At 40.0% G+C, this 141880-nt stretch overlaps 11 protein-coding genes and 2 pseudogenes across 14 annotated transcripts; 5 read left to right on the top strand and 8 right to left on the bottom strand.

Annotated features, from left to right (window-relative positions):
- The first annotated feature begins 44778 nt into the window (after window positions 1-44778).
- LOC104447500 (NAC domain-containing protein 90) lies at window positions 44779-47360 on the top strand. Its single transcript, XM_010061231.3, has 3 exons — window positions 44779-45108; window positions 45869-46158; window positions 46634-47360. The coding sequence occupies exons 1-3, from the start codon at window positions 44943-44945 to the stop codon at window positions 46976-46978; spliced, it is 801 nt and encodes a 266-aa protein (XP_010059533.2). The 5' UTR covers window positions 44779-44942; the 3' UTR covers window positions 46979-47360.
- A 5567-nt stretch (window positions 47361-52927) lies between these two features.
- Window positions 52928-56535, bottom strand: LOC104447487 (vacuolar protein sorting-associated protein 55 homolog). 2 transcript variants are annotated; one of them, XM_010061219.3, is made up of 5 exons: window positions 56319-56535; window positions 55405-55456; window positions 54105-54144; window positions 53936-54020; window positions 52928-53362 (listed from the first exon to the last, which is right to left on the bottom strand). In XM_010061219.3, the coding sequence occupies exons 2-5, from the start codon at window positions 55435-55437 to the stop codon at window positions 53179-53181; spliced, it is 342 nt and encodes a 113-aa protein (XP_010059521.1). In that variant the 5' UTR covers window positions 55438-55456; window positions 56319-56535; the 3' UTR covers window positions 52928-53178. The 2 variants fall into 2 exon arrangements, with proteins under 2 accessions (XP_010059521.1, XP_010059524.1); XM_010061222.3 differs by lacking the exon at window positions 56319-56535 and adding an exon at window positions 55569-56287.
- Window positions 56536-58243: 1708 nt separating this feature from the next.
- LOC104447476 (WD repeat-containing protein LWD2) lies at window positions 58244-60815 on the bottom strand. The gene is made up of 3 exons (XM_039306489.1): window positions 60642-60815; window positions 58368-59483; window positions 58244-58337 (listed from the first exon to the last, which is right to left on the bottom strand). The coding sequence occupies exon 2, from the start codon at window positions 59458-59460 to the stop codon at window positions 58426-58428; it is 1035 nt and encodes a 344-aa protein (XP_039162423.1). The 5' UTR covers window positions 59461-59483; window positions 60642-60815; the 3' UTR covers window positions 58244-58337; window positions 58368-58425.
- Window positions 60816-67086: 6271 nt separating this feature from the next.
- On the bottom strand, window positions 67087-71943 carry LOC104447455. Of its 2 annotated transcripts, none has more exons than XM_010061194.3 (10): window positions 71580-71943; window positions 70706-70872; window positions 70552-70616; window positions 69927-69967; window positions 69725-69813; window positions 69536-69649; window positions 69278-69355; window positions 68768-68833; window positions 68288-68368; window positions 67087-67458 (listed from the first exon to the last, which is right to left on the bottom strand). In XM_010061194.3, exons 1-10 carry the CDS (start codon window positions 71728-71730, stop codon window positions 67351-67353), a joined length of 960 nt encoding a protein of 319 aa, XP_010059496.2. In that variant the 5' UTR covers window positions 71731-71943; the 3' UTR covers window positions 67087-67350. The 2 variants fall into 2 exon arrangements, with proteins under 2 accessions (XP_010059496.2, XP_010059490.2); XM_010061188.3 differs by having other exon boundaries at window positions 71571-71942.
- A 2203-nt stretch (window positions 71944-74146) lies between these two features.
- Window positions 74147-75542, top strand: LOC104447444 (casparian strip membrane protein 1). Its single transcript, XM_010061181.3, has 3 exons — window positions 74147-74554; window positions 74742-74865; window positions 75055-75542. The coding sequence occupies exons 1-3, from the start codon at window positions 74286-74288 to the stop codon at window positions 75268-75270; spliced, it is 609 nt and encodes a 202-aa protein (XP_010059483.1). The 5' UTR covers window positions 74147-74285; the 3' UTR covers window positions 75271-75542.
- Window positions 75543-77227: 1685 nt separating this feature from the next.
- LOC104447428 (mRNA-decapping enzyme-like protein) lies at window positions 77228-82709 on the top strand. Its single transcript, XM_010061173.3, has 8 exons — window positions 77228-77628; window positions 77927-77967; window positions 78063-78112; window positions 78357-78501; window positions 79648-79701; window positions 80136-80259; window positions 81051-81524; window positions 82174-82709. Exons 1-8 carry the CDS (start codon window positions 77467-77469, stop codon window positions 82228-82230), a joined length of 1107 nt encoding a protein of 368 aa, XP_010059475.1. The 5' UTR covers window positions 77228-77466; the 3' UTR covers window positions 82231-82709.
- Window positions 82710-82878: 169 nt separating this feature from the next.
- LOC104447417 lies at window positions 82879-84162 on the bottom strand (annotated as a pseudogene).
- Window positions 84163-90179: 6017 nt separating this feature from the next.
- LOC104447390 lies at window positions 90180-103426 on the top strand. Its single transcript, XM_010061132.3, has 18 exons — window positions 90180-90375; window positions 91033-91525; window positions 92394-92485; window positions 93610-93774; window positions 93870-94263; window positions 95145-95263; window positions 95342-95414; window positions 95497-95717; window positions 95805-95849; window positions 96785-96878; window positions 97253-97444; window positions 97716-97819; window positions 97947-98034; window positions 98855-99010; window positions 99917-100042; window positions 101489-101659; window positions 102598-102657; window positions 102756-103426. Exons 1-18 carry the CDS (start codon window positions 90332-90334, stop codon window positions 102867-102869), a joined length of 2751 nt encoding a protein of 916 aa, XP_010059434.2. The 5' UTR covers window positions 90180-90331; the 3' UTR covers window positions 102870-103426.
- Window positions 102851-105021, bottom strand: LOC104447400 (protein trichome birefringence-like 8). The gene is made up of 4 exons (XM_010061141.3): window positions 104623-105021; window positions 103931-104317; window positions 103668-103826; window positions 102851-103288 (listed from the first exon to the last, which is right to left on the bottom strand). The coding sequence occupies exons 1-4, from the start codon at window positions 104976-104978 to the stop codon at window positions 102961-102963; spliced, it is 1230 nt and encodes a 409-aa protein (XP_010059443.2). The 5' UTR covers window positions 104979-105021; the 3' UTR covers window positions 102851-102960.
- A 456-nt stretch (window positions 105022-105477) lies between these two features.
- Window positions 105478-111453, top strand: LOC104447378. Its single transcript, XM_010061125.3, has 3 exons — window positions 105478-105907; window positions 107784-107946; window positions 110942-111453. The coding sequence occupies exons 1-3, from the start codon at window positions 105770-105772 to the stop codon at window positions 111133-111135; spliced, it is 495 nt and encodes a 164-aa protein (XP_010059427.1). The 5' UTR covers window positions 105478-105769; the 3' UTR covers window positions 111136-111453.
- A 2294-nt stretch (window positions 111454-113747) lies between these two features.
- On the bottom strand, window positions 113748-117022 carry LOC104447367 (B3 domain-containing protein At2g36080). Of its 2 annotated transcripts, XR_005548676.1 has the most exons (4): window positions 116227-117022; window positions 115680-115844; window positions 114100-114680; window positions 113748-114016 (listed from the first exon to the last, which is right to left on the bottom strand). XR_005548676.1 is itself a non-coding variant. In XM_010061115.3 (3 exons), the coding sequence occupies exons 1-3, from the start codon at window positions 116879-116881 to the stop codon at window positions 114664-114666; spliced, it is 837 nt and encodes a 278-aa protein (XP_010059417.1). In that variant the 5' UTR covers window positions 116882-117022; the 3' UTR covers window positions 114041-114663. The 2 variants fall into 2 exon arrangements, 1 of the variants encoding a protein (XP_010059417.1); XM_010061115.3 differs by lacking the exon at window positions 113748-114016 and having other exon boundaries at window positions 114041-114680.
- A 4144-nt stretch (window positions 117023-121166) lies between these two features.
- Window positions 121167-133977, bottom strand: LOC104415166 (annotated as a pseudogene).
- A 1176-nt stretch (window positions 133978-135153) lies between these two features.
- LOC104447349 (lysosomal Pro-X carboxypeptidase) lies at window positions 135154-139641 on the bottom strand. Its single transcript, XM_010061100.3, has 10 exons — window positions 139107-139641; window positions 138811-139000; window positions 138487-138620; window positions 137870-137982; window positions 137654-137777; window positions 136998-137153; window positions 136077-136232; window positions 135853-135932; window positions 135712-135761; window positions 135154-135477 (listed from the first exon to the last, which is right to left on the bottom strand). Exons 1-10 carry the CDS (start codon window positions 139515-139517, stop codon window positions 135341-135343), a joined length of 1551 nt encoding a protein of 516 aa, XP_010059402.2. The 5' UTR covers window positions 139518-139641; the 3' UTR covers window positions 135154-135340.
- Window positions 139642-141880: the final 2239 nt, after the last annotated feature.

Genomic DNA, 141880 nt, shown 5'->3' with positions numbered 1-141880 from the left:
TTGTTACATTAATAACGATAAGCTCGACCTCAACTGGCTTTTGTTTCGAGTCTTTTGTTAAATCTAACGTATACGCAACCAAAAAGTATCATAATCATTCACAGGGAAAAACAAATTTCTTCTTCAAAATCGAGTTAGGGCAAATGAAAAGGTTCAGAAACTAAGACTCCCACCCCTCTTTCTAGGGAAGAGTTTTAGCTTGCGCAGCTACCCGACAGTAAAAATCACTATATCTTATATGAGTTTGCAAATTTAAGTCATGTCGCGATATAAGTATTACTCGCTTGCTGTCATCTGACTTGCATATTCATGGGCCGAGATGACAGGCCCTTCGAGTGATGAGCCAAGGAAAACATTCTATCAAACCCTTCTCGTTACAAAAACTTAAACCTGTCGAGTGATGAACCAACTATATTTATCAGATGTAGGAATGAGTATCCCCTAACACCCTCAACCTGGTTTTTCGGCCTTGACCGGAATGAGGACTCTTCCGACAAGGACCACAGTATCTCTCCATTTGTAATCTTGGGTTATGTAGCACCAACACAGACATGCAACACACGTGACATGATACTACACGATCGTCGACATATCATTTATCAAAAATAAAGAATTCACACATGTTCCGACATGTTATATGAATAAATAATAAAAAGAGTATAGAATTAATTTACACTAAAATATTAATCAAGCATTGTTAATATCGTTCATTGTTTAATTTGACAAATTCAACTACATTTCATTGCAATAATCCATAAAACTTGGAGGGGAAAAAAAAAAAGGCAATCCATAGTCCACTATTTAATTTAGGGATATATACACAACAAGTCCTAAAACTTATCGGAAAAGTATAATTGAGTTCTAAAATTTATCAAATTGATGCAATTGAGTCCTTTCATTAACACCGTCAATTTGTTTAACAGAAAATTCTAAAGTAGTATTTTAAATTAATTTATTTATCCTACGTGGCATTTTTATGACTTTTTTTCTTTAAATCTTATTTAAAGAATAGTAAAAAAAAAAATTAAAGCTAAAATAATTCTAAAAAAATTGGAAAAAAAATGGGCAAGGTCATGGTTACTTGGATGGCTATCGCTGCCATTACTACCATTGGAGGGTTGGTGAGGTCGCCAGCCTAAGCGGCCTATGACGGAGGGAGCAACCCTTGCCGGCCTGGCGAGGCTTGGGCGAGTCTCGCTAGATCCGGGTGTCGCCTCGGTTGGGCTGCAAGGCTCGCTTAGATCTAGGTGACACCAGCTCTCACCTATGGCCAATGAGTCTCCCCAGCCTTGGGTGAGGCCTTGCCAGTGTTGACACCTCAATTTTAATTAGGTTAATTTTATTTTATTAAGTTTTTATTTCGGATAAATAAGATAATTAAAAAAAACAAAAAGAAAACGAAACAAAGCGAAAACAAAAATTGGCAGCCCCCCCTCCTCTTTTTCTCCCTTTCGCCGGCCCAAGCCCAGTTTTTCTTTTTCCTCTGGCCCGGCCCCTCTCTTCCTTCTTCTTCTTCCTTGCGCCTTCCTTCTCCGCCTCTGTACTTCACGCACGCAGAAGACGACGATGCACACGAAGGATGGCCTACGGCCGAGGGGAGTAGGCCGATGTCGGTGGAGAAGATAAGATCGCGGCGCCATCAATGCCAAGCATGCTTCGCTGGATGAGCTCGGATGGGATTGCCGGTTCAGCCGAGGAGAACCACTTTTCCCGGCACGCGAGGGACCGGCGGTGAAGCTCCGTCGGCCGGTTTCGTCGCCTATAAATAGAGGAGCACCTCCGTCGACGATCGGCATTGCAAGCTTGGAGATCTTCCCACCGAGAGACTTCGGGGGAGGAATCGACGAGCGAGTGAAGAGCTCGAGTTGTGAGCTCAGCCCACCCTCCACCGAGAGACTTCGGGGAAGGCCGGCGAACAACCGAGAGGGTCGATCCGGCCGGTGGAGGCTCGGATCGGCTGAGTGAGAGAAATCAAGGCTGAACGAGGAGAGCCGGAGGAGGAATGCGGAATCTGTGAAGTCGGAGGCTCCGCGCCTCGGCCTGCACCTCGCTCTGTCCTTTGTCCCCCCACCCCGACGCCGTGCCGCGACCGACCCACCAACGCTAGACCAAATGCGAAACCGAGGGGCTGCTGTCGTTGCCTAGTCTTGCCATCACCATCGTTGTTCGCGCGACCTCCACCATCACGAACCGCCCTCCCCCGTCGTCCGTTCGAGAGAAGGTAAAAGGGCATCATTGTTCATCGTAGCCGTTTCCGTTGACCTAGCACGTCGTCATTGTCGCTGTTGTCACATCCGTCGTGGCCGCCGTAGTCGCCGCCATCGTCGCCGCCAAGCACCTCGGTTCCCCCCTTTGGCGCCGCGGATTCGCAAACCCTAGGGTTTGCGATTTTGGGACGTCGGAATCGGATCCGGGTCTCGGAACCGGAGTAGGGTTTCGCGAGACTCGGGCGGCGGGAAACCGGGTCGCGAAGTCGGGTCGGACTCGGGTAGGGTTTCGTGGGGAGCCGGGTCGCGGAGGGCGGACTATCGGGCCGGGTTGTCGGGGCGGGCGGCGTCCCCGAACGCCCGGCCACGACACCGTTTCGGTTTAATAAAATAAAAATAAAAAAGAAAAAGATGAAAAATCCCAATGGGAGCCTAATGCGCAACGCCCGTTGACGTTTGGGTCGCCGACCGGTCGGACAACCCGCAGATCCGACCCTGGTTTTTATTTTGATATTTTAATATAAAATAATTCAAATAAATATTTTATTTTCAAAAAAATCAAAAAGTGTTTTATTTTCAAAAAAATATTAAAAAAATGTTTTAATTTCCAGAAAATCGAAAATATTTAAAAATGTCGAAAAATGTTGTATTTTCTAAAAAATAGAAAAATAAAAAATAATTTATTTTCCAAAAATATTTTGAAAAATATTAAAAAATATTTTATTTTCCGAAAATAAAAAAAATCAAAAAATTCCATATTTTTCCAAAAATGCCAAAAATCAAAAAAAAAAAAAAAAAAAGCCAACAATTCATGAAAAAGCCAAAAAATTTCAGAAAAAACCAAAAAGACTTGTATTTTTCAAAATACCCAAAAAATCCCAAAAAATCCTTTTTGTGTCAAAAATTAGAAAAAGACTAAAAATGTTTTCCTCCCAAAAATGCATGGAAAATCCCTCAAAAATCCAAAAGCCTTAGGGTTTAAACAAGATTAGGTACCGAAAGGGCATTAGTGGTTAACTAGTGTAATCAAGTCCCCGATCCTAATTTCTCTAGTTGCGCGGGAGTGAGTATTTCTCCCGATACTTCACTTGGGTTTCTAATCAACCCACCCCAAATCGATTAGTGGCGACTCCATTTTTAAAATTAATTTACAAGTTAAAAACTCAGACCATTAAGTCGTGAATTGGTGGACTTGGGAGAGTTCGGGCTTAATTAATTTCAGCCGAGCCATTAGCCTCCTTAGGTGCTCGTATCCGATTGCTGGCGCCGAAAAAAGAGAGGTCGCGACAGCTTGGCGACTCCGCTGGGGACTTTAAGGACTTAGGCCATTTTATCTTTGTTTAAATGCTTTCCTGACTTGGTTTTTTTTTTCTTTGTGCGGGGTAATAGCTTAAAGCTTTTTTATTCTGTTAAAATAAATTTTTTTTGTGATTGTTGACACCTAAATTTTGATGATTTAATTTATTTATTTATTGCATAGGAAATTAGGGGTTAATTTTATAAATTGCATAGCATATAGATTTAAGTTGCATTTATTTTGTTTTTTGCATTTTTTGCATTTTATTGGACCGATGGCGGATATATTCAAATTAGATGGATCGGGCCCATGAAGCAATGGTTGGCCCAAGCCCGTGCTTTTTAATAATTAAAATTATCTTGTGGGAATATAATATTTTAAAATTTTTCCGAGATATGAATCTTTTTGGATAGGGCAGATGAGTAAAAAATATTGCGATTTGTCTTTAAAAGATTTGGATTTAGAAAAATTTCATCTTGATCTCGAATACTTATCAATATGAGATGAATTTTGTTAAAAAGATTTTGCGAAGGTTGATTCGATGAAGAATTTGAAAATCCAATTCCCTTCCCCTATAAAAGGCCGTGCGTGCGAGGGGTTTAGGGAGTTTTTTCTTCTCTCGGCTAGGTAAAATTCACCGAAAGAAAAGCTTTTCCTTGGTCTTCTTTCGTTCTTCTAAGAACCCCGCAGAAAACAAAGAGAAAAGGAAAAAGCCAAAGGCGAAAAGTGAAAAAGTGAAGCGAAGCAAAGTACAATCGGCGGGGTGAGGGGACGTTTACTGTTCACCGTCTTCCTCACCCTGCCGCCCGTCTGCAACCGGACGCTCTCCCGACGGTCGCCCGGCTCCCGTACGCTCGTCGCCCCGCATGCCACCGCCGCTCCACCAGCAAATCTTCTCCGGGGCTGCGCCTTGGCCCTCTCGTTCGACTCGGTGCCCGAGCCGCCGCTTGAAGTTGCCGTGCACCGCCGCCCTTGCGCCGCCGCGTCCGGTCGCCCGGCCACTACCGCGACGCTGTCCGCCCAGATCGACGACCACGATTTGCGCCCCGAGCGACCCACAAGAGCCGCGCTGCGGCTCGATTCCCCGCTCGCCGGACACCGCACCGTCGTTCCGTTCACGATTGCCCCGATCCTCTCGCGGACACCGCGCCAACAGCCCGAATCGGGCGGGAGCTCCTCATCGCAGCTACCCAAGGCCTCTTGCTGCCTTTTGCTAGAAGCCCCCGACGGACAGCCCTGCCGCCGACGCCCAGCGGCAGCACCGCACCACCACAGCCCGCGAAGCCACCGCCGACTCACCTCCGTGCGCTCCCCACCGCCGATTCACCTCTTCACCACTTGCCGCCGCCGGTTCACCCTTGCCGGAGTTCCTCTTGCCGGACCGACAACCTCTCCCTTGGAAATCCACGAGCGGTGTACGGAAAAGAAGAAAAACAGAAAAAGAAAAGAAAATCTGATTAGGTGGTTTTTCGTTTCTTTTATTTTACTTTATTTTTAATATTATGTGTTAGTGGAATTGTTCATTGATATCCCAATATGAAATAGTCCCTCAAGCTAGGTTGACGGTCTGATTTTCGCGCCCGAAATCCGACTCGCAATCCCTTATAAATCGACAATCTAATCTCAAGCCCAGATTCGATTTGCGATTTTAATTTAAAATTGACCAATCCGATCTCATGCGCGAGATATGGTTCGTCAATTTTTGGCTATCAATCTTATCTTTTGTTTGATTTGCTATCGTCGAGTTGGTTGAGTCAAATCTTATTTTTGTAAAATAAAAAATCAAAAAAATCAAAAAAATCTTAATTAGGATTAGGTTTGTTGTCATCCTGCATATTTAGGATTGCAATCTTATTATAAATTTTTAAATAAAAAATCCAAAAAAAAGTGCATTCATTTAGGTTGTTAGTTTTTTATTTGAATTGCATGTTAATTATGTGAAAACTTTAATAAAACAAAAACACAAAAAAGGTCATCACGCATATGTCATGTAGAATTAGGACATTCTTTATACGTCATTGCATATTAGAATAAATTGCATGCTTATTTAGAATAAAAACCAGTGCACGTCATATAGAATTAGATTCATACAATGCACGTCATTTAGTGATTTTTGTTAGATGCATTTAATTAGAAATTGCCCGTCGTTAGAATTAGGTCATTAGATTAATTTAGATTGCATATTTAAGTGTTGCATTTCTTTAATTTCGAATCTCATGGAAAATAAAAAAATTATTTAGAATAAATCATCTCATGCTTAGGATAGACTACATGCTTAGTTATGTCATATTGCTTAGGTCATATAGCTAAGTCATGTTGACATGTCATATCATTTATGTTAAATTAGTGGCATGCATTTGCATATTGCATAATTTTCATTAAATAAGTGAAAATAAAGAAAAAAAAGAAATTGCATGTTAATTAGAAATCATATCTAGGATTGTTGATGTGAATTCTGATCAAATAACGCATATGCTTTCGTTGCTATAAGGTAAGTCCTGTAATTTATTCATTGCTTTCTTGGATGTTAAATTGGTGGTTTGCACACCCGTTAGGATAACCTTACATGTTAGGAAAATAGATTTAAAATCAATTCAAGTTGCCTGCAAAAACATTTTTGAAATTAAAAGAATGGTACCGAAAGGGCATTAGAGAAATCTAATGTAATCAAGTCCCCGTATCCTTAGTCTACGGTTCGTAGGAGTAAAGTAATTCTCCCATTATTTTACTTAGGTGTCTAATCGACCTACCATAAACTGATTAGTGGCGACTCCTAAATAAAAATCAATTTGCATGTTAAGAATTCGAACCTAAGTCGCGAATTGGTATGGGTTTGGGAGAGCCGAGTTAAGTCTAGGCTTAACAATCCATTAGCCAAACAATAGGTGGTTCACCCCTCGAAAAAAAAAATTGGTCGCGACTTGACTTGGCGACTCACATTTGGACTTGAGTTGAAATTCTTAGTGGACTTAGGCCAATTTTCTTTTTTGAAAAATGCTTTTGTTTGCAGCGAGGATTCCAGTACGTCACTAACATTTAGGTGTTAAATGTTCTTGCGAGATTGTGAGGTATAGGGAAGTGTTTGCTAACCTTTGTTATGCGAGGGAGGTGTAGGAATGTATGGTTTACTTTCATATATGAAGTGCTGCTTGATATAAATTGTCATGCATGCCTTGCATTTATCACTACACTTTGCACACACACCTGCCGCCGGACTCCGCCGCATAGGATCATTTTAAGATGGTATTGAGATGGATACCACTTCGGCCGCATGCTCGCGCACGAGTTGCCCATCTCAATCCGAAATTTCTTTCATGGTGTCAAGAGTACCCACCTCGGTCTGCATGCTCGCGACTGGTCGGCTCTTTGACCAAGCCGGAGTCATGAGGACTCGACATAGTCCACAAGCCCGTGGCTTGTCTGATCATCCTTGTGGCTTCACTTTGATAAGCCTTATAGATTAGAAATCGAACCACTTATCATACGCATGTCTATGTGATTGCCATTGATTTTCCTTGGTGAAGTAAGTCTTCTATCCCTATACCATGCAATTTATTTTGTCATGCTTTTGGTCCGTCCATGACAATCTAGGTCAATCATTGATTTGATTCATTTGTCAATTGGAAATGAAATGAGAAATTGCTAGGGAATGATGCATTTTAAAAAAAAAACTTTGGAGAATTTGTTTTCAATTCATGTTTAGGAAATTTGGTCTTGTTAGAGTGTCTATCTTTATTTTCCTAGTCCATTTTTAGGAAATGCCCTTCTTGGAAGAACTTTTCATGAATAAATGAAAAAAATGGAAAAAATCGATTAGATCATTGTCATGGATCGACTTTCTATTTATCCTCATGCTTACATGTTCCCGTTTATTTGAATTAGGTGAATATGGAACGATCCGCTCACCCATCTGTTCATGATTGAGAGCTAAAATGACAAATAAAAGAAGAGCTTATCTCGTCAAGCAAAAGTGCTGCGATTTATCTTTAGTGAGAAATTGCAACTCCAAAAAGAGAGCCAAGAAGACCTTTTGAATTGTCTCATTTTCTAGAGGTAGTCGAATTTGATGCCATCATGAAGAGGGTAGCAACATATCTATGGAAGAATATCAAACCTGAAGGGCTTGCATGTAAGATCAAGAAGGTGAAGAATTCAAGTACACATGATTCATGGTCTTAAGTAGTTCAATTTCCTTATTTAATTAGGGGCATGCACCTTCCCCTGCATGGGAATTCTTATTGCTTTTTAGGGATTGATTTCAATTTCTTATGTGCTTGAGCATTACATTCCAATAAATGTAATTTGATTGATGAATATCAATAGAATTACAAGTTTTGTTTTGAGGACATGATGAGGTACACCAAACTAGCCCAGTGACGATATCCAACAATGAAAAGAAAATATCGTCCAAGGAGAATTCTGAGGACTGGGCTTCTTCATGCTTCCTCATCCAAAAAAAAATCCAAAAGAACAAAAAAAAGATCATTTTTCAAGCCGTTTCCAAAAAGCATGCATTAGATTAGCCTTGTTTAATTTTCTGACTCATTTACTTTATGTTTCAGAGCATTACTTTCTTGACCCGATAAGAAAGCATTTGAAAAAGGCACATCAGGTTGCAATTGGTTCAATTGTTACTCAACAAGTTTCTAAAGAGTTAATGTCGGTCACATCTCGATACTACTTGAAATATCCATCTTGAAGAGCCAAACAAAGTGTGTTCCATTTCCATGCTTGACGGAATTTTCATTCTTGCCCATTAAATGAGGGGCAAGTTAAGAGAGGATCATCCATCTTTGGTGAAAGAGGTACATCTCGTCTTTGAACATAAATAATTTTGGGAGATGACGCTTTCATTCTTTTCCTTTACGGATGACGAATTGGGGGCACTACAAATTCTATAGTGACATGACTGAGACAAAATCTCGATCCAAGCCAAAATGGTTGTGCAATTTGAATTTACTTTGAGTTGCATAGTATCCTATTCATGCACGTTCTCTTGTGCAAGGGCAAAAGCAAGAATGGAGCATTCATCAAATTAAAAGCGGATTTTCAATCTCGGGACATCCATTCTTGACAACAATCCCTCCATGGGACAACTCCTTGAATGAATGCTGAAAACCATGTTTTGAGTGCAATAAATTGTTTGTGTTGAAGTCACAAACACTTTTCATCTTAAAGTTGCTGGACTCTTTTGAAAAGAGAATTTTCATATTGATTTAGCTCACCAATTTCATGTGGAGATTTGTCAAGATAGACAATTTAATGGAGTGACTTCAATGCTTAAGAATGCTGAATGAGACGTATCGGGATGATGAAAGGCAAGCCTTATCCTATACACAATCCCATACTTATACACTTGATACACTTGTGAGATGAGTGTAGGAAGTTCCATATCCGCAAGGTAAAGTTCTCTCGCAAAGGTACGATAACCGAAATGATGAGGCAATTCATTTCTCTATCCTAAAAACACAACGGGTGATCCATTGCTTAACCACTTTGAGCCTTATACACTTGTGAAGATTTTCTTTCAAATTACCCCTATCAAGAACCACCCCACATCGGGGCAAATTGGAGGGTAAGACGATACCATAAGGTGGAGAAAATGGATTGAAATTTTCTTGCTCTCACTTGCATCAATCTTCTTGTCATGCTATTACATTGAATCCATGTGGTAATTTAAGTGCCTTAGGATGACGAAGAGCATTTCTTTCTCTATCCTTCATACTTATATCCTTTGCATAGCCCACTTGAGCCTGCAATTTCATTTCTTTTAAACCCAGTTGGTGATCATCCCCCACACTGGGGCAAGGCAAGAGACAGATGAAGACCTTTGAAAGTTTGAATGTCATTCAAAGTGTAATTGCTTGATGCATGCATTGTGCGTAAGAATTGAATCCAAAAATAGAAGTAAGGGGCATGAAAAAAAGCAATGTGCCTAGTAAAAGCAAGGCCAATGCCCATGAAAAAAAAAAGAAAAAAAAAAATGAATAAGAGCTAGGGGCATGAAAAGCGGTGTGCTTGGTAAAAGCAAGGCCAATGCCCATAGATGAAAAAAGAGAGTCAAGATAAGGTGACTCTCAATTGCAAGAATTGTATCTCCAATGGAGCAATACTCAAAGAACTCAAAAGTTGAGTTTTACAATCAATGGGGCATTTCATGAAGACAATCCCCAGATGATAAAAAAAAGGTGGCAATGCCAAGATGATCACCAACTTTCACCCCTTTACACACATTTTGAGCACGATGATCCTTTCATTTCTCAACCCATGAACCTAACCTATGTTACGTCCCTTACAAAGTCTCTTCAGATTAGGGCACTTGAGTTAACATAGAGGTTCACATGTTTTAAACATCGCTTGAAGGAGTGCGAGCAAGATCATTTCTTTCTCATTTTGCGGGGTTCTTGACTTGTAAACCGGAGATGATTGCGGCTTCTTTCAATAGCCTTGACTCAAAGAGTCCCTTTGTTAAGCCATTGACCAAACCTACATTACGGTCCTTATTAAAGACCTCTCGGATTGGTAGGTCGTACCGCTTGCGAGAATACTTGGACCCTTGTTGGTATGATGATAGTAAGATTGAGTAATTCTCATAAAATAGACATTCTGAATGAGAGGAGTGAAAGTCCTTTCTAACCGAAAGTCTCTCATTTAGCATTTTTAAGAAATCTATGTCATTATCTTGAACGACAATTATCTCATGTTGAAATTTTGGTGATGCAAATATGGTAAAGTCATTATGCATGAACCCTTGAATTTTGAAATGTGCATTCTAGAGTAGCTCAGATTGTCTATCTCTTTGATGAATGCATATCGCTTTTGCTTTAAATCATGTCGACGGGTAATTCAAGTTCCTTTCAAGAATGTTTCATGATATTAGGAGATGAGAAATCTCCACCAAGAGTGAAAGACCTTCACGGGATATCTAAATTCCAAAAGACGTTTTTCTCCAAGAAACGAAGATATCACCGTAAGTATATCTCTACCATACTCTAAAATACTTGTCATTGTGCATGTATTCTCTCTCAAGTGCATCGACACTTGACTTGGTCAAGCTGTCCAATTATATCAACTTTGGCGTGCTTTCGTAGCCCGAGTCCTTTATCGACACTCAATGGAGTTGTCCCCCAAAGATTTTTCCTCCGATTCAATCGATTAAGGCGACCGAAGAATGGTTCGGGTCCTGGTCGGATGATTTCTGCCGCAAGGTTGGGCGACCGAAGAATGGTTCGGGTCCTAGCCAAGCAAAACCTTAGTCTAGGTGACCGTAGAATGGTACGAATCCTTGACAACACCTATTCCTTATTCGGGCAGAGTAGAATGGTACGGGTCTGGAAAGTAAACCCCTGTTTAGGTGACCGTAGAATAGAACGGGTCCTAAACAACATCTATTTCCTATTCGGGCGGCCAGTAGAATGGTACGGGTCTGGAAGGTAAACCCCGTTTAGGTGACCGTAGAATAGAACGGGTCCTAGACAAAACCTATTTCCCTATTCGGGCGTAGTAGAATGGTACGGGTCTTGAAAGGTAAATCCCGTTTAGGCAACCGTAGAATGGTACGGGTCCTAGACACAATCAAACAACTTGTCATCTTTGGGCGTAGTAGAATGGTACGGGTCCTAGGAAGCAGTGTCTTTGCAAAGTCATGTTACTATTCGGGCGACCGTAGAAGGTACGAGTCTGGACATGTAACACCAACTATCTTGAATTACTCTACCCTCCTTGAAGGTAAGATATTCCCAGGTAAGTTTCTTTATCATTTTCCAAAAAATTAGACATCTCGGTTTGGATCGGATGTCTCCATTCTTTTCATTGAACATTTCACTGGATGTGAATGTTCTTCTATCTTTCTCGTTATATCTTAGTTTGGATCTAGGTATTTCGAGTTTTAAAAAATCATGACATCTGCATGCGGACCGGATGTCTTGATTCTTTTCATTGAACATTTCACTCTGGATGTGAATGTTCTTCGATCTTTCTCGTTACACCTTAGTGGGATCTAGGTATTTCGAGCTTCAAAATCATGACATCTCTGTCGGACCGGATGTCTTGATTATTTTCGTTAGAGCATTTCACTCGGATGTGAATGTTCTTCGATCTTCCTTGTTATACCTTAGTCCGGATCTAGGTATTTCAAGTCCCAAACTCTTGACATCTCGGTCGCTCGGATGTCTTGATTATTTCATTCAAACATTTCACTCTGGATGTGAATGTTTTCAATTATTCTTGTATACCTGTCTGGATCTAGGCATTTCGATTTCCAAAATTTCGACATCTCAGTCTTGGATCTGGATGTCCTAATTATTTTTGTCCAAACATTTCACTTTGGATGTGAATGTTTTTTTTCAACATTTCTCGTTATACCTTAGTCTCGGATCTAGGTGTTTCGAATTGAGAACTCTTGACATCTCGGTCACGGATCTGGATGTCTTAATTCTTTTCGTTGAACATTTCACTCACGGATGTGAATGTTTTTCGATCCTTCTTGTTATACCTTAGTTTGGATCTAGGTATTTCGAGTTCAAAATTTTTGACATCTTAGTCGGATGCGGATGTCTCAACTCAATTCTTTGAACATTTCACTTTGGATGTGAATGTTCTTCTCAATCTCAATGTCTCAATCTATTACCTGTTACGCTTTTCAAGGGACCTGAGTGAGAGTTAGGTACTTGTAGAGTAAACAGGGACTTATCATGTACCTCAAGATGCTCTACCGCACGATTGGTAAGTAATTGTAGGTACGCTCTTTCCTTTCACATCATGCATTTGCATTAGCATTTTCATGCATCATGTTAATTGCATTTTTAAAATGGAATTCATTTTCCGGAAAAAAAAAATAAAAAATAAAAAATCAAGTCATTCAATGCATGTGCATGGTCAAAATTTAGGTTTCAATTTATCTTTGAATGCAACCTCTGAACTCACCTTCAAAGAGGGGGCTTGTTGACACCTAAATTTTGATGATTTAATTTATTTATTTATTGCATAGGAAATTAGGGGTTAATTTTATTAATTGCATAGCATATAGATTTAAGTTGCATTTATTTTGTTTTTTGCATTTTTGCATTTTATTGGACCGGTGGCGAATATATTCAAATTAGATGGATCGGGCCCATGAAGCGAACGAGTTGGCCCAAGCCCGTGCTTTTTAATAATTAAAAATTATCTTGTGGGAATATAATATTTTAAAATTTTTCCGAGATATGAATCTTTTTGGATAGGGCAGATGAGTAAAAAAAATTGCGATTTGTCTTTAAAAGATTTGGATTTAGAAAAATTTCATCTTGATCTCGAATACTTATCAATATGAGATGAATTTTGTTAAAAAGATTTGCGAAGGTTGATTCGATGAAGAATTTGAAAATCCAATTCCCTTCCCTATAAAAGGCCGTGCTTGCGAGGGGTTTAGGGAGTTTTTTTTCTTCTTCTCGACGGCTAGGTAAAAATTCCACCGAAAGAAAAGCTTTTCCTTGGTCTTCTCTTCGTTCTTCTAAGAACCCCGCACGAAAACAAAAGAGAAAAGGAAAAAGCCAAAATTGAAAAGTGAAAAAGTGAAGCGAAGCAAAGTACAACCGGCGGGGTGAGGGGCGTTTTGTTCATCGTCTTCCTCACCCTTGCCGCCCGCGTCCGCAACCGGACGCTCTCCCAGGTCGCCATGCTCCTCTCGCTCATCGCCCTCGCACAGCCCCACCGCCGCTCCACCAGCAAATCTTCTCCGGGTTGCGCCTTCGGCCTCTGTTCGACTCGGTGCCCGACGCTGCCTGCTGAGTTGCCGTGCACCGCCGCCCTTGCGCCGCCCGCGTCCAGTCGCCAGCCACTACCGCGACGCTGTTGCCGCCCCTGATCTGACCACGATTTGCGCCGCCCGAGCGACCCACAGGAGCCCGCGCTGCGACTCGATTCCCCTGCTCGCCGGACACCGCACCGTCGTTTCGTTCACGATTGCCCCGATTCGATCCTCTCGCCGGACACCGCGCCCAACAGCCCGAATCAGACGCCGGAGCTCCTCATCGTAGCTACCCAAGGCCTCTTGCTGCCTTTTGCTAGAAGCCCGACGGACAGCCCTGCGCCGACGCCCGGCGAGCACCGCACCACCACGCCGCGAAGCCACCGCCGACTCACCTCCGTGCGCTCCCCCACCGCCGATTCACCTCTTCACCACTTGCCGCCGCCGGTTCACCCTTGCCGGAGTTCCTCTTGCCGGACCGACAACCTCTCCCCTTGGAAATCCACGAGCGGTGTCTGGAAAAGAAGAAAAACAGAAAAAGAAAAAGAAAATCTGATTAGGTGGTTTTTCTTTTCTTTTATTTTACTTTATTTTTAATATTCTGTGTTAGTGGAATTGTTCATTGATATCCCAATATGAAATAGTCCCTCAAGCTAGGGATTGACGGTCGATTTTCGCGCCCGAAATCCGACTCGCAATCCCTTATAAAAATCGACAATCTAATCTCAAGCCCGAGATTCGATTTGCGATTTTAATTTAAAATTGACCAATCCGATCTCATGCGCGAGATATGGTTCGTCAATTTTTGGCTATCAATCTTATCTTTTGTTTGATTTGCTATCGTCGAGTTGGTTGAGTCAAATCTTATTTTTGTAAAATAAAAAATCAAAAAAAATCAAAAAATCTTAATTAGGATTAGGTTTGTTGTCATCCTGCATATTTAGGATTGCAATCTTATTATAAATTTTTAAATAAAAAATCCAAAAAAGAAAGTGCATTCATTTAGGTTGTTAGTTTTTTATTTGAATTGCATGTTAATTATGTGAAAACTTTAATAAAACAAAAACACAAAAAAGGTCATCACGCATATGTCATGTAGAATTAGGACATTCTTTATACGTCATTGCATATTAGAATAAATTGCATGCTTATTTAGAATAAAAACCAGGTGCACGTCATATAGAATTAGATTCATACAATGCACGTCATTTAGTGATTTTTGTTAGATGCATTTAATTAGAAATTGCCCGTCGTTAGAATTAGGTCATTAGATTAATTTAGATTGCATATTTAAGTGTTGCATTTCTTTAATTTCGAATCTCATGGAAAATAAAAAAATTATTTAGAATAAATCATCTCATGCTTAGGATAGACTACATGCTTAGTTATGTCATATTGCTTAGGTCATATAGCTAAGTCATGTTGACATGTCATATCATTTCATGTTAAATTAGTGGCATGCATTGCATATTGCATGATTTTCATTAATTAAGTGAAAACAAAACAAAAAAATTGCGTGTTAATTAGAAATCATATCTAGGATTGTTGATGTGAATTCTGATCTAACAATGCAGATACTTTCGTTGCTATGAGGTAAGTCCTGCAATTTATTCATTGCTTTCTTGGATGTTAAATTGGTGGTTTGCGCACCCGTATGATAACCTTACATGTTAGGAAAATAGATTTAAAATCAATTCAAGTTGCCTGCAAAAACATTTTTGAAATTAAAAGAATGGTACCGAAAGGGCATTAGAGAAATCTAATGTAATCAAGTCCCCGTATCCTTAGTCTCTGGTTCGTAGGAGTAAAGTAATTCTCCCATTATTTTACTTAGGTGTCTAATCGACCTACCATAAACTGATTAGTGGCGACTCCTAAATAAAAATCAATTTGCATGTTAAGAATTCGAACCTAAGTCGCGAATTGGTATGGGCTTGGGAGAGCCCGAGTTAAGTCTAGGCTTAACAATCCATTAGCCAAACCATAGGTGGTTCACCCCTCGAAAAAATTGGGTCGCGACAGTGATTATAAACTGCTGTGCATCCTTAAATGTTTTAGCATTACACATGGCACACACAACCCGGCCGCCGGACCTGGGCCGCCATAGGATTTCTAGGATGGTGTTAAGAAAGATACGACCTCGAACGCGAGACTGCGACGGGCGAATATCCTTTTAATCTCACCAATCCTTCTCAGTTAGAAATCGAGCCGTACGTCCCATGCACATGTCTTTGTGCTTGCCATTTTTCTTTAAAAGCAAAATGATTTCTTTACTGTTACTCAGTCTTTTTATTTGGCCCATGGCAATTTAGGATAAGCTTTTCAAGTCCCAGTTTATATGCGATGGGGAAAGACGATATCCAGTTCATTCCTACTCCCAAGGCAGAACTCTTCAGATGGTGGGGTCAATTAGATCAATTTGCCCAAGAGCGTGTGAAGGCCAAAGTCGGTCATCTCCTATCGTTGATCAAAATCACTGTTCGCCATGAAGTCATACAAGCCATGGCACATTTCTGGTGCCCGAAGACGATTACTTTTATATTCGGTAGGTTTGAGCTAACCCCAACCCTGGAAGAATACAGCATCATCACTGGAATGCCTCTCAAGAAAAAGCTTGTCAGGCCATCGACAGGCGCCCTCCCATGGCGTGGGTTAGCGCGACTTTTAGAAACTGAAATCCATGTCATGAGACAAATTCTTGAAAACAACCATAATATATGCCCTCTAGAATTCATGAATGCATGTTTTCAAAACCAGCCTATGACCCAAAAAGTGAGATTTTCCTCCTGGCCTTTTTTCGGGCTCATCGTTTTCCCCCATCAAAGAAATGCCATAAGTCCTAAGATGGCATGGATAGTTGATCAAATCTTGAGAGGAGGGAATTATGTCAACATGATTTTAACTGAAACATTCTTGTCTTTTAATCGTTTTAAAGAAAACTCGGAGAAAATCATGCAAGCCTCTCCTGAAATTTTACAAGTCTAGTTCTTTTCTCACCTAAGCGAATTTCGAGACCTCATGCGATCGTGCGAAACAAATGCTTTCGAAAATCCGTTACAAAAATTTATGGTTCTAGGACCATACATTCCCAATCAAAGCTGTTTAAATTAGGTAAACTTCCTAAGAGACCCAGCTCCTGAGGCATTCCAATGGTGTGCTGGTTGGTTCCATAAAAAGAGAGCTCGCTTTGGTTTCATACGCACCCGCCCAATTCCATTGCTCGGCCTCACCGGCGCCATTCCCTATTACCCGTATTGAGTAGCACGACAATATGGAGCCCTTCAAGAGATCCCACCGCCTTTCAAGAAGATGATCCCTCCAGTTCTTTTCAACACAAGCCGTGACTACGCAATCGAAATTTCTATTGCTGAGGAAACCTGGGACAAGTGCCATCGCAAAAGGATCGTGGTACTGCGGGGGCTTGAGGGAGAAGAAAAAGCCCACCACGCCTCCATGTCCTACATCCACAACCATCGCATCCCGACAAAATGGAAGCCATTAGTCCCTCACTCAGTCAGCGAGAGCAGCCAGCACGAGCAAGCAGAACTCATGGAGAGGGATTTGGGAATTGACTGGATGCACACCTCAGAGCCGGCCTAAGAAAGCAAGCATCCGCGCAAGCGCAAGACTCCCCGTCGCATATAAATTGGCAATCATGTGCCCCTTAGTGTTAATATTGTGAAAGTTTTGTCCCATTGTTTATGGACTTTTGTTTAATATCTAGTATTTCATCCCGTCATTTCAATTTCAAGTTTTAAGTGTTAGGAGCTGGCAGTCTACAAATCCTCTTTTGATAAATAAAAAAGCAGTTAGACCATTGCCATGGGTCAATCTTTGTTTACTTTCGTGCTCATTTATTGTTTTCACAACGAGCAGGTAATTATGAATCGCCGGCCACCAATCACCCGCGAATGGCCTCATGCAATAGGGTCCGATCGGAATGATGTACAAAATTGCCTTATTAACATTGAAGACGGCGTAGGACAGATGCCCATTGTCCTTCAACAACTCTCAAGACAAATGAAATCCACTCAAGCTGAGCCCAACTCTATAGTTGCCTCAAACACCGTCATGACACCTGCAAATTTGCCAGAAAATAGCCAGTACCATAGACAGTTTGAAAAGATCATGAAAATGTTAAGCCAGCTGCAGGAGCATAATCCCATGGACCTGTCCAATTACGCCGGCATTGAGATTCCTGAAGAGCTCAAAGCACCTAAATGCGAAAGGTACGCTGATACCTCCCGCCCAGAGACCTACCTGCAGGCCTACTTGGTCCGAAGGATGATTCAATCGTACCAATCGAGCTTGACTAGCCCTGCCTTGCGATGGTACATTGTTAGGAAGATTAGTCCCCTTAAAACCTGGAGGGAACTAATTCATGTTTTTTACCAAGAATATGATATTGACATCAGCCCTGACATAACCTTGCCCTACGAAGAGCTGATGATCGCGAAGCACGAGGAGCCGTTAGTCGCTGGGATAGGAGAAGAGCATGTCAATGAAGCCTTGCATGATAAATGGGCAGCTGAGCAACATCTTGTTACTAGAAAATTTCTCACTAGGAAAGGCAAGGAGCCTTTGTACGAGATCAAAGACACAGAGCCTGTTCAAGACCGGGGCACGACAGGACAACTCCCCAAGCTTACTCCAAGAGCTAGGGTCCAAAGAATACCAACCCCTATCAACTTGGGAAGTGAATCAGATAGTGAAACTCCAATGTCTCTCACTTCCTTTGACAGAATCGAGCCGGCAAAAAACGAAGGGCCTTACTCAAAAGGTCCGGACCGGAAGCCAAGAAAAGAAAGCCTAAGCAGATCAATGCAGCATCTGCCGACAAGCCACCGCACCAAAGCTTCGAACATTCCCAAGAATACAGCTTTGAAGGCTACCATCCCCTAGAGGACAACCCTGAAGACTTCCCGGCTCCATAATACAATCCTAAGGACTTCCAGCATTATTTCGACAATGAAACTGACGATTCATCGTATAACTGTTTCCTACTCTCATCCGGGGATGAAGGCCCGTCAGAAGAAGAAGCATACGTCTTTATCCGTTACGATCCTAACGAAGTACTAAGCTCGTCCTCTAACCATGAGGATAACTTCAATACTTTATCCTCGTTCGGAAATTTTGACCCAGAAGAAAGCAATGGGATAATCTCGGTAGAATCCAACTCCCCTGAAACAGAAAAATTCACCACTACAACGGATATGCAGTGGGAAAACCAATGGCCTAACCAAGATACATCAAGCCCGTCTTGCGCTCATAGGATCGTGACCCCTGGAGAGATGTGGATACCTAATCTCCGCAAGTATAATGGCACGACTTGCCCCGTGGCCCACTTGCAGTACTTCCATGCTGAAATGAGTCGGTACTATGGCCCGATGTCATTTACAACTCAGGCCTTCCAAGAGAGTCTTACGGGATCTGCATTACAATGGTTCATCACAGCAGATATATACCTCATGAGAGATTGGAATAAGCTGTCTTCGCATTCTGATTCAGTATCAAAGCCGATTGGAATTGAAGTGCCTTGTCGAACTTGGTTCACTTCGAAAGAAGACCAATGGAGGATTTCCAAGCATATGCAAGGAGGTGGGAGGCTTTTATGATGCAAACTTACCCTCGGCTGGCCGAAGAAGAGATGATAAAGCTATTCATACGGGCTTTACCTCGCAAGCATCGTTGTTGGTTGTATGGGTTGCATTTCCATAGCTTCAATGAAGTGGTCATCTCATGTGAATACTTCGAGTCTACTGGAGGCGAGGAACTCAAAGGCGCTTGATTTCAGAACCAACACTATCAAAGCACTCATTTACACAGGATTTTTCATGGGTTTTACTTGTTTTTATAATTTCATGTTTCTTATCTTATCTAGTGTGCTACGGTTGTATTTTCCATTCCAAGTACTCTATTGTACAGTTATAATATTTTGTTTTAAGAGCATGAGGCGGTACTCCAAACCAGCCCGGTGATGCTATCCAACCATGAAAAAATATATCATCCAAGGAGAATACTTGAGGGTTTGGGCTTCCTCATGCTTTTTCTCCCCCAAAGACGTATTTTGAAAATAAAAATATATATTTCATCACCAAAAAGCTTTTGTTAAAACAAGATGATAAATTTAATCATGTTTGTCTTTCGACTCACTCACTTCATGTCTCAGAAGATCATTCTCGTCCCCTTTGACTTAGTGTGACAGGGGGCATTTGAAGCAAGCGCATCAGGTGAACTCGCTAAATTCAAAAACACCATGCCAAGAAAACAGGGGCAAATAGAAAGAATCATCCTACACCAAAAGAAGAACGTAATAGGTACAGGCATACGGTTGGAATCAAGCCGTTCCCAAGAGCTCTGTACACTCCACCTTGCTCTGCTCAACTCCTTCACAAGCCAAAGCAATATCCTTTCCCCACAATGTGCCCGAGCAACCGAATCTTGGGTTTCATCAACAGGACTTCCAGCTTTGACAAGCCTAGAAGCACAAGGAGGGGATCTTTTCTCTTTCTTTGAATTGGCTCTTTGTCAATAGGGAAGAAATCCGGGCAGTTGAATCGGTCTCTAGCCCCTATTCAAAATGAAGACCTAGAAACCCGACTTCCTATTCAGACGCATGCTCTCGCAAGAAATAATTGCCATCAGAGAATTGGAGGTTTTGATTGTCCATCTCAAATTCCATAGAAGCTTGAGATACATGACTTTTGCCCAATGATGCTATAGTTAAAGACAGAAAGAGAAATTCCACAGAAGGAAGGCGTTGAAGATGAATCAACGACCAGCAATCATGCATACATGATCACAAGTGAGGAAGGCCAATCGAAAGAAATGTCAAACTATGCCAAGACGAAAAGGCTGTCATCGACATTCAAACATCATCGAGTCAACAAAAACAAACTTTGGAGAAGAATAATTTGGTATCGTTTCTAATACTCCCCCTTCTTTGAATTCACTTTTGACATATTCCCCCTATTGACAGGGAGCATCACAACTCAAGAACCAAACTCAATGGTTAGGCAAATCAATATTGGCCAAGCTAGTACATGGAAATGACCCACATCAAATTCACCTGGCTTTGTGTAAAAAGACATGTCATCCAGGAGCTAATTCAGAGAATAATTGACCTAATGAAGCAAGGGACATAGGATTTCGTGTCCCCCTCTCACTTTAGGTTCACCCAATCATCTGCAAACCAGTGAAGGGTAAAGTTGTATCGATTCCGATTATTCGACTCTTGAAAGAGTTCATGACTAACACATTCCCTCTTGTTTGTTGCGGGATCACCTAACTTGTCAAAAGCAAGGATAACGAATCAATGAGAAGCATGTCTTGTTTGTTGCGGGGATTAACCGATTGTCAAAAACAAAGATAACAAATCAATGAGAGGCATGACTCTCCCAAGCAAAATGGCGTCTCAAGTATTGCCAAAGCAAATGACAGAAAATCTTCAGGCCTCAACTCACATTTAATTTTGGCCAAACTAATTGATCTACTTGTACATCTTCTCTTCTGTAGGGGTAAAAGCAGAGATGCCCGATCAGATTCCCAACCCCGACTGATCATTCATGTGTCATATTTCTAATCAATAGGGACAACCATCGATGTCCATTTGCGAATAACCCTTTTGATGTTCAAAATCTAACATATTTGGAAACACCATTATGTTAGCCCCTAAAGTTGTCAATAGGGTCTTTTGCGAGTCAAAACCATTCACTTGTTTTGAAGAGTTCAAACTCCATCATATTCAAAATGTTGCATGTCATTTCCAGATGAATTCTGCATGATGATTTCGTCTGTCTAAGTCACTGATTCCACTGAGGATTATCATAATAGACAGCTAAGTGAAGAATACAAGATTAATTGAGCATGCTGGATGAGGCGTGTTAGAATGATGACAGGCAAGCCATATCCTACACACAGTCCCCCATCTATACACTTGTGAGATGAGTGCAGAAGATTCCATGGCTACATGGTAAAGAGTTCTCTCGCGAATGGTACGATAACCAAAATAGTGAGAGGCATTCCATCGCTCACCCCCATTGAGCCCCATACATTGGTGAAGCTTCTCTCATACCCCCGTCAAGAACAACCCCTACACTGGGCAGATTAGAAGCGAAGCAAAGATCACAAGGTGAGAAGAGAGATAGAAATTTTCTTGCTCGCACTTGCATCAATCTTTGGGTGTCTTTATTGCATATGAACACTCACATTAATTTAAGTGCCCTAGAATGACGAAGAGCAATTCTTTCTCTATGCACTTGTATTCATTGTACAACCCAAGTGAGTCTGTAATTTTACCCTCACATTGAGACAAAACAGAAGTTACTACCATAGCTCGGAGCGCTAGCTGAAGACGAAGACTCAAGAGTCTAACAACAGTGTCGTGATTGAACTTGCCTAGGCTAGTTCCTCTAACGACAAAGAATGAAAAAACGGGGGCATAAAAAAGCAGTGTACCTGGTAAGAGCAAGGTCAATGCCCATAAAAGAAGAACTGGAATAAAAATAGGGGCATGAAAAAAGCAGTGTGCCTGGTAAAAGCAAGGCCAATGCCCCCTAGTAAAAAATGCAGCCAAGAAAATGTTGCTGTTGTGGTCCATAGAACCTCCATTTGACAGTGAGAAGAAAGACTAGTGACAAATGCCAAGGCAATCACCAGCTCTACCTTTTTACACATGAATCAAGTCTACGTTGCATCCCATTGTAAAAGTCTCTTCAGACTATGGGCACTTCAATTAATGTAGGATTTCATATGTCTATAAGCATCGCTCGGAGAAGTACGAACAAGATTACTCTATCTCTTTTCGTAGGGTTCTTGACTTGTAAACCCGGAGATGATCGTGCAACATTTTTGTCCATCGGCTTCAACCTTGATGGTCCCCTTCGATGAGCCACTGACTAAGACTTCATCATAGTTTCAACAAAGACCTCTCACATTGGTAAAGTCGTACCATTTGCGAGAATACTCAGACCCCTACTGACATGATGACAATGAGATACTGTGGTCCTTATGAATCCTGCATCAATAGTCAGGATAGCCTTTTCCATGAGAGTGAGCGGAAAGTCCTTTCAGACTGAAAGTCCCTCATCTGGCATGCTCAAGACATCTACATTCTAAATGAAGGTTGTCTTTCAAAATCTTCTCCAGTGGAAATCAAAAGGCGCATAACTGACAAAATTATCATGCATGAATCTCATTTGAACTCATGAATTTACTGCATATACAATCATGTGTGTATCTTGTGCAAATATCAGACATACTCTCAGAGATCGAGATATTGCCGAGTAAGCATATCCTGTCCCCGTTTGTCTTAAAGTACCTATCACTGTCCAGGTACTCTCTTGTTGACACTCGACCTATTCTAGTTGCCCCCAGAGTATTGATACTTGCAACTGTCCAGGTATCCCTTTATTTTTAGGTACCTCCCACTGTCTAGGTACTCCCTTCTTGACACTCGACCTATTCGAGTTGTCCCTTGAGTTTCGATGCTTACTTTTTGTCTTAGCATCCCATTGTTTTTTAGTACCGGCCACCGTTCGGATACTCCATTTTCTTGACACTCGACCTGTTCGAGTTGTCCCCAGAGTATTGATACTTGTGACTGACCAAGTATCTCTTGGAATACCTACTGCTGTCTAGGTATCCCCATATCGTCAAGTACCCACCGTTGTCCAGGTCCTTTTCATGACACTCAACTTCCCCAAGTTGTCCCCAAATAATAGCAGCTGTTCAAGCATTCCACTACTTTGTGTGCCTGCGCCTACCCAGGTATGCTTTCTTACACTTGGACCAACTAAGTGGTCCCAGGTTGTATCATTAAATACTTGTGTTCATCCAAGTATTCCAGTACTTTGTACACCTGTGGCTGTCAAGGTGTTCCACCCCTTTTAAGTGCCTGCGGCCATTCAGGTAAGCCTTGTGCTATATTCAAGTTTATGTTACCAGGAGGTGAGAAACCTTCATGAATATGCGGGGCACGTCCTCGATATTCCCATTACCAGGAGGTGAGAGACCTTCACGAATATCTCAGGTACGCCCTCGATATTCCCAATTACCAAGAGGTGAGAAACCTTCACGAATATCCCAGGTACGTCCTCAATATTCCCCTTTACCAGGAGGTGAGAGACCTTCATGAATATGCGAGGTACGTCCTCAATATTCTCAATTACCCGGAGGTGAGAGACCTTCATGAATATGCGGGGCATGTCCTCGATATTCCCATTACCAAGAGGTGAGAGACCTTCACGAATATCTCAGGTACGCCCTCGATATTCCCAATTACCAGGAGGTGAGAGACCTTCATGAATATCCTAGGTACGTCCTCGATATTCCCTTTTACCAGGAGGTGAGAGACCTTCATGAATATGCGAGGTACGTCCTCAATATTCCCAATTACCCGGAGGTGAGAGACCTTCATGAATATTTGAGGCACGTCCTCAATATTCCCAATTACTAGGAGGTGAGAGACCTTTATGAATATCCAAGGTACGTCCTCGATATTCCCAACTACCAGGAGGTGAGAGACCTTCACGAATATCTCAGGTACATCCTTGATATTCCCCTTTACCAGGAGGTGAGAGACCTTCATGAATATGCGAGGCACGCCCTCGATATTCCCAATTACCAAGAGGTGAGAGACCTTCACGAATATCTCAGGTACGCCCTCGATATTCCCAATTACCAGGAGGTGGGAGACCTTCACGAATATCCCAGGTACGTCCTCGATATTCCCCTTTACTAGGAGATGAGAGACATTCACAAATATCTCAGGTACGCCCTCGATATTTCCAATTACCAGGAGGTGAGAGACCTTCATGAATATGCGGGGCACGCCCTCGATATTCCCAATTACCAGGAGGTGAGAAACCTTCATGAATATCCTAGGTACACCCTCGATATTTCCCAATTGCCAAGAGGTGGGACACCTTCACAAATATCCAAGGCATGTTCTCAATATTTCCAATTATCAAGTACCCCTTCGATACTTGTGAATGACCAAGTATCCCCCAAGAATTCATACTTGTAATTATCCAAGTACCCCTTCAGTGCCTATGGTCAGCCAAAAGCCCCTTTTTGATGCCGGCAAAGGCCCAAATATCCTTCATATTAGTACTTGTGAATATCCAGGTACTCTTTGATATGCTTGTGAATGTCTAGATATCTTCCAGAATTGATGCCCTGAGAAAGGTCGGCGCATCCTCCCGAGAAAGGTCGGGTTCCAACTGGTGTCTTCGACAGAAGTCAGACGCCCCACAAATCGATGCCCTGAAAAAGGTCGGCGCATCCTCTCGAGAAAGGTCGGGTTCCAACTGGTGTCTTCGACGGAAGTCAGACGCCCCACAAATCGATGCCCTGAGAAAGGTCGATACATCCTCCCGAGAAAGGTCGGGTTCCAACCAATGTCTTTGACAGAAGTCAGACACCCCAACAAAACAGATGCTCTGAGAAAGGTCAGCGCATCTCCCGAGAAAGGTCGGGTACCAACTGGTGTCATCGATACAAATCGGGCACCCACAAATGAGATGCCCCGAGAAAGGTCGGTGCATCTCCCGTCAAGGCGACCGAAGAAAGGTTCGGGTCCTAGACAAATCATGGATTGTTTTAACAGGCGACCGAAGAATGGTTCGGGTCCTGGAAGAGCAGTCTCCCGTAACGGCGACCGAAGAATGGTTCGGGTCCTAGAAGAGCAGTCTCCCATCAAGGCGACCGAAGAAAGGTTCGGGTCCTAGACAAATTATTGATTGTTTTAACAGGCGACCAAAGAATGGTTCGGGTCCTAGACAAATTATTGATTGTTTTAACAGGCGACCGAAGAATGGTTCGGGTCTTAGAGAAGCAACTTCCTGTCACGGCGACCGAAGAATGGTTCGGACAAACCACTGTCCAACGGAAGAATGGTTCAAGAGCAATCTCCCGTCAAGGCGATCGAAGAAAGGTTCGGGTCCTAGACAAATCATTGATTGTTTCAACAGGTGACCGAAGAATGATTCGAGCCCTGGAAAAGCAACCTCCTCATATCACCAGGTAAGATGACGCCTTGATACTTGCCAAAACTCGGGGTTCACACCCTATCTCACTCACTCTCGGTAAGTAACTACAGGTATCTTCTTATCTGTCTTAGTATATGTAAAGTTATATTGCTCTTTAGAATAATAAGTCCCAAATAAAATATAATCTACTATGCATGCATGGATAAAATTGAGGTATCAGTCTGTCTTTGAATGCAACCTTTGCGAGCTCACCTTCAAAGAGGGGCAGCTGTTGACACCTCAATTTTAATTAGGTTAATTTTATTTTATTAAGTTTTTATTTCGGATAAATAAGATAATTAAAAAAAAAAAAAAACAAAACGAAACAAAGCGAAAACAAAATTGGCAGCCCCCTCCTCTTTTTCTCCCTTTCGCCGGCCCAAGCCCAGTTTTCTTTTTTCCTCTCTGCCCGGCCCCTCTCTTCCTTCTTCTTCCTTCTTCTTCTTCCTTGCGCCTTCCTTCTCCGCCTCTCGTACTTCACGCGCGAAGACAACGATGCACACGGGACGGCCTACGGCCGAAGGGAGTAGGCCGACGTCGGCCGGAGAAGATAAGATCGCGAGCGCCATCAATGCCAAGCATGCTTCGCTGGATGAGCTCGGATGGGACGCCGGTTTAGCCGAGGAGAACCGCTCGGCGCGAAGGGGACCGACGGTCGAAGCTCCGTCGACCGGATTTCGTCGCCTATAAATAGAGGAGCACCTCCGTCAACGATCGGCATCGCAAGCTTGGAGATCTTCCCACTGAGAGACTTCGAGGGAGGAATCGACGAGCGAGTGAGAGAGAGCTCGAGTTGTGAGCTCAGCCCACCCTCCACCGAGAGACTTCGGGGAAGGCCGGCGGCGAACAACTTTGAGAGGGTCAAATCCGGCCGGTGGAGGCTCGAATCTGGCCTGAGTGAGAGAAATCAAGGCTGAACGAGGAGAGCCGGAGGAGGGAATGCCAGATCTGTGAAGTCGGAGGCTCTGTGCCTCCGCTGCAACCGCGGCTCTGCTGCTACTGTCCCCCACCCCGACGCCGTGCCGCGACTGACCCGCCAACGCCAGACCAGATCTGGAAATTGAGGAGCTGCTGTCGTTGCCTAGTCTTGCCGTCACCGTCGTTGTTCACCGCGACCTCCACCATCACGAACCGCCCTCCTGCCGTCGCCGTCCCCGTTCGAGAGAAGGTAAAAAGGGCATCATTGTTCATCGTAGCCGTTTTCCGTTGACCTAGTTGTCGTCGCCGTCCGCTGTTGTCACCTCCATCGTGGCCGCCGTAGTCGCCACCGTCGTCGCCGCCGTAGTCGCCGCCGCCAAGCACCTCGGTTCCCCCCCCTTTCGGCGCCACGGATTCGCAAACCCTAGGGTTTGCGATTTCCGGGTTGTCGAATCGGATCCGGGTCTCGGAACCGGGTAGGGTTTCGCGAGATTCCGGGGCGGCGGGAAACCGGGTCGCGAAGTCGGGTCGGACCGGGGTAGGGTTTCGTGGGGAGCCGGGTCGCGGAGCGAACTATCGGGCCGGGTTGTCGGGCCGGGCCGGGTGTCCCCGAACGCCCGGCCACGACACCGTTTCGTTTAATAAAATAAAAATAAAAAAAGAAAAGATGAAAAATCCGAGTAGGGCCCGTTGCGGACCCAACCCGCGGATCCGACCCGGGTCGGTTTTATTTTGATATTTTAATATAAAATAATTCAAATAAATATTTTATTTTCAAAAAAAATCAAAAAGTGTTTTATTTTCAAAAAATATTAAAAAATGTTTTAATTTCCAGAAAATCGAAAAATATTTAAAAATGTCGAAAAATGTTTTATTTTCTAAAAAATCGAGAAAAATCAAAAAAAATAATTTATTTTCCAAAAATATTTTGAAAAATATTAAAAAATATTTTATTTTCCAAAAAATAAAAAAAAATCAAAAAATTCCATATTTTCCAAAAGATGCCAAAAATCCAAAAAAAAAAAAGCCAAAAATTCATGAAAAAGCCAAAAAAATTCAGAAAAAACAAAAAAGACTTGTATTTTTCTAAAAATACCCAAAAAAATCCCAAAAAATCCTTTTTGTGTCCAAAAATTAGAAAAATACTAAAAATGTTTTCCTCCCAAAATGCATGGAAAATCCCTCAAAATCCAAAAGCCTTAGGGTTTAAACAAGATTAGGTACCGAAAGGGCATTAGTGATTAACTAGTGTAATCAAATCCCCGATCCTAATTTCTCTGGTTGCGCAGGAGTGAGTATTTCTCCCAATACTTCACTTGGGTTTCTAATCAACCCACCCCAAATCGATTAGTGGCGACTCCGTTTTAAAATTAATTTACAAGTTAAAAACTCAGACCATTAAGTCGTGAATTGGTGGACTTGGGAGAGTCCGGGCTTAATTAATTTCAGCCGAGCCATTAGCCTCCTTAGGCGCTCGTATCCGATTGCGGGTGCCAAAAAAAGAGAGGTCGCGATAGCCAGCCCCAAGCGAGGGCCAGTGACCCTCACTAGGCTCGAGCAAGAGCACAACGTTGCCCAAATCTAGGCGAGCCTTGCTCAGGCCTTAGCCGAGGCATCACCCAAATTTGGGCGAGCCTCGCCTAGCCAGCAATGGCCTTGCCTGGGCCAACAAGGGCCACCCCCTTCCATTATCTAGGGCTGGCGAGGTCGCCAACCCCCTTTGATGATGGCAACGATAGCAGCGCCTAACCTTATCCTTCTTCTTTTTTTTCCTTTTTTGCATATATTTACATTTTAATCATTGCTAGCCCCCTTTGACGATGGCAATGACAGCAGCGCCTAACCTTATCCTTTTTTTTTCCTTTTTTTCATATATTTACATTTTAATCTCTCATGTATTAAAAAAAATTTAAAATTAAACCTGTGCATGTCGGAATTCCGAACTCGCGTGTCAGAGCTTGTTGATGAGAGTTCACCACGTGTCAGATTTTTCAACATTCATTGATCACGTATTGAAGCATGTTGGAGTATCGAACACAACACGAAGGCTCCTAGAAAGTGTTAATACTTCTTAGGCCACAGGCCCATTCCAGGGGAGTCCAACCAACCTCTTCTTGCACCTAAATTAGCCCCTTCGGGTCTTGCTCATCAACAAATAAAGAAAAAGATTTATTCAATGACCATCCTTTTTTTTTGTTCTTTTTTTTTTTTTTTTATTTTGGAACTAGAAAAAGAACATAAATCCGTTTTATTACATCAGTTAATTTTTCTATTCCTTGAAATAGACTAGTGGTCAGGAAATAAATTCGGAACAAAAATAAAAAGTAAAAAAATCCGCTACTTTGTTTTCGCAAATAGAAATGGTAAAAATTTATTTTTAAATAAAAATTATTTTCGAAAATAGAAATGTTATTAAATGTATCATAATACTTGCCGTAAATTGTCTTTTTTGATCACACCCAACGCAGAAGAACTCTCGGTCCAAGGCATCGACAATCATCGTCGGTCATATAGGCCAACCAGATGGTAAGAGAGAGAGAGAGAGATGGGTGGTTTTTTGGTACTCCCAACTTATATTGGCCCGTCATGAGCCGTCAAAATAATGTGGATCTCCCACGAGTCCCGGAAAATCTACTGGCCCAGTCAAAGTGAGCTAAAATAAGCTTGAAGCACCTAAAAAATTTTCCCAAACAAACAATTACTCCATCTTTGTTGTTATCATAGTCGAAAGAGAACTCTGGAAAAAGCAAGCAGTAACTAATCAAAACAGACTCACCAAATGACTATATTTTGATTTTGGTGTTGAAGAAGCTTTATGCAGAGTGATTCGGCACCACGAGCAAACGTTAGCTGTTCGAATCGCCAACCGAGCATATTTCAACAAAGATTGACCGGGTATAGAATTTGTATCTCTTTCCAACTGCACATCAGAGTCTCAGTTCGCTCTATTCGATTTGGCATCCGGATTTATCACCACTCATCATCCAGGCTGGCACGGTGAAAGCATAGTAATGTGAAGGCAAATATGAAGAAAGATGTGAACTCAATGAACAAAGCTCTCGTGTTAACCAGATCAGCGTGTCTAAGGATAATAGGAGTAGCTATGCTTCTCACAGCCGATTCTCAGGAAAATTATCCAAATAATTCTAAATCTTCTGTACTTTTATCAATTCAGTCCTAAACTTTTCAATTTTATCAATTTAGTCATAAACCTTATCACATTTTGCTAATTCAGTCCTAAAACATTTCACTTCTTGTCAATTAAGTTCATCAAACCAATTTTGGCTGAAAATTATTGGCGCGGACGGACGACGCTAACATGGCACTTTTTAATAATATTTTATTTTTTATGGTTTATCTTCTTCCTTTTTTGTTTTTTTTTTTTTTTTTTTTTTTACTTTTTGGCTTTTTGTGGGGGGTTCGGATTTGGCCAATAAGGATGGACTCAATTGGCAAGAAGTTAAATTGTTTATGACTGAATTGGTAAAATTAAAAAAATTATAATTGAATTAGTAAAAGTGCAATAAATTAAAAAAATTTAGACAATTTTCTGGTTGATGCTCCAGTCAAAAATTTAGAGCATTGATCCAGCTATAGAAAAAAGAAGAATTAAGGCAAGATAGATGTTACCAAGACAGGATATTAATTCATAGTAATGGAAAAGTATCCATCCAGCTGTATAAGGTTAAATAAAATGGATATCACCAATGGCATTAACATCTCTTTTTATTTTTAAGGCCATATCATACTAGCTCGAGCTCAGGTTCAGTTCAATTATTAATGGAGCTACAACAAAAGATGAGACAACGGGTGTGAGTAATAGAAAGATCTTCCCTCGATCCCGGGACCAAGAGGAAGCTATTATGAAGTTATGAACTAAAGTGAACCTTTACACCTTCTTCTCCATTTATTAATTTCTGTTAAATTAAATTAATACCATAAAAAACCATAAATTGGTACATCTATAAAAAAAAAAAAATGGAGAGTAAAACCCCAATACGATTCACGCATTAATTGTCGCATGTCATCTAATTCAATAATTTAATAATAAAATTTAATAAATACTAATAAACAGTACATTTGTCATAAGTATACCAGTTTGGAGAATTTTGTGGTAAAAAATTAATTTATGGTAAATTTGTCATATATATACCAGTTTAAAGTTTTTCTTAGCATTAACCCTATCTATAATATATCTATTGTTTTGGTTCAACTCAACCATTCTATTACGAGTTTCTTAGATATGAACAATGAACAATAATAGCATTTTGGGATAGAATTTTAAGAAATTTGGTGTCTCTATATTCCATTACATAATCAATACAAAAAAACCTTAATATCTTCTGAAAAATGTGTTGTAATCATGACAATAAAATTATGGTGGATACAAGTTAATTCAAATTATTTTTTATAAGAAGAAATCATATATAATGAGAATGATCATCCACAAAGATTACTAAATAACGAGAGCCTCCCATGGTAGGAATTGAAGATGATTCTAAATATCAGAGTGAATGTGATAGGTAGGAGCATGAGAAACAAATTCACTAAGATCAAATGGCATGGCATGGTGTTTCCCCAGTTGACAAGGCAGACATTCAAGATGTTTGTTATCGCCAAAACATAATTGACCACTTAAAATCTAAGATCTTAATCTAGAGGAAGAAACATGACTAATAAAAAAATGCCAAGTTTCAGAAGATACGGTGAAAGCCCAACCAGCAAAAAATATCAGGAATATTCAAGGAAACAAGCTTAAATAGGCGTCCCACCCTACGACTTGTCTAGTTTGTCCGGCTCATGGAACCTACCCATGACAATCATGAGAAGAGAACGAACATCACAATCAAGTTCACCAAATTGTCCTATTGGAGTCAAATTTAAAGAGAGTTTGGAACCATAAAAGTATTAGGCGAGGATAACATAGAAGTAGAGATATTATGACAAAAAAATGTAATACTTGATTCATTATCAAAGGAATAGTACATAAATTTATTTATAGACTTTATTAGATGACCATTTAAAGAAGCAAAATATCGATTTAATCGGGATTAATCATGCGAAATATACAGAGTTTCATACAATCTCTAGAAGTATCAAAAGCCGGTCCAATTTGTGATATTGTGCTCGTGGAATATTAGTCCATGTCGTTATCTGGGAGCACGCGGTGGCGCTGAGTTTCATTGTAATGACCCGTAATGAAAAAGAGAAAAATACAACCGGGAAAACACTTTTGAGGGAAAGACTTCCAAGTTTTTCTTCACACAAGCGCGTGGAAATTTCCAAGTAAAGCCCACGTCCCTCTCTCTCTCTCTCTCTCTCTCTCTCTCTCTCTCTCTCTCTCTCTCTCTCTCTCTCTCTCTCTCTCTCTCTCCCTCTCTCATATTTCACGACTAGCGAAGCTCTCTCTTCGCTATTCTTCTTCTATCAACCCTTCCACGAGAGTTCAATCTCTTCGCTTCCCATTATATATGTGACGATCTCAACACGTTCTCGAATATAACTGCAAACAAAAGCAGAAAGATACAAAAGCCAAAAAGCAAGTTGTTGAGAGAGAGAGAGAGAGAGAGAGAGAGATGGAGGATTTGCCAGGGTTTAGATTCTTCCCGACCGAAGAAGAGTTAGTTTCATTCTATTTACAGAACAAGCACGAGGGAACAGGACGGGCTCTGCACGGGCTTATTCATTGTTGATATTTATTAGTTCCATCCATCGGAGCTTCCAGGGAAAAGTGCCAAAAAAGTCCTAAACCTTTTGCTTTTGTGCCGATTTAGTCCTAAATCTTTTTTTGGTGCCGATTCAGTCCTAAACATTTTTAAGTTGTACCAATTCGGTCATTTTGGCCGGATTTTGCTGACTGGACGCCGGCCGGCTGACGTGGCATAATCGGCGCCGACGTGGACAATTTTTAATAATATTTTTTTTTTTTATGTTTTTTGTTTTTTTTTTTTTTTTTTATTTTTTATTTTTATTTTTTATTTTTATTTTTATTTTTATTTTTATTTTTGTCCCGATCGCCGAGCCGATCGCCGAGGTCCCGCCGGCGAGGTCGAGCCTCGCCCATGGCCGCCTCGCCGATCGGCCATGGGCGAGCCTCACCTCGCCGGTCATGGCGAGGCTCGCCTCGCCTCCGGCGGCCCTCGCCCATGGCCATGGGCTGGCGAGGTCGGGCGAGCCTCGCCCATGGCCGGCGAGGGCCGGCGAGGCTCGACCTCGCCGAGATCCGGCGAGGTCGACCTCGCCCCGCCGGCGGTGGCCTCGACCGATTGCCGAACCTCGGCGACCGGCCAAGGAAAAGACAAAAATAAAAAAATAAAAAGAAAAAATTCATAAAAATAAAAAATAAAAAATATTAAAATATTATTAAAAATTGTCAACGTCGTGCCAATTAGGCCACATCAGCCCGCCGGCATCCAAATCAGCAAAATCCGGCCAAAATTGGCCGAAAGGACCGAATTGGCACAACTTAAAAAGGTTTAGGACTGAATCGACACCAAAAAAAGGTTTATGACTAAATCGGCACAAAGGCGAAAGGTTTAGGACTTTTTTGGCACTTTTCCCGAGCTTCCATGCACGTCACAATAATTGACCCTGCTTTTCTTCTTCTTCTAGATGATCATCTCTTATTTTCATGTTGCAAAGCCTTTTCTAATTGAAAGATATGCCTGCAGGGAGAGAAGATAAAGCATTGCAATTTTTAATTTAATTAACCTCGGAACTGTCATTCTAGCCAGCTTTTTCTTTCTTGCGGATGTACTTGGCATTTCAAAAGGTGTTTGCTTTTTGCCCATTTTGACTTTAGTGAAACAGGACTCTCAAATGCTTCTCATTTGAGTTTTCTTGCATTTCTCCAAATCATAAAATGGATACTCCTTCGAAACGCAATCTCTTATTAAGTTCTACAAGTATGGAAAAACATAGTACGACAGATCATAGATGATGGGCTTCACTTTTTCTGCCCTTGTCTGAAAAGAAAAGAACCAACGAAAATTTGGAGAATTTCATAAAGAAGTCGTACCTGTTAGGCCCTAATTTATGGATATTTTTGTATGGTTTTATTCTAAATAAGTTTAATGCGATGGGCTTCAACTTTTTTGCAGCATTGAGGCTGTATGGTTTTCTTCTAAATTAGTTGGAGAAGTCATTCCATAATTCATGATTTTATTTTCCCAAGCAGTGTTCATATGCGTCCACAATATTTATGGACGGTATATAATCTCATGAAAAATTTTGAACACATGCTCATGGGTTAGAACTGTTTAAAAAACAGTTACAATTCCACCAAAGAAAGATTACAGATCTTCGATCCATACTCTCTATTCTATCATGTAACAAAATTCTTCTTGATCCAGAATTTAGAGGAGATCTATGCCGTGGAGATCCGGAGCAATGGTTCTTCTTCATCCCCAGGCAAGAGAACGAGTATCACGGGGGAAGGCCAAGGCAGCTCACGACCATTGGGTACTGGAAAGCTACGGGCTCTCCCGATTTATTCTACTCAAGCAAGCTCATCACCAGATAGTTCATGCGCCTCAAAAAATCATGGGACAATTCCATGACAAGCAGGAGGAGTAGGAAGCGGTTTTGACATGGAGATGCTGCCTGATGATAGTAAATTGTTCTTGCAGGACTGAGAACAGTTCTGGTCCTAACTAAGAAGGCTAATTTACTATGTATATGTAAATAATAGCAGATTCGTGTTAACATGGTTAAAATGGCGTAACTCTTAATCACCGCAGTGCTGCTACGCAAACGTGTAGTTCTGTCGAATTTAACGTCTGTTTGAAGTAGGCGTGCATCCTCGACCATGGATGTAGAACTAATATAAAATGTCTAGTCAATGTGTTTTTTTTTTTATCATATTCATTTCTGTGATTATTTCCAGGCGAAACTGTCATGTATCAAACGGGTCTGCTCGTGCGTGCTTATGTGAAGAATTGGTCTATGTGATTGATTGAACATGTGTAATGAACACTCGAGCTCCCAAATGATTACCTGGGGATTTGATTTGCTTCTTATCTTTTTCTTTTTTCGTAGAATTATTTCGTGCGCATTTGAATAGATAGATACAAAACTTTGCGATCTTGATTTTGGTACGTGTAATTTATTATTCGTGGTTAATATGGAAAAGACCTATGTATCGAGTAATAATCATCATAACCATCTTGCGCATCAGGCTTTATTAATTTTGGAAAATATATTGCCTTGAGATGATATCTAATCCATCCTTTTTAGGGGTGGTTATGATGTCTTACCGAGGAATAATGAGTTATATACAAAATTGATCTACAAAGAAAAATGTTAAATTCTTGTTGGGTATGTAAATATTCACCATTTACTCAAATAGCTGCGTGCAATTTGCCACAGTATTATTAATTTTAGTATCCTTAGCCTTATTCGTGCTTGTAACCTGTGATAAGAGTTAATAATTAGAAATAGAGCTACCATGCTAAACTTATTCAAAGCTAGCTAATTTATAATCACAGTTGTGACTTGCAGAATTCTTGGACACAATAAGGTTACCACATAATGTAAGGTTCTACATAGCTATGTCGCACCTTCATGCGGAGAAATATATAGCAATACTTTAGTTTGGGATAATTTCAAAAAGTAGTGTTAGGCACTCAAATTCAATAATGAAGGCCTTTCATGGAAAGTTTTGGTGTTTGATAAAAGTATTATCAAGTTCTTGGAGTTCAGAGCCTATTTTTTCTAAGTCAACTATTCAAAACAACTATTGTTACCTATTTTTGCGCAAAAGACTTTAAGAATACATAACCGCTTTTCAAAAAAAAATTCGAACTTGCAATATTATAAACTATAAATGAATTGAATAAAACGTACTTTAAACTCTGCTTGAAGCCTTGAAAGTGAATGTCACTCTAATATGTCAAACTATATTATATATTTTTATCTTGCTATTGCTAATGTCTAGATCCCCCATATACATATAGGATTCACTTCTAGCATAAGAGAAAACGGGCACAATATGTATAATTAAACACTACTTGAATTATGAAAAATATAATTCTATGGATTTGTCTAAGTAGTTAGTGACCTGAAAGATAATATTTATAACTTCTTCTAGGAAGTAAGTATATGAAGTGCGGAGTAGAACTTGATTGGTTGCTAAAAATAATCTACTCATTTAAAAGCCAATTGTAGACTGTCAAATATATCAAGCATTCAAAGTACCCCTAGAATATGAAACAAATTTAATGAGAAATTATAATTTAGCGATCCATGCTTCCACTCTATTGAAAATTCTCATGAGATTTATTAGAAGAAATGCCTAAATAAGTATAATCAAACCACACATAATGCTGCTCCTGTTCGTTGGGAATTCCACATCTTTTAGGTAGAGATTATAGAGACTAGTGATCTTTTTAATTATATATATTTATGATGCCGAATTAATTCAACTAACTTGAAAGAGGCGTGCATGTACTACCCTAACAGACAGATGTTATATCTTTGATTGAAATGTCGTGAAAAATGAGGAGGCAGAAAATGTTTCCTTGCAATTGCTGTGAGGCCCGCTGTCATGGTGGTGGTTGCCTGCACGGGGTCCACGCATTTTATTCCAACGACCAAGCACGTGCAATTTCAGTCGATATTTCACCAAAAATTGGTCGATTTCCTTCTATTTCCAGAAAATAAAGAACAACTCTTTGCGATTAAAAATATAGGGACTAAATTGTGATATAACCAAAGATAATAAGGATTAAATGTGCAACTCACCAATGCAAACAAAAGGGAGACGAGATAACATATATCGTTTTGGTAACAATGCCTAATAATAACATATATTATTGAGAAACTTTCAAATAAGGACCTAGTACCCTTGATTTTTTTAATAAAGACTTAAAGTGAACATTGTCTCAAATAGAGACAGGCCTAAAGTGCCTTAATTTTTTCAAATAAGGATTGGAGTGGTCATGTAACTCTCAGCAAACCTAACCTCATTGGCTAGTCAATGGCATTTTCTTCCTTTAGTTTTCTTATTATCTTCCCCTTTTTTCTATTTTTTTCTTTAAAAAAAAAAAAGAAAAACAAGGCAAAAATTAAAAAAGGAAAAAAAAAAAAAAAAACAAAATTAGAAAAAAAAATCCAAATGGAGGGCCGAGGCTAACCCTGCGCCCGTGTATTTCTTTTTTTCAAGAAAAAAAGAAAATTCAAAAATTTAAAAAGATAATAGAAAGTAAATAATGAAAATGCCCTTGATCGATCAATAAGGTCGAGTCCTTTTTTGATACTAGCATGACAATTTCAAGCCCTTAACTAAGAAATAAAGGATACTTCAGATCCCTATTTAAGATAAGATTCACTTTAGATTCTTATTTGAGAAATTGAAGATACTTTAAATTAATAAATATAAACCTACATGTTACTAATATAATAGATGAGTACCTATCGTTTAAAGGTAATAAAGTTGTTAAAGTGCTTCCTATAAATCTATACGTAAATGTTGCATCACGTGATATGAGAAAAAGGGTTCTTGAAAAAATTGAGGAAGAGTGAGAACACCGAACTTGATAGCAAAGACTTTCCGCGAAGATTTCCTCTCGCCGGTCAAGAAATTCAACCTGCTGTCCCAACTAAGAATAAATTAATGGTCCAGAATTCCCAATACTTGCCTTAGGAAATCTAATAATTAAACCTTTATTAAGCAAAGATGACTTTGGCAGGGTAATGACCCCGAAATTCTGTAGATATGAAAAGGTCGAGCATTGATACGACAGGATGAGCTACTACCCCGACAATATATTTGTCACCAATACCCCACTATTAGACCTACTTCCTGAACCTCTAAAATGAAAAGATAAAGTCAATTCAATGATTAGAGTTTTTATTCGGTTCTATCTGTCCGTGCCCTTTTTACAAAGAGGAGTTAATATAATGAAAAACTTCAAACTGATATACATGTAACAAATTTACCCATTGCTAGTTTTCATTAAATTATATTGTCAAATAGTTGAATTAAATGACACGCAGTAGTTGATAAGTATATCGATTTAAAGTTTTAATTTCCATTTATCACATGTGTACATTTTTTTGTTTTTCGTGGTATTAATTAAATATAATGAAAACTAGCAAAAAGTAAATTTGTTATAAATATACTAGTTTAGAATTTTTTTTATGATCACATATATACCAGATTGGGGGATTTTTGTAGTTAAAAAATTAATTTATGGTAAAATTTTCATAGTTATACTAGTCTAGGGTTCTTGTGGTTTTAACCCAAAAAATAATGTATTTCATATTTTTGTTATTCAAATCTTAAATTAATTTTCACATTAAAATTATACAAAGAACAATAATTAAAGACATGAGCCTTTCAATAGTGTTAAAAATTTTGTCACTCCTAACCTGATTTCTTGTGGTGTAGAAATATGCACACAAACAAATTGGGTTGCCTTATATATGAATGCTTATTCTTTACATCGATGATGAACTTAAAAGTAATTTCACCAAGTAAATTCGTGATGTGAGAGGAAAAGAGAAACTTCACGCATGCATGTCTGATTGCATAACGGTAGTAGAATAAGGATCAACTATAAAAATCAAGCCCACCTATCATGTGAAAATTCGTATAACATTGTAACCAAAGTTATATGGGTGTGAAGCAAATCAATAGTGCTAGTGTCGAAATTGCTTCCAAATGTGTGGGGTTGGCCCCAATGAAAAAGCGAATTGAAAAGTGAAGCGCACTTGTGCTGGCTTTAACAACCAAATTATAATTAATTAAAAAGCAGCTTGACCATCGTCGTGCTATCGCTAGACAAAGTCTAGGCTCAAGTCGTCAGCGCAATTCTTCGGACGGTTCGACCATCCGTTTCTGAATAATTAGAGCATTCACACTGTCGTGTTGCATTTCCCATCCATAGAAGGTCACGTGAAACGTCCATAACGTGGATTTTGCACCAATAAAGACGTTGAATATCCTTTGGAAGAAGGGGGAAGTCAAAGGCAAGACAACTCGAGAGCTTGACCCAATTCTTTCCATAATTATATTATGGTGCAAAGTCGTGCAGATTTCACGCGGTAATGGACGAGAAAAGAGCAGCCCACGTTGTTTCACGGATTGCGCCAAAAGTTAAAGAGAGAGAGAGGGGGAGAGAAAGTATTATAGTGTGATTTAAGTCAAGCCCTCGTAGGGACATATAAACACTAACTTATATACACCTTTGAATCAGGTGGGACCTCTCATTTAATAGTCTTGGGCAAGCCGTGAAACTTTGAGGAGCAGGCAATTTTTCTTTTTCGTTGAAATCAGTCAAGGAAAGAGAGATAATTATCCAATCAATCTTAAAACTATTTAATGGATGTCGATTCGATCCTAAAATTTTCAATTTTGCCAATGTAGTCATAAATTTTTATGATAAATTCTAATATAATATTTTCGACTAATTGCTATCGGAAATTGCTGATGCAGTGTCTATTCATCACCAACCATTATACATAACATGTTGACGTGGACAACTTGTGGTTCGCTATGTCAATGATTTCATGCAATAATTGGCTACAAGACTTATATTGGAATTTTGCATAAAAGTTTAGAACTACATTGACAAAACCAAAAAGTTTATAACATAATTGATAGTCACACAATAAGTTTAGGACAAATTGAATAATTTTTTTCAAAATATAAAGAATGATCTCATTAATAATCTTAGATTACGTTTATCAATCAAGATAAAATTTATCATATCCTACGTTTGCCGTTTGGTGCCTGCTTAAAACAAGATAAAAACATATGTAAAAGGGATATGGGCTGCATAAAATTATCTATGGTTAAGGTGAGATAAATATGAATAGGAATTCTTTATTAGTTGAGGGAAAAATCCGCCCGAATCGGATTTTTTTCAAACAAATATTTTTCTTGAATAATAAACTTATTAAATTAAAAAATTTAAATTATATTTCGACGTAAATTATATTTGAATTCTAATATAAGAAATTCAAAATAATAAAAAATAAAAATTATTTTTAATTTAATATTATTTTATTTATATATTTGGATTTAATTTATCTATATAAATTCAATATATAAATATAAATATATCTTTATATTTTAAGTTCTTTAGTATTTAAAGTATATAAGCATAGTTTACTATTTAATAAATATTTATTGGAGAATGATAGAAGGGAAAAAGAAATAAAAATAAAATAATTAAAAAAGAGATGAAAAAAAGCTAATAAAAAAGTAGGCAAGAGTGTCGCAAATTTTTTTTACCATCTCCATTCGTGAAATTTTAGGTTTATTTACATTAATATGTCGTTTATATTAAACAATATATATATATATATATATATAATATAATATGATGTAAATATATTTGAATTTATTATCGTGATTCACTAAATTGTGCATAGGATATAACAAAATCTCTAGATTTCATATCTTATCTTATTCGATTCTTACCTAACTAGAATTCAAATGATCAAACGTAGCCTTAGGGCCTCACTCACCACCCCATATGAATGGAGTCTAATCCTATGGACATAAATGAGATGGTTTGTATACATCGGTGGGTATTAATCGAGTCAAAGAGTTTAGAAACCTACATCATAAGAAAAACAAATAAGGTAAATATATGAAGAGTGATTTGAGAGTGATTTGCAAACTTCTGTAGTATGACTTTTCAAATTAGACACAATCAGTTTAGGTTCCAATTTTATTTACAAAATTATCATTTTTCTTTCTATCTTGCTGCGTTTTTAGTGGATTGAAAACAGTGGTGGCCGTGGCAAGGTGACTTCTGATGGCGGCCGATGGTAGCCAGAGGAGGTTAGGTTGTTGGATAGGATTCTTGGGTGATTTTTTAGCTTAAGGTTTTCGTGGTTGTCTTTTCAAAGGAATGTTAAATTAGGATTTGTCTAATTGATTTTTACTTTTCACGTTTCGTCGTTAAATTTTCAAATTTTGCACCACACTCACTTGACTTTTTATACTCTTCTAATCTTAAAGACCCAAAACTTTTATGATTAGAAAAATATTGACATATAGATCTATGTATAATTTTTTATATAAATTTGAATCATAATTTAGATTTCAATGGGAAAGCAAACAAGTCATTTTTGAAATTTCATTAAGCTGCAACAAGCAAATTCTTAAGAAATCAATTTGCTCATTCAAATTTTTCCCAAAAGGCAAAGTGAAATCTGAAAAATAGAGGAGACAAAATGAAGTCAGTGCATAAAGTAAGGAGAAGCTTCGGTGCTTTCACTATGTCGTATATTTTGTTGTGAAAGGGTTTAGTTGGAACTTCTGTAGCATTTCTCAATAAGAGCTCTCAACTATATGATTGGCTTTAATTTTATGAATTTAAAAAAAAAAGTACGAGATATGTTGAAACTGGGAAATAAAATCGACAAGTTTGTAAGCGATCTCAAAGAGTCAAAAGGTAGTTGTAAGCTTTTGACAAGTTTCAATGTCTTATTTGTCTTGTTCATGCACATCAATCCCTTATGATTTATTCTCTGTTTTTTTTTTTTTTTTGTTGAAAGATTTTCTTTTTCTTTTTTTTATGTATACATATTTTTTTTGTAGTTTGTACAAAAAATTTCCAATTAGTTATCGAAACAGCTAATTGATTGTCTTAGTCCTAACTGAAAGTCGTAGGTACCGTTTGCTCTTTAGTTTTCTAGTGTAATTTCATACACGCAGGTCATCTTTAGGTAATTTTATAGTGGAACAATTTTCTTTCTAATAATTTTCGTCAATGAAATAAATGATGGATTCCACAATCTACAATAGCTGCACATTGTCTCACAAGGAAGAATAATAATTATGTCCCATTTATTTAAATGACAGATTGTGGCCCACTTATTTAAATAAGTACACCAATCAATAGGTGCTTTCCTCAAGTGGCCATAATTTACAAAATTGGTACACTGCATGAGTTAACTTATTTTTACCGGGATTTCTTATGGTCCCCTAGTTTAAATGTCTACTTATAGTCTACCACGTTAACTACCATACCAGTTTTCTCTTTTGATGTTAATATATCTAGTATTGATCATCAATAAATCTAGTTAGAAATAATTAACCTTCTTTAGTACAACTTATTAAAACCAGTTTACAAAATAAGTTTACTAAATGATGTGTCAGACTATTATCCATTTATTTGAATTGAAGGGCCGTTCCCGGTTTCACACAATACCCAACATTCTTTATATCAATTGCTAATAAACCAAGAAATTGCTAATTTAATAGACTTGAGGTAAGCTTGAATGTTGCTCATTGTATTCCGAAAATTGGAAGTGGAGATAAATCAATGTGGGACATGACGAAATCAACATACTCTGTTTGCTTTTTTCATTATTAAATGGGATAAGTAAGATCTGTGCAAATCCTCATGACAAAGCATCTAAGATACACCAAAAAAAGCACTCATCACAATGGCTTTTCGAGTCGTCAGATGAATAGTGATTCATCATGCCCAAGTCAACTCCAATGGATCACGCACTCTAGAGTCCGGACTCAGCGTCAAGACTGGCGAAGAAAATACAAAAGACCCGACAGATTCAGTCCCAGCTTAACTGCAGTATAGGAGATGTCATTTTCATGGTGAGCAAGGTCTACTTAAACCATTCTTTGGGATAAGAGGAGGCAGAGGCTTTATACCATCTTCTTTTTTACTCAAAGACTCCCGCATGTGAATCCAATTAATCTATAAAATATTGAGAATTATTTACTTCCAAAATGAACTTTAATAAAGGAAAGGACCTTTTTTTCTCTCAATTTCTTAACGTAATTAGTTCCGTTATAGCCGTATCAATCAGTTAATGTCTTCTCAAAACTATCCTCATTTGGACCCTACTTCATGCTCTTTTCTTTGGCAAAAAATAAAATAGCATGTTTCTAAAACTTTTTCACAGATCTCTTGATTGATTGACTGACTGACCACATTTTTCTATAATTATTCAAGGTGGAAAGGGACAACCAGTTTTGATATCTCCGTTGAGTGTTATCCAAAAGTTCATTCCACACTTGTGACGGAATATTCTAATGTGACTTGCCAGCCACTTGACTAAGTAAAAATTGCATAAATTACAAGATTATATAAAAACATCTTCCGTTTGGTAGTTGGGAAGTTAATATGAACTTTGTCAATTCAAAGTGGGTTTCTTCGTAACAAAAAAGTGAATATAATTCTTTTTTCTAGAAATTATTCTTTTATATATTTTAGAGAACATATTATGATGGTTTAATAATAATGCGATTCCATCAGCCCCGAGGAAAGCTTCTTCTACACGCGAAAAGGGTCAAGTCACGATAAGAGGAGAAAGTCCATTAGAATTCTAGATTGATGGATGAAAATTACGTGGATTCCAAGAAAGAAATGATATGGATCGATGTTTGAAATATTAGCATGGACATAAATTGGATGTTGAATTTAAGACGTCTAAATGACTTAGTCAAGTAAATAGACTTGGAAAACATCGTGCACGAAACTTCTGCCTGCATGCATGCGCAGGACATGTAGAAAAATTTGAGCTTGCTGCAGCTACACCATATCTTTTTATTATACTGTAATTTTGTTGATCTAAGTTGTCCAAGAGAAATTGAAAGGAGAAAATACAGAGAGAAAAAAGATAATTGGGAAAAATCGAGGCGGTAATTTCAATTTGCCTAACTTGTTTTAAGGATACCTTTAGCAAAATCATTTATTGAATTCACTTTTGATTCTTACTTTTTACTTAGTAAGATTTTGCAATGAATGCATTTTAATTTTTTTTTTTTAACTTGAAATACTTAAAATTGTCGCAATATGTAAATGCTCGCACGTAGATTGATGGATAGCACAGGCAATGTTATCGTCTTACCCACACCCCATACTGTAGGAATTTGATTTGCCTCATGAATTATTGTTTTCTTCTGGCTTTATTAATGAGTTATGCAATCACAGTTTCGCTTTTTAAGTAAATCATCTCCTAATCGATGTTTATGTCAAAATAAACTAAGATGAATTTAACCTAATAGGTCGGTTCAATTACATACGGTTGTCATCAAGTTTCCACAATATAACTATCGAAGCTTACTTTCTCTTTTCCTTTTCACCGGCCTTTCACTATTTGACTTTTATTTATCGCAAAATATCTGAAACTTTTCAATATACATAAATCTTTATTAGCAAATTCATATAATATTTTTATGTCTGTTATATAATTATGAAGGGAAAGGATTTGCAGGTGCAGTTGCGAAATCGGCACAATTCCCCCTTCATGTATGGTTACCTGATGCCATGGAAGGCCCTACTCCCATTTCGGCTCTTATATATCTCCTAGATTGTCAAAACTTAGAATATTTTCATTATTTTTTCATAATTATAAAAGGGGAATCACAGTTCTTCTTCTTTTTTCTTTTTTTAGCTAGGAGATAATTTTTAAATTTTTCCTGCTAATTTTATTTTTTAATTTAGTGTAACTGAGGCTTTCACACCCTCTACGAAATAAATATTCAACTTAAATTTGCGAAGAGATCTCCCTCCGATATCATTGATCCTGGATATAAGTCAGCTTCATCATCGTCATATTCCCACCCATACGTTAGAAGTGATTGCGGGGCTACAGTCCTCACATCTTTGATCTACGTACCCCGTTTGATCCTGATTCATTACACAACCAACCAAAGAGAAATACCGCCTCCCATTCCTCTCCCTCTCCCTCCTAAGCCTGTCCCATATATTGGCTTGACCTCTGGTTGAGGTCGTTGGAAGTTATCGATCTCATGTCGATGGGTTTTAATTAAGTAGAGAGAGAGAGGTCTCGGCGGCGACGGAGGCGGCTCGGTAGAGCGATTGCTCAAAGTCTAGCTTTGAGGTTGCCCAAGGACATTGAGGGTGAGCGGCGCTAGCAGTGTGGGCAAGCCAAAGGCGGGCGAGAGAGGGAGGGAGAAGAGAGAGTGGGGGGAGGGAGAGATGGAGGTTTAGTTTATGTTAGGAGGTATATTGGAAACTCAATAAGAGCTTCGGTTTGTAGTCAATGCCGGATCACCATGTAACAAGAATACAATATTACCTAAGTCAGAACTATTTAAATTTTGTCCCACGTAACTTGATAATAAATTTTACATGCTATTTATATATATATATGTGTGTGGTTTCCATCCACTTTTGAGTTGAATTTTTCAACATGGTATCAAAGCAAATAATATTCCTTTATATAGATGCATCCATTCCATGACTCCTAATCCGGCTCACAACCACCCTCATGGCTCATAATCCGGTTAATATGAACACACGTGATACTATTTCAACGAATACAGCCGCGCCCCCTTCTCCCATCCAATTTGTGATATTGTGCTCGTGGAATAATAAGTACGTGTCATCACAGACAGGCAGGCACGCGGTGGTCCTAGTTTCTCTGTAATGACGACAAAATACAACCCGGAAAAACTACACCATATTCGTGTACGGAGATCATCAGCGATTGGATGAAAGGTTCTTCTCCTACACAGGCGCGTCGAAATTTCCAAGCAAAACCCTGGCGTCTCTCTCTTATTTCGCTATTATTGAAGCTCTCTCCTCACCGACCAAAAAAAATGAAAAATAAAAGCTCTCTCCTCTCTCTCTCTCTCTCTCTCTCTCTCTCTCTCCCTCTCTCTTCGTCTCTCAACCTTTCCCCGAGAATTCGATCTCTTCGCTTATTTATACGTGACGGGCTCAACACGTTCTTGCATACAACTACAAACAAAAGCAAAAAGATAGAAAAGCCGAAAGCAAGTTGTTTTGAGAGAGAGAGAGAGAGAGAGAGAGATGGAGGGTTTGCCACCAGGGTTTCGGTTCTTCCCGACCGAAGAAGAGCTAGTTTCGTTCTATTTACGAAACAAGCTCGAGGCAACTAGAGAGGCTCTACTCGGGATGATTCAACGAGTCATACCCGTTCTTGATATCTACGAGTTCAATCCATGGGACCTTCCGCGTACGTCGCAATCCTTGCTTTCTCTTCTTCTTCTTCTTCTTCTTGATCATCTCTTGTTTTCATGATGGAAAGCCTTTTCCGTTAAGATATGCCTGCAGAGACAGAAAAACAAAGCGTTGCGACTTTCTTTTAATTAACCTCAGAACTATCGTGCTCAATCCAGTTTTTTTTTTGTGCCGATGTACTAGGCATTTCTTAAGGTATTTGCTATTTGCCCCTTTCGACTTTAGGGAAACGATGGTCTCAGATGCTTCTCATTTGAGATTTCTGGCATTTCTCCAAATCATAAAATGGATACTCCTTCGAAACACAGTCTCTTATTAAGTTCTACAGGTATGGGAGAACATGCTACGACAGATATAGATGATGGACTCCACTTTTTCTGCCCTTGTCTGAATAGAAAAGAACCAACGAGAATTTGGAGAATCTCATAAGGAAGTTGTACCTGTTAGGCCCTAATTTATGCATGGTTTTCTTCTAAATAAGTTTAATGCGATGGGCTTCAACTTTTTTGCAGCAAGCATATATTTTAGAATGCATCAGTTGGAGAAATCATTCCATAATTCATGATTTATTTTCCCAAGCAGTGTTCATATGCATCCACAATATGTATACACAGTCTATAATTTCATGAACAATTTTGAACTCATGCTCGTGTGTTAGAACTGGTTAAAAAACAATTACGATTCCTCTAAAGAAAGATTACAGCTCCTTGATCTATACTCTATTCTATTATGTGACAAACTTCTTTTGAATCCAGAATTTGCGGGAGATCTATGCCATGCAGATCCGGAGCAATGGTTCTTCTTCATCCCTAGGCAAGAGAGCGAGTACCGCGGCGGTAGGCCGAGGCGGCTCACGACCACTGGCTACTGGAAAGCTACAGGCTCTCCTGGTTTTGTCTACTCGAGCAATCGCATTGTCGGACTGAAGAGAACTATGGTGTTCTACACAGGACGGGCTCCAAAAGGCATGAAAACCGAATGGAAGATGAATGAGTACAAGGCCATTGAAGGGGAGGCTTCTTCTCCTCAAGAAATCCCAGTGACGGTAAGTAATACCCTAGTCCAACGTTTATCGAAAAAACTGTCGGATAATCTATGTCACACACGTATGGAATAATTTAACATGAGTTCATGTGTTTCATGTGTAATCTAATTCTGGACATTGTTATGCTGGAGTGGTGGTGTAATTGCAATAATATTACGAGTAATTAAAACAAGAAGATCCCAGTAACATTAGTGCTTGCAGCAACCTAGACATATTCTCGTTCGTCTTTATCTTTACATGTTCTATGTTGTCTGGGAAGCGAAAGTAATAGTTTAATCTATCGCATTGAGTTTCCAATCTAAAACTTAACTAGTCTCTTTTATAAATCTACACCAATTCTTGAACCCAAGAAACAAAATGAAATAGAACCACAGCAGAATGAATTGACATCGCTTTTGATTTCTTGTTGCTGTAAGAACATGCACGAATCAAACGACACATGATTAATGTCTCTTGTTTGTGTCTATAATTGCAGCCAAGGCATGAATTCAGCGTGTGTCGGGTGTACAAGAAAACGAAGACCTTGAGGTCATTCGACCGGAGACCGATGGGAGAAATCATTAGAAGCAGCCACCCATTTCAACGGGACACCATACCAGAGGATGATCATCATCGGCATCATCAAGAAATGGCATTATCTCGCCAAAGCAGTCCTCCATTCATGGAGAGAGTGAGCTCATCGCCAGACAGTTCAGGCGTCTCTGGAGACCATGGGACAATTCCTTCGCAAGCAAGAGGACTAGGAAGCAATACTGATGTCGAGATGTTGCCCAGTGACACCGAATTGTTCTTGCCCGACTGGGAACAGCTCTGGTCTTAATTAAAGAAGGCTAATTTACTATGCATAAAAAAAAAAAAAAAAAAAAAAATAGCATATTAATATTATCATGATTAAAACGGTGTAACTCCTAATCTCCTCAATGATACTAAGCAGATGTGAGTTCTTTCTGATTTTAATGTCTGTTTAAAATGCAGTTGTATTCTAGAATTGACCATGGATGTAGAACTAATACAAAATGTCTGGTCGATACCTTTACGTGCACCATGTTCATTTCCGCGAGTATTTCCATGTGAAACTCTCACGAATCAAACTGGTGTGCGTTTGTATGCTCTTGTTTTGTCATGGTCCATGTAAATTTTTGCATGTGTGCAATAAACCGCAGAGCTCCCAAAGGATTACCTGGGATTTAATTTTCTTCTAATTTTTTTGGTAATATTATTTTAGAAGCTTTCCAATAGATGGATACAAACACTTTGCGATCTTGGTTTTTGACGTATTATCAAATTCGCAGATATTATGGAAAAAGCATGTATATTGGGAAATAATCAAGACAACCATCTAGTGCAACAGGCTTTAGTAATTTTGGAAAATTTATCGCCTTAAAATCATGTCTAGCGCTTCCTACTTTTTTTATTGGGGCTCTGTGATGTCTTATTTTGGAAGAGTAAAGAGCTTTGCACAAAACTTATTTACAGGGTGAAATGCTAAATTCTTGCTATGCTTAGCATTATCCTTGCATGTAATATGTGCTAGACTTAATAATTAGATATAAAGCCACGATGATAAACTTAATCAAAGCTAGCTAACTTATAATCATGGTTGTCACTTCCAGAGCATTTGGACACAATAAGGTCACAATTTCATGTAAGTTTCTTCACAGCTACGCATCACCTTCATCCAGGGAAATATATAGCGCTTGCTCATTTCTTCTTTTGGGGCAAATTATACTTTATTTTGTGTAAGTTTCTTCACAGCTACGCATCACCTTCATCCAGGGAAATATATAGCGCTTGCTCATTTCTTTTTTTGGTGCAAATTATACTTTATTTTGGGAAAAGTTTAGAAAGTCGTGTTGGACCCTCAATTCCAAGTATTTCTTTCTTTCATGGGAAAGCTCTGATGTTTGATTAAACTATTTTGAAGTCCTTTGAATTCAAGTCTACATTTCTCAAGTCAATAACTCAAAGCAGTTGTCGTTACCTACTTTTGTTCAAAAGATTTTAAGAGTGCATAACTGCTTTTCAAAAATCTAATTAAAAAACTTGGAATATTTTAAACTACAAATGAATCGAGTAAAACATACTCCATACTCTGCTAACATACTCTGCTAGAAGGCTTGAAGGTGAATGACACTTAAATATGTCAAAATTCATTAGATGGCATATATATATATATATATATATGGTTGTCTCACTTATTGCCTAAACTCCCCATATACATGTGAGATTCGATTCTCCATGAACGAGAGAATGCAAACAACGTGTGTAATTGATCCTTCTTAAATTATCAAAGATCTAACTCTATGGAATAGTCTAAATAGTTAGTGAGATGAAAAACAAGTATAGTAAGATTCATTTAAGAAGTAAACGTATTAAAATATTAAATGTTTAGTAACCATTAAAAATAATCCACTTATCTAAAAGGCAATTGTAGACCATCAAATTACTTAGTACGCCAAACTTTTAAACTATTCTATCACATAAAAAATCATTCTAGCAAGAGAACTTTTAACTTGACGATTCATATTTACATCATTTTCATTTCCATGCTTTCAAAATTTCTCGTGAATTTCATTAGAAGAAACACTTAAATAAGAAAAACCAAACCCCGCAAAACATTGCTCCTAGTAGCTAGGAAATTCTCCATCTTAGAGATTGGAGAAAATTAGTGATGTTTTCAATCTAATACACATATATTTCAAGTTCCGTGCCAAAATTCAACTAAACTGAGAGATACATGCATATAAAATCCAAACTTGTCGGGTATGCATATTGATGGGAAGTGTCGTGGAAAATGAGGAGGGGGAACGTTTCCTTGCAATTGCAGTGCAAAGACTTGACTAGAGGACCCCCCGCCAAGATTATTGGCTTGACTTGCTCTCGCGAGTCATGCCATTATTATATTCGCAACCATCATTTTCATATATATATATTATATTTATCTCTTATACTAATTAATTACTTCTTTTAGAACTTAGGTTAATTTATTCTTGTCCCGACTTTGGACTGGTTGTCTTTCGATGTTGAAAGTTTCTAACTCTTGACTAATCAAACTATTATATATACATACATACATATATATATATATATATATATATATATATATAGATGCCGAGTGTGTCCCACGAACGTGCATCACACTTGTCCCTTTCCTCGTCAAATAAGACGAAATATACCGGTATCCTGTGAGCGCAAAAAAGAATGAAAATCATCATTTTCATATATATTTATATATATTATATTTATCTCTTGTACTAATTAATTACTTCTTTTAGAACTTAGGTTAATTTATTCTTGTCCCGACTTTGGACTGGTTGTCTTTCGATGTTGAAAGTTTCTAACTCTTGACTAATCAAACTATTATATATACATACATACATACATACATATATATATAATATATATTTATATTTATATATAGATGCCGAGTGTGTCCCACGAACGTGCATCACATTTGTCCCTTTCCTTGTAAAATAAGACGAAATATACCGGTATCCTGTGAGCGCAAAAAAGAATGAAAATCTCAGCATCATTCATCAATCCGGAAACTTACATCGAATTGTTCTACTTTACATGATTGTTCTTTGGCTGAACATAACAAAAAGCTAACATCAACTAAGACATATGACATATATTTGATTCTTGCCACCATCAAGTGTAAACAATTACGTATTTGTGACAATCATTCAGCTGTTGACTTGCATTTTACCTAGTCCGACACGCCACTAAAAAGTGTCATAATCATTCAAGGGGAAGGACAGATTTCTTCTTTGGTAGGTACAAGTTAGGGCAAATGTTGGTGGAGAAATTAAAGGCACGAATGAAAATCATTTTGTTCCATAAATCAATTTCTAATCAGAAAAAGATATTTCTTTTTCTTATTCTCTGAACAAGTTTCTTAACAAAAATACACGTTTAATAACCATATCAAATTTCTCCTCCCTCCCCTCTTCCCTCACGGAGGGCAGCTTCTCCGAATAGAAATTAATTTAATAACAATACCAGATGTCTTCTTTTCAAGCAAGTGGCTAATAGCGAGGCCGAGTTATGAGAAGAGTTTTTATTTATCATTTTTTAAGAAATAAAAAAAAAGTATAAAATTTTTACTTCTCATTTCTATTCTAAACTTACTTTTGGACTAACAATTTGTTCCAAAAATAGAAATAAGAAGTTGCATTACAAAACAAATTTCTATTCCAAACATTTTCGCAGAAACAAAAAAAATAGGAAAACAAATGATTATCATGCACATCCTAAAACTCTCAACTCTCTTTCTAGTGAAGCATCTTGGCTGCAGGGTAACCCATCAATAATAATCACGATATCTTGTACAAGGTTGCAAATTTAAGTCATGTCACATTGTTGGTATTGCTACCACTTCCTAGCTCCCAACATATGTATATAAGATTGCGATAACAAACTTGTCAATTTTGGACCTTTGGATTTCGAGTGTACTAGGTAGCTATGATTTAAAAAAAAAAAAAATTATGTTATAGATGTGAGACCCTTATAATGACATCTAGAAGGGATACCTACATTGGTCATCCTTCAGGAGAATTACCAGAAAAGTCATAAACCTATTACAATTATACTAATTCAGTTCTAAATTTTTTTTTTTTGTCAATTTAGTCCTAAACATTTTACAATTAAGCCAATTCAGTCCATCCAGCCAAAATTAGCCGGTTGGCATTGACGTGGACGCTGGTCGAGGACAGCTAGCCAGCAAACACTGATGGGACAATTTTTTTATTTTTTTTATTTTTTTCGAATTTTTTGAATTTTTTTTCTTCTTTTTTTCTTTTTTTTCTCCACCTTCTTCTTCCTCTGGCTGGCCAGAGGCGAGGGCCGACGAGGTTAGCCTCACCGACCACTGGCAAGGCTCACCCCCGCAAGCCACTAGCGAAGGCGAGCCTCGCCCAACAACAGCAGCCTCGCCAACCACTAGCGAGGACCGTCGCCAGATCTCAAGGGCGTCCCCAAAGAGGGTGCGGACGACGGACGAGTCTGAAGGGGGTGGCAGGGCCCTGGCCTGGGTCGCCGATGACTAGAAGCGTGAGAGGTTGCCAAATCTGGCGAGGCTCGGCCTCGCCCATCCATGGCGAGGAGCCTCGCCATCCAAATCGCGACGATTCCTCACCGGCGGCCTCGCCGTCGCCGGGCGAGGCTCGCCTTCACCAATGGTGGCGAGGGTGAGCCTCACCGGCCCTCACCGTCGATCCGGCCGAGAAAGAAGAAGGTGGGAAAAAACTCAAAAATTCAAACAAAAAATTCAAAAATTTGAAAAATAAGAATAAAAAATATTTAAAAATTGCTACATTAGCGTTCGCCGGCCAACTGTCCCCGGCCGGCGTCCATGTCAGTGTTGCTGGCTGGCCAATTTTGGCTGAATGGATTGAATTAGCACAATTGTAAAAGGTCTAGGACTAAATTGGCCAAAAAAAAAAAGTTTATGACTGAATTGGCACAATTGCAATAGGTTTAAGACTTTTTTTATAATTCTCCTGTCATCCTTCCATTCCTTTTTACTGAGACACATCTCTCATTTCATCGCTTCACTTCTTGCCAAATCAAATATACAACCTATATTTTAAGGAAAACTCCCATCCGATAAAGAAGATTTGACATAGGCTTGATGCCTTTATCCTAGGCTGTCGGGAGGTTGTCTAAATCCAAAGCCATGTTCAGTTGAATCCTGGTCTCACCTAAATTCTTGTTTAGCTCCCCTTTTAATTCAAGTATGTTTTTGCACCACTAATAATCAACCCAAAATTTCCTTCCTGTTCCTTTACATGGCAACACTCAGTATAGCATAGTACCTAATACCTATCGTGACATCTAGACTAGACTATGATAGCATGCACCAAATCCAATAACACCTTACTAGTCCACATTCACCCATAATCTCTTATGCTCAATCCATACATTTTAGATATCATCAGTTATTGACAAAATATTGCTGAGACTCTCAATAGAAGTCCGATACCTTCATTTTGTGAATATTACCAATAGCCCATGATGACACATATAGAACTCTAAAACACAAGTCTACACCATGACACTGGCCTTCATCATGGTATGTTCTAAGAAACTCATTGAGATGACAATTCACAGGCAAAACCTCCAATGATCTAAGAAATTCTTCCCAAATGGAGGTTTTGATACCAATCGTTCGGGCACTCATAGTCCGAGACAAGGAAAACATTCAATCAAACTGTCCAGTCCTCCACTAATTATCTGACGTGGGAAGGATTATCCCCAACACGCTCGAGCTGGTTCTTCGGCCTTGACAGTGAACTAGGGCTCTTCCGACATGGACCACAGAGTATCTCCCCATCTGTAGTCATGGGCCCATTCGAGGAGAGTCCAACCAACCTTTTCCCGTGACCACGTTAGCCGCTCCGGGTCTTGCTCGCTCAACGCATGAAGAAACTATTGATGCTTTGGATACTTTTGTCTTTCTTGATCACACGCTAACAGAGAAGACCTCTCAGTCCAGGGCATTGACAATCTTTATCAGCGATATAGGACAACTAAGTGAGGAGAGAGAGAGAGAGAGAGAGAGAGAGGCTGCTTTTGGGTGCTCCTGGCCTATATTAGCCCCTCATGAGCCGTTTAGATAACATGGATCTCGCGTAGATCCCACCGGATCTAATGACTCAGTTGAAGTGAACTAACATAAGCTCGAAGTACCAAACAATTTTCCCAAACAAACAGTTGCTCCATCTTTGCTGTTGTCATTCACAAAAAAGAACTCCGGAGAAACAAGCAATGCTAATCAAAACAGAATCACTAAATGACTATTCTGATTTTGGTGTTGAAGAATCTTTAAGCAAAGAACTCGACATCACTAGAACACACAGAAAAAGAAAAGAGGTTCACATCACGAGCAAAAGTTATATCGTTCAAATTTGCCAACTGAGCATATTCCAACAAAGATTTACAGGGTATAGTATTTGTATTCCTTTCCAACTGCACATCAGAGTCTCACGTTTGATCTATTCAATCTGGCATCAGGATTCATCACCACTCATCATCAAGGCTGGCCCGGTGAAAGCACAGTACCGTGAAGACAAATATGAAGAAAGATGTGAACTCGATGAACATAGCTCCCGTGTTAATCAGATTCGCGTGTCTGAGGATTATAGGAATAGCTATGCTTCCAACAGACGATGCTCCAGTCAAAAATTTAGCAGCATCAATCCAGCTATAAAAAATTTAAAAGAAAGAATTAAGGCAAGATAGATGTTACCGGGACAGGACATTAATTCACAGTTATGGAAATATACCCATGCAACTGTATAGGGTTAAATAATACGGATACCACCAATGGCATTGACATCCCTTTTCATTGTAAAAGCCAAATTACATGAGCTGTTAGTTTCAGTTCAATCATTAATAGAGCTACAACAAAAGATAGGACAACAGGTGTGAGTAATTTAAAGATCTTTACTTGAGAAGATTATGGCAATGCATGACAGTCATACCATCAAAATTTCTTCAATTAGAGAAGGTATGAGTAAGAAGAGTTCCAGCCACTAGAAAATTTTCAATCTAGAAATGAACTTAGAAACAAACTAACTTTGGTTTGATCTTTAGGGCTGAAAATAATTACGAGTACTGACTCACAAGCACCACTTATAGTTGCCAAACTTCATCTGTTTACGACAGTACAGAAAGTTGGACCATGGTGGCAGTAAGTTTCTACTCTTCAACAAGTTTAGAAACTCTTAACCCAGAATAAAGAAAGCAAGAAAGCGTAATGATTAAAAGTACCCACCCTCCACCATCTCGACTGGTCAAAAACTGAGTTGACCCGCCTCCAAAAAATAGACAAGGCATGGGCACCAAGACGTACATTAGAGCTACAAGAAACAATGAGCATGTTAGTAATTTCCAGAGACAATATCAGGTTTGAAGGATGATAAATTTGCAGTATCAACACTTGCCTGATAGCATTGGCCACCAATTATTGTACAATGCGCAGGCCTGTTTGTCAGCAAAAAAGAGCAAACATAAGAACAACAATCTATGATAATCACTTAATAGAGTGACAGTAAGTTTCAATTCAGCTGATTTCCTGGTAAGGAACCAATTTAGAGGTGCACTTTGAAGTATAACATATGTACAAAAGCGAAGTGTGGAAGTTCCTTGAAACGGAAAAAGAAGATGAATCCCAAGCAGTTGGGCCAAACAGCAAGATATGCACACATGAACGTCTTGAGAAACATATATTCACAGCTAGAGGACCCACAAACCTCTATGGACAACTCAAAAATGCTGTTCCCCAGGTTTCACAAAACTGTTTTGGGGGGAGAGAGAGAGAGTTCTGGAGATGCTTGGGGGTCCAAGAAAATGGACAAAAGAAAATACAAAAATGTTTTTCACTAGCTAAGTGTTTCCAATATGGAAGCCACTGACACCCACACCGTCAAAGGCAGAAAGAATTCACAAGTATATATACACATGACATTATCGACCGGTATAGTTACTGCTATTGTAAATTGGGAGGAATGACACAAATATATACAAATGACAGCATTGACCATCATAATTATCTGCTAAAGGAAATTGGGAAAGGATCGCTAATCCATTTTTGAAGCACATGAGCAATTAATCTACGAACACATATTTGCCAAACTAAACTTCAATAATTGATTCCGATTCTCTCTGCCAAAACATGGCACAACAAATTCCTGTAAAGCATTCTATACACAGATCACCAGAATAAAACCTCAAACTGGCTCTTCATTATCAATGCCCAATAGCACATGATTAGCAATGTCATCTCAAGGAAAGAATACTACAAAGAACTTAAAAGACTTAATGAAAAGACTAACATAGTTAAGTGCAGGATGGACTAGACAATCCTTGCCAATGTATACCTAGGCAACCTAATTGCTGTTTGTTCTTGATCAAATTGGCAGGATCCAAGGAAAGAATACCACAAAGAACTTAAAAGACTTAATAAATATGAAAAGACTGGCATAGTTAAGTGCAGGATGGATTAGACAATCCTTGCAAATGTATACCTAGGCAACCAAATTGCTGTTTATTCTTGATGAAATTGGCAGGATCCAGTAGATCAATGAGACAGAGCTCTTTGAGCACAGCAAGGAAAATAAAATTCAAAGTAGAGTGTAAAATAAGAGCATATCATTTACAATAGCACTGGAGTTACTATCCACATAAACAAGCAACATAATTCTATCACAAAGTTTATTTCCCACCCTGATATTTAGTACATACCAAGATCTGTAGCATGATGCTGGATGAAAACATAAAAGCAAGCCCAGCCAGACTGCACACAAGGAAATCTTGCTTTAGACATTAAATTTCACTGAGTTGCATCACAGATAAAATGACAATGGCATTTTCTTCAAAAGGAAATGAAATGTGACTTTGCAACTTACACTGTGGAAAAAATGGCCGCCAGGAATCCCGTGACAGCAGGGCAAAGCAAAAGAACACAATCAGTATATGAGCAAAGAAGTAACAAAGATTCTTGAGCCAAACCTAAAACGAAATGATCAACAGAGTGGAGACAATCTTCAACGCGATTAAATACATTGCTAGCCACGACAAATTTTTTTCTACTCTGCCAAACATTCTAGCAATCATCCGATTGCCTCAAGCGACACTAAACCCTTTCCGAGCAGCTCATCACGCCCTTCAAACCTCATTTCGTTTTCGGTTTGCCATCGAAGCACCTCGTGCATTTCCATGGTCAAATCAAGCACGGCCCAAATCAAGTAACAGCAACGACCCATCAACCTAAACTGAATTTACATATTAGAAAGCATCAAGCTTTCATCCTCCATCAAACTGAACTGCATCTAAAGGGGGTAAACAGAACCGCAGAGCGCTTCCAATCTTCCACCCACGAAAAAAAAGGGGAAAAGGGCACCTCAAAATCAGTTCGGAAAAAGACTAGCCTTCAGGGATTGGACGAAGTCGCTGAGCTCAACCCACGAGAACCACAAACCCAGGTTCGAGCTCAGCGGGAGTTTCAAGCACTGCCCACATCCCAATTTCGAACCTTTCGCTCTCTACTTCACTGAGAAGCCGATGGGGAGCGGGAATTTCGGCGTCTAGGGCAAGAAAGGGACAATCCCAAAAGGAAGAGGAGGACGAGGAGGAAGATGAAGCAAGAAAAATCGAACCTTGGATAGTCATCGCCATGATCGATATGTGCCCGAGCAGGAAATCAAGCTCGCGAATTGAATCGGCAGTTGAAGAGGTGCTAATTCGATCGAATTGCGGAGTGCGAATTGCTCGATTTCGTGTGGACTTTTTTCAGTATTGCAATGGCGACTGCCGCAGAAGAGAGGGAGAAAGGTGGTCTGCGGGTGGAGATTTTTCCCTCTTTTTTTTTTTTTTTTTTTTCACAGTACAAGAAAGGTAAAAGCGTTTCGTGGTTAACTGATGTAATTTTATTTATTGCCTAATTTTGGATTTTATGAGGGACGCACTTTGCCTTTCTTTTCTCCTTTAATATTTTACTTTACACACTTGAAATTTTTTTCCTGATCTATAAACATTGACTATACGTTCATATGGGAATTTCATATTTTCCTTAAATTGAAATAATCTTTGACACTTTTACGAGAAAGTAAAAAAGTGTTTTTTAAATAAACTTCATCCTAAACAAACAAGCAAATACGCTTTTGCTAATGTAAGAAATTTTCTTTTTTTTTTTTTTTTTTTTTGGGTAAAAGCTTAATTAGTGCTTTTATGTGCTTAAGGTAAGGGTCTATTTAAAATTATTCACGAGATGCCAAGTATGACCTTTCAAATTATTTCTAGTGCAAGACATAATTTGGATTTGGATAAGAAATTTATTGTATTTTCTTATATTCAACCAAGCTTGTCCGGGAGTCAAGAGAGGCTCGTTGGGTTCATGGCGGAGAAGCCCAGTGGACCAGTAAGGGGAATAAATATTTATTAGTTCATCTCCTCTAACATTAGAATATTAAAAATTTCTTCGTTATCATCGTGATCCAAATCTATGGAGGGTGAAAATAAAAAACACAAATAAGAAAAACTACGGGTGAGATAACACCAAAATTGTCCAAACCCCCACGATCAAACTTTTTTAAAACTAGCGAAGCTAATTGAGAAGTTAATAATGCAGGGCTAGAAATAAAATGGGAAGAATCTCACAGAATCTCACTGAAAATGGCCCCAAATGTGAAATGGTTGAAGTCCCTGAAGAGCTTGATGTCTCCCGCAATTTTGTATGTTTTCCGAAACCATATCTATACTCAATTCTCTCATGATTCACTTCTAAAAAACATGAAATGCACAAACAGAGACAACTTCAAACGATCAAACCATGATTATTGCCGACTTGTTCTCACCTCTCTCAACTATGGAAAACTTACTTCCAACGCCAGCTAAGTACACAATCTCAGCCAACAATTTAATGTTCAAAACCTCAAATAACAAGGGAGCTTCTTGCAGCATTGCAAAGCCATAAAAATTACTACGGCAATAGATGTTAACCAGCCACATCAGTATCATCGACTAGAGAATTCCAGATCTAGTAAGAGAGACAAAGCATCGGTACGACATGGATGCCAATAAGTTAATTAGTGTAGTATAAAATTAAAGAAATCAAATCACTAGACAGTGAGAAAAGCATGATCATCGATCTTTTACGAATCCGAAAAGTATAATGCTTACACTCTCTCACCATTTTCACGGAGTTTCAACGTGAGCTAGAGAATTACAGAGGAAAAGGAGAATGAGAGATTAAGATTTTCAAGAAATAACTTTTATATCATGGACATAAGAAATTCTATCAACTTTTTAACCTACCCTCTATATAGAATACTTTTATTTAGGCCATGTCCCTCTTTTATTCTATTTTGTCCTATCTTGGACAACATTCAAACACATGATAGGATATAATTTATCCTATCACAATTATTATTTTGCTCACCAAGCATGGCCTTATTTGTCACTACCGACAAACAAGTAGAGTACATATTTGAAATTGGTTTACCGTGTCACGCACATTTTTCAATATTTTTGTCCGTGAGATTTAATTCCTAATTTTCTTGATTCCTCTTGACTTCATGTACAGTTAATAATACCATAAAATTCCAATGCCCGTATTGTCAGTGGTAAGCCTCCGCTAGCGTGCAGGTTAAGTTTACACTCATGTTTGACTTAGACATGTAGTAGTTTTTTTGGTTAAGATTAGACATGTAGTAGTTACAACTACTTGAAAAGAAAAAACTTCTCTCGACGTACAAATTATCAGCTTCAAACTCTGAGAAGCTGCAGCTTATTCAGGAAAGTAATGGCGATCCAGTCCAACTCAACCGGAGACCAGCGCACGTTGTTGATCTCGGCCACTGACCCGAACCACATCTCCGGCTCCACCTCCCCGGCATTTTCTGGCCGCAATCCGGCGGTGCCAACATCCCATATTAACACCCTTGAGTCATCGCCGACGGAGCACAACTGCCGCCCTATACGGGGCGCCCATGATATCGCATTCACGCTGGCCTTGTGCCTATTAAGCTCCATGAGAGGCGTGGTCGGAAACCTAATGTCCAACAGCACCACCTTATTGCTATCGATCCCGACCGTGGCCATCGACTTCGGGTCAGCCTTGTTCCACTCCAGTCTCAACAGCGGGCTCTCCGGGGTGGGGTTCTCGTATATGATGGTCGACCGCTCCTTATCTCTCAAGTCGAAAACCCTGACAGAGCCATCCCCGGAGACTGAGGCGAAGACGTTGAACCCGCCCCATGAGACGTCGTACACCTCCTTGTCGTGAGCAACCAGCTGCGCGTCGACCACCTCCCTCTCTACGTCCCAGATCGTGCACGTGGTGTCGTTGCTGCAAGTGGCAATGCGGCGGGCTTCGAAGCTGGCCCAATCGAATGAGGTGATGGCCGAGCTGAACTCGCTGCTCTTGTTGCCGTTCAGGAGGGCTTTGAGCTCAGTCCGGTCTTCACTGATCTCCCACACCCTCAGGTAGTCTCCGGAGGTGGCGATTAGGTCCGGGTATGAGGGGTCCTCAGAGGGGAAGAACATGATGTTTGTCGGCGCATAAGGGTGGTCGAAGGTTAGGCGGGGGTCGGAAGCGAAATTGGACGCGTCGGGGTCGAGTTGGACAAACTCGACCTTGTTGCTATGGTCTTCGAGGAAGCTTCCGACGGCAAGGCGCAAGCCCTTGTCACGGCGAACGGACCAGCCTAAGGAGTAAACCGGCCATTGAGCTAAGAAAGTGGAAACGCCTGTTCTTTTGGTGTCGATAGGGCTTTGCATGGAGAGTTCAGTGCTGCTCATTCGGGAAAAGGGGGCTCTAGGATCTGCATGAAGTGGGACAAAGCAGATCTCGGTCGGAAGTGCATTTTTACAATACTACTATGTCCAAAGTAATTTAACTCAGGCTGCATTTTTGGTGAATAATGAAACATTGTCAAGCAATTTTAGTGATTTTTTCGAAGGATTTAGTGATATCTGCTTGTCACTTTGATTTTCTAGACCAAAATATAGCATTTAAAATATCGATTTAATTACTTTTATTCTTTGGAAACATGTTTGACTAGTTTGCTGCTAAGTGATATCTGTGTTGGGGAGGTCCACTTATGCTTACGTGCACCAATTGGACTGCTAAAGAGGACAACAATCAAGATTCCACTGTGTTTCGGTTCGAGCATATTCTTTTACAGTTTTCACTTTTTGCAAAAAAGAAAAGGCAAAAAAGTTACTTTAAAGGGACAACCTTTGCAAAATTTGACTTGTATTTATCTTGAAAAAAAATAAAAATCTCTACCGAGCAATTGTCTTTTTATTTAAGCGGGAGGAGAGAAGTATTTTGTGCGACAACATATTACGTCAATGCTATGTGACAAGTCAATGGAATTAAGTGAAATCAGATTATGAAACACATACTTTTCAGGCAAAGGAGATGCGATGTTGAGCTTTTCCCATTCTTTTAGGGATTGGAGCTAATTTACGATGCATGAATTATCTATAGATAGTAGAATATATATGTAATGCATGATTTCTCGACATGCTTAAATTTTCTTTATTCCCCCCCAAAAAAAAGAAGGAAAAGCCAGTTCCACGCAAGTTATTTTGACGTGGTATTAGAGCAAAAACGCTCTCGAATTAGATTCTCCATTTTCGATCTTCGATTTTTCATGGTTTTTCCTATAGCTAGAATTAGCACAAGAGGAACTCATGATACGCCTCATATTGGAACTAACTTCCGATGCCAATTTGAAGTTGATTGTGCAGCCATCTCGCTGCGAAAACCTAACCCGTTAGAGAAACACGACTCTGAAAATATGTTTTACATCTCGAAACGAGAAATCGGCCCTCTCCAACTTTACCGAAAAACTTCAAAGAAAAGAAAAGGAAGCGCAGGTTTCGTAGAGCTGAAATGGAAGGATGCCGCGAACTCTTAGCCAACATAAGTTTACATGAGAGAGAGAGAGAGATGTAGAGAGCGAAAGACTTACATATACTCTACACGAAGCAGTGGCTTTCTGGGATGTTCACTGACAAGAGAGCACGCGAGCGAAGAGGTAGAGAGAGAGAGAGAGAGAGAGAGAAGAAGTGATAAATATGCGAGCAGAGAGGAGAGAGGAAGATGAGAAGAAGAGCCAGTGAGCCAAAACGGAAGGTGAGGTGGGGGGGAGTTGAGGAGTCGAGATTCCTTTCCCGCAAGCGACTTTAATGTACAAGACCAGCCTCGGGACGGGCAGGGACGGGAAGGGCAGGTGAAGCTAATGGTCAAATTCTCAGCACGAGGGTCGGCCGGGTGCGTAGGTATCGTCAATTTTCATCTGTGGAGGCAGGTGCCTCTCCCTCTCATTATCATATCAATGGCGTGTTTTGGACCCAGTGCATTTACCCTAACCTTCATTTAACCTTAGATAATTAGAACATGGAATAAAAAAGTTAACAATGAGGGCTCGCTTTGTTTCGTAAAGATGAATGACTTGAAAAATATTTTTTTTTAAATATGTTAATTGCTTATATTGCTTGAAATGACTAATCGATGAAATATGTTTTCATTGTTGATAATAATTTATGTTGAAACCATTCTTTTTACTTTAAATGATATTTAATATTAATGATGCTTTTAAAATGATTTGTTATTTCTTTTTTATTTAATTTATTGTCTTCTAGTCTAAAAAAATCCCACTCTGACGAAAAAAGATAAAAAGAGAAAAACTTAAGAATCCCACTTGGTGGCAGCGTTTTCTCAGGGCCTTGAGAAGACTTGAAGTGGCCTTGAAAGAAAAACTTAATTTCCTTTCTCTTGAGTTGGCGTCGTCAGCCGTCAGGTGCGGAATTGATAGCCAACCACAGGGAAAAGCACGTGATGGTGACATTCCAAATGAAAGAGAAAATAAATAAAAGCTTGAAAATATTCTGAAAATAATTTTCTTAACTTTTTTTTTTCAGATTGGGTCTATCTCACCTCCTAATGAGATGTTTTTATCCTGACTATATTTTGGCTATATCCAGTCATATTTAGATTTTGCATCAATTCAAATGATAGATAGGATAATTTGGATTTCACATTACTCTAAACACTTAATAGAATAAAAGTTATTATATCCAAAAATTTATCTGACCCACCAAATGCAACCTAAGTATATATAAAAGTGACAATGATCACATTATTCAATGTAGTCTATATTGCCCATAAGTTCTTGAACATTTGGCTCGGGCTATAATGATGCTATGCTATACTTGCTCAAGCAAAACTGACACCCTATTAGGAGAAGGCAACATAAACCCGATATCTGCATCCAGAAAGATCATTAAGAGAATATCCATATCCGAGCCTATCAATATATCCAATTAAATCCACATTCACTCAAAAGCTTAAGCTAAAAAATTATGAACCAATTAGGATATATTAACCGCTTTACATTATACTTTTATGTATGACTTTTCTAACATAATTCACACATGTAACTTAAGAATCTCTCTCACGTGTGAACTTAATGTTAGGTATGCCCCCTTAATTTATGTACTTTTTTGCACCAACTTTCATTCTGGTCTTTTTCTATAAACTGAACCATGAAGTATGTCATCTGACCCGTGATGCTACACCACGAGGCCTATTGCTAAAAAATTATGTTGGTTGTCATATTCCTTCCTTGAGATATTCCTTCCTTGAGATAGTCACTAAACGCCGGAATAGATTGAGGCACCACCAATCTATCATCGGCTTTGATACCATTTGTTGGGAATGTGTGTGACTGACATAAGTCGTGTGGAAACAGCTTTTTTAGCAGGATGAAGAGCTTGAACCTAGTGATTAGTGTAGTGAGTTTTAAATTCAATTGAGTTATTTATTTGTAAACACTTGAACTCTAGGCTTAATACAGTCATAAAAATAAATAAATAAATAAATAAAACTCTAGGCTTAATAGAGTTGTGAGATATATTCAAACGTGTGAGCGATTGTAACTCTAATTCTTTAATTATTAATGGATTATTTGTTGTTGACTCTTACCGTAGAGTAGTTATCGACAATCGGACTGAATCACATAAATCCATGATGTCCTTAATGTTTCTCATTTATTTCTACGGTAGTTTCATGTTGAATTAATTGTAGGATTCTATTAGTGTTTCCGCGATAGTATTACAACACACCCCACTTGAATTTTCTTCAAGAACTCTCGTTTCTTCTCTCAGGGAATTCCCTATGTCCACACTGATCAAACCTACCAAGTCCCTTGAGATGCCAATGACGAAAGGTTGCTTTTGTCAAGTGAACATCTACGCATCTCTTGCCTTTTGATGCTCTCCATTCTCTTCCTTCCGTCTTCTTGTTCGATCTCTTTCGACATACCTCATTTCGACTAGGACACCAGCGTCGAATATAATGGAGGGGACAGCAAGGTTTTCCCTGGAGTCGTCGACCTCGCAGATCGCCGATCTTCACTTCCGTGTCGGCCGAATTGTGTACTCGAAGCCAGTGCAGCCGTGGGACTCTTGAACACCACACAACTTGCAGACTTCACGTCCCATTTCTCGTTCACTGTAGACAATTCAAATTGCGATAGTTTTGGTGATGGCGTTGCCTTCTTCATTGCACCTTCGGGTCATCCATCTCCACCAAACTCGGCTGGTGGGTATTTGGGATTGCTCAACTCAACGACCGGGGATTCACTCAAAAATCAGATCATCAATGTTGAGTTCGACAGCTATAATAACTGAGACTATGGTCCAGCAGAATTTAACTTGCATGTGGGGATAAATATCGAGAAGGATAAACTCAGCTGTCTATATCGGTCGGGATCAACTCGCTTATGATTCCGCTACCAAGAAGCTGAGTGTGTTACTGGACATATGAAGGCAATCCGGTGTATAATTGGAGATCCATTCTTTCTATCCCTGTCAATCTCACGTCCGTTCTGGGTAATTGTTATGAAAAGCAAGTGACCAACTAGTAAAATAGACAGAGCAAGAAAATAAATCAAACTAATGCTAAAAGGCAATTTCCTTTTTCTATCTTACTTGGATGCTTCAATCAGGAAGTTGGTTCACGTGTATTTCAAAGCAAACTTGTATCCAATTTCGAGTCCAAGTTGGACTTTCCCTTTTGATGGTGATTCCAACACAAAAACAATTTCCATAATCTGCGACATTTGTTTTCTTGAACTTTCATTGCCTGGCTTATGTCACAGTTTCAAGGTTCCTTGTGACCTGATCAAAGGACAGTGCTCAATCAAAGAAGACCGTCCAAGGTCATCTAAAATTTTCAGGACATTCTCAAGGACGGGCGATATGGTAATTATCTAAAGTTCTAGAGCATCATAAATGCTAGTAGTTAATAGATTGGGAAATGGGATCTCGTCCATTAAATATAAAGTTGATCAACAGTCTAATGGGGACTTCATGTATAAATAAGAGAGCTCTCTCTCTTCTTTGTATTCATCCAAACATTTCGGCATTAAAAAATATTCTCCCCCAAAACTAAATTTCTCTTATCAATCCTTAGAAAGGCTTAGTTTAGGCGCTCAACTCATTGAAATTTTCTTCAAACTGGGGCTCCACTTACGCCATTCAACCAATAAGTCTAACGAAATTCGGGGCACTGCCATAGTTGCTTTGGTTATTTGTTTCTCCTTTTTATTGATAGGAAAAATTGCGTTTGGGAGAAAGGCCCATTTATAAGGCGAATGTCATGCGCCGCTTGTGACAAGCGGGTTTGGCAGCTATAGAAGTGCGGCCGATGAGAGATTGAAGATTGTGTTTTGCGAGAAAGAAACGGAATGCTAGTTGCTAGTGAGTTTGCGGGGTACTCATCCAAGATTCCAAATGTCAAAAAGAGACCAAAGATTAGCAACGAGTCGGGTCGAGTCGGGCTTTAACGTTACCCGACCTGACCCGAATCATAAGGTAGTGTGTTCCACCCCAACCTGAACCAACCCGAAAAGCATAATACCTGAAGCAATAACTCAGGTCGGGTCAGGTCGGGTTTATGTTGTTCCCCTCCCCCTTCTTTCCTCTCTTCACCTCTTGTCTATCGCCCAATTAGATTCCTATTGGGTTTTTTTGGCTAGTTTTAACATATCAACTCAACCAAATTTTGAAGCATTGCAATACATTGTCTCTACTAAGTTCAATAAAAAGGAAATTCAATAAAACCAAAAGTGAATGAGGACAACCTACTCATTAGATCCTCCATGAGAGTAATCTACTCTATAGATCCTCCATGGACGCCAATTGAACAGGGTCCTCTGGAACCTTCCCTTCCAATAACTTATCATTCAATAGCCTGGAACAAAGAGAGAAGAAAATTAGAATTTGACATATTAAAGGCCAATGCTCAAACTCTCTCGCATATAATCAAAGTAAACACACAATATATCATATTATGTGGAACCATTCGAGAAATAGGACTTACACAAGGCAGTTTTATCGGAAGACATGCATGATCAAAATCAATTTCTGCCTCACTTGCCTCGCCTCCCCAGCAGCTCGAGGCCATCATCGACTTGTTCAAGTATCAGAAGCATGTCACAAGGCAGAGTACCAGTACCATGCAGTGTAACCAGTTGTAGATTCCCCATCGCAAATTAGTGTTGATTGTATTGTCTTTGTTTCGTCTCAAGTATGTTAATGCATCTGTCTTGCTGCAAATTGGAAAAGTTGCCTTCATGCCTTGCTTCCTTTGCCTGCTGAGTTCGATTATCTTTCCTCTCTTTGAATTAGTAATTAATAGTTTTAAGCGCAACCCTTATTACGATTGTCCTTGATTGCGTACAAATTCATAGGCAGAAACTGTGTCCAATAGCGAAGGTCTCAGAGATCCATGGTGACCATGGAAACGAGCATTCTCTGAATTCCGATTTAGCTATATGTAAAAGAAACTATCTACGGATCAAAAGTCACTTGTAATCACCAAACATGATTGGCTACACGATTACAGTTATATATAAATATATTTGGAGTTGGTAGTTTTGTTTTTCGTACAAGGACTACAATTTCAAAGATTATAACCCTAAGACACTCAGAATGACGTCCTAACAATCTTTTCTACAAAATTGTCATCTGTAAGCCCTCTTCTTGATATTTATAACAGAATACTTATTCAACAACGTTGCAGATGCGATACTATTTTATCACAGCAAAATAAATCCTCCATTCATTTTGGTTTTGGCTGAATAATTCACTTCATTCTGACTCAGTTGGTTTCATAGAAAGATATACGCTCTTCATCATATGCATTTCTTCAAAGGTGATCAATAATTACCATAGAAGCACTGCTGTCCGATCGCCTGGCCTCTGGAACAGCCACAATTTCTTCTCTCCTCTCTCTGTAGTAAAGTACTCGACAAACCTTATTCCATTCCCATCTAGGAAGGTCAAATTGGCCTATAAATGCGCTGGACATGCAAAGATTTACATCTTAATAATCATTCTTATACTTATCCATGCTGACAGTCTTTAGCATAATATAACAAAGTCCGATTTGAAATCTCTCTCATGCTTAATTATGTCAACATAGGCATAAGCATTGCGTTATATAACTATCATTAAACATTCCAATTTTTTCTAGGTGTTAATTACCACAATTGGTTAAATTAAATTGTTTAATTAGTTACCTATGTGTCTGAAATTAGTCATTCAATTTAATTTTTCCGCATGTCAATAATTCAATAGTCCGCCATGCGTAACCCCAACAATGGTTCTAATAAAATCTGACGGTTTCATTGCTAACAAGATATTGAGCGACTTTGAAGAGGACATATCTCTAACACAAGTTAAGGTGAAGTGTCATTCCAATTTTTGACTCGCCCAAAAGAATCGCGCAATCACGCCAAAAAAAAAAAAAGCACTTACCATTCATTGGTTATTAGGAGCATCCCAAAAAAGTCTAGGTCAAAATATGGCTTTCAAATTAAGTTTCGAATTAGTGGATGCGGCCAAAGTTCCGAATTAGTGGATGCTGCCAAAGGGAGTGGCGATGCCATACACAAAAAGGAGTAGACTCAAAGAATGGCAGAGGGAAACGGCAGGAAACTAAGAATTTCGGTCAAATTGACCCTTCCACCTAATAAAAGTAGCACTTAAATACAAAAACATTGGTAAGGGGACATGAGTGTCACCTGATGTCTCTTCATCATTTTAAGAACCAAAACAATAATTAATCACAGCAATGATGATTACCATAACTAAGTGCATGGTATGATTAATCAAGAAGATATGGATGCATTATTATAGAGTGAAAAAACGGACAAGGCATCATTCTATTCAAGCATCCACTACAAAGTGCATAATAAGCATCTTCTCTTGATCTTTTTTCTTCACATATAAGTGCACGCCTCAGGTAACGATGATGGTATCCTGGAAAGTAACCAATACATACCTATGAAACATGCAGCGCTTTCTCAAGGGAAACTTAAAGGCATAAAAAGGCAGGGAGAATCATGATAGATGAACGAAGATGTCGCAATTGGAAAGAAACATTTGTATTCATGGCGGCTATAACAGACTCATGATGAAGGCGAGATGCACTCATGATCCATCAAGGGAGTAGGTAACATCAAGTCACTGTATATTAGTGTCCATTCACTATATTCCGCAGAAATGTTCGTCGGATCAATATGCAAGAGCTTTCAACCCAGAGAGTTACATATCTTGCGTTGTACTGTTCTAGAAAAGGTGCGATCATGTAAGTGTGGCAGATAAAACACCCTAGGCTCCGGTGCAACCAAGCTGGAACCTCCGAACTTTCATTCTTCCATCCACTGCTAAAGCCAAGACATCATATTCCTCAACATACCAGAGCTCAGACACCAATGCCTGCACAGTCTCGGGACAGAGATGCAAAAAATTGTCAGCAAATAATTGATCCTGTGAAGAGATAATCGAAATGTTGATTGACATAAGAAGAACTTGCCCCACGCGATTTAGAATCAATATTCATAATGATGTGGACAACATCCCCAAGAACTTATGCTATCTAATTTTACTCCAAATTGGTAAAATAAATTTGCCACCAGCATCGGTCACGAAGTTGCAACCATAAATTGCAACAGGAAATGATCTGTGCATGGGTAGATAATATATATAAACATGAATTTCAATCTCACAACACATGAGGCTAGGAAAGTACCAAGTTCTGTAATGTAATGCAAACAAGTACAAAATTTTCTTTGGCAATAGAACTTCATTTTGACAATTCAGGGAAAATTTTTACCCAGATATGCAAAGTTCGCTCCACTCATACTGTGAATCCACAAACTACTTCATATCCCTAGAGTGTTGTCATGAATGAATAGATAAAGGAAATTGTCTGTCTCATGCAAAATTGTCTCCCATTTTCTTCCATCACAAAGAGAACTCAGTGGCCCCTTTGCTTAGAAATACAGTTTCCTTCATGCACATGCTCCTCTAAAAAATGCAGATTGCAAAAAGTGATTACATGAGGGGTGTCACGGGTCTTTTCTTATTTTGAATGGCAGTTTCTGAGGCTATCTCATGTGACTTTCATAGTACATTTCTCCACATGAGAGCCACCAAGCACATGAGACACTTGCAAGCAATATTTCACCCAAACAGATAACAAATACACAGTACTTTAATCACGGTGATATAGTATTAAAATTCCTAATAAAGAGCAAGAACGAACCTCAGATCCTCTAAGTTTCTTGTTTAGTCGAGCAACTAGCTCATGGAAGAATTGTAGCTGTTCTGAATTTGTACCCAAGTCCTGAAGGAGTATGACATGAAAATGAGCTCAGTACAGACTGTAACTATAAAAGCTTAATATTCCCACAAGAATCTACATGCGCTTTCCAAAGCCTTGAATGGTGTCAAATTCCTTCATTCTACGGAAGAGTCTAACTGAAGCCATTGCTCACGAATTCAATGCATTTGCGTCATTATGAATGTCACTGATACTTAATAAGAAAATGTCACCATCTCTTTGGCCTCAAGATGGACCTAGTCGAGTACCATAGAGATGGCAGTACTACTCTTCATGTGCAACAGAAGCCTCAACCTTTTCTTTCCCTGCTTCCCTTTTCTCTTTTTTAGCTCCCATTTAGTGTCAATAAATGTGAATTAGCCAGCAACTTAGAATGCATAGTACATCAGATTATCTTATTACCTTGGGAGTGGCTTTAGGAGGACCCAAGAGCCTGGCAAAGGATGTATGAAGAATAGCAGCATCATACTGCACATTGAAATTGGTAAAGTTACCGAAAATGTACGACATTTTTTTTTTTTTTTTTTTTTTTTGGTAAGGCCGAAAATGTACGACATTCATACATAGATATATGGGAAAAGAACAAAGCTTCCATGTAAATATAAAGGATGACCAGATACTTTTGCCATACTATTAAGCATGAAAATCATATGTTTACACTCACTCTGCCCTCCTAAATCAAGAAACATAATTTATATAATTCAGATAGAGGAGAATAACAGAGTTACCATAGAATCATTCTCATGTATCTGTGAGTACAAGCACAACTTCTCTACCTACGTACTCAACCCCAGCTGTTTGCCCATGCCACTTAGACACGAAGACAGTGATATTTCCCATTCTATCATATGGTTGAATCCTAGACCTCCTTCACAGCACAGGTTGAACAGGGAGGGAGTCGTCTCTACTTACAAGTTGCTTTTCTGGCGCATGCGGAAGTGCAGTTCTCAACTTTGCACGAATGGAGATAGGATCTGTCCCTGAGGTAACCTGGACATATATTAAGCATCATCATCAATCAAAGCAACTTTGCAAATAATTCATGAAAGATCATCAGTAGTCATCAGTAAACCATGGAGAGTTTTCAGAGATTTTGAGAAGCAGTTAGCCAACAGCAATTAGTTGTGAAGGAGAGAGGAGAGCTCTTGAACATTGAGACTTAAAAGTTACCTGCCAGCAACCAAGAAGCACACCAGTTGACGTCAAAACCACCCTATCCAACACAATCTTCAAAGGGCATACAGTATCTGCAACTGCCCTCACAGCAGAAGCTTCAGCTTCAATCTGTTTAAACAAAAATTAGTACCAAGTCTGAGCAGAATGTACATCAAGAATCAAATCCCATTAAGCATAGATTACCTCATCTTCAGAGGCTGGAACAGGAGAAATATGATGAGAGGCATGGAACATGCTAAAATGATACAGACTAGAGTTCTGAAACCAGATTGCTAACAAAGATTCCCATTAGCTTGCCAATAAAATTAAATAATCTTACTAAAATGAAGGAGAATTCAAATAACAAACTGCCAGAGAGGCAATTTAATAGAAAACAAAAGCTTACCTTTATCAAAATATGGTTCAAATAATTGCCGTACAGAGTCCCTGCAATTAGTGGTGCACAAGATTCAGATCAAGCATCACTTCCATATAGAATTACAAGTTATAGAAAGAAAGAAAATGCGAGGAATTACTTATCACTTCCTAAGACGACCTATGCTGGGAGTAGGTGATTGGGCAAAAGAAAAGAAGAGTAAGCTAAATTACTTCCAAGGGTACAAATTACATCTAAGTGACATCTTGTATAGATTTTATTACATGTTGTCAAGTATTGGTCCTGTCAAATACTTTTTAATAAAGCCAGAAATGATTTCCACCGTTCTCCAACATCCATATCAGAAACTTGCCAGTGATAGTTAGCAGGGCAGAGAAGGAAAAGATTTTAATTTCTTAGACGTAACTGACCAAGCAGACTAAAAATACAATAGCATACAGTACTGGCCATTTGCAAGATCTACACCAATATGTCAACTATACAATATCAACAGAAAGCCTGGCTAAGCTACAATTGACTCGGAAGAACATGGCCCATCCAATTTGTGGTGACAGCCATGATTCCAGTAATACACTAGCCAAGAAAAACATAAAGCAAATGAAATAGCATCAAGCATATTGTTGAGCTCTCTTACGATATGGGTTTCGAGTATTTTGAGCTTAAGTACAGTACATTTGCTCGAACAGGAGGATTTGCCACCTGGAAAAATAAGCAGTACCAATGTCATGATACATAAAAGTAGGAAATAACCATGTTGTCTGTAAAGGTTAAATCGTCAGAGAAGTTACCTTAGGTACAGGTTTCACAACTCCATCCACCAAAGTGAATAGTTCTGAGAGGGACAATGACTGGGAGGTCTCCCCTTGTTTAAGAAACGCTGCCCCATGCTCATCCAAGTCTTTTGCCATTTGATCATACAATCTAGACCTCCGTTCTGTGTTGGAAATTGGGATATCTGTTGCAAAATGAAGCTTTACAAATGATGCAAGGAAGTTTGTTAAGTTGAGAAACCACCAGGAAGACTTGACAATGAGGCTAACAGTCTCACATTGGCAAACGAGCATTTAAACAAGTAGGTAATAACCACTGTCACTAAAAGTTTGCCCCATCACTGGCTATAATTTTTTGTACCCGCATTAGTATACCTAGCATAATTAACATAATGAAACCTAAGAACGAACCGCTAACTAAGCAGCCTACCGAACCAAAAATACCAACACAATTCTCATCTTACAAAGATAAGTTTTGGGTTTCCACCACAGTCTCATTTAACTCTCCAATGCAAAGAAGTCTTGCCCGGAAACAGGAACCCACTACATTGCACCAATCAAACCTTCTTGGCAAACGAATCCGATCCCTCTCACCATTTGTTTATGTCTAATTAGCCACAGCAAACATCTCACTCCACACTCAAAACTAATCCACCCTCATCTCACTTCTCTTTCTAAAGAAAGCCAAGAATCGACGCTAGCTTTGCTCAGTCGGTAAACCAGATTTTCGCCACGAGATCATCAGGACAATCGACGAAGAAAAAAACCCATATCTCCCACGTCGCAATTCCATCTTCCCAATCCCCGAAGCAGATCAAGAACAGCAGTCGCGGGCGGTTCGAAAGGAGAGACCATACAAGCAAGTCAAGAAAAACCCCAGCACCTGACGTACCACCGGAAGACGGAGTCGGGACGGGGCCCTGCGAAGAATTGTTCAGCGCCATGCGGAGAAGGAAGTTGAACAGCGCGAAGCAGAGCACCCAGATGAGCGCGGCCTTCGCCCTCGGATGGTTCAACCCAGTCCAGATCCTAGGCATCACCATTTTCTTGGACGTGGGTCACGCATTTACACCACGGCGACGATGGTGGAGATGACGATGATGATGACGGTGATGATGAGGGCCCTGGACTACGACTTGGCGGGGCGTACGACCGCGAAATGCTCGCTCGCTTGCTTTGATCTGGTCGCTTGGAAGGAGGAAAGGGAGAAGGAAAGGGAGAAGGAAAGTGTCGTCAGTCATCGCTTCACCTTCACTCCATTTTCCTGGAAAAGATTTATCTTTAGAATGGGTAAACTATTAAAATGGTCCATAAACCTTAGTCAAATGTATAATGCCGTCTCAGAATTAATTCATAAATTATATAAAAACATTCAAGATTATCCCTGAATTTGAATTAACTAAAAGATAACATTTAACATTTTCATATAATTTAAAGTGTAAATTAAACTAATACCAAAAGTTTATGAATTATATTTAACAAATTAAATTCCAATGGACAACATTGCAGACTGGATTAAAGTTCATGGACTAAATTGGAAAAATTTAAAATGCATGAACCATATATTGCACACCAACCAAAAAAAAAAAGAATTATTTTGCACATTATTTTGCACATTAGACTAGAGTTTAAGAACTATTTATGCTATTATCTTTTTTTAGAACATGTAGTTACATATGGTGATAGCATCAGTAAATATTTTGTTTTCTTAAATTCTACTGTTTCTCGTGTCAATTTATTGATGTGTATGGCCAAAATAGATTTCATATATATATATATATATATATATATGTGAGATAGCATGTATTTGATAATACATGTGATTATAATTAATCGTGAAGATATATGATTTATGAAACATGTCATTGTCAATGCCAACAAAATGCTTTTTTGTTGTTTTACCATAAAATAAGTACTTAAATTTATCGAGAATGTTTTGCATGCTTACAAGTGATTATCTTTTATAAATATAAGATTTTTTACGCATGCCTGATTAAAATTTCAAAACTGAATATAGTCTCTTTCAAATTTTAAATGCATCATATATTGCTCAAAACTCACCAATATATATAAATAAGATAAGACACAAGTTATTTAAACCTGGCTTCTCCTTGTTAATAAGGCCTATTAGTTATCCATTTTTTTATTAGATTGCATAAGAAAAAGTTTGATAACAATATAGAATCACGAAAAAAAATAAAATCTAAAGACCACCAATTTTGCTACATATATTACTAAAAGAGTTAATAGCACGAAAAACTCCAAATTAATACATTTATGGTAAATTTACCCAAAACTAATTTATGAATAACAAAAAACTCCAAACCAATACATCTATAATAGATTTACCCAAAATTAATATGGATTTCCACATAAACTTGCCATACTAATTAAGTTATTGCTATGTATTATCTAATTTAGCAATTTCATGATAAAATTTGACGAAAGCTAAGTTAAATTTGTCACGAGAGTAGCTCCTTTGGTATTTTTGATGACTCAAAAATTAATTTGAAATAAATTTATTATAAATATATTAATTTGAGATTTTTCGTGATTTTAACCCTTACTAAAATAATCGATTTTGGCTAAACACCCACCAACTTCATTACTTCTTCCGCTTAACACCTTTTCGATCTTAAAAAATTCCCAAATTGGATCCTTCAAATGGTCAACTCGATGACGAAAACACTAGCTCCCTTCTTCCGCTTAATCGCGATTATGTCGGACTGCTGGATGCATATGGATGTCTTAGAACAAGAGAGTCCTGAGATATCCGAGCTGGACGAATTGAGAAATCTCAGTACTTGCCCCGCTGGAATAGGACGGTTGGGGGGCTTTAGTTGTTCGGTTAGGAGAATATAAACTTTAGTCAAAATGTAGAAAAATCATATCTTTATCTAATCATCATATACCAAATTTCCTAGTTCATGAGCTTTTTTTGTCTGCAATAATTGCATGCATGACAGGATTTGGGTGAAGACGATCAAGGGCACCTGGATTATGTTTCGACTTAGAATTATGAAGTACATAAGGTAAAATATACATTATACATATGAAATAGATAGATCTTGTATAACACAATAATGGGTCTCGAGTGATTTCTTTCTGATTCATTGGGCTTCCGAGTCTACACATAGACCAAAGTCTGGGGAAATATTTTCCCTAGGTCTCGCCTGGCTGAATCAAATCTTGAAGTGGAGCAAACTAATCCATGTTCTAATTAATACATTTGCATCTGCCAAACCCTTTTTTTATACTTAACGACCCAAAAAAGGATGTGAATGAATCAGAAGGCAAGTTTCCACTAAGGGAGAGGTTAGCACCAATTCCTCTAGCCCTCTTCATAATCAACTGAACGTTCCAGCTCCACCACGTAATCATTAATCTAAACTCCGCAGTATTGATTTCCCTTTTGGAGTAACCACAATTTCCCAGCTCTATAAAAAAGATAAGTCCCTTTGCGTTCTCATCACACAATCCAAGTTTGCCCACCTCTTCTTAGCTCACTCAGATCATCTGCCTAAAGCTTGAGTTTGCCCTCGGACGAAGTTCATTCCAATCCTTCCGTGTCTCCCTTACAAGAAAGAAAGGAGAGAAGATGAAGAGCGGCGAGGGATTCTCGATCGAGGTCCAGGAGACGAGCGCCGCCGCCAAAGGGAAAGCGCCGCTCATCCCGGCGCCTCTACCGCCCCCGAGGCCTGAGGGATGGGGGAAAGGGATCGCCATCCTCGACCTCATCTTGAGGATATGCGCCGTCGTGGCCACCCTCGCCTCCACCGCCGCCATGGGGACGAGCGAAGAGACGCTCCCCTTCTTCACTCAGTTCTTTCAGTTCCAAGCCAGCTACGACGATCTCCCTACTCTTCAGTGAGTGAACTCTTCACAATACTCCATCGTCTCAAAGACCAAAATTTGGTTAAAGCTTTTATGGAGATTCAAGGATATATAGACTGACCAATTATGTGGTGCACTTAATCCTATGATTAATAAGTAGAATGATTACTAATTTCATGCATATTACTTAGACAATATGGGTACTTATTTATGTATGCAGGTTTTTCGTGATTGCGATGGCATTAGTTGGTGGTTATTTGGTGCTTTCAATCCCCTTCTCCATCGTCACAATCATTCGCCCTCGTGCCGTCGGACCCCGGTTTCTCCTCCTCATCCTGGACACGGTGAGCCGCGCCTTTGTTTCTTTTCTTCTTCTTTTTCACACTATAAGTTAAATGTACGGTAAATGAAAATGACCTTATGATACTCGTATGCTCTTACAAGAAATAGGTTAAAAAAAATGGCCGAATGGTCAATAGACGTGATAGATAAGAGTGAAAATTGTGATCTCAATTGTGGAAACCTTTCGGCAGGTGGCTCTAACTCTGGCCACCTCCGCCGGCGCGGCGGCAGCCGCCATAGTCTACCTGGCGCACAACGGCAACCTGAACACAAATTGGCTGGCCATCTGCCAGCAATTTGGTGATTTCTGCCAGAAGGTGAGCGGGTCGGTGGTAGGCTCCTTCATCGCCGTCGTCCTGCTCATGGTGCTTGTCGTGCTTTCCGCCATGGCTCTCCGAAGGATCTGACGACCAGCTACATACATCGTCGCAGCATTTCCTTTCGCTCTTTTCCATTTGTGATTTGTGTGGTCTGTGTTTTGCCGTAAATTTCACGTTCGAGCCCGAGATTAGTCCTCGAGCGACGCACGAGGTGGCTTGCCAAAGAGGGTGCAATTCGAATTGTATACAGAGTTAAAAAGACATTCTTAAGTGTATGAAGTTGTGTTGAATTGAATGGGGAAACTTATGGTTGGCTAATGTAATGTTTCGGTTGCATGCGTCGGCAAATTCTTTATCTATGGCTGCATCATCAAGTTCTCCATCCATTACGTAGCACACTAAACTTCTTGTGGAGTTTAAAGGCTAACTTTCTCGAAGGGGTTAAAATCTAAATTTAAAGCAATGGGAGTATGTTCTTCCAAGAAAATAATAAATAAATATCATGAAAAATCTTGAATTAGTATATTTATAATAAATTCACCAAAAACTACTTTTTTTTACAACAAAAAATACCTAACTGTTTGTTTACTTTACCAAAAAAAAAAAAAATACCTAACTGATACACCCATAATAAATTTATTATCTGTTTATTCCCGTTAAATTTTATTATAAAATTGATGAGTTGGATGACACATAATAATTTATAAATATACCATTTTAGGGTTGTACTTTCCATTTGTCACGAGTATATTAAGTTATGATTTTCTAAGATATTAATATAATTTTAACGAAAATTAATAAATGATAATATCGATTTGAAGTTTTTTGTGGATCGTCAAAGATGTATCGATTTGAAATTTTTTATGGTAAAAAATTAGTTTGGGATAAAGTTGGGATATATGTACTAATTTGAGGTTTTTTATAATATTGACCAATAAAAAAAAAAAAAGCCATCGTGATTTAACGGTTCGAGTCTTCACTGTCCCTCGATCCGCTTAAAACGTCTGCGCTTGAGCCGGGGCCTAGACCACTCTCGGCTTGAAGGGGGGCGCGCGACAGATGCGGGTCCATCTCTAGCGGTCCGGCCCGGTCCGATCCAGTCCGATCCGGTCCGGTGATGTGACCGACGTCCGTGCATACTGCGGGTGTGTTTGGATGGGCATTTAGAAAGCCCATTCCCCCCCAAAGCCCCTTCAAAAATAATGGTGTTTGACAACCCCTTGAAGGAGCTTTCAAATGAAAGTGGAGTCCTTGAAATCTTTGAAAGCCCAAAGTGGTAGGGATCACCTTGAGCTTTTCAGCATTCTACCAAATGTTGAAAACATTTTTTCCTTCCTAAACTACCTTCATTAATTTTTCATATTTTCATTATTGTCCTCGTATTTATTTTTATTTTTAAATGAAAAAGGAGCGACCCTTCGCCGGTCCCGGCGAAGGGCGAGGTCACCCGACCTCGGGCGACCTTCGGCGAGGGTCGCGCGACCCACTCGAGCCGTCGGAGGTCGCCCGAGCCTCGGGCGACCCTCGGCGAGGGTCGCTCGACCCGGGGGCCACGCGACCCGGGCGACCGCCGCCCGGGTCTCGTGGCGCAGCGAGGGTTGTGCGACCTAGGCGGCGGTTACTGGTGGCGCGTTCGCCCGGGTTGCGCGATCGCGACCCTCGGTCGCCCGAGGTAGGGCGACCTCAGGCGGCCCTCGGGCAGGTCGCGCGACCCTCGCGGGAGGTCGCCCAACCTCGGGCGACCTCGGCCCGGCCACCGCCCGCGCCAGATCGGCTCGCCGGCGGCATGACCCTTCGCCAGCCGGCGAAGGGTTTAGCCGATTTTTCAAAAAAAAAAAAAAAAAGAAAAAGAAAAAGAAAATATATATATATATATATACACACACATTATACCCATCAAAAGCTCCTTACAAATCACTTGTATTTTTACCAAACACTATTGTATTTTTTTCAAGTAGCTCTCAGCATTTGCATTGAGTTAAAGCCCATTGCAAATACTGAACGAAACGTAGCCCGCATATTTCGCAACGGCCAGCACAACCCTCCCAGCGAAGGCACGAAGGCACTCGGGTACCGTCTTCTCTACTTCCCAAGCAAAAGCAGTCCCCAGCTCCACACTCTCTCTCGCTCTCAAATCCTCCCTCCTCCTCCTCAAATCTCCGGCAGTTTCCTCGCCTCGCCGGCGGCGGCGGACGCGGGGGAGAGACAAGATCCTTCCGGTCGGGGGGTTTCCTCGTCGCTCCGCCGGGACGGGACGGAAGGGAAGGGAAGGGGACGGAAGGCATGTCGTCGCAGGCCGGGAAATTGACGCCGAATCTGGACCAGAACAGCACCAAGGTGCTCAACCTCACCGTCCTCCAGCGCGTCGATCCCAGCATCGAGGAGATCCTCATCACCTCCACCCACGTCACGCTCTACGAATTCAACATCGACAGCAACCAATGGGTTAGTCTCCCAGTGCTCCCGGCCGCCGCCCCCATGAATCGGAGCAGTACCTAGACAGGATCCTTTTTTCTAACGATTTGTCGCCGTCCGGTTGAGTGTAACGATTTGTCGGCGATTCTTTATAGCGCTCGCTTTAGGTGATTTCCGTTTTTTTTTTTTTTTGGAATCCGCGTTTGTGGTTTGCTTCGGATTCTGATGAACTCGGGGGAGGTTTTTTAGCGGCGGTCGGTTGTTTTTCTTTCTGTTTTCTGGTTGCTTGTCACATTGAGAATGAGAAAGTCGTGTGGGGTGATTGCAGAGTCGCAAGGATGTCGAAGGATCTCTGTTTGTTGTCAAGAGGTAGCTGTTGTTTAGAAGTCGTAATCTTCTGCTTCAGGAAAAAAAGTTTCTTGACAGTTGTGTTTGACGATCTCCATCCGTGACATTTTGAATAGGAATACTCAGCCGCGGTTTCAGTTCATCGTGCTGAATAGGCGAAGCGCAGGTTCGTGGCCTCATTTTTTTTCAGGGTTTCAGATACTATGCTATGCCTTTCTAGCTAATGAGACTTTTCTCTTGGCGTTCTAGTCATCTTGTGATACAACGCAGAGTTTGATGCAAATGAGCTACTAGTAGCTTGCCTAGTTTGGGAAACAATGAATGGTCGTAATTGGATGGCCTTTACGCTATGATGTTCTTTAGCAAATGAGCATCAAGTAACGCATTGCACGTTATTTTATGATGAGCAGATAATTTGGTAGAGAATCTGCTTGGAGATTTTGAGTATGAAGTCCAGGTTCCATACTTGTTGTATCGTAATGCAGCGCAAGAAGTTAATGGCATTTGGTTCTACAATCCACGCGAATGCGAGGAGGTTGCAAATCTCTTTACTAGGTAAAGTATCGGTTCTTGTTTGTTTCCTGTACCAGTTAAATTTCTGTTGTTATCAAAACATTTAGGACGAAATAGAAATGCAGATGAGAGGACAGATAATGAGAGTAATGTCCGATAACTTTTGTCAGCCAAACAGATGTGGGTTTAGAAGAAAAGGTACTTTATTGAAATGATGTCATTTGAACTAGGCTGAACCAGAAAATTAGACTAGGTTAAGGGCATACCAGCCTCGAGATTGTACCAGTTTGGCCATCTGTTGTACAGATTATCCATTAAACAATCGAGCCTGCTTCATTAATTTTGGCTCTATGGTGAGGGTATTGTGTCCTGGATATTCATTTTAAGACCTATTTACCTATTAGCACAGGATTCTGGAAGGGTTTCCGGGTGAGCCGCACCACCAACAGACTTACTGATGGATGATATCTAGTTTGCTTTCATCTAGAAAGTATACAGGGAGAAATTGCTGAGGAGGACTTTGAATCTTAGGAGGGAAACATGGTTTGACTTTGGTTTTACCTTAGATGGCAGCTACTGTTATAATTAAGCAACTACTGCTGCTTGAGTTAATCAGTGCTTAGAGTAGGGCAAACAATTCTTTCTCTTATTTAGGCATGGACACTAATGGGGGAATGTGTTTGTAATATTTCTAGACCAGCAAAAGATTGAATATGTTCCAAAATTGCCGCATGAGAGTTCATGAACCATGTATTACAAAAGCTTCGATGCTGGTGGCTTATGTGAATTTATTTTATTTCAATATTATACGCAAGGCATTTAAGAATAGCATTTATCAATGTGCTGTAAAAATAATTAGTTGCTTATTGATTTTTTGGATGGCCTCAATACATCCAAAGCATTCAAAAATCATGAATTATTGTTGTGATTCGATAATATCACATACCTTCCAAACTAGATTTGGAATGACAAATTAAGAGAGGCTAATAATCTCAAGAGCTGTCGATCAAGTGGGTTTTCCATGGGAAGATGTCCCGAACATGTACTGTCAGTTTTTGTCGTTTGGCAGAGCTTTTTGATGTGGATTATAGAATGATCGTCTTGCTCTTGTTGAGTGTGGATAAGCAACATTGGAACATTGCTATTTAACAGGAATGGCTCATCTTTAACACTTTTTACTTTTCCCAGGATACTCAGCGCGTATTCAAAGGTGCCCTCAAAGCCAAAGCCTTCAACCAAAAGGTAATGATGATTCAAGCTTTTGAAGTAAAATGAATGTTGGATGAACGTCTGTGCCTGTAAGTTATTGTCTACACCGATACATAGTTATTCTAAGGACAACAGAGTTTATATTTTGTTGCAAAAACTGCAGGCACCTCATGCAAAACATTTTGAAGTTAGAGTAAGTTCAGGCTGCCTGCGAAATATGCTTGTTGTATTACTAATGGGAATCATGGATTAGACTGACCAACTCTAACACTAGGAAAAAGTTGCGATGATAAACTCTCCAGAGGTCTTTTCTGACAAGTTCTCTTTAGATGTTGTGTATCTATTTCCTCGTGACGTCTTGAATTGGCCAGTGGGACAAGATAAAAGTTGACAATAATCTGTCTTTAATATGAGATCTGGTGTTTTTATGGTTCTTTGTTTTTTTCAATTGTGGACACGTGGATTAGTGAATTTGAGGAACTTGAAGGAGCTTCAAGCTTGTCTGTCATGGAAACACTGCTAGAGCCATCCCCAACAGCTCCTGCAATTGACTCTCCTGAAGACTCAACAGCATTTATGAACTTCTTCAATGTACAGTTCTTACTTTACAATTTTAGTAGAGATTCTACTCAAGCATATAAACGTGTTATGGATGCAGTTGCATGTTGTCTTGCATTTTAAACAAAGAAATTTTGGTCTCTTATAATGCTTTCTCCTTCAAACCTGCAAATTTGTGTTTATATACCTATGGTTATTGAGCTTGAGCCATTGAGAACTGCCTGTCCCATAGTGAGCTAGGAATGCTGATTTTTTTCTCCTTGTGGTCCTATCATTTGTGATTCAACATTGATTATTTTTTACTGAAAATTTGGGCATGGTGCTTTCGTCAGTTTGAGGCTGATTTATATAGGTTGGCTAAAACCTTTTTAGTGGCTGTTTCTTTTGGCTTTAAGATTATGACACTTGGCTTTTTACTGGTACCTTTAAATGTTAGATGGGTGATTTCTTTCATATGAAACGCCCAAAATCTTTCAAAAAAAGATAGAAAATCCAAAATCATCTCAAATTCTCTTTTATACCAACAAGAAGTCATCCATACTAATTCATAATTTTTTTTCTACATTAGTAGAATATTTTCATTCGTTTTGACAGGAACTTTAATTTTTTCTTCCAATCATTATTTTGCATTTCGCACATGAAGGAAATTTTGGTGAAACTTTATGATATCTTCCCTCTGGGTAGTTGTAATTATCTTATCAGACTGCAAATGCTGCATGAATGCCAGCTCTCTTTCACTTCTACAGAATGTCAATGTCAGTTTTTACTACTATACCATTCTATCTATCGGCGGACTAATATGTTTCTCCCTTATCCTGATTCAGATGGCTTTGAATATTGGAAAGCATGCCGACCCGGTGAAGTCTATGCAGCACAACCATTCTGCTGCAACTGTGCCTTTATCTCCCCTTGTACCCACTGTTGCTTCATCTCCTGCACCAAATCCTGACATGCTAAATCTCTCTCTTTCGTCTCCCTATTATCCAATACCTCGGAATGATTCTTCTGATCTTTCCAATGGCAGCGACCAATTTAGCCGTCTAATCAAGCCTTCTTCCTTTTTATCAACCCCATCGTCCTCGTCTGCACTGTTGCTGCCTCCAATCTCATCTTCAAATCCTACTGCTGCTTCCCTTCGTCCTCCCCTGAATTTGCAACACCCACATGGAACTCCTCTGCTTAATCCATTCCCTCCTCCCACTCCATCGGCATCTCTTACTCCTATTCCTACTCCTCCGGCTGACAGACCCTTAATCAACAGAGAGAGAGTTCGTGATGCACTTGTTATGCTCGTTCAGGTTAGCCTATCTTTCCTTGGTCTTTTTGCGGTCTTGTACTTTCTTGGCGTTTGTTCTCTGTATATGCTTGTTCGGGTACTTCCTTTTTTCCACTGGTCTTTGAGCAGTCTTTACTTCCACGGCAGTTGTTCTCTATAGCTCACAATCACTTGTAAAACTATAGCACTTTTTCTGGGGTCATGCCAACCCTTTGAAAAGTTTTCTGTAAATTGAGAAAAATAGGCAATACAGCCTATTGGTGATAACTGCCAACACAGAATGTTGCTGGAGACTATTTCGCGAGACATAAATTGACCTCTCTTGTTTGGTATTGTTATTACTTTATTGGATCAGTTCTATAGATGAGTTTTTACACAAGCAAGTGACCGTTCCTGGTATAATAATCATCAATCGCGGTTATACTTGCCTTCTAGAGCCTTATCTTTCTGCATCACTGAATAAGTCTGAGATTGCATAGCGACATAAATTTCTACAACCCATCTGCATGTCTGAAGGAAAGACTTAAAAATGTGGTATCATACATATGTTCCTTTTTACATCATGGTGCTCTATGGGATGCCATTTCCGCATCTGACATCCACTGGAAAGTATTCGAGCTGTTTCGTGTCTGTGTCCCTGTCATAAACTTGTTGATTTGTTTCTGTTCCAGGATGATCAGTTTGTTGACATGTTCTACCAGACATTGCTGAAGGTACAGTTCAAGTGAGTAAAACGAAAAAGCTGATTTCCTTCTCAGATTGATGGAAGTAGGAGCGCACATGTGCATAGCTCGCTTTCGTGTCATCTATGAAAACAATATCCGGCAGACTGTTGTCAATATGTAAATGCTCTTGCTTTCTTTCAATCTTGACCCGTTCCTTTGCTCACTATAGACGATGTAGGATCAGAAGGAGAGATGGAAAATGTTTTACCGTGAGATCTTCTAATGGCTATTGTGAATATCGAGTTTGTCTGGGGAACGAGATGGCCGGTCCTTGCCTTCTTACAGTTTCCTTTTTGGCATACTCGCCGTCATACATTTCAGTTCAGACTACACTTTGTAGCTGACGGAGACAGCAATACCCATCTTTTCTAGAGGCGTTTCCTTTAAGATTGAGGGAGTGTTCTCTACGGTAGGACCATGCTTGACAAAACGGTGTAGGTCCTCAATCAACATCCTCTCGAAGATGATCATGGCTTGCGGATGATGTCTTGCTTTATACTATACATTGTCACTGTCTGTACTTGCGATTTTAAGTAAGCCCGTCGCCTTCAATTTTCACGATTTTAAGTAGGCCCGTCGCCTTCAATTTTCACTGAAAAGCGTCACCTTCATATCTTCTTCTGTTATTTGTTCAATTGATACCCAGACCAATTACTTTAAACGTCGATCGATGAATGATTACCCAGGAACCAAAATCGTCATCTTCCTCTCTTTCTCCATATTTTCTGTATCTCCCAACTTCCATCAAAATATACCTTGAAACAATTTCATTAAAAGAAAAAAAAAAGAAAAAAATAATAAGAGATCCAAAGTTTTCTTCTTCTTCTTCTTCTTCATTCATCTTCATCGGCACAGAAGGAGCAGCCAGAAGAGAGAGAAGGCCAAGACCCCGAAGCCAACGAACAAGAAGTCGAGCGTCCCCTCCGTTCGCAGCTTCCTCTCCTTCCTCTCCCTCTTCCTCCTCTCGAACTCCTCGTACCTCCGCCGCCGCTCCCTCTCCTCCTTCTCCCGCCTCCCCCTCCTCCCGCCTCCGAACGCCCTCTGCAGCACCCCCAGGCTGTCCCTCCCGCTCAGGAACATCCCGTCCCCGTCCTCCACCTGCAGGCTCACCTCCCTCACCTGCATCCCCCTCCGCCCCCTCCTCCTCCTCCTCCCAACCCCCGCACGTCACCACCACCCCGCACTGCACCGCCTCCTCCGCCGCCGCCGACCCTCTCTCCCCGGAGGCCGCCGCCTCCACCACCGTCGCGAACCTTGCGTGCAGCTCCCCGTCAGCCAGTGCCGCTGCACCGACACCGGCGCCTGGCTCGACAGGTCCATCGCCCGCCGCCCCGCCGGGTCGATCAGGACCCAGCTCAGCCGGAGCCGTCCCCGAGGTCGCGCCGCGCCTGCTCGGCATCCCGGAAGCGTATCGCCGTCCGGACCGCGTCCTTCGGGTCCAGGACGTCGATCCGGAACGGGGAGCACTGGAACCACCCGGAGTCGGCGTCGGTCTCCACGGCCCTGCCGAAGATGAGGTCGCCGCGGTAGCGGATGTCGACGGCGGAGATCAGCCGCGACGGCGGGCGAGGGCCCGGGGCCGCGGGCGCCGCGGCGGTGGGGAGGGAGTAGGAGTCGGAGAAGAAGGAGCGGGGGCCGTCGGGGAAGGTGGAGATGACCTGGGAGACGAGCGGGGAGGCGGTGGAGGGCCAGGTGGCGCGGCAGATGTTGGCCCAGAGGTCGCGCTGCGAGGAGAGGGAGCGGAGCTGGGAGGAGGCGCACGCGGCGGAGGCAAGGGTGGGGCCGTCCAGCCGCGTCAGGACGTGGGCCCTCAGGACGTCCTCGTGGATGTCGGCGATCGTCGCCGCGGCGGATGACGGCGGAGGCTGCGGCGGCGGAGGCTGCCCAACGGAGGGAGCCTCGGCGTTCATTTCCCCCGGCGGTCGCGTGATTCTCGGAATCTGTGGAGGCATCGGGGGCGGAGCCGAGACCTTATATAGGATTCAGGAAAAAATCGAACTGTTCCCTCAATTCCCAAAATGCCCTCCTCTTTTGCCGGTAATTGACGGTTTGCCCTGCCGACCCGACCCCGCCAGCACTAGACTGGCGGGGTATCTTTGGAATTTCACCAGACTGTACTCACGAACTACTGTAGAGCATGGATAAATCTTTCGGGGGAGGTGGTGAGTCAACGACAGATAAAGGGCGGAGGGGATGACGTCGCTCCATGTGGGCCCCACGGGCGTATTAAAATTAAAGTATAATTCGCGTGGGGTCCAAAATCTCTAAAAATTGGGTTTAGGGGGGGTCTCTATGACAATAATTTTATGCACTCCTCGACGAAATGGATCATAAAATTTGGTTCTGTTGCGATGATTAGATCATATGATGGGCAATGCCACCGTTTCGGATTACGACTCTGATTAGTTGTTTACCAATAGGATAGGAATAATTCATCCTTATTATGGACTTCTATGTGGGGTTTCAACATATTTTAATCTTTAAAATGATACTCCTTTCTTTAGAAGGTATTTAATACACTCTTGAGTTTGCTCGCTCGAATAAGGAGGCATACAAATAACCTCTCTAACCATACAATTAAAGTAATCGGTTTATTTATCAGAGCATTAGCTTATCTTATTAATGAGGGCTCGAGACGAGTAGGAAATTAACTGTGGATCTGGCACAAGTTCAAAATAGCAAGGGTCGCTTTATGGTCTGGCCAAATTGGGTGGGGGGTTCAAGTTGGGGTCATTTTCATATTCGTCAGGCATGCGGTTGGTTTTTGCCACCATCAGACCGCGGTCTCTGTTTGATGCAGTGGACGTTTTGGGCACAGCAATGTACGTGTTCTTTCTTCAACTTGTTTCCTAATTCACGTCCCTTTCGTGGTGAAGCTAGCGCTTGTAGGCAACGCAGTTGCAATCCGAATCTTAGACTCGTAAAGCCATCGCTTCTGTGCTGAGGTCAAACTTACTAGAAGGCAGAGAGAGAGAGAGAGAGAGAGAGGGGGGGATTTGAATAATGGTTTTGTCTAGAAAGGGGCTGAGCAGCTGTAGGAGAAGGGGCGATGCGGAGACAAAAGGCGTCGTTGTGAAGAAGTTCGGATCATATTGACATTGGATTTGCCCAAGACTGAGTAAGGGATGAGTCGAATAGGGTGGGGATTTGCCGTTGCAGTGTCGGATCCAAGGTGTGTGTTCATGACCGTGACCGCGTGCGTTGGGGTTGGGGCTCATGATAAAAGTTATTTCACCGCCGGCTGCCGACTCCTCTCACGCATAGTCCACCTTGTTAATCAGCCAAAGCTGCTGGCATCACCCCTCTCTCTCTCTCTCTCTCTACCGTGTCCTTTGATCCAAGTTGAAAATATATATTTTTTTTTCTCTTGATGTGGCAATGTGTTGTGTAAGATAGCCAATGGTAACCGGACCGCTGCAGAGGTGGTTTGTGAAGAATAACCAGAATGATTAAATTGGAATTTGCGCAGAGATTTAATACGCAACTGACAAAATTGAAAAGTTTAAAACTGAATCTACATTTATACGATAGATTCATGGCTGATTGGGTAATTTTTCTATCATTTGACCCAAGTTGGAAATATCTAAACTACTAGTCATACCAACCAAATGTTAAACAATAAGTCGTGTAATCCATCTTTTTATATTGTTCATATTAAATGTTAGTTACGTGAACGGTTGACATTCTAGATATTGACTATCTATTCAATTTAATAAATCGATAGATGTGAATTGCGTATAAACAAATTGTACATACATACATACATACATACATACATATGTGTGTGTGTGTGTGTGTGTGTGTGTGTGTGTGTGTGTGTGTGTGTGAATTGTCCTTAAAGTAAATAGTAGTCAAAGGACTATAGTCGAAAGACGTGGGTCGAATTTGTAAAATATGCACGCGACCTCGCAAAAGAGTCGGCGATTCGGGCAGGGAGCGGAGGGGCCTGATGGGCTTTTTTTGACGGTGTGTGGCCTCGATCATCCTGGCGGTTCGGGTGACGAGAGGGCGTGCGCGTCGATAAGGACGTGATGACGACGGAGGTCTTGACTAGAAGGATCATGGACGTCGGGCTTTGATATTTATTAGTAAATTTTTGGAGATAAGGACGTTTCGTCAATCATCGCGATCCTCCTCTGCGAAATTGTTTATTCGATCGCCTGAGCTGTGACGGAATTAAAATATAAAGCGGGAGAGACCGCTGTTTGGGCTCTTCTTGGTGGAGGTGTGTATCGACAACAGAGAAGCCTCACGTCTCGGCGGTCTTCATTTGGGTTCATTTGGGCCTGGCGGTGGTGACCAGGGCAAGTTTGATCGATGGTGTTCATTGCATTGCAACATGTAGATAGAAGAATGGAGCGATGACGCCATGAATAGCCGGACTTTCGCTTGATGTATGACATCCATAGATTAACTCATTGGAGATATTATCTATTTTGACCCGTCTCATATCAAGCCTCATAAATTTTTTATTTTGGCATATAAGTAGGCACTTTTCTAGGAAGTCACCCATTTTGAAAATGTTCTAATCTAAGCTCACTTAACTTTAGAGTTTCAAGGCAAAACTTGTCATTATGTTAAAAAATGTCTCCTTGAATAAATTTCAGTTTTTTCCTTGTTCAATACATAATTCGGTTCATTCTTGCTCCATTTGTCATCCTTCAAACTTGCCAAGAACCGCTTCTTGTCCATGTCCTCTGCCCTCGACGACCCTTCCCTTCCCCGCCCTTGGTGGAACAGGTCGTTACGCTATGTCTAGGAAAGTATCCTTGACTTATCAAACTTTCGGATTATGGTTCGTTATGATCCTTGCAATTGCGTACCGAACTGCTTCTCCTTCAAAAGCATTCGGTAGTCCGTGCACCATTTGTGTTAAAGCTGGATGATGAACTTTCCCTGCGCAGGCCCTTTGATGCCTCATATGGCATCTGGCCGAATTTCGATTTTCCAGGCCTTTCATGTTGTTCGCTCGGCTTGTCTTTTTCGCCAACCTTTTCGCTCTCTTGCAATCATCCGCCATTGCCAAACAGTGGGGCCGGTTCGGTTCGGTTCGATTTCCGTGCCTCCTAGGCCCTTCTATGCCGAATCCTTGGTGCTGCATCTTCATCTCTGTAGCCCCGCTTCCTCGGCGTCCTTCGCCTTTGGGCCCTCCCTATTCAAACCCGACCCGTGTTTTGGAAGGACCGTTCTCCGGCAAGTCAGTCGGCGGTGCCTTTACCATGCTCAGTAACATCTTCGAGATTTTTATTCACGACGGAAATCTTAATGTTCCTATCAATCTCGTGGCTTCAAGAATGGTGCCATCTATGATACTCTTCACCTCTCATTTCCTCGGCCGTTGCAACTTTATGTCCTTTTGGAAACTATAGATAATAATCGTAAGAAGATCTGGCAAGCAGCTGCCTTGCTGGATGGTGCTGCAAACCTTTATATGCATTTGGAATTGGCAGAAATGAAAAATCTCGGAGCCCTTGAATAATTGAACAAAACGATTAGAAGAGAACATGGACTAGGATCATGGATGATTTGGAGCTAAAACCCGATGGTGAAAGTCAAAATAGACTCGCTAGACTTAGCGTTTGGTGAAATGAAATAAAAGAAGTGAGAACTTGAATGAAGTAAGCTATATATAGCAATTTGGTTAGGTGCATGGGATCTAAGACTAGCATCACCCAAAGGTTATGATCCGACCTTCCCTAAAATTTTAGTGTATTCGTATCCATCTCCGCCTATTTTGGATTGGGATCGTGAGAGTTTGGTGTTGAAACCTATAGGTGCCGTCCTCTTGGTATCGTACCATTTATGTTTCTTTCCGGCGATGCCAACAAAAGCTAACCTAAATTTAAACTTCAATTTTAGCCCCACTTCAATTTGTTGTCAGATGATGCATGAATCAGATTAATATTTAACTCCCAGCTAATTTATTCTTGACTATGTGAGGGAAATTTGGAAAAATATGACGTCAAGTACTTTGTTTTGGTACATTTAACCTCGACCAGCATAATTTATGGAATGTATGGATTAAACTACGTATTGCAAAGAAGTATTCATGAGCAAATTAGAATTGAACGGTCAGTAAGGGTGCGTTTGTTTGCGTTTATTTAAAAAATTGTTCTAGGGAACGAAATAGAAAAAAGTGTTTCTATTCCGGGAACAATTTTTGAACAAACAACGCGTTTGGTAAACTTGTTCGGGAATAAAAAATAAACGAAACATGTTTGGTAAATTTGGATAATTTTTTTATTTCTTTTATTTTTTCTATTTTTTTCTATTTTTCCTTTTTTCCTTTTTTTTTTTTTTCTTTTTTCATTTTTTTTTCTTCTTTTGGCCCGTCGCCGGTGAGGGGCCTCGCCTTGATCCGGCGAGGCCGAGCTCGCCCGCCAGCGGCGAGGCGCGGCCTCGCCGGCCACCGCTAGGTGACGCCGACTCGCCCGATCCGGCGAGGCCGAGGCTCGCCCGGCCGGGCGAGCTCGCCCGAGCCGCGCGAGGTCGGCCTCGCCTTGATCCGGCGAGGCCGAGCTCGCCGCCCGGCCGGGCGAGGTCAACCTCGCCGGATCTGGGCGAGATCGAGGTCGCCCGGGCCGGCGCGAGGTCGGCCTCGCCCGCTACGGCGAGCCTCGGCCTCGCCGGCCCTCGTCACGGCCGGTCGCCAGGCCATGGCCGAGGCGGCGACGGGCCAAAAGAAAAAAGAACAAGAAAATAAGAGAAAAAGAAAAAGAAAATAAGTGTTTCTCAAAAGTGTTTGAAACAAGAAACACAAAATTTGTGTTTCTTTTTTTCTTTTCTTTTTGTTCTTGGGAACAAAAGAACAAAAAAACAGAAAAAGTGTTTAAAAACACAAAAAGAAATACAAACAAACAGGCCATAAGTTATCAATACTCCTTTTGTGATACTGCTGATATTGCCATGGATTAGAGGTTCTCGATTGATGGAGAGTCTTACGAATTAAACCATAGGTTAGCTTCCGAAACGTGGCATAAGAAGAACCTTTTTTTCTTTTCCAATTAATTTGGTTGAAAATAAGTGACAAATCACATCTAATTCTCCGGAAAGGATCAATTTAAACCCTCTAATTGTTTTTGCTAGACCAACATATTTCCCCTTATGTATCCAATTAAAAAAAAATTCATATCTTTCAAGGCTCTTCATTCTAATAATCATGCTTCGATTTTTTTAGTACAATCTTGTCTGTTAATGTATCCAGTCACAAATTTTGAATATATCAAATATTTATAATATTCATGATCAAGATGTTGTGTGACAATAACAAGGATAGGCTATTGATTAAAAGATTCCAAATTTTTTGGAGGTTATTAGGTAATTCAAGCTAGGAAAAATAATACAAATGATCAATGAATTTTGACCCCATATGCAATATGATTTTTAATATGGTCCTAAATTTTAATCAAATGTTCAATATCGTATTTGAACTTTTAATTTGTTCAATATAATTTGTGAATTTTTTTATACATGTTCAATTTAGTCTATTAATTATATGAAACTGTTTAGTATTATCCCTCAACTTGAATTAATAGAAGGATAATATTGGACATTTCATATAATTTAGAGACATTTTGAATATCTAATAAAAGTTTAGAAATTGCATTAAATAAATTAAAAGTTCATGGATCACATTACATATTGGACGAAAGTTCAACATTATGTATTAGACGAAAAGTTCAAGAACTGTATTAAATAAATTACACATTACATATTATGTGAAAATTCAAATATTACATTAAACGAATTAAAAATTATAGAATCAAAGTTGAAGATAATTTGGACCATTATCCGTTCGAGTTTCCAATTTTTTTTTAATTTTTTTTTGGCTGTGTGCTCCTTTATTTAATTAATTATTTATTGTAATTGTGAACTTTTAGTTTGGCTAAGGATCCCCAGGATTTCCAAGATTTTGCGAGAGAAAGGACACACGCCTCCTTCTGTGATTGCCCGTTTCTCCACGTCTGTAGGATAAACCCCCCACCGCCACGTCACCACCTCGAGCTCCCTTTGCTCTCTTCTCTCTTCTCTCCTCTTCTCCCACCACTTCCCCTCTGAAATCATCATCATCATCATCCTCCTCCGGTCAGCTGGGGCTCCGTTCATGGCGGCGGTGCGGTTGCAGGATCGGACCTTCGTCTCGTCCAGGTTCTCCTCCTCCTCCTCCTCCTCCTCCTCCTCTTCTGCTGATGTTCTCGTCGTGTCCTGTTTGCTTATCCTCGGCCGAGGGCATATGGTTTAGAGGGTTAGGTTTCCGCGAAGAATCAATCGGAATCGGACGGATGGTGGATTTCGATCGCCTCTGGTCGGAATTCCGCCGCCGGTAGAAAAGTCGGGGAATGTGGACTTTACTGGTCGTTGTTCCGCAATTGCTGAGAGAGAGCTGGGAATAAGTATTTCCTTAGGTTCCTGCTGGGGACTCTTTAGACCTTTAGAGTTTTGTGTGGTTGTTGTGGTTGTAGTCGAGTCTCGTCGTCTCAGCGCGCGACCTCCGGCTTCGGCGTCATTCAGTTAGCTCGAGGTTTGAGTTGTTAAAGAGTCGCGAATTACTGATGTGTATGACGAAGTCATACTGTATTTCATCGTCCTGTGGACTGCTGGAATTCCTAACCTGTCCCCGGTGCATGCTCATAGAGAATTGCTTAGAGTCTCCTTTTGCTGAATGCTATTGTCTTGAAGCTCGGCTCTGTTGAATGGAGACATGCCTATCTGAAAAATAAAGCTGGAGTACGCGTGGCGCTGGAGAAATGTATATTCTTGGAGCTCATTAGATTTAATTTTTCTCTTTTCCGTTTGCATTTGCAGTTCTTCAAATCCATGGATGTCGCAAAAACCAATCAGGACCAATTTCTCCTGTAAAAGTGTTGTGAACCTGAACTACTTGATAACTAATTGGAAATATTCGAGGAAGAGAAGCTGTTTACGAGTTGCCATCTTCGAGAAGAACAGTAACATCCTCAATTACGTGTCTATGGGGACAAGGAGAGGCTGCTCAAGGTTACATAATACTAGAAGATTGGGGCAGCTCTATCCCCTAGCATCTTCTAATGATGGTGTCACTGTCAATGGCAGTCCCCAGGCAAGTTCTAGTAGTGATGTGGAGGAAGTTAGGGTCAAACTCGATAGATCTATACAAGGTGAGGATTACAATGATGGGCTTGTCCAGTCCTTGCATGATGCTGCTAGGATATGTGAGCTGGCAATTAAAGAGCGCTCCTCCCAGTCAAAGGTATCCTGGTTCACAACTGCATGGCTTGGTGTGGACAGAAATTCGTGGGTGAAGACTCTGTCTTACCAGGTTTGTGATGACATGCGAAACCTTTTTCTACTTGGCACCAGTTTTTCGATATCTCTTCATTTATATGGGTGAACATGGGGAATGTCCTCTAGAGACATGTCTCTTACCATATTAGCATAGTAAAGCTAGCGATGCCATTATCATTATTATCATTGCTGCTAATGCTTGGCTTTCTTCAAATGGAGAGTAGAGGCTTCTCACTGTTCAATCTATGACCACCATCTGTTATAGCTGTGGCCCAGGGATCCTTCTTGGTCTTCTTTCTTCTTTTCTTTTCTCCCTTTATTATGATAAGGAAGAGGATAAGTCAACCTTGTCTACGTTGTCGATGCTAATCATCCAATAAGATCAAACTTTGCGTTAGTTTGAGAAGCTCTAACTATATAAGTTCATGCTAATTTTGATTGATATAGGGAGGGTTTATCAGGTAAGAGAAAATGCAGTTCAGGCTATTTAGCCTTATTTGTGAAATAAGAGTGAAATCAGCTGTTGCAGACTGCCATATTCTTGGTTGGGATGATCATTAGCATTTCCATACCTTTGCTTCCCTGCGGCCGTCCTTTTCTTAGGCTGTTTGATATAACATTATTTAGTACAGTGACGAATCTTTGTCTTAAGTGAGACTGCAGGAGATCTTCTCCATTAATTTGATGTCAGGATTTTAGGGCGGTGTTATTTGTTTTGACATACTCTGCCTGCTCTAAAGTTAAATCAATAGGAAGTAGTTAAGTTTTCTTGGTTGGTGATTTGGACTCAGCAGAAGCATATGAGGCAGCAATTTCAAAGTTATGCATTTGTCTGGGCCTTTTATCAATCAATTCTTTATTTTTTAATCCAGTAGGTTATCTGAAGATTCCTGAATTTTCAGGCTTCAGTGTATTGCTTGTTGCAAGCTGCAAGTGAGATTTCATCTCGTGGTGATAACAGAGACAGGGATGTGAACGTTTTTGTGCAAAGAAGGTACATGGTATATTTTTTTAGTGGAAAGAAATGCTATTTCTTGCTTACTTCATGATGATAGAACTCGAAATTTTTAGTTTCTAAGTCCAGATTATGGTGTGTTGGATTTGGAACTCTACATGTAAATGTCAGATTCTACTGAAGAGGAAGTCCTTTTTTTTTTAAGAGAATTCCTAAAGGCTTAACCCACCCATGCCGAACATTTAGAATGAAAGCAAAGAAAAATTGCACCAAAAGCCCAAAATATTTTGCCCTATGAGCATCCAGGTCTTAAACCCTTTGAAAAGGTGTAATCAAGTCCTAGACGTTTTTGATAAGCTTCAACTTTGTCTTTCTGAGACAATGTTGGCCAAATTTGCTGACATGGCACATCGCAAATCCAACATGGTGTTTTTTAATAGGTTTTAGCAAATGTTATGCTGATGTAGCACCATGTCAGAAAAATGCAAAAAATTATGAAAATTTAAACCAAAGAACCAAAAAAAGAAAAGAACAGTTGGAGAAAAATCAATAGCATCCACTAATTAAAAATAAAAAGAAAAAAGAAAAATCAATAGAGAGAGCGTATGATAGAGCAAGTAGTAGGCCAGTGGGGTGTTTGAGATGTTGGGGGCGGCGCAATCTCACCCCCCCCCCAAAAAAAAAAAAAGAAGAGAAAAAAAAACTCACAGTGCCTCTATCTCTCTCTCTGATTTCTTTGATTTTTTTTTTTTTTTTGACGTTTGCTGTTTTTCATTTTTTTCATCAACGCAATGTCAGTGCCACCTGTGCTAAAATTATTGAAATGACACCAGGTCAGATTTGTGTGCCACGTAAGCAAAATTGGCTAAGTGGTTGCCAGAAGGGCTTGATTGCATTGTATTCAAAATGTTTAGGGTTTGATTTACTTTTTCAAGCCTTTGGTTGATTGCACATTGGGCTAAATTATTAGGATTTCTGTTGTAATTTTCCCTAAAATAAACAAAAACGAAGAAGAGGAGAGGCTGTCATGGTGCCAGTCACATTCTTTATATGTGTGTTAGATGTAATTCTTTTTCTTTATTGAGTAAATCTGCCAATGTTCTTCTCACATGATTGAGACTGCCACTAAATCTGAGCTTCTAAGACCGACTATTTAAATGCAGTTTATTAAGGCAGTTTGCTCCTTTAGAGAGTATGATCAGGGATGAGCTACCAGCCAAGCAAGCCGATATCTACGATTGGTTTTGGTCAGAACAGGTTCCAGCTGTGGTCACATCATTTGTCAATTACTTTGAAGGGGACTCACACTACGCAGCTGCTACCGCAGTGTATGTTATCAGTTTTGTTTAGCGGGTAGTAAAATGGATATTGCTTGCATCTTTGTGCAATAACTTACTCCGAGATATTTCTAAATTGCATCCAGGAGCGGGAAAGGGTTACAGTCACGTTCAGGAAATACAAGTGATATATCTCTCCTTATGTTGGCTCTAACTTGCATAGCAGCAATCACAAAGCTTGGGCCAGCAAAAGTTTCCTGCTCGCAGTTTTTCTCTATGATTCCAGAAATAACTGGTCGATTGATGGACATGCTGGTTGATTTCTTGCCCATCCAGCAAGCATACGATTCAATAAAGAAAGTTGGTTTGCACAGAGAGTTTCTTTCCCATTTTGGACCCAGGGCTGCGTCGTGTAGAATTCGAAGTGATCGGGATGCAGAGGAAGTAGTTTTCTGGGTGAATCTTGTACAGAAGCAACTGCAACGAGCTATGGATAGGGAGAGAATTTGGTCGAGACTAACTACATCAGAAAGCATTGAGGTTAGTGTGGAATGATTTTGATCAGTCAAGTTGTGAGTGTTCATATGTTGAGAGGGTGGATTAGCTACTGGACTTTTGTGAATTCTTATTTCAGACTTCGTTTTTCCTTTCATAAAAAGTCATGATCCAGAAGTACACCAGGTCAAAAAGACCTTTCTTTCTGCCCCCAGACATTATTTAAGCTTCAGGGAACAGAGCTCAAAACACAAATGAGAGCACCATGCTTTAGCTCCATCGTCCAGACATTTGCTGCAGCAATTCTCTCATCTCAGCATAGAACTAATCTTCTACTGAAGTTAGTTTGCCAATAGGCCTTCTTGCCAGAAGCTTGCTGCACCACATTCTATTCCAACCAAACTACTGCTTAAAACTACAATGTATTTCCTGATAAATCCGTGATTATTCGATGCCCTTGCTCCTTGTGATGGTAAATCTAGGGAATTGGAGCACCAAATTAAAACAGAAACAATCATCTTCTTTTCACACGAACAATGAACAAAAGTTTCTCCAAGTTCATACCATATATTCTAGTAGAAAGTGCTTTTGTAGCAGGTATTGTCCTAAAACAACAAACTAATCCTTTGATGTCTATCTAGAGAAGCCTACCACAATCTTATCACTTTTTAAACTTGGTATATTCCACGTTCCTTTTTATGTTCCACAGTCTTCTCACTTTACAAACTTGGTATATTCCACGTTCCTTTTTCTGTTCCATGGTGACACCATTTATGCCTTGGGTGGCTTTGCTTAAGGGATGTGGGATATAATAAGACTTATGTTTCCTATGCTCTAAAGAAGTCCTGTACTTTTGGTCTGAAATAATCTTATTCTTGAGTGAAAGCATAAAAAAGGCTCTTCAATTCTGTTCTTTCTCACTGCAGGTATTGGAAAGGGACTTGGCTATTTTTGGATTTTTCATTGCTTTAGGCAGAAGGACCCAGATCTTTTTATGTGCTAATGGTTTTGATGAAATAGGGGACCCTCTCGAGAGCTTTATTCGGTACAACTACTCTCATTTTAATATAATTTGCTTGTTTAAACTTTTTCTGGGGTATTACTGATGTGTCTTGTGTCATAGGTACCTTATAGGAGGAAGTGTGTTATTCTATCCTCAGCTTTCAGCGATAAGTTCTTATCAGCTATATGTGGAGGTTAGCATTTATTTTTTAACTATCTTAGTGTGCTCAGATACCCAAATCTACAAATCTGAGATTTTTTTTCCCTATTTCATAGGTGGTATGTGAAGAGTTGGACTGGCTTCCTTTCTATCCTGGCCTGGCAGTAAATCAGAAACTGTCACATGGTCATCAAAGTAAACAAAAAAATCCTCCAAATCCTGAAGCTATTGGTCTGGTGTTGGATGTATGTTCTCATTGGATGCAGAGCTTTATTAAATATAGTAAATGGCTGGAAAACCCCTCAAATGTCAAGGCAGCAGGATTTGTATCTAGAGGGTGGGGAAATTATGTTTTTGTAAGTACTAAGCAATATCAATATCTTTATGTAACACTGAACCATCTTTTCCTATTGTTGCTCTTCAGGCACAACAACTTGGTGGAGTGCATGGACAAACTTGGAATGCTAAAGTAGGCTACCGCACTCCTAGCCCTGTCTCTCTCCCTTTACATCCTCATGCATTAGCATATAAACTTGCATTTACTACATCTAAATGAGGAGTCTCAAACCTGACATGTGCATTTTTCAATAGATGAACATGCTGTGATTATTTAAAAGCTCTTGCTGTTGCTGTAGCTAGAGTGTTGTGGGTGGAACCTTAGCTATGTGTATGAATATTACGATGGAAACATATTTGCTTGGAAAACTTATAGCCAAGTCTTCGTTTTAAGATTATTTTAGGTGATATAGTGACTAAAGTGATACACAAAATGAGATTTATGGCCCATAGAAATACGTAGACATTGTATGAAAGGATATACCAGTATAAATTTTTTGAACGAAGCGTGTTTCACCTGGTCCTACTAAATTCTTGGTAAGCAAGTATAGCTTGTTTTTAAAACTCTCTAAATGTATATGGTAGCCCATCAGAATCAGGTAGTGAATCATCCATCTGTGGATATTGTGATCTAGATATAAGGCATGTTTGTGTGTAGTAGCATGTTGCCAAATATAATGAGATTTGAATCACTGTAGATAATTACTGGCAGATGACTTGTCCAGGTCCAGCATTCTTAACATTTCCTAGTGAGACTGTTTTGTAATTGAAAAGCATGCCCACAGTTAAGTAGACGCAATACGCACTGAGAGAACTTGAGCTGTTGCACCGTGAGTCAAGAATTATAGTTAGTCAGGTCTATTTCTTCGTAGGCAAGCTGTCAGACATATGATGTGGCAACATGTCATTTTAGGCTTATGTGTAGCAGTTACGTCTAAACTCAACAGTTTTAGTACTTTATTGGACTTGATATGGTTTATTGCTAATGCATTAATAGATTTTCACCAAAGCAATAGCATATACTGTGATACTAGTGGTATACTTTATTGACTTGCAGATTTGATGCAGGAATGAGGCAAGAAATAGCAATCTGAGAATTTCCAGTATGACTGAGCCTTCAAAATATATTGGATCTGCCAAAGAGTCAGATTCTTTTGACAAGGTTGGTCTCTTTTGATTCAAAATAAGTTGCCAGATGACAATACTCTTTTGATAACTAAATGATTAGTGGCAAACGGCCTGTTTCCATCTGTGTATAGCATAAGGGCATAGTCAATACAAAAACAATATTCTGGAAACCTTTAAGGAGAAAAGTCTTTGCATTTTCAGTCATGAATGGCTTCAGTTGTTATTTTAGAAGTCTCTGTGATGTCCTTGGCCTTGCTGGTTTCCTTCAGTTATCCGTCATAAAAACAACTGTGGAGCTTAAAAGTGGATGTTTGGAGTATAAGTTGAAGAGAGTGATACTTTAAATTTAGTTGCATCTTAGCATTTGTTGAATTTCGTAATGGTTCTCTAACATACATTTGGTTTTAGGCATTGGAGAGTGTCGAAGAAGCAATACAAAGACTAGAAGAGTTGCTTCAGGAGTTGCACGTGTCTAGTTCTACTCCTGGAAAGGAGCATTTAAAAGCTGCTTGTTCTGACCTTGAAAAAATAAGGAAACTAAAAAAGGAGGCTGAGTTTCTGGAGGCATCATTCAGAGCAAAAGCAGCTTCACTTCAGCAGGTAATTTGCAGAACCTGACGATCTTAGGAAAAGAAAGTCTTATCCTGTCTTGCCAACTGGGTAGAATATTACGTTTTTCTGGCTTTTAAGCTGAATATCATACTTCCAAGTTCCAGTTAAAATGCTTTGTCACAACTGTTGTGGCCAACGGAGAACTGATAGTTCTGATTGTATGGCTGTTTTGGATTTGTAGGATTCTCATTAAATTTCTTTATTCCATTTTGAAGTTCAGCACTTTGGTTTTGCTTTATGATAAGTGCTGTGGTTGCAGGTGGATGCTGACAATCAATCCCAGTCTTCAATTCGTGGTCAGAGACGGTATTTAAAAGGAAAATCCAGGGACAATGATGGTTCAATTCCAGAAAGAAGTAAAAGGTGAAGATTTTCCAGGACCATCTAACTCTCGCAGCTATGCACGAGTTTGAATTCATATGTTTCATTTATCTTCATTAGCCTTGCCATTCCCTTTCTCCAACTTGTCTTGAGACATTTCTTTTCCCAGTGGCAGCAGTGCACGTGGATTTTGGAGCCTCTTGACCAAACCTCCAGCCAGGAAGTTGGGCCCTGAGTTACTGAGTGCAAACACATCTGTATGATCTCGCCTCTTGTTGAGAATTGTTTCTTCACCCACACACACACCCACACCCACACCCACACACAAATTTTATTGCGTAGAACTTTCTCTATCTTCTAGAAGTACTCCGCCGTCATGATGTGTGCTCTTGTCCATGAACCATCTACTTTAAAAGCATGCAGCATCCTCTCCTGCATGGATCATCTATGCACCTGTGCTTGAAATCTTTTCTTCTCGGGCCCTAAACACTTAAAGATAAGCATACATTTCATGTCTGTTGCTGTGTTGGACTTTCTTATCATGGACATACTTACCTCCAGATTATGTTCTGATCTGGCTTTAAGTGGGTTAATAAAAATTATGGGAGTGGCAAAAGAAGGAAAATAATTTGCTTCCTGTAGTATTTCTGTTTTTGTCTATCTTGTGTAATTCAGTAGAAAGTGAAACTGTGAAAAGTAACACTACACTACTAGCTTTGTACACACATTGAATCTTTAAAAATTAGTAGAATGTGAACTGGAGTTACAATGAATGAGATATGTGCAATACAAACTTTAAAGAGAGGTAGCAATAGATGTCTCTTTTTAATTGGAGATTTAACTCAGTCTGTCACTCAGAAAAATGACTTAAATAAATTAATACATGCTAGTTCAGGCTTTGAAAGCGACAACTTTATACCATGCTATGTGACTTGGGAAGATCTGCCCACACGATCAAGCACATCAGCATCATCTCATGAGTTTACTCAGATCTTGGGTATAATCATCTCTCGTGTCATCAAGAATGAACAGATTTATTGACTCTTAACCACCCAAACTCATTGTTGTATGCTGCAGGACAAGGAAGATGAAAAAGTTCAGGAAATCACTCCAAAGATGGGCTTGGATGAAACTGAAACAAGTGGAATTCAGCGTTTTGAACTTCTGAGGAATGAGCTGATGGAACTTGAAAAACGAGTTCAGAAAACTGCTGATAAATCAGACATTGAGGAGGTATCTTTTAGAGTGCCTCTCTTTGTGATATAATTTCCTCTGCGCATCTAATGTTGATGATGACACATGCACACGAGCAGACACATGTTACTGTTCACAGTACCAAACAGATCTTTTACATCTTTATTTTTTTATGTTGGTCTTCTTGTTCAGTACACTGCAGAAGCTTTTGTAAGTGAGTAGCAGATTGCATGTTCACCTGCTCTGACAACATCCATTCTCGGGCCAATTAACCCTGAATGTGCATGTCTCTTTTATAAAAAGGCCTTGATAAGGAAGGAGATCTTCGATCAAGGATAGATCATGCCCTTTACTCACCTTCAATAAGATAAATAGTCTGTTGTTTCTTCTTTGAAATTTAGTCTCCAGTGTTAGTCTGAGCGATGCCTATTTAGTCCCAAGGATTAGTACAAGTGATTCCTCTCTCTTTTTCCAGGCTCGAACAGTTCAGGAAAAGATTGATAGTGAGCTGCCTATGACTTCCGTGGCTTAAGTATTGTCAGGATCAACATTTTGAAACCTCTCTGACTTAATTATGGTATTAATGGTTGAAAAGGGCAGGGGACCGTGTTATGGAAGATAAGAAACATAACACATAACATAGTGTACTTAGATGTTGTACTCATATACTCGTATATGGAAGCTATGCAAGTATCTTTGGAGTGTACATTTGAACGTACAAATAAGAAGCACATGTAGGTTTTCCGACATGTGCCTTTATGGTTGGGTGCATGTATATCTTTGGAGGGGTCAGAGGTTATATTTGTAGGAATTGCTGAGCTCTCTGTGTGCGTGTGTGAATTTCAGGTGTGATTTCCTGTCCTGTCCATACACCATGTCTATTGAACTTCACATCGACCCATCTTGTTTGATAATTCTTATTAGTAGTTATTTTGTGTATTTCAGGATGTTCAGCTCTCTGATAAGGGTTTTGACGATGATGGTGATGATGCTGAGAGTGCTCTGATTGGCGTCCAGAAGAAAGAGAATATAATTGAAAAATCATTTGACAAGCTGAAAGGAACTAGTAGGGTATGGTTATATGCTGTTATTATGATACGTAATGGCATCATTCATCTCTAGGTTATATGTATTTATGCTTACATGCTCCATGATATATATATATATATATATATATATTTTTTTTTTTTTTTCCAATTATTTTGATAAACTGTGATGAGAATTGTCTCCATCCTCACTTATGCTACATGTGGTTGGTAAACCCCCCCCACAGGGTGCTAGGGGGGCCCCCACTCCTAGCTCCGGATAAGTCTGAGGGGCAATTGAAGCTGAAGGATTTGTAGTCATCACATGGGTGGGATCAAAGCACCGCCACCACCTGCGTTGCCCCCCATGGGGCGGATGCTCTATGAGTTTATTCATCCTTTTTGTTCTGTTTTCACAATATCTTCTGCATAAGCATATTCATGCTGCTCTTCAAAAGTTTTTAGTTTGATAATCCTGGATAGAGCACAAACTTCATATGTCCAAAGGACCAGGACTTAAAATTTTTTTGAGCTGATAGAACTATAACTTTTTTGATCTTGTAAAAGGGTTTCTGTTAATTCTTGGACTTTCCCTTTTCCACTTTACCAATAAGGACTAGAAGACGAGGCTTTCAGCAATTAGGGTAGACCATGGACGATGCAGTTTTTCAAGTAGAAGAAACTCTAGTTTAGGATTTCTCCCTGTGCAGTTTAGGATAGACCATTGGCAATGCAGTTTTTCAAGTAGAAGAAAACTTCAGTTCAGGATTTCTCGCTGCACAGTCAAAAGGACCTCTTGCACATACAGCTCTTCATATGTCTGGGACACTTGTTGTCTTGAATATTGGGCAATCTTTTCATCACTGGGAGTATAGTGTTACTTTCCATATGAGTCTTTGCCCTTTCACTTACAGATAGAAAACAATAGTTCTAGATACTAAGTGCACCGTTCTTCGGGAAATGAGAATTGAACTAATTTATTTGGCTGCAAATGCCGATCTGAGGTATCTCTTAATGCATTTAGTGTGACATCAACATAAATATAAAGAGAAGGAATGAAGCTGGACAAGAATTGTTATTGTGATGGGTTCTGCTACTGTGTATCTGTCAATTTTATCAAGCTATAACTAATGATTGGTGGCTATTCTCAATTCCTTTTCTTCCTTTATATGTTGACCCCTAAACGCCTGATCAAAATTCAATTGTCTGAATAATGACAGGAACAAACCATCCATTTAAAGCAAAAAAAGTGAAGGTTTCATCATATTTTGTGCCTCACTCATTTAATGCCTTTCTTTGGACCCTCTCTCCCACTAGTTTTGTTCAACTAGCAAGGTAGAATGAGTTGCTGTAACCTATGATTAGGCCAGCTAGCGTGAAGCTGCAAATGCATATTGCTATGTTCATTCCCTCTAGTATCAATCTGTTAAAGGTTTTGTTCTTTCCCTTAATGATGGTATCTCACTGTAATTGTCTTGCATTGATCAAGCAGGATGTTCTGCAAGGAACCCAGCTTCTGGCTATTGATGTTGCTGCTGCTATGGGATTGCTTCGGAGAGTGATAATAGGTGATGAATTGACAGAGAAAGAGAAGAAAGTTCTCAAGAGAACTCTCACCGACTTAGCATCTGTGGTTCCCATTGGTGTACTAATGCTACTTCCGGTTAGTTTCAATCAAAAGCATCATCTCTGCTCTGCTGCCTATGATTTTATGATAATATTATAATATTATCATAAAATGTTATCAAGTATCTAAAATGTTCTCATTCTTTCCATCTTACTACAGTGATATATTTCTTCTATTTTTTTAGTTATCCCTGCTACAATAAAGTTAGATTGGTAGGTGTAGTATTGAACAAGGCAATCTCAACTTGCTGTTACTACTTAAAAAGGGTTTGTTAGGGATCTTGCTTCTATGGTTTCTCGCAGTATTAACTTGCATTTAAAGATTTTGTCATTTTGACATATAATATGCTTGTTAGTGGTCACCTAAAAATTTCCCAATCAAGATCACAGCTTGACCAGTAAATTTGCACATTAGGATATTTTCCAGCTCATTTTAACCAGCTCATTTTAACTTGTAGACATGTATATGTACGCTCGCTGACACACACATACACAGAGGCCCGTGCATATTTGTACAACTCGTAACCCTTCATATTCCTTGTCTGTGAATGAGCTCTGAGAAGGGGATGACTGATAAGTTCGCCAATGATAATCTGAGCCAGGGTCCCTTATGAGTCCAAAGTGTACTATGGTTATAAAAATGCCCTGAAGGTTGGCCTTCCCACTGTAAGGAAGTTTTCCTGAGCGGGAGAAACTGAGCTGAAAAAGGAATGAATCTGACTGATGTAGGTTGAATTTTTCTTTTGTTCAAACAGAAGGGGGATGGAAACAGAGACAGTGAAATCAGATTTCCATTGGCGAAAATTCTATTCAGTTGGTTTCCTATATGCTGTTACCACAATCTGTTGGTTTAATTCAGGCCCTCATTCTCTCTTCTTCTGATAATCTTGTGTAACTGAGAATGTTATCGTCTTCTAAAATTCATTTGTGCTTGTCCTTTACTGTGAATAATGCTTGTCGGATGATGTTTTGCAGGTCACTGCCGTTGGTCATGCAGCCATGTTGGCTGCCATCCAGAGATATGTGCCATCACTGGTTTGTGACATTTCTTATCCAAGCACTCATCTAATGAAACTTCTTGCTTGCATGCAGATCTCTAATTAATTCATGTCATGCTTGTCATTTTTTCACAGATACCCTCCACGTATGGACCAGAGAGGTTGGATCTCTTGAGACAGCTTGAAAAAGTGAAGGAAATGGAGACCGCCGATGTGACTACCCAAGAAAATGTGGAAGAAGCGGCTTGAACTGAATTTTGTCTTTTTGTACAGTTCTTGAAATCATGATAGCTTCTGCCCCAATGATCGACTTGGGCAATTCTTCGATTCTTTGGTAAAATTACATTTCATGGAATCTTACTGACAAAAGGTGAGCATACAGAAGTTCATTCCAAGTGTCGGGCACTCCTGGTAAACACCAATGGCTGCAATCTTGGGGAGCATCAGCAGGGGTGCCTGGCTCACGATGTTCCGATGGATGGCCATCTATTCTGAACTCTGACAGAAATGTGATGTCCAGATACTGAACCTTCCTATTTCTGTCTTTCATCTCACCAACCGTGTTTGAAATGTACAAATTATACAGCGGTTCGGCTTCCAGTTTTGTATAGTCAGTTTCTGGCTCTTTGTTGCTGTTGCATGTACCATTTTCACTCCAAGTCCCATTCCTGCAGATTGGTTGTTCACGCTCAGTGGTGAACAGAGTTCCTCCAGTCAGTATAGGAATGTACCAGTATGCTACCTGTGCAATATGCAACATGCGAAAATGCGAAATGCATAAAATGTAGCAACACCTTGCTGATTTACTCATTGCAATTTGACGAGAGAAAAATGCAGTGTTTAAAACACGCAAGACATACTCTTAGTTCACGATTTTGCTCTAGACTCCACTAAATCACCATGTGGAAAAGTATCCTGAAGTTGACACAAGCTTCGTTAATCAGTCTTTCTACTATTTCATTTTATTTTTATTTTTTTTTGTTGGGGGAAGGGGGGGTGTGGCCTGAGGGTTTTTTCTGGCTATTTGATTTTGGTAAATTCGTACACCTGTAGTGAACAGGAGAATAGCCACGGAAGAAAACGTGACTTCTTTGGAGATCCAAGTTGCTCAGTGCCCATGTTTTCCATGTTTGTAGTGATCTCCTGAAGGCTTCCATGACATCCATCGTCAGGTTCACGCTTCCCTTCTCCTGGAAGTAGCTGTTCCTGGAACCCAAGCACCAAAAGCATACACGATATTATTGCCGGAACTTTAACATCTCTACGATGGTATATGCGAGTCGAGGATCGGGTCAAGTGTTACTCCATACGCTTTAACGATTTTGTCTTCGTTCCACCAATGCCCGGCATTGAAGATGAGGACATCTGCGCCCTCCCAGTTCTTCGAATACCAATGCAACTCGTCGACCCTGACTGTGCTTCTCACCAAGCTAGATGAATTCGGCGGCGGGCGTCCGACCATTACCAGGAATGGAGCTCGGTAATACTCGACGGTGAGGTTGTATTCCTGGAATCGCATGGAGAGGTAACCCTTGTGCTTGGTTATGGGGTTCCCATTCGCTTCGTATATGGCAGATTTGGATGCCGCTTGTGAAAGCATGCATACCAGTGACTCCCATTGGTTTCGTCCGATGGAATCTCCGGCAAACACAATTCTTCCGTCTCGCGTCCATTCTAAGAGCTTGCTTGCATTGAATCTAACCAATTGAGATAACCATATCAAGAGTTAATTCAGCTTGCTCTGACATAACAAAGATTGAAAACTGAAATCTCTGACGAACGCTATTTCTTCTATCGTTTTTTTTTTTTGGTTGCAGATGATCAACCAGACCAACTCAAGTACCTGAGGGATACTGGGGAAGAAGCATGGACACTCCCTCTATTTTGTCGAAATGAACGTACATTCGATCTAAGTTTTTCCTAGCCACAGTGCATACATACATAGTCGAGTGAAATTCTGTACCAAATGCATGAAAACGTGCCCAGGACAGAACTAGTATACCTTGGAAGCTCACAGCCGTCAGGTTGCCATCTCCACTTGACGTAGCCGCCGTCTCTTCGTCCATTCTCGCGACACCGGAACCCCGGGTCGAGAAACGGGCAGCTCTCGTTGTAGAACAGAAGCGGGCGATCCTCGTCCCTCACCCACCTGCCTCTCGAGTAATCGCACGTTCCCCGGGCGGAAGGTTTCGGCAGGACGCGCGACAGGAAACCGGAACGCACGAACGAGCCGGGCCCCGGGGGGCTCAGGAGACCGAAGACGAACGCGGACGAGATCAAGAGGAAGAGGAGCGAGACGATGTAGGCGAGTTCCCTCCTGGGGAGAGAGATTTGAAGCGTCGCGGGTTGAAGATCCATCAGAAGAGGAGCAGGAGGCGAGAAAACATGGCCTTTTTTTCGAACGGGTCTTTATCTTTTGCTTCCTCCGGAGAAAGAAAGAAAGAAAGAGAGACAGATTGTTGAGGTGAATATTGGCTTTGTAAAAGGATTTTTCAAATCCCTGGGACGTGATTGCGATATTGCACCAGCACAGATTATTCCAGAATTTGCTCATTATTCTCTGTTGATGGCGCGATGTCGCCTCGCACGACCATTCCACACGTCTCCCGATCCCACGTTGTTGCTGCATGTCCACATCGGGCACCACCCTCCTTAAATAATGCCCGCGTGGCACCCCTCCGAAGCCGGACCCGACCCGACCCGACCCGACACGACCCGACACGATCGGCCCTGGATTTTCGGTCTTTTGTGCGCCCGGGCCAGAAACGAGATTTCATTTCTGGGCCGGGCCGGGCCGGTCTTTCCGCTGCCGAGATCCATCGCGGATGACGCGACGACGGCCGCGACCACCCGCGAGCGGCGACCCTTCCGCGAGCTCCGACGACGGCGATCGTGCCGCCACCGGGCTTCACTCGGCGACGAGGACCACCGCGAGTAGCGACAGCCTCTCTCTCTCTCTCTCTCTCTCTTTCGTGTCTTGCTCACGTCTGCAGGCCGTGCGCGAGCTTCGACGCGTGGCTGGCTTGCTCTCTCGCGGGTTCGACTTCGAGCACTGTTATAGAGGAGGGAGTGCAAAGTGCGTTGGAAGAGTAGAGGTGAAGGAGAGAGCAGGAGAGGCGGTGGATGAGCGAAGTCGACGGTTGAGAGAGATGAAGTTGAGAGTGGTCTGCAGGAAGCTGTACGACTACGTTCGCTACGACTTGAAGGAGATCGCGTTCCCCTCCTCGCTGCCCGATCCTCCTCACATCAAAAAGCGTCGCAAGCTCACTTGGCACGACCGGTTTCTCGTAATCACTCCCCCTCCCCCTCTCTGGGTTGATTCTTGACGAATTACCTATAACATGCGATAAAGCTCTCGTTTTGATTGTTGGGTTTTGTGAGAAATGGTGAGGTGAATTGTTACCTGGACTTTTGCACGTCACCCGTTTGATAATTTGACTCTCAAAGGCCGTTTCTTGCACTTATGCTGGAAGCCGTCCTTTGTTGGTTAAGCCATCGGTATAGGATAAGGATTGATTTCCTTTGCCATGGTTATTGGCTGCATTGTCGGGCGTGGCTACTCAGAAAGTCCTTTTATTTGTTGGATTTCTAGGGTGCGAGAGAGTGACATACAGGCGGAATTAGTGTAAAAACTAATGAAAGTAGGTTCAATATTGTAGATTAAGAAAAGAGATTAGTAATGACTAAAATGTCTATACCATTATCTGGGTCTTAAGAGTTTGAAAGCAAAATGAAAGGAAATAGAAAGAGGGACAACTGAAGCAATTATCATTGAAGAAACGAATGGGCAGGAAATCTATAAGGGATCCTCTATTTTTGAGAGTTAACAAGGTGTGATAGAAGAAACAGAAGTTACACTAATTGCTAGAAGCATAAATATGTACACCTTTTCTAAGTACTTTAGAGTTTGGATGAGTTCAATAAAGCTGGCATAATTAATTATCATTGAGTTGCATTAAGAGCCAATATCTGTTATTCGATACAACAATGATTAGGATAAAGGACACAATTCTTCAAGATCTATATGGATGAGAGGAAGATAGATTCAACAGAGCAGTTATAAGGAGAAGAGACATTCATCTGAAAATTTTTTAGACATGCAGAGAGAAAACGTATAAAGTGACATTGAGGTTACATTAGCAAGCAGAAGGTCATTGGAAATATTAAAATCAAGTGATTTCCAAAGACCTTAAGGATTGGCTTTTGTGCAGTTTGAGAAGGTAAGTGATTGCTTGCTGACTTCTATGTTTAATTTTTCTTCCTGTATTCTACAAGTTAGAAAAATGGATCAGGTGTGGAAACAATTCGAAAAATAATCTTTGATTTTGTACCTATTGATCTTCTTTAAAATAAGATTCTGGCATACAAACTTGAGATATTTGATATCCAACGCTCATAGTTTCTACAATAAGAACTTCAAACCCCTAAAATGGGGCTGTGTATCGATTCATTCAAAAAATCAGAGCTGACCACTAGTTAATGTGGGATTGAATTTATTTGGATCTTGTCACAGGGCAAAATGTGGCCGTAGAACTAAGATCAAAGAAAGGATTTTGATTTTAAGAAACTTCTGAATCTTTGATTTTGTGCTGTATTGAATACTTGTTTTGTAGTTTACTGCTATTTATGAATTATGCTTATTATCTCGCGACAAGAATGTGATGTGATTTTTTTTTAGTTAGTTATAAAAACTTATACTAAATTATTTTGAGCATGCTCGATCCCACATTATGGAGGTGAGTAATTGCTTACTGAGGATTCTTGCTCACTTACGTCCCAACGTTTTGTACTCAAGAGAAGATTAGAGGATAAAATCAAGGACTTTGGAGACAGGATTAAGAGTGAATTTCGTTTACTATGTAGAGGCTAAATAAATTTTAGAATGATATTTGGAAAATGTCAGGATTTATATTCAAAGAACGAAGAGATTGTGTTAGGCTTTAGTATCAATATACTAAATTGTTTTAATGTTGGAATATTCAAAGTATTAGTGGCTCCACAATTATGTACAGCTTGTTTGGACAATATATTCAAGGTTCTTCACTTGGCTTCATTAGCTTTGAAAGTAAAATCTCATGGTTGATGGCTGTGTCACTACTTAATTTTGAGAATGGAAATTTGTGTTCTGACAATTTATCTGAGTCAATTACTTGTTGTCTTCAGGTGTTAAAGGAGGCGTCCAGGCTTTATGCTGCGAGCTGGGTTCGTGATATTGGTCCTGAGCTCCGACCAAATGATTACAAGAAAGATGAAGACAGTGAAGACAAGCCCAGAAGAGCCAAAAAAGTGGCTGAAGAGAAAGAACCTTCGACTTTAGAGGATCTTGGTAAGTGCCTTCTTTCTGAATTTAATGCTTGGGGACTTAAATATGACATGATTGCTGTGATGTTATCATTCCACGGTTGAAATGTCATACAGAGGTAAATATCATCCTGAATGTGTGCTCATTCCATGTGTCAGTCTCTGATTCCTTGTTATGCACTGTCCTTGTATCTGTGATTTTTCTGATGCTGAGCATGAGAATGGCGTTTTATCCTTCATTTCAGCTGGTTGGATTTAGGGAAAATAAAGACACATGACCTCTATTTTCAATTAACTCAACTAGGAATTGTCTGAAGAGGTAGCGTGTGATTCTGAAGACCACCATGAATATTCCTAAGTATTTGAGATTCATGTCAAGCACATTAGCTGAGCTCCCCATTGTTCTATTAGGCAATTCATGCCTGGGAAAGCTAGGGTTGTAGTTCAGCAAACCCTCACTGACAGATTTTGTTCTTGCAGAGGACTAGTTGTCCACATAGTAAAGCTCATAACAGATACAAGTTTTCTGAACCAGAAAAAGAAAAAAAGTGTGGAAAAAAAGCTTCATGAACACCCTTTGCAGGAAAAAGTGTTTTAGGCCACTATAACAATGATTCGATGTCTTTTACCAAAAAAAAAACAATGATTTGATGTCAGAAATGGATCTTGTGCCTATACGGTCTCAAGAAAAGTTGAGATTGGCATGCGGACCTTTCTGGCTTTTCCTTTTTTAGGACGGTTTGATATGAGCTGATGCCTTCTTCGGCTTGGCTGAAGAGGTTATCATCTCGGATTGTCCAATTGCAAGTTCTCTCTACTCACAATCGACTCACTAAATCAGCACCTATTGAGTTTAGGAATGCCTTTTGTTCTAGATTGTTTCCAAGTGAATGGTCAGGCATAGGTGGTTTTTGTCTTATGGCTTTTGTTAGAGAAATTAGCTTTCTGGTCATTCCAACATAAGCCACGACCAAAGCATTGGCTGCTTGGACCTCTGGTTTTCTTTGACCGCCTTGACACCTTAGTATTGAGGAACTCCCCCATCTCATCTTCTCTTCATGTATTAGGCTGCCTGCCCCATCCTGACTAGTATCATTAGGGACAAGCTACAGACTTATATTATGGCGCACTAACTAACTTTGATCCAATCAGATATCCCTTTTAGCCTTTAAAATGGGCTTCGATCTACTGATCTGCCAAAGCTTGGCTGATAGACTCCCTTCATGCAAATAGCTTAGAAATTAATTTACTTGTCATTAAAAGTAGAAATTTGTTGGTGCAAGATTGTCTTCTTTAAGATTTCCTTTTCTGCTTCTCCTTGAATTTGAAACTTTTCCTAGAGTATCCAACTCGTTTCCTATGAAGTTGGAAAGTTTGGTTCGTTATACTTGCTTAGTGACTTCACATGGTTGTGACATATATACGGCAGTGATATTACAATGGCAGCTCACTGTTTGAGCGTTTGAGGTGCCCGAGTGGCCTGCAGTCATACATAGCTTTATGTGGGGATTTGGGAGTAGTACTGCATCTTCAATGGTATTTGGCTTCATGAGCGATGCCTTTGTAAATAACTGCCCTCACTTAAGCCCCACGTGCGGCTGACAGGACAAAAAGGAACCTTAGATATTCCTGTCAATTGCATTTTGGTGCTGAAGATGCAATTTTTCCAACACGTATTGTCATCTTAATATTGACAAGTGTGCCATATCCTTTCCTAAGCGTAATGCATGGCTTCAAGGTACATTACTGAAGGATCCTGTAGGAAGTCTGCTTCTTCATCATGGTGATAGACATTACCATGTGTGCCTTAGATCTGTTTTCCTGGTAGATTTTGTAATTTGCGACTTGGCTCTGCTGCGAGAGTATAGCTGTATTGGAAGTTTGGACATAACAGAAGATTCTGAAGCAATTTGACTCACTGCATTTATGGATTTGTAGTAGAAGATTAAGTACCGAACTCTCTTCTCTCCTATCATCCACTCCAACATTTAGTCTGCACTTTATTTATCTGTAAGATGCATGAAATGTCTACATATGCCTCTTCTAATCAACGAAAAATGTTGAACGATATCTGGCAGTGATTGAAAGCAAGACTTGAGGTATCTATTTGTAAAGCTTGCAGAAGCACCTTCTCCATGGATAATGGGCTGGGTTTGCAAGGAATTATAGGAGATTAGAAAGTTTTGATCTTCTCATGTTTTTGTGAGGATTTTAAATGTCTCACCACAATTAAATCAATCTTCACGTTTCGTAATACCCCCCATCCCCTTTCTTTTCCTCCTTCCCTCACTCTGAAACAAAAAATCAAATGACTTGATAAGGATTGGGAACCATGTGGGGAACTTTGCGTCAATATGCAGGGCGTCACTATCGTAGGGCCTGAAACCATGTGCCATGTAGAGCATGACTATCTTATGGCCTGAAATTGCATGCCTCACTGCTACTACTTTCTTCAGATCTGCTCTTGTGAAATACTTCCTCTAACTTCACCATCAAGCCATCAAAAGTTTCAGTGTCCTCGAAGAGGCTCCTCTGTTAGCAATGCTAACATTACTACTGAGTCTCTTGCCTTGAGTCATATAACCCTTCCTCACAACTTCACCTTCTTTTTAGGTTGTCGAAGGATTAGCTTAGCTGTTAAAACCAACATTTTACATAACTAACTGTTTCACCTATCAATAAAATGTTCTGTAGTTCTCGTCTTGATTTCTCTTACCTGTTACCTATATGCTCATACTGTTGATTGCTGTTAAAGCCAACATTTTACATAGCTAACCATTTCACCTATCAACAAAATGTTTTGTAGTTCTCTTCTTGATTTCTCTTACCTGTTACCTATATGCTCATACTGTTGATTGCTTGTGAACTGGATTCAAAGAGTGACTGACAAAAGCTTTCGATAGTAGTGACAAAAGGATGCTGAAGTTTGACAGATAAATTGAGGCTGCATTTATGACAGAAGTTGCATAAAAAAGTTTTCTACATTAAGACTCCTTTCTTATGATGAACAAATTTGATAGCTGTGGCTGCAAGAGGGGGAATGGAAACATTAAAGCCTGCTTTGCAGCGGGTGTACATGATGAGAGCTTCTGCATATAGGGATGCTCTTAAAAGCTTTATAGAAGGATATCAAGAAGGTGTCCAACAGGTTATGGAAAAGAAAGGAGATGCTACATCTCAGAAGACGGGTGATGCGCCTGAAAAGATGAATTGATTGATCTTGTGAGGTGTGTCCTTCCAAAGATAAAGTTCTTTCCGAACACCCTTCTGACAAATCACTTGTGTATGTTTTCCTCATGATGGTGTTGACTATAGCTTGCCCATCCAGTTCAGAAAATATTACTCGGAAATAATCACTTACTATAGGTGCCTGCACTTTTGTTGACCGTTAGCAAGGCCGAGTCTTTGATGTACCAAGTCTTGCATATTTCTCTCTAGTGTAATGCTTCTTCTTTCCAACATAAATCTAGAGGCAATTGAAGTTTCTTCGATTGACAGTGGTGATGCTTTACTCCATGATTTCTTGGTTAAATGAGTGCTTCTAATGCCCAGTGAATGCTGGACAGCTGAAAAGTACTACTGAGGTCTTGTATGGTTACCTATTTTACATCAAGGAAAAGGCAGAACTTCTCCTGAAAGCACTGCTAAGGTCCCATGGAAATATCCAAACTTTCAATGCGAATGGAAAGACAGAAATTGAGTGACTACTTGTCCAGCATTTCAGGTTGTCCTTCCTCTCTCATAAGCGTCCGCTTTGGTCCCTCTTTTGTTATCTTTCCTTTGCCTTGCCATTGGGTCGGGCCATGCCTCTCTGCATGGATAGAGAGTTTTGAACTGGTGGTGCTATCTTTACACATCATGGATTAGCTTTGGACTTAAAGCGTGGAAACATGCCAAATAAGATACGGACCTTCTGTTTGCTAGATATCAGGTGCTTGTTAAATTTTGGTAGTTCCTTGTTTCCTTCATGTGGGGAAACATGCCAAATGAGATACGGACCTTCTGTTTGCTAGATATCAAGTGTTTGTTAAATTTTGGTAGTTCCTTGTCTCCTTCATGTGGGGATCCATGTTCGTCCTTCAGTAGACTCGTTCAATGCCCATTTCCACTAAATCGTCTGTCTAGCCATATTATTCAAAATGGAACTAATGAGATAAGACTGGGAAGCCTATTTCTTTTCTTCTTTTTAGGATTCGGGTTTATTGATTGGCACACTTCGAAAATGACTGGACAATATTGTTGACTGAATGAAAGTTTAGGACCCATACCCTCAAACGGTTCCCCTAAAAAGAGAAGCGACTCCTGTTCCTTCTTTAGAGCTTGTACCCTCGGACAAGATGAATAACTGATCACTTTCATGGAACAATGACATGCGTTTTCTAGTCCAAGTAAGATATATTGCAGAGACCTGATAGTTACCTTTCATTCAGTATGCCGTAAGCTGTATGACTTAAAGCTGTAGTCTTGCAAGCTAGACGTTCCTCTCCCAACTCCGTTCCATCCAGTGAGTCTGTTAGGATTAGCCCCGTAACTTGAATTGCCCAATGAAGTATGTCTAGTTTTGCCAAAATCCGGAGGTATCTCATGACTCTCGGTCTCAAAAGACGTAATGGGGTATACTGTGTTCACATCATTTTTGTACATTTCACTCCTTATCCAGGAGATCCTATTGAGAAAGGGGTGTCCCATTGTTCAATGAGTCGGTTGGAGCGTGAGGGATGAGGTTGACTTTGAGAGCTGAATAGGGATAAAAAAGCCTGACACAAGGAAAATGGGGCACATGTTTTTTCTAGAAATGCGACTGTTCTCAGGCATGCCATGATTGAAATGCGTTGCTCTGGCCAGTAATTTGGTAGGAGGAGACTTCGAATCCGATTGATTTGCCATCACCTCAAAACCAATTATTAACCATTAGCAATTTAGCATGTTACAGGGGACCCCCTTCCACTTGCTTATTTTCGGGCCAGTGCAAAGTTGAGGTAGATCGATTTGCCCAGGTCAATGGGTTTGCTTCTCTTGTCCTAATCTTTGTGGGACCAACGCAGCTAACAATATTCCTAAGAGATCCACACAGGTAAGATCACAATTGATGTCGGAATGGTATATTACAGAGTTGTAGGCGCCGAGTGCCTAGTCTCCCGCGTGTCGATCTCCTGTTTCCTACTTGTTATTCCTGGTTTTGCTATTCGTGAGCAGTTTGAATCCACAGTATTTGATTTCGTTGAGTACTGAAGATTTAAGTGAGGTCAAATATTGCATCTGTCCTTGATATGGAGCGTGGGATCGATCCACTTGCAAAGGAAACTTTTGAGCTAGATGTTTTTATTCAGCAAGAGGCTTCTGAACCACATCATCATTCACTAGTAATCTGTCGTGGGATTCATTCAATTTCATGAGGATTAGAATGGATTGCTGCCTAGGAGGGAAAATATTCTTGTCGCATTGGGACCTCCGGCCTAATAGAGTTTTAGATAGATTCACAACTCATCACCATGAAGGACAAAGGGATCTTCGCTTTCAGCTATTTTGATCCTTTAGTGACTTTAGTGTCACGGCTTGAGCAGCCATCCTCCTCTTTGTTCCACCGGATCCAATGCCTTATGATCGGTTGCACATGATTTGGGACTGCCCCATCGCCTTGCTGGCCTATCTCTAACTCACTATGTATGGCCAATAAAAGTAGAAATCATTTTTTCTCGGGTCCATTTGTAGGAAGCTTCGGTAATGGCAACGAAAGAAGGTCTGACTTCAAAGTGGAGCCGAAAAGAAAGTCCGGAAATGGCAATGGATGTTGACTCTGCGCATGAAGTTCAGAAGGTTTGAGCATGATAAATTAGTTGTGCTAATCATTGGCATCTTCCGTCGAAATCCGATGGTATAGTACATGAATTCCAGATACTGCCCCATAAGAAGATAAGAGAATATAAGTTGGTCAAATATAAGGGCTGTCCCATGTCCATCAAGCTTTGAGCGACCTTTTGTTATCTTCTGAGATTGCTTGATCCTTTTGGGCTCTCGGTATGATACCAAGGACCACTCTTCGATCTTGTTATAGTCACGTTGCTTGACTTTGGATCATCACTCAAATACAAATCCTGGCCACACGAGTCACCAAGAACGCATGAGAAGATTTTGAACTAAATATCTTTCAAAAGATGTATGTACAGAAGAGAGAGACCTGCCATCATCATCAATGATCTATTCAACTCCACCCACCAGCACCGTCCCTTCCCTTTTTCTTTCCCTTCTTTCTTTTTGGTGTTTCGCTAGTTACCCGAACAATCCCATTTCAACATTTCATTACATGGATAAAAAAAATAAAAATAAAAATTATGGATATATATAGCTTCTGGAGCAGCATATGGATCCCTGATTTCAACCATTTGACATTGATGAAGAGATCTCTTGCTTTTCTCTTTCTTTTTCTTCCCTTGTGGGGTCCTTTACCCACCTTCTTTCTCTTCATGTTCCCATCTACAGTCTTTCTTCCTTGATCAATTTGATTTCCTTTGCTGTGAACTTCAGGATTGCCTAAAAATCTGGGATTTTCTCCCCTTTTTTTTTGTTGTTGTTTCTTTGACCCTTTCTTGTCAAATCTTGAACATTTCCAATGAACACTCCCAAGTTGGGGCTCCGTAGCCAATTTAAAAATGAAAAAAAAAAAAAAAAAGAGAGAGAAGAAAGAAGTCACGTCCACAGATCTTATCCTCGGCGATTTCTCATGTGGTTGACACGATCTTCCTCAGATAAAGTGAAGACCTGTTGGAATAGACACCAAAAACAAAAAGCCGCACAACGTTGTAGGAATCAGTGCCTCTGCATTTCTTTTTTCGGCGAGTACATGTTACTGTCAGTCAATTTCAGAGGCGGATTTTATTCCATCACATGTACCTTTTTCGTGAACCAAACAAACAGAACGTGGTAGCGCAACAAATCGGAGATTAGAAAGGTCCGTATCCGATGAGAACAGTGATCAAATTATTACTATCATAGAAGCGGTTCTTGGCTTTATCAGTCTGAGAGATTCAAGAGTGCAGATGAATGCCAAATTTTGACGTCTACAGTTCTCCTCCAGAGTGCAACAACCAAGCAGCAAAACCAATATCAAAGGGAACTTTTCTCAAATGAATTAAAAAAAAGGGTTTCTTTTCAAACAACCTTGGAAGTAGTGACGACTTAATATCACAACGACCAAATCACACCACTTGCACAAATTAAACCCAGAGATACAGACACATATTTAATCCATATATATGCTACAATTTCCACAATTACTTTACTTTCTAGAGTTGTGAACATCGAAACATGTTAAAAATAACGAATGTGGTAATTTGATTGCTCTTTTATCTAACATCCTTTTGGGATTTTGCATGAACAATAAATTTCAGTCAGAAATTATTATCAATTAGCATGGGAAATCATATCCTTAAACACTCCTTAAATAAAAAAACAAAAAAATGACACCCGTGATGTTATATGACACCCTATATGTTGAACCTTTCCAAGGTATGGGAAACCAATATGATTTTTGCCCCTATGTGGAGGAACCTATCATTAAACGCCCTTAAAATATATTATCCGGGCGTTGTGTCTGACTAAAGGGGACATCACAAGATAATCCATAAAATAGTAAAAAGAGACTTGCCACTGTATGAAAAAATATTTTTTTTTTGGGTAAGGTGCCCTGTATGAACATATTTATAATGTGACAAGTAAAATAAAAAGAGAGAGAGAGAACAAGGGAATAGTTGGGCGTACCATGTGAGGGGGTATAGTTTGATGAATTAGAGGAGAGGCCATGGCCGGTCGGACTGTGGCTCGAGCCCGGTAGCTCAGACTCCTCGTCGCCGTCAAGCTGGCACTCCAAGTTCACGCCGAATAGCCTCACCCTCCTCGGGTTGTTCCCAGCGGCGGGCGCGCCCCCTGGTTCGGTAGCCACAAAAAGTTGGCTATCATAAGTAATAACTGGGCGGTACGTTCATGCGTCCAATATTTCCTTAAATCTCTAAGCTAAAACAAGTTCAATTTTTCCTATGTTCATCTCTACAACATAGTTGAAAAGAATAGAAGAAAGAGAACTTTTTTTTTTTTTGGAATTTAGTGCCCATCTACCGTAGTTGCATTTCCTTCTAGGGAACTGACGTGCTATCATCATTCACCATAAATGTAATAATAGACCTAATCTGAAAACAAACTACAATATGATAAAGACTTGCCTTATTCTTTTTCTCTTTTCAATTTCAATTGAGAATAGAGAGAGAGAGAGAGAGAGATATCATGTAAAGGAAAAAAAAATCCAAATTACCCGCTTGACCATGAGTATAGGAACCAGGTTGCGACGGCCCATCATTGTGCCCAGGATAAGGACGCCCGGCATAGAACCCCCCGCCACCGCCACCGACACGTGTCTCCGCCGCCACTGCAGAGGCGCCAGGCGACGACTCCCCTCGCCGCCTCCAACCGATGAAGAGCCGTTCGGCGTCGGCGCGGTCGCGGTGGAAGAGGACCACGTCCCCGGCGTCGAGGCGCTTGTCCTTGACGAAGCGGCTCCAGCCCTTGGTGAGGACGTAGCTCTGGCTGCTGCTCCAGTAGGAGTAGCGGAACCTCCACCACTTCCCGGACTCGTCCTCGAAGCTCAGCTGCTGGGTCGCCTCGCCCACCAGCGGGAAGTGCTTCTCCGCGTGCTGCTTCGGTATCACCAGCCTGTTCAGCTTCCCCACGTCGCTCGGCGTCAGCGGCTTCTCGAACATGGGCTCTTTCTCTGCAGGCGACGGCTCCGCCGGTGGCGGCGCCCCTCGGAGGACGTAGGGCGGCGGGGGCGAGCCCTCGTCTTGCGGGTCGTCGTCGGTGGGGTTGAAATTGAGGAGGAGGTTGTGCTGGCGGAACATGGTGGGGTGAGTGGTCCACCAGAGAGTGTTCGGGGTGCCGTCTGAAGTAGAGAGGGGGTGGTTGAGCGACATGTCTGAAGGAGACGAAGGAGAAGGAGAAGGAAGGAACAGGAGATGCAGGAGAGGAGATGGATCTTTTCAAATGATAGAATTTGGCGAGAGAGACGGAGAGAGATGGAGAGGAAGCGTTTGGGTTTTTATGCGGGAGTGGTGGGAGCAGCTTTCTAGATATGGTGAAAGGACAGGATGAGAGAGAGAGAGAGAGAGAGAGAGAGAGAGAGATGCGAGGACACATGAGACCCTATGTTATTTTCCTCTTTTTATTGGGCAACACTTGATCAATCATATGTTGCTGTTTATTTGGAGCATATATTTGGGATTATGAAAACTAATTACATATGTTCTGCAGATTGGGGGCATACAGCAATAGACTTGAATCATGTGGAATCCCAACTTCTTTCGGTCTTGAAATAGTTGATTAGTGATTAAGGCAACGTTTTACTAGTGTTCCAATCACACGTCTCTTACTTAATATCAATATCACGGACCATCGCAACCGAGAGCACTATTGTTCCTAAGCATTGTCTCCTCGTCGTGACTTACCGTGACACATGTAGACTTTGAGGGGATATTCTCCTTTCCCACTCAAGTAAGAAGAGCTCTCGTTTTCTCTCTCCTCACGCCATGCCCGAAGTCATCGTCGAGACTAATCCTGGCATCTCTTCCACACTTGTCGTCACTGCTTGCGTTCGTCACCACCGGCCATCGCATCCCTATTCTCCCTTTGCTTCGATTAGATCTTAGTCCCCCATCTCCGTCTCCATCTCTCTCTATACTCCTCATCTTAGTCTCCGTCGTTGCCTCATTCCCTCTATCCTCGACTATCGTCGCTTGGCACCTCCACCTTTGAACCTGTGCCTTTGTCACCTTGCTTTGAGGCCGCATGAGGTCCTCAACCTAGGAAAAATGTCATGAAAACATGTCCTTCATCACAGTACAATGACAATACCATGGTACAAATACCTCTGCTCTCATGTAAGCCGCCTTAAGGTTGGAACCCTCTTCGATACACACATGGATGAGATGGTAGTAAGCATGTATCTCTAGACATTGGTTGAGCCGAAAAATTAGTATAGTCTATATTATATATCTTTTATAGGAGCATACACTTGTCAAGTTTTATGCAAAACATCATCATTAAATAACGTCCTATATTGACATCCCATTAAAAGGATGCTTGTAGGATTTAATGATATGCAAAAGTATATCCTTTGCAAAAAGTCTTAAAAGCGATTCTCGTGACTTTACTTAAGTCACTTATTTTGTGATGTGTGAATTTCATTTAGTTTAGAAAGTTCAGCTTGCTAAATTCATGCGGATTGTGGTGTTTGGCTAATTAAATTGATTTGCTCCCTTTAAATGAGAGAAATGAAATTTGTCTAGTTCTATTCTATGCCTGAAACAATATATAAAATTAGCAATCGCACGAACGGACAGATCCTGCGTGCATTTTATTGTTGCTCTTTGGCGATATAACGGGCTAACTAGTAACTTCCAACCCTTCACTTATGATACCATCTCCTCACTGCTGCTCTCTCTCTCTCACTGTCATTCAAAGTATAGCATTGTTTCATTAAACTATGTTATTTTCCATGGTCGTCTGTGACTTTCGGACAAAAGACGCCACCATTGTAGACTGAAACAAACTTTGATCCCTGCAAAAGGGTGGAATTGTCATCATCTGACCTTTCTGTTGGTAACACGTGAATAAATAGGACAACTTTTTTTGAAGCACGAAATATCACGTGACATGTTTATATAATTTTTAATTTACTTAGATGAACTTGTTGAGCATGTTACAATAATGAAAATCGTTAATGTAGGTATAAAATATCACATCATTCATGTCTAGATGTTTGCGCACCAAAGAGTCTCCACAAATATAGAGGCTTTTGATGTCTCTATCCAATAATAGAAAAAAAGATGTTCGTGTTATCTAACTCATGGATGATTGCACTTGTGTTATAATCACAGACTCTATGTCCATAATGCCATATAACACCCCTGGATGAATACATGAACCTTGGTCAAAGTTCATGTGAAGATCCACTATGTATTGAAATAGAACTAGGCCCAAAACTATAAGTATATAATGTTCGGCAGGAATGTGCAGTTTCAAGAGTCATAAAAATACATGTTTACTGCTAACTTCTCGCCATGCAAACATAAAAATGATGTTAAAATATCTAAAAAATAAATCACACATTCATCTAATAGCTCACAAAATTTCATATGGTATCAGAGTTGGAAATTCTGAATTCAAATCTTTTAGGTCTCTATTTGCCTCATCAATTGCATATTTCCACGCTTTAAGTTTAAGCCAAAATATAGCTTTCATGTAATGGGAAGTGTTAGATTATTTAAATAACAAACCCCACTTTCATCTAATAGCTTAGGGTTTTAGAACAGTTAGTAGTGATACTGCTAAAATCTCATAATTAGCAATTATTCATTTTATAAAAAGCAAGCGTGTTGTTGCACTGCACACAAAAGGACACTGGGGACTTTCTGTCCTTTACCAGGATGGAGAATGAAGTGTTCTACGGATCGGTCACACGGCCGACACATGACACAAAGTTGCCCGATTATATTAACGGGGCGAGCGGTACTGCATCCCAACCAACGCGCCGTTTAAATCTTAAAAAACTCTGCTTGTTCTTTTGCGTGTCGCTGCAGCTTTGGCGCACACTTCATCGTGGTCGAGTGATTAAATCGAACTCCACAGTCTAGAGGAGCCGAAATGGGGAGATCTTCTTTGACCATCTGAAAGAAGTTTGCTTGGGCCAGAAGCGGGGGATGCCTTGAGGAAAAAGGAAAAAACCGGGGTTGGGCGATGGAGGAATCTACCAGGAGGTGAATTCGTACTCCCATGGAGGTTTTTCAATCGGCAAATCTTCCTGGTTAATGGTAGTATCCCCTGGGTGGGGAAACACGACATCTCCCTCGAGGCATCTGTTTAAGGAAAGTCATGACCTATGAAGTGTGTCAGGTTGGTGTTGCGATAGGGCCAAAAAGGTGAAAGAAAACAGCAAAATCCTGACCTATATATTCCCCATTTCCCAAGCAAATTGAAGATCCACCTGTCCTGCATTGCAACGTCAGATTTCGTCAAACGCTGAAGTTCATGGCCTATCTCTCTTCGTGCATCGTCTTCATTTTCGAGAAAGATGGGAAATTGGAATTCTGGGTCATTCTGAAATGGGAATAATAATGATTATTGTTGCGGCCTAGGATGCATATACCAACTTAAATTACAATGATTTTTGCTCTTGATGGATGCGAATGATGAGACTTGCTTTCAGTTTATGGGTTTAATTTCCTAAGTATGGACAACTATACATCATTGGCCTCTAAAGTCTAGAGGGCGGATTTTGTGGTACCATGATAGGATTATTCATTGTGTGGCCTCAATAACATTTTTATGAATAATTAAATAGACATACCAATGATTGACCATCTTTATTGTTAGATCCACACTTTCGGTGCTCATGAGTCAATGTACATTTTACTTAAGAATCATACTAGAAATATTAAATGATAAATTACAAAATACATTTAAATAAGTGGGTCATATTCAGCTTCGAGGCAATAAAGATCCGTTGCATCAATTAGAAATAATGTTTTGGTAAACTAATCTTAGCATTAAACCCTATCCTTTGTTTTAGGTAGAGGCAAATTACTCTTTTCACCTATATTTGCTTTCATCAAAATATGGCACGGTCGTATACGGTGGAAAATATGAAATCCAAAGTGTTTAAAAACTACTCTTGCTTAGCATGGGGAAAATAAAAAGCAGCTCCCAAGAGACAAGTTAAGGATAGCTTCCATTTGGATTGGCTATATTTGGGTGAAAAGTGTATATATATATTCCGCCGTGCCCGGCCTAATAATGTTGAATAGGATAATGTCGACCTTGCTAAGAAAAAGCCTAAAAGGAAAATTGATAAGAGTTCCAAACTATAGGCCATCCATGGGGTCACCCTAATCATCTTAGGCTCTCGACAAACGTCTATTCACATGCCTTTGTGATTGAACCCGCATATCATTAACTCTATTGAGGATTTGATCGAAGCATTATATTGAAATTTTTTATATTTCGTATTTCATTTCATTTTGCATGAATACATGTGTGACTCATACATTAATCATATGTAATATGACAAATCGATAATTGTCGAAAAATTTGAGGAAACGAAATCTAAAAGTCAAATTTTAATCCCTAGAGCAAAAGCTGTCATTTGGATAGATGAAGAACCAGAAGTACTATGAGTTGGAGAATAGCAATTAGGAAGACGATTCAGCCTAAGTCTCGGTAGTATTGAGATATCCAACCTGAAATGATCTTGATCTCCTTCTTTTTCACATCTTGAAGCCACTCGGGATCTTCATTGGTCGAATATCGCAGGTCAACATGGTGAGCCCCTACATCGATAACTTACAACAGTTAAAAAATAAGGTCTTGGATGTCCTTGAAAATCAATTTCATCACTTGTACACAAAAATGTGATTGTACATGCTAGGGACAACCTTGCATACCTTTTTTTTCCATTGTAGGGATTCGCGAATATCTTTTTGGGACATGGTTCATTCATAAAATAAAAAGTCACTTATGCTAAGTTTTTGAGATAGTAAGCTGACCTTTTTCGGCTACTATGGCAACAATGCTCTTGGAAATGCTCTTCAACACCCTGCAAATTTTTACCAAAGAGATAGGATTATCAAATCGTTGATTCCCACACACACACACACACACACACACACACACACACACACACACACACACACACACACACACACATATATAGAGAGAGAGAGAGCCTCCACCACTCGAAGGGTCTCTTAAGCCATTGAAGAAGATGATGTTGCTCCCAGATCTCCTCAAGGCCCTTCTAATTTTTTGTTCATTTTAAATAAACATGATGATGGACGAAAAAATTTAGGTTAGGAGGCGGGATAAACAGATGTTGCAATTCCCTCAGGAATGATGTGCGATATATAAAAACTTACGTGAAACTTCGAAAATTATCATATATGATCGTATAAAATTACCCACATGGCTGCCGAACTCGATAGGGATCCAAGTGGGTCTAGGGATGATGCGGAAGATAGATTTGCAATTGGTGACTATATAATTGTAGTCACACTGATAGATTTGCAGTTGGTGACTATATAATTGTAGTCATACTCATAAGATGGGAATATGCTTGTCTCTCGATCACTCTGGATTGGGAATACCATTTCCGTGCATGCCTGTGGGGAAAGGAAGCGAATTACAAAAATGGTCACAAGTGCTTGCTTTATAGACAACTTAGAGACCATGAAATGGTAACAAAAGGACTCACCATTTCGACATTAATTGGGAGGATGCCACAAAAGTATAGTTAATTACTCAAACTGATAAGGCCCGCAAGATTTTGCACATCGAGGATCATGAGATTTATATTCAATTTTAACTTTGCATAACTCCCAGAGATCAAGCGAAAATAGCACTCTCGTCTTTGGGGTGAAAAAAGGTAACACTAGTAGAATTCTTTAATTTCGACGCGGATGATTTGTGCTAGATTATATTGCGAAGATGGGTTAAAATATGATAATTAAGAAACTCTTCCACCACTGATGGCAAACGTTAGAAGCGAAAAAACGAAAACCTAACTCACGAAATCGTTGTCGATTTTAAACGTTTCATGGGCTGCTTGCTTTTGATTTATCTAGGCCCAAGCTGCACAATAGTTTCCATGCTTTAGGCTCCCTTCGGATACTCTCTCCATTTGCTTTTTTGGGTAATCATTGGCTCCCCCGTAAATGAAGCTAGCCCACTCTTTAATCCTAAAGGTTAAAAAATACGAGGACATACCATTACTAAAAAGAAAGGGCTTATGAACTTCACCTCACCGACCAAAAAAAAAAAAAAACTTCACCTCAGTCTGACCAAAAAAAGAAAATAGAAAAAATTCACCTCAGCAACAGTATCAAATCCGGTGTGCAGTAATGTCGGAGAAATTAAGACAGATGTACTACTTGGATTTTACTAAATTTTAAGTTGGTATGCCCATTCAAGCACTCTGACAAAAACCTGTCACATTATCTAGTAAACCCATTTGGTATGTGACTCTCGCCATCTCTAGCATTATTCATTTGATGATTTGCAAACAGCTCGGTTGATAAGCTTATCAGTTCGAAACTAAAGCAACAAAGAGAAATTTTCTTCCGGGAGTCAGAAATTGTTGGGGTACCTGCCACTGCCATGCCCATACGCCGATGCCGTGAGGATCGGAATCATCCATTAGATCAAAGCATGAGAGGCCACCAGTGTAGTTGTAGTAGATGTTCGCTGCGCCATACAATTTCGCGAAATCATCATCCCCTTTGCTCGGATCATCTATCGCCTAACACATTTGTGTAGAATGAAAATAAAGAGAGCATAAACGTTCGTCTCATATCCGATTGTCTATTCAGTCATCAAGTTGTATCTTAAAGAATTAATAGAAAAGTGTCTCACAAAACGGTACTGTCCCGCCTCAATATCGGCGCAACAGAGCGAGCTAACTAAATTCTTGAATCGATTGTGAATTATCAGGTTCAAATCTCCCAATGCTGGAACGAAGTATGCCAAATCCTTCATTTGACTCGGTTAATCACGCACAGGAAAAATACAATCCTTGAAGATCAGATCTGCTTCACAAATTGGTCATACACTACGAGGATTCTCTCAATTTTAATGTCGAGTTTACTTAGTGTTGTACTTAATTAGTACATCCATGATGGGGTGCGATGAGAATGCATCATTTTGTCTTGATATGCTACGATGGAAAGACACCTTTTGAAAATGTGTGAGGGAGTCATATTAAAGACTCCTGAAGACAATCGTTGAATGGGTTGGCAGCTTAGAAATTCTTATCATTTTCTTGTCCCATTTTCATAAATAAAAAAAGGCGTTCCATTTTTCCTTTATGAGAACAATTGGCATTTACACTATGAAAATTAAATGTTTTCCTCGTAATTACATTCAGACCAACGTAAAGTATTTTTGTTCATGATTCATCCGCAATTCAATGTTCGATCCCGAGTAAATTGTTGACTGCGCATCGGATAGAGATAAGTCGTCTTCCGCTGACTTTCTTCCTACACTTAGACTTTAGAAACAAGATCGGTTAATTCAAGAAGTAACTTAATTTCCCCTTAAAACCAGATCTATGAGCTCACCGAAAAATGTGAATTTGACTTGAAAGTATGTCAAGTATGATCTTGAAGATCTTGCTTAGATTACACTGCTAATGCAGGTTATTATTTGTTAAGCAAGCTATACCTGTTTGACTGGGTAAGCAAGTAAGGGATTAAATAAATTGGAAGGAGTTGGATAATCGGATATGGCCGTGTAAATGAGAGCAGTCTGGAGCCACTTGGTGAGATTGTCCGCATCCTAAAAGTTCCTGCAAAGGGGTCATTAAATAAACAAAGAAGCCGCCAAAAAGAATAAATCAAATCCACGAGAAGCTAATATTGCTTAAGAATCATATAGTTTGAATGATTTTTGCAGGATCACCTGTCCGCCTTCCTAGTTCACCGTATCTTTGATCTTCTGCAATGATGGCTTGATCACTTTATAGTAGTTCTCGCTCTCGTTCTAGACACGCATTCTTAGACTTGCGTGGTTTTCATATAATCACGATTTACGTAAAATCTACATCATTGGTATCGAGAACACATGCATTGGATAGACACGGTATCATAGTGTACAAAAACAATTAGTCATAAGTCTAATAAAATTCCATATAGACACAAACTCAAAGAGAGAGAGAACCCTAAAGTCTCAAGGATGATGTCGTTGTAGCTATAAGGAGAGGTAATGTTGTCAAAGAAGAGGACCAGAGTAGAAGAAGACAAAGCGCCAATTGCAATGTGTGGATACTTCTGAAAATGCTAGTAGAAACACCTAGAGGGAGGTGAATAGATGTTCAAAAGAAGTCTTGACAAATAAATGCGGAATAAAATAAGTTGCGAGTAAAGTCTGAATAAAGATTAGAGTTTGACAAACAAGCTATCAAACTTCTGGTAGATGTTCAGAATCTATTATGCGATAGAACAAACTTTTGAAATAACTTGTAACTGTGCAACAAACTTATATAATGAGAGTTTTTTTTTTTGGTTGGTTATATAATGAGAGTTAAGAGAAGAGAATATTGCACATGAAATTTATAGTGGTTCGGCTTATATCAAGCTTACGTCCACTTTCCCATGTTAACAACTTTCTGGCTGGATTCCATTATATGATCAACAAGAGATTACAATTTTCAGTACAAATACTCAGTGGTAGATCACATCATCTCACAAAATCATTCTTTTGATATTTCTCCCACGATCACAAACGTTTAAGTTCACCAAAGACAAATGTATGATCGAAGTTTGCTCAGACTTTGGAATTATGAATTCTACGCTCTGTCTCTTACTTGCTCTTCAGTCCTTGGTCTCCTTAAATACTCATCTACTTTCAAACTAGCCGTTGGACAGTATCTAGAGGATCGTATTCTGATCTACCCATTGGACAGATCTGTATATAGAAGATTTAGTAACCATCGAGTGATAGAAGTAGAATCCTAAATTGATTCGATCGTCCATACAAACAGAATCTTGGTTTCCATAAGTAGAGCTTTTTTCGTTTAGAAAGTTCTTGTCTTCAAGATCCAATTGTCAATCAATTAGATTGAGTCAATCAAATCTATCTTAGTATGAAATCCAAACCAGATCACTAGCCGTCATATGTTTGGGGCTTGTGTTATGTTCTGTCAAATTGTCTCGTTCTGAACACATTTCGTTAAATCTGCTACATTTTGAACTTGTGTCTCGTTTTGGACATTGTCATATTCTGGACTTGTGTCTCGTTCTGTATGTAAAATCTAAGCATGTTCTGTTGGAAGTAAAGTCTGAGTGTCTTTCGTTTGAATTAGAGTTTGAGTATCTTCTGTCTGAAATAGACTTTACAATCTAGACGTAAGTCTAAACATATTATGCTTCTGAATATATTTAGCCTTAAGGTCTAGACATAGTCTGAATAAGTTCAGCTTCGGCATAGAGTCCATCTTTTGGTTCTTTCAAATATAAACCTTGATAAAATCATTTACACATTTTATCATTTGCATAATCTGTTATTCAACCATTAAACACATTAGTAGCTTTTGATTTATTTTTTCATATTCAAAACATCATAAGGAATTTCCTTAATAACTTCAACCCGAACCATGCCGCCAGTAGTGCCATATTTTCATTAAACAAAACCATTAGTCCGAATAATTTTGAACTCATTTTTTCCTTTTCCTTATCAAATCAAAAAGATCCATGCATAACCAGCTATGCAATTAATTCATTATCTAAGACAAACTGATTAATTAATTAAATACATTTGTTAAGAGAGAGAGCTTTTCCCGATCAAACCGGAAAGCTCCATGCACAGGCGGTTATATAATTAATTCATTATATAAGACAAACCCATTACTTAATTAAATTGAGCTAGGAAGAGAGAGAGAAAGAGCGTGAGATTCTATGGAACAACTAACAAGTGTTCTAAAAGTGAAAGTTCTTAAATAAAGGTATTATTTATTATTTAAATATTCAAACACTTTCTCTCACGCTTAATCTAGTCTTTTGCTTAGTACTAAACATGAAAATTTAATTAGGGTGACAAATGGGGCTTAAAAAGATTCAAATTCAAGATATCTAGCTCCGATATCATGTGAGACTTGGTGTAGCCATTGCCAATTGTTCTAAAAATGTAAGCTATTATATAAATGTGTGGTTTAATATTTAGATATTTTGAGAGAGAGGGGGGAGAGGACGGGAGATGGCAGCATCCTTTTATCGTGGGAACCTCCAAAAACCACCACTGGTGAATCCTCAACCATTAATAGATACAACCCATGTTGTTTTCTCTCTCGCTTTGGAGAGCTTCCCCCTACCTCTTATGATAGTTGTCCCAAAAACCCTAGTTTTTCCTGTGTATTTCTGAAACCCAAAATCCAAATAGTTACATTACAGATTTCTAATGGATTGAAACCCATCATGTAGATTCCCATCACCCACTACCCCACTTTCTCTTCGTTTCTTCACTTATGTGGAAATGATAGGGTTATTGTCTCCCTCGATGGCTTCAAGTAGCATTGGCTACGAAGTTTGGCCTTCTGTAAGTTAGAATGTTGCCTATTTTCTTCAGGAGAAATCCTGGGCTCTTTTTATGCCGACAATCGAAAGAAGATTTTCATCTCCTCTCCATGTCTGGAAGGATTTCATCGGTTAATAGCAGTTTGTTGATGTCAAGTTTTGGCTTCGCCTCCATGGTTTGATCTTGTCTAGCAACATTTGTTCATTGTTTGAGGAAAATGAACGAACTTGGGTCAATAGATAGTCATCTGGCTGTTTTATGTAAGAGATTAGGGAATCTGAGAATAGATGTGAATGCCCCTCCACGAGAAAGGGTGATATCACAGGCGACGCTGGATGAATGCAAACACACAGTGTTTGGTAAGCTGTATTTAGGAGGAAATATCAACTTTCAAGCATTTCTTACCACAATGAAGCGAGCTTGGAAGGTAGATTCAGTTAGCTTTGCGCATCGTGAATCAAGTATCCTATTCTTTACCTTTGATTCTGAAATGGATAAAGAAGAAAGAGTGTTAGCGAATAGTCTATGGTCTTTTGCGAGTAATTTATTGATCCTTCAACCATGGGAGCTTAATAAACCTGCGCAATGTTATAAATTTACTCGTTGTGCATTTTGGGTGCAAATTCATGGTCTACCTATTGAATGGTGTTGTGAGGAGGCTGTGTCTCATAGTCTCATATAGCCCAAATACTAGGTTGTGTGAAAAAAGCAAAAGTGGAGAAGAAGGGGGTGGCCTTTCAAAAGGTAGGAAGAGCAAGAGTAGAGCTTAACCTGAATATACCTTTAAGGCCAGGTTCTTTGTATAATTTAATAGAGGAGAAAGTTTGGTTGGATTTTAAGTATGAGAGGCTACCTCGATTTTGCTATTCCTGTGGAAGAGTGGGGCACTTTGCAACAACCTGTGAAGAAGTTCCTTTTGATGAGGCCAAATATGCAGATATGAAGATATATAGGTTTGGGCATTGGTTAAAAGCATAGGCTAAGGAGACTAGTCCTTTTTGGCAAATTTTTTATGAAGACCAAGTGGGTGAAGAGGAGGAAGAACAAGCAGACAGCAACCTTCTAGCTCAAAATACTCAAATAGTCATCTTCTCTGGTGAGCAAATAGCAGCAAGACCAACAGCAACAACTCAACCTCAAAATAGGGCACAAGTGGATATAATTTTACCTTATCATCAAGTGGAACATCAGCAGGATAAGGGAAAAGGCACAATGAACATCGAAGAGCTAAAACAACAGTTTCTGCCACTTGCTAAACCATCATCTTGGACAAAAAAATAAGGATCAAAGAAGGAAAGCAAGATTTTAAATAGCTCACTAGCAAAGAAATTAAAGAGGTACACCCCATATAACTCTACAACTATAGAATTGGCGAACTTGGATGAAGCAAATTTGCAGGATACTCCTATTAGTATTTCGGAGGGAACCATGGGATGAGCTTTGGTGGCTAGCTCGAATAAGTCACCGGTTTACAAATGAGGGTTATATGTTGGAACTGTTAGGGGTTGGGCACACCACTGACAGTCCAAAACTTGAGAGCCATTGTGGCTCAGGAAAGTCCCAACTTAATTATGTTAATGGAAACAAAAAAACAAAGAAAATGTGATTATTCGAATTAGAAGGCAGCTGAGTTTTAAAAATAGTTTTGTGGTGAACCCGATAGGAATTGCAGGGGGACTAACGGTAATATGGAATGATGAAGTTGATGTAGAGGTGGAATCTAGTTCCCAAGAAATGATTAACATGATATGCGTAGATCATGATAGTTGGATCAAGTGCGGGTTAGTTGTGTGCATGCTCCAAATATGTATGGGGAAAGATTAAAGTTATAGGATAACATGAGACATATTGGTCTTTCTAATAGCCTTCCATGGGCTTGTTTGGGGGATTTCAATGAAGTACTTTATTATTGGGAGAATGTGGGAATAAGGATGGCAGAAAATTATCGAATGCAGGCATTCCAAAACTATATACATGATTGTTCTTTAATGGAAATAGATTGCAAATGGTGTGCTATTACCTAGTCCAACAATAGAGAAGGGGTTGATTTGGTCAAGGAGAAACTTGATAGGGTGTTTTGCTCTCTTGATTGGCAGCTCATGTTCCCGGAAGTAGAAGTGCATGCTCTACCAGCTGTTGGGTCAGATCATAGTCCTCTCCTTTTGGTGAGTAGTGCTAAAGCTATTAAAAAAAGAAAAGATTTCCACTTTGAGGCCTTCTGGACTGAAGATGGTGAATGTAGAGAAATAGTTAAACAAGTATGGCAATCTCAAACTTGTTTTGAAGTAGGCCTGAGAAGAAGTAGGCCTGAGAGACAAACTACATGCTGCAAGTCATGCATTGAAAGAATGGAGTAAAATGAAGTTCCCAAATAGCCGCATAACAGCCTTAAAGCAAGAGCTTCAATTCTTAACTAATAGTGCCAGCTTGTATCAAGGATTTAATAAAATGAAGCTCATACAAGAAGAGATTGAAACCTTATGGAGAAGAGAGGAAATATTTTGGGGGTTAAGATCTAGAATTAATTAACTACATTGTGGAGATAAAAACATGAAATATTTCCATGCAGCAACGATTCAAAGGAGACAAAAAAAACAAGATTACTATGCTGAAAAATGCATCAGAGCAGTGGATACGAGATACACAGCAACTTTAGCACCTTACAATTTCTTTTTTCAATGAGTTATATACTTCGGTAGGACCTAGAAACTGCCAACTATTACTGGATTAATGTCCTAGACTAATTGGAAATGATATTAATGAATGTTTGGTGGCGGAAGTAACATTGGAAGAAATTCATGTTGCTGTTTTTCAACTTGGGGCACAGAAAGCTCTTGGTCCAGATGGTTTAAATGGAATATTTTACTAGCACCATTGGGATATAATCAATATTGATGTGTTAGAGGAAGTTCGGGGTTTTTTTTCGTTCAGGAATATTGGAACCGGCCCTCAACAAAACTCATATTACTATGATTCCAAAGACTCCACATCTAGAAAGACTTGACCAATATCGCCCTATCAGCCTTTGCAATTTTGCATATAAAATAATATCGAAAATTTTGGCAAATAGCTTGAAAAAATGGTTGCCTATGCTGATCTTAGGGGAGCAAAGTGCCTTTGTCAATAGAAGACAGATTCAAAATAATATTTATGTTGTGCAAGAGGTGTTGCACCAATTGAGAATGAGGAAAAGGAAAAACCATTTCCAAGCAGTGCTGAAACTTGACATGTATAAAGCATATAATATAATAAAATGGGATTTCTTAGAAGGTTGCTTGCTAAAAATGGGTTTCTGTGCAAAATGGGTAAGCTGGATCATGCAATGCATCACTACAGTCACTTTCAGCATTAAGGTCAATGGGGAACCCCTTCCCTTTTTCACTCCTACTAGAGGTATCCGACAATGGGACCCTTTATCACCCTATCTTTTCATTTTGGTGGCTAACAGCTTGTCTTCTTTGATGGATAAAGCTCTACAAGATGGGAGTATTAAAGGAATAAAGTTCAATAGGTTCTACCCCACTTTGACTCATTTATTATTTGCAGATTATTCGATTTTCTTCTTGGATGGATCTTTATAGGAATGTCAAAATGTTGCAGCTGTTCTTAATCAGTATTGTTATGCCTCAGGACAAGCTATAAATCTAAACAAGTCTGGCATCTTATTTTTGTAAAGATTGTCCTCATCTATTAAGGGAAAATATGAAAAGAGAATTGAGGGTTCCAGAGCCACAGCGGTCAAGTAAGTACCTGGGACTCCTATCTGATTGGGGAGCATCGAAAAGACAAATGTTTGCATGGATTTTAAATAGGGTAAACATGAAATTGGAGGGCTGGAATGAACAAATTATATCTAAAGCAAGTAAGGAAATACTCCTGAAATTAGTGGTGCAAGCGTTACCTCAATATGCCATGTAAATTTTCAAAATTCTAGTTTCAATTTGCAAGGCTATAGAGAAGAAAATAACAAATTTCTGGTGGAAAAACAGTGAATCAAAAGCTGGTCTGCATTGGAAGAAATGAGAAATTATGAAAATGAGGAAAGACAGTGGAGGAATGGGTTTTAGAGACCTACTTACTGTTAATAATACCCTTTTGGTACACAAGCTTGGAGGATGGTAAAGAATCTGGATACACTGTGGAGTAAATTATTAAAAGGGCCCTACTTCTATCGCAAAGACTTCTAGCATGCTGATAAATGACCTAAACCTTCATGGGGTTGGAAAAGTTTACTTTTAGGAAGGGAGACTATTGCGGATTCAGTGAGATGGTTGATCGGAAATGGTCTAAATGTCAATATCAGAATAGATAAATGGCTGAAGAGAGGATTAATTGAAGGGCCAGTAAACAGAAATAACCCACAGAAAGTTTCTGAGTTGATGAACTTTGAAGCAAAGCAATGGAATGGACAGTTGTTAAATAACTTATTTGATGAGCAGACTACTCAGGAAATTCTAGCAATCCAAATTAATCGTCATATTACAACTAATGGACTGATATGGACAGGCACGAAGAATGGATCTTTTACGGTCAAAAATGGATATAACATCTTAAGAAATAGAATGACAGAAAACAGAGCAATGGAACATCCCTCTTCCTCATATCAAACCTTGCCAGAACTATGGAATGCAATATGGAAAATGCGGACTAGCCCCAAAGTGAAGATTTTCGTTTGGAATGTTTGTTAAAATGCCATCCCATCCAAGGAGAACCTATGGAAAAGAAAGATCTTACTTGATCCGGTTTGTGAGCTTTGTCGAGATAAGGTGGAAACGGTTGAACACACTCATCTCCTCTGCCCCTGGACTACAAGGGTATGGAGCCACCTGAAAATCAACCTATAAGTAGACGCACAAGGGGTTACATGAATGGATGAGCGGCTAGCGTGATTTATCCGCGATTTATCAGAAAAAACACAAACCTACCGCCCCTGGAAACAATCGGAAACCTCCTTTAGCAAGTATGGAAGGAGTGCAACAACTTTATTTTTCGAGGTACTAAACTGGATGCGGCAAAGTGGTAGATCTAGCCCGATTTCAGCAAGAAAGCTACCTTAAATGGGGTTTTACACATCTACAAGAAGAAAAGAAAGAAGATCTAGAGATTTCTCATACCTGGCAAGCCACGGCAGCCGGTTCCTTCAAGCTTAATGTTGATGGGTCGCTGTGCGAGGGATCGACGGAAGGAGCAATGGCTTGTGTTGTCCGAGACTCTACCAGTAGCCTGGTTGATGGATTCACGAAGCTTGTTCGGGCGGGATTGGTCCTTCAGCTGGAAACCCTGGGAGTGTTCGAAGCCTTGAAGTACTTAAGACAAAAGCAACTGGGGGAAGCTTTGATGGAGTCTAACAACCGAACACTAGTGAACTACCTAAAGAACTTGGACGAAGTGAACCGGCAAGCACGTGCAACGTTGATGGAGTGCAAGTCGCTTCTTCAACAATTGCCGCTAGTGGGCCTGACCTTTTGCCCACGTTCTGCCAATGCGGTAGCAGACTAGGCCGTGCGTCAACAGAGACAGAAGACCCTTCCTCCCAACTTACGGGCTTCCCCACCTCCTGGCCTTTGGGCCCTTTTATGTATTGATGCCCCAAATGTTGGGTCTGCTGGTCCTGCTTTATAATATAAATAAAATAACTCTTTTTCGACCAAAAAAAAAAATCCTCAGCCATTTAATTCTTCTTCAGGTCGGCGATTAGTGTCGCGTAGTCGGCCAATGCTTGCGTTGAAGAGAGATAGCCCAGCATGCTCGAGTTGCTGGACACCACCTCTTTTTGCCCCACGAATGGAATTGATTTCGGGTAAAACCGATGCTTCAAAGAAATAGGTATGAACAACGGTCTCCATATCCTTCTTGTAATGTACTTCGCACAAGCAAAAACAAATAGCTTACGTATTTAGATCGGTTGGAAATATACCTCGGTGAACACAAGAAGGGCATTGAAGTGGGGCGCCGTCTTGAACATGAAGCCCGTGGTCTGGGCTAACAACTCGATGTCGCCCTCGTTCTCAGTGTAGACGAAGATCGGGGCATTCCTCCGCGGGCCACCCCAGAAGGCGGAGTTGATCAAGTACCTCTGCTGGAACGTCTGGTAGCTCTCGAGACGGAAACCAATGTGGTCCAGGACTTGCGGGATGAATGAAGGGAGAAGGAAAGCGAGGTACGATCTTGCCGAATGGCCAGACAGCGAGAAAGCATTGAAAGATCGGAGAGAAACAGAGAAGAACTTTCGGTAGTAGTTGTGCTGTACTCGTTATCTTCTAGTCTCTGGTGTTTGCAACTGCAGAGGAAGTCAACGAGCGTGGAGTATTCAGTTCAGAGAGAGAGAGAGAGAGAGTTTCTAAAGAATAGCAAGAAGTTCAAGGGCTGAGTATACGGATTGAAGGAGGTTGGGCTCTCGCCTAAAATGTTGGGAAAACTTATTTGGGGGACCATCCTTGATTGGTATATTAGCTGGCATTAGACAAATGTACAGAATTCGGTATTATGAGGATTTTAATTAAGGGTAGAGATGCTATGCTTGCTAATCCCATGGAGGTATAAAGTTTATGGCAAGATGTCCTTCCTTAAACTAAATGATTTCAAGAAGTAGTTCTTGCAAATTCTGGGTTTATATCAGTTGTTGCATTTGATGGGACTCAATTTAAGGAGTCAAAAGCTCGTCTTCAATTCCACTAATTGCAATTAGAGGAGGGCAAACGTTTGGGTAAGATTGGGCTTGGGCTTGGGCTTGGGCTTGGGCTTGGCTGTGTGGTTTACTGATGGATTTTGGACCTATATGGTCAGCGGCGGCCCATATGACAGTTGTACATGTAAACAATGAATCTCAAGTTGACGGAACTTTACGCAGTTCTAAACCAAACATTCAATAGAGAAATCTTTTATTTTGGTCACCACAATGAGACAAACAAATGCTCACTAATGAGGTTCAAGGATCGGCTGCTATGTACCTCATTTAAAATTTGACTTTGTCCAAATATATCAATTAACTCGCCTTATCTTTGCACAATTGTTTCAAGTTCAACTAGGACTTTTTGAACTTGTAGGTTTAGATTGTGTTAGTTTTTCACACAGGAGGGAGGTCACAAGAATATCGCTCCGCCGAGATTGTCCTATTTATGGCAAAAGGTGAGAAAACGTTGGCCAGAAAAATTTGCAAACAAGTGTTTCAAGTGTTGATATGCAAATCCCGATATGATTCCTACAAAATTAAATTAGGATTCTATTAATAAGTGTAATGATACGAGAAAGAAAGTAATATTTCGACCGACTGATCAGCATTCCAACACTTCCAGTTCTAGGAAAGTAAATAATGGATGATTTTTGAGTTTTTGATTGGTCCTCTTCTGGCAAACCACATGCACGATCGATCAAAGCATCTAATTGTACAAAGTTACGAGGTCGAGAAAGCAGCCTCTTTATGAATAATTAAATTGACACATTAATGATTGACCATCTTCATTGTTAGATCCAAGCTCTCAGTGATAACCGGTTAGTTACATTTTGCTTAAGAATCATACTAGACATATTAAGTGGTGTATTGCAAATGTTCATTTAGATAAGTAGGTCATATTCAATTAGAAATAATATTTTTGTAAACTAATCCTAGTTTACCAAACCCTATTCTTTGCTTTAAGTAGAGGCAAATTGCTCTTTTCACCAACATTAGCTTTTATCAAAATATTGCACGGTAGTATATGGTGGAAAATCTGAAAGATCAAATGCAATCCAAAGTGTTTATAAACTGCTCCTCCTTAGCATGGGCAAAATATTAAAGCAGCTCCCAAGTGACTAGTTAAGGATAATTTGCACTTGGATTGGCTATATTGGGTGAAACGTGTATATATTCAGCCACGATGAACTGACTAATGTGGCATAGGATAATGTCGACTTTGCTAAGAAAAAGCTTAGAACGAAAATTGATAAGATAAAGAGTTGTAAACTCTAGGCCATGGTAACCAAGATTGCCACAAATTCCATCCACAGGGTCACCCTTGTCGTCTTAGGCTTGTGGCCAACGTCTATTCACATGCATCGTGATTAAGCTTTTATACCATTGACTATATTGGGGATCTGATCAAATCGCCATACTAAAATTTTTGGTATTTGGTATTTGGTATTTCATTTCATCTTGCACAAATGTATGTGTGACTTGTTTGCATAAATCAAATGTAATATGACAAACTGGATAATCGTTCATTCAAAGTCAAGAAACACTTAAGAAAACAAAATCTAAGAGCCAAATTATAATCCCTAAAGTAAAAGCTGTCACTTGGATAGTTGAAGAACTAGAAGTACTATGAGTCGGAGAACCGCGGTTAGGAAGATGATTTGGCCAAGTCTCGGTAGTATTGAGAGATCCAGCCTGAAATGATCTTGATCTCCTTCTTTCTCACATCTTGAAGCCACTCGGGATCTTCACTAGTTGAGTATCGCAGGTCGACATGGTGAGCCCCTGTAATTGATAACCTACGACAGTTAAAAAGAATGTATTGTATGTCCTAGAAAATCAATTTCATCACTTGTAACTAAAAATGTAATTGTGCATAATACGGACAACCTTGTATTTATGTGAAGATAGTCCCTCACATTGTCCATTGAAGAGATTCACTAATATCTTTTTGGGATAACGTTTATTCATATAATGAAGAGTCACTTATATATTAAGTTTCAGAGATAGTAACTTGACCTTTTTCGGCCACTATTGCAACAATGCTCTTGGAAATGCTCTTCAACACCCTGTCATTTGTACCACAGAGGCATGATTATCAAACCATTATTCCCTCTACACCAGAGAGAGAGAGAGAGAGAGAGAGAGAGAGAGAGATACCCTCCACCACTCCAAGGGTCTCTTAAGCCATTGAAGAAGATGATGTTGCTCCCAAATCTCCTCAAGGTCCTCCTAATGTCCTGTTCATTTTTTAAGTAAACGCAACGATGGACTCAAAAATTCAGGTTAAGCGGTGGGATAAACAGATTTTGATATTTCCTAAGGAAGAATGTGTGTGATATAAAAATTTATGTGAAATTTCGTAAATTATTATATATACTCACATGACCGCCGAACTCAATAGGGATCCAGGTGGGCCTAGGGACAACGCCAAAGAGAGATGTGCAGGTGGCGACTCTATCATTGTAGTTATACTCGTGAGCTGGGAATATGCTCGTCTCTCGATTGCCCCCTGTTGGCAATATCATTTCCGTGCATGCCTGCAAAGAAAGGAAATAAATTACAACAAGTGCTAGCATTAAGAATAGCTTAGAGACCATGAATTGGTGATGAAAGGCCTCACCATTTCAACATTAATCAGGAGGATGGCACAAAACTATAGTTAATGACTTAAAATGATAAGGCCGGCGAGATTTCACACATCGAGAATTGTGAGATTCACATTCAACTTTGCATAACTCCGAGAGATCAAGCGAAAACAGCACTCTTGTCTTCGGGTTAAAAAAGATAACACTAGTCGAACTCTTTGTTGATTTGAGACTTTTCATGGGCTGCTTTTGAGTGATCTAGGCCCAAGCTGCACAGTAGTTTCCATGCTTGAGGCTCCTCTTGGATGCTCTCCCCATTTGATTTTGTACGGTAATTATTGGCTCCTCCATAAAGGAAGCTAGCCACTTTTTAATCCAAAGAGTAAAAATTACGGGGACATACCATAACCATAAAGAAAGAGCCCATGAACTTCATCTCAGCAACAGTATCAAATCCATTGTACAGGAATGTCGGAGAAATTAAGACTGATGTACTAAATGGATTTTGCTAAATTTTAAGTTGGTATGCCCGTCTAACCATTGTACAAAAAAATCCATCCCATTATATAGTAAACCCATTTCGCATATGAGTCTCGACATCTCTAGCTTTTTTTATATGATGATTTGCAAGCAGCTCGGTTGACAAGTTTTTCAGTTGGAAACTAAAGCAACAAAGAGAAATTTTCTTTCGAGAGAGTGAAAAAATTGTGGGGGTACCTGCCATGCCCATTCGCCGAGGCCATGAGGATCGGAATCATCCAATAGATCAAAGCACGAGACGCCACCGCTGTAGTTGTAGTAGATGTTTGCCGCGCCATACAATTTCGCGAAATCATCATCCCCTTTGCTCGGATCATCTATCGCCTTGCACATCTGCGCAAAATGAAAACAGAGAGAGCATAAATGTTCGTCATGTATCCGATTTGTCTTTTCAGCCATCAAGCTATATCTTGAAGAAATAACAGAAAAGCGCTTTACAAAATAGTGTCATCACCCCTCCATATCAGCGCAACGGAGAGAGCTAACTAAATTGTCACAAATTGATTTTGAAGTAATGGGACTAAGTCGCCTAATGCTGGAACAAAGTATGCCAATCCTTCATGGTCAATCACAAACGCTACCATACAATCCTCAAAGATCAGATCTGCTTCACAATACTACAAGGATTCTTTCAGTTTTAATGTCGAGTTTACTTGGACTTTAGAAACGAGGTTGGTTAAATCGAGAAGTAGCTTTAATTTCCCCTTAAGATCAGATCTATGTTACCCCCAAAAGATGCCAATTTGACTTGGAAATACTGTAAAGTATGATCTCGAAGATCTTGCTTAGATTACACTGCTAATACATGTTATCATTAGTTAAGCAAGCTATACCTGTTTGACTGGGTAAGCAGGCAAGGGGTTCAAGAAATTGGAAGGAGTTGGATAATCGGTCATGGCCGTGTAAATGAGAGCAGTCTGGAGCCAACCTTGGAGATAACCCGCATCCATGGAGTTCCTGCAAAGGGGTCATCGCATAAACAATATATCCCACCAAACAGAATAAATTAAATCCATGAGAAGCTAAATTGCCTATGCCTCAACTCTCACTTGCACAGTCCAAATGATTTTCCCAAGATCTTGAGTCCGCCATGTTGCTCCGCCATATCTTCAATCTTCTGCCATGATCGCTTGATCACTTGGTAGCAATTCTCACTCTCGCTCTGGATATTCACATTGATTGCCCTTTTAGACTCACATGATTTTCATATAGTCACGACTCACGTAAAATCTATATAATTAGTATCGAGAACACATACATTGAATAACCGGTGCGTGTGTAAAGTAATAAGTCATACAGTGTCATGATGTAAAGAAACGATAAGTCAGCAGTCTGGTAAGGTACTAAATAGAATAAACAGTAATCTTCAGACTTTTCCTGAATTACAAATGTTTAGACAAGGTGGAATCATAATATACTTTGAATAGTATACGGTGGCCGGCTATGGAATCTTTGACTAGAAAGTTGGGGTTGGGACCATCTTCGGATTCCTTTTGTCATGCAAATCTTTCCACTACGATCTCTGGCCCATGGCCGAAGAAGACCTTCTATGTCCTATTAGCTGACCTTATCCTAGTCCCCACCTCTGTAAAGTCTTTGTAATCCGAGAGTAACCAAAAACAGACAAACACAGAGAGAGAGAGAGAGAGAGAGAGAGAGAGAGAACCCTGAAGTCTCGAGTGATGATGTCGTTGAAGCTGTAGGGAGAGGTGATGTTGTCGAAGTTGAGGATCGGAGAAGACGAAGACAAAGCGCCAATTGCAATGTGCGGATACTTGAGCCTGAACCATGCCGCCAGCACTGCCATATTTTCAATAAACAAAATCATTCATCTGAACAAGTTTTAACTCCTTTTTCCTTTTCCTTATCAAACCAGAAACCTCCATGCACAACTAACTACGCAATTAATCTATTATATAAGACGAACCCATTAATTAATTAATTAAACTAAGCTGTGAAGACTGAGAGAGAGAGAGAGACAGCAGCTTACTTCCACCGTAGGAACCTCCAAAAACCACCACTGGCGAATCCTCGGCCGTCCAGTTCTTCTTCAGATCGGTGATCAGCGTCGCATAGTCCGCCAATGCTTGTGTGGAAGAGAGGTAGCCCAGCGTGCTGGAGTTGCTGTATGCCACCTCTTTGTTGCCCCCAAACGGAATCGATTTCCCGTAAAACCGATGCTTCAAAGAAACAGACAAGAATGATGATCTCTATATCCTTCTTATAATATACTTTGCAAAAGCAAAACAATATAGCTTTCAGTATTTAGATCGGTTGCCAATGTACCTCAATGAACACAAGAAGGGCATTGAAGCGGGGCGCAGTCTCGAACATGAAGCCCGTGTTCTGGGTGAACCACTCGATGTCGCCCTCGTTCCCGGTGTAGACGAAGATCGGGGCGTTCCTCTGCGGGCCGCCCCAGAAGGTGGAGTTGATCAGGTACCTCTGCTGGAACGTCTGGTAGCTCTCGGGGCGGAAGCCGAAGTGGTCGAGGACTTGCGTGAAGTACCTGGTTTCGTAGAGCCCATTGCTGCCGCTGTGGTCGTTGGAGATCGATGGTCGTTGAGAACTTTCGGGATGAATGACGGGCGAAGGAAAGCGAGGTACGATCTTGCGGAATGGCGAGACGGCAAGAGAGCATTGAAAGATCAGAGAGAGATGGAGAAGAAGGTTCAGTAGTAGTTGTGCTGTACTCATGATCTCCCGGTCTCTGGTGTTTGCAGCTGCAGAGGAATTCAACGAGCGTGCAGTTTTCTGTTCACACAGAGAGAGAGAGAGAGAGAGAGGGAGAGAGTCTTTCTAAAGAATAGCAAGAAGTTCAATGACTGAGTATACAGATCAAAGGAGGTTGGGGCCTGGCCTAAAAGGCTGGTAAAAACTTACTTGGTGGGCCATCACTGATTGATGTATTAGCTGGCATTAGACAAATATGTGGCATTCAATATCACGAGGGTTTTAATTAAGGATAAGGTAGATGCTATGATTGCTAATCCCATGGAGGTATTAAGTTGATGGAAAAATGTTCTTGCAAATTCTACAGTTTATATCTGTTGTGGCATTTGATGGGACTCAATTAAATGAGTCAAAAGCTAGTCTTCAATGCCACTGATTGCAATTAGAGGAGGGGCAAACTTGTGGGTAAAATTGGGCCTAGGGTTGGGCTTTAGTGGTTTATTGATGGATTTGGACCAAAACTTACCCAATAGGTCTACCTAAATGGTCAGTGATCCATATGTCTAAACAGCATAAATAATTCCATTTGTTTTGCGGAGAGTAAATTATTTGAAAAAGTTTTTAAAAAAATATTTGTTGATATCACTTGAATTAATTAGTCAATAAAAATATTTTCATTATCAATAATAATTTATGTCCAAAAATTTCACGAATGATAGAAATATTTTTCATTTAATTATTATAAATAATACAAATTATTATTTAACAAAATATTATTCAAATTATTAATTTTTTGTGAAACAAACTCATCCTACAAAACCCATCCTATTGATGGCAGAGATGGTGGAGTTGCACACTGGTCACCCGCAAGGCCAGAGTTCAACTCCCCACCTCATCATTTGCGTGACTTACCATCAACTCGTGGGAGGTGGGTCCCTACGGGTTGCTTCGGGTTTATGCTGCTGGCTGTACGATACTTCTTGGGTCACCCAAAAAAAAAAAACTCATCCTACAAAACTATTTTACAAGACATGTCTAGTAATCATACATATTTGTTGAAATTCCTCCCAAGATGGGCCCCGGATACTACTTGCGGTTTCTTTTTTACTTTGTTTATCCATCTCTCGGAGTAATCGCTCCGTTTGTCGAATGGATATCGGGCAGGAAAGGTCCATGGTGCTATTGGTTGGTAAAATTTGCTATAATGTTTGGAAGAAAAATCAAAAGAGGAAAGTAAATCAAAAGGATGAATTCGAGGTGCAAGAAATGATGGCCCTCTATAGAGATATCTACATTTGAATACTCAAAAGCTAGGAGACCGAAGTAGAATAACTTTTGTATAGGGATTCAAATAATCACACTTGCTCCTCCTTTTAGGGACATTTTCAAAAGCACAGCCCCGTATATCTCAGTGGTACGTGTGGGTTGGAATGATGCCGACTTGATGAAAATGAGCGAGATACTCAAAATGTCCCTTACAACTAATTTATATAAAATAGAAACTACAAGTAGTGGGAAGATTTTCTAATAAGTTCTAAAACATATTATATTGATATCAATTATGTTTAAACTTTTTAATTTGATCAATTTAATCCAATGAGGTTGATGCCTACTAGAGTCTAGCGAGGGTGGCCCTATCCTAGATCGAGCGAGGACATCGCAGCCCTCATATATGCACACTGACTATACTGTCATACTTAATGCATATTGTTAACAGAACACGCATACTCATATGCACATGCAGCATTCAAACAAATACTAATGAGCTCCTCCTTAAGTATCATGAAACTGACTAACGGTTGACCATCCTTATTGTTAGATCCAAACTCTCAGTGATCGTGAGGCAGTGTACATTTCGCTTAAGAATCGTAATGGATATATCAAATTGCAAATTGCAAATGATTATTTGAATAAGCAAGGTATATTTGATCTTGAGTGAGTAAGAGTCGGTGAGATGAGTTAGAAGTATTACTTTCGTAAACAAGTCTTAGCATACCTAGCCCTACTTTGCTTTAAGTAGACTCAAATTGCCCTTTTCACCAATATTAGCTTTTATTGGAATTATTGTTCGGTCATATATGGTGGAAAATTCGAATGACCAAGCACAATCCGAAGTGCTTACAAGCTACTCCTGGTTGCCATAAAGAAAACTCAAAATAAGCTCTTGCGAGTTGTACTGGTGTCAATTTTGCCTAAACTTGTTATACTCATGTCAATTTGCCTAAAATGTTTATGACTGAATTGACATAAATTCAATAGGTTTAAAACTTTTTGATAATTTCCCTCAATAATAACTATATTAGAGGTCTAATTGAAATTGTAGTTATAGTATTTGCTATTTCATTTTTCATTCCATTTCACATGAATAGGTATATGACTCACTTACA

The sequence above is a fragment of the Eucalyptus grandis genome, chromosome 1, assembly GCF_016545825.1.
Source record: "Eucalyptus grandis isolate ANBG69807.140 chromosome 1, ASM1654582v1, whole genome shotgun sequence".
NCBI classification, from domain to species: domain Eukaryota; kingdom Viridiplantae; phylum Streptophyta; class Magnoliopsida; order Myrtales; family Myrtaceae; genus Eucalyptus; species Eucalyptus grandis.
The sequence above is the reverse complement of the archived record's forward strand: the minus strand, read 5'-3'. Positions and strand labels throughout refer to the sequence as shown.

Coding starts and splice junctions, on each gene's coding strand:
- LOC104447500 (XM_010061231.3), top strand. CDS start 44,943: ATGGAGGGTTTGCCACCAGGGTTTCGGTTCTTCCCGACCGAAGAAGAG. Junction 45,109..45,868: donor CAATCCATGGGACCTTCCGC/GTACGTCGCAAT, acceptor TTTTGAATCCAG/AATTTGCGGGAGATCTATGC. Junction 46,159..46,633: donor CTCAAGAAATCCCAGTGACG/GTAAGTAATACC, acceptor CTATAATTGCAG/CCAAGGCATGAATTCAGCGT.
- LOC104447487 (XM_010061219.3), bottom strand. CDS start 55,437: ATGTTTTCATCCAGCATCATGCTACAGATCTTG. Junction 54,021..54,104: donor TTGGTGGCCAATGCTATCAG/GCAAGTGTTGAT, acceptor TGTTTCTTGTAG/CTCTAATGTACGTCTTGGTG. Junction 53,363..53,935: donor ACCAGTCGAGATGGTGGAGG/GTGGGTACTTTT, acceptor AATTTTTTATAG/CTGGATTGATGCTGCTAAAT.
- LOC104447476 (XM_039306489.1), bottom strand. CDS start 59,460: ATGAGCAGCACTGAACTCTCCATGCAAAGCCCTATCGACACCAAAAGA.
- LOC104447455 (XM_010061188.3), bottom strand. CDS start 71,730: ATGGTGATGCCTAGGATCTGGACTGGGTTGAACCATCCGAGGGCGAAG. Junction 69,814..69,926: donor TGAACCATATTTTGATAAAG/GTAAGCTTTTGT, acceptor AATCTTTGTTAG/CAATCTGGTTTCAGAACTCT. Junction 69,650..69,724: donor TTCCAGCCTCTGAAGATGAG/GTAATCTATGCT, acceptor TTGTTTAAACAG/ATTGAAGCTGAAGCTTCTGC.
- LOC104447444 (XM_010061181.3), top strand. CDS start 74,286: ATGAAGAGCGGCGAGGGATTCTCGATCGAGGTCCAGGAGACGAGCGCC. Junction 74,555..74,741: donor GACGATCTCCCTACTCTTCA/GTGAGTGAACTC, acceptor TTATGTATGCAG/GTTTTTCGTGATTGCGATGG. Junction 74,866..75,054: donor TCCTCCTCATCCTGGACACG/GTGAGCCGCGCC, acceptor ACCTTTCGGCAG/GTGGCTCTAACTCTGGCCAC.
- LOC104447428 (XM_010061173.3), top strand. CDS start 77,467: ATGTCGTCGCAGGCCGGGAAATTGACGCCGAATCTGGACCAGAACAGC. Junction 78,502..79,647: donor GTTGCAAATCTCTTTACTAG/GTAAAGTATCGG, acceptor TACTTTTCCCAG/GATACTCAGCGCGTATTCAA. Junction 81,525..82,173: donor CACTTGTTATGCTCGTTCAG/GTTAGCCTATCT, acceptor TTTCTGTTCCAG/GATGATCAGTTTGTTGACAT.
- LOC104447390 (XM_010061132.3), top strand. CDS start 90,332: ATGGCGGCGGTGCGGTTGCAGGATCGGACCTTCGTCTCGTCCAG. Junction 100,043..101,488: donor AGCTGAAAGGAACTAGTAGG/GTATGGTTATAT, acceptor TTGATCAAGCAG/GATGTTCTGCAAGGAACCCA. Junction 101,660..102,597: donor GTGTACTAATGCTACTTCCG/GTTAGTTTCAAT, acceptor GATGTTTTGCAG/GTCACTGCCGTTGGTCATGC.
- LOC104447400 (XM_010061141.3), bottom strand. CDS start 104,978: ATGGATCTTCAACCCGCGACGCTTCAAATCTCTCTCCCCAGGAGGGAA. Junction 104,318..104,622: donor GACGGCTGTGAGCTTCCAAG/GTATACTAGTTC, acceptor TCAATTGGTTAG/ATTCAATGCAAGCAAGCTCT. Junction 103,289..103,667: donor TATTCTCCTGTTCACTACAG/GTGTACGAATTT, acceptor ACCAATCTGCAG/GAATGGGACTTGGAGTGAAA.
- LOC104447378 (XM_010061125.3), top strand. CDS start 105,770: ATGAAGTTGAGAGTGGTCTGCAGGAAGCTGTACGACTACGTTCGCTAC. Junction 105,908..107,783: donor CTTGGCACGACCGGTTTCTC/GTAATCACTCCC, acceptor TGTTGTCTTCAG/GTGTTAAAGGAGGCGTCCAG. Junction 107,947..110,941: donor TTCGACTTTAGAGGATCTTG/GTAAGTGCCTTC, acceptor CAAATTTGATAG/CTGTGGCTGCAAGAGGGGGA.
- LOC104447367 (XM_010061115.3), bottom strand. CDS start 116,881: ATGTCGCTCAACCACCCCCTCTCTACTTCAGACGGCACCCCGAACACT. Junction 115,845..116,226: donor CTATACTCATGGTCAAGCGG/GTAATTTGGATT, acceptor CTACCGAACCAG/GGGGCGCGCCCGCCGCTGGG.
- LOC104447349 (XM_010061100.3), bottom strand. CDS start 139,517: ATGAGTACAGCACAACTACTACTGAACCTTCTTCTCCATCTCTCTCTG. Junction 137,154..137,653: donor CTGCTTACCCAGTCAAACAG/GTATAGCTTGCT, acceptor CATTTTGCGCAG/ATGTGCAAGGCGATAGATGA. Junction 136,233..136,997: donor TCGGCGAATGGGCATGGCAG/GTACCCCCACAA, acceptor CTTTCTTTGCAG/GCATGCACGGAAATGATATT.